The sequence below is a fragment of the Agelaius phoeniceus genome, chromosome 21 (assembly GCF_051311805.1).
Source record: "Agelaius phoeniceus isolate bAgePho1 chromosome 21, bAgePho1.hap1, whole genome shotgun sequence".
NCBI classification, from domain to species: domain Eukaryota; kingdom Metazoa; phylum Chordata; class Aves; order Passeriformes; family Icteridae; genus Agelaius; species Agelaius phoeniceus.
The window spans coordinates 7,313,775-7,431,350 of NC_135285.1; the positions used below are offsets into that span (position 1 = coordinate 7,313,775).

The 117,576-nt window shown below is 41.5% G+C and overlaps 1 protein-coding gene across 1 annotated transcript; it reads right to left on the reverse strand.

Annotated features, from left to right (window-relative positions):
• Positions 1 to 4,530: 4,530 nt before the first annotated feature.
• MED27 (mediator complex subunit 27) lies at positions 4,531 to 89,527 on the reverse strand. Its single transcript, XM_054646218.2, has 8 exons — positions 89,300 to 89,527; positions 86,684 to 86,828; positions 57,011 to 57,141; positions 32,848 to 32,941; positions 22,629 to 22,736; positions 14,887 to 14,928; positions 7,733 to 7,810; positions 4,531 to 4,987 (listed from the first exon to the last, which is right to left on the reverse strand). The coding sequence occupies exons 1-8, from the start codon at positions 89,503 to 89,505 to the stop codon at positions 4,853 to 4,855; spliced, it is 939 nt and encodes a 312-aa protein (XP_054502193.1). The 5' UTR covers positions 89,506 to 89,527; the 3' UTR covers positions 4,531 to 4,852.
• Between the last annotated feature and the right edge of the window lie 28,049 nt (positions 89,528 to 117,576).

Sequence of the window (117,576 nt, forward strand, 5' to 3'; positions counted from 1 at the left end):
CCCTTTCATTTTTATGACACAAACCCAGCAATCAGGTATTAGTGCTGCTGTTGAACTTTACAGAGGATAAAATGCCAGCTGATAAAAAATCCTGCTTGCTGCAGGGACACACCCCTGCCCTTCCAGAGGGTCACTGCTCTCCTTGTGTTAGCAAGGAGCAAGTCTGGAGATGTCTTTTGATCCTTTTCCTTTAAAAGGGAAGAAGAAAGACAATCTCACAAATTCCAACAAGTTCATGACACACACACGCCTTTATAGGAACTAATTATCTGATATTGCAGTCACTGTCCCTCAAAGGAAGAGAGGAGACACAAAACAACCAATTCCCTCCTTACCCCGCTGCTTCCACCCAGGGAATACCCATGGGAAAACCAGCTGCTGTCTGATGTGAAGAAACCCAGCTGAAGCCACCCCTTCCTGTGCTCACCTGCAGCAAATCTCCTGTTCTGAAGGACACCAGGTGAGTTTGGAACGGCAGCTCTGACTTTGAGTGCAGCGTTTGTGATGAACCAGGGCATTGGAGACTCAGCTCAGGCTGTGGGATTCAGCCCCTGGGACAGCTCCTGCTCAGGGCTGGGGGAGGAGGAGCAGGACATGGCCTGAAGGGCCAAACTCTCTGATGACACCTGACTTCAGTCAGCTTGAGGCTGATCTGCCCCCCTCTCGCAGGGATGTGAACTAAACCCATGCAGGGATCTGTGCTGGGGTCACACCAGCAGAGGTGAGGGTGGCAGGAGGAACTTTTGACTGCTTTAACACCTGCAGTTAAAGGGTTAATTAATACCTGCAATTAAAGGGTTTGACTGCTTTAACACCTGCAATTTTGGGTGACAGATGGGAGGGGACCCTGAGCCCCCTGCCTGACCCCCTCCCTGCCAGGCTCTGCCCCCTCCCGGGGCTCGGGTCTGGATGTGCTGGAGCAAGGGGCGATGGATCCCCAGGGAGATGCTGGTGGAGAGCCCAGGCACAGGGGTGGGAAGGGGCCCAGTCCTGCACTGCCCTCCATGACAGGGGACTTTTGGAAGGTTTTTCCACATCTTTGGGATTCACAGCTCTGGAGACACCCGAACAAGCTGTGGAGAGAACGCTCAGGATGGGGATCCTGCTGCACACCAGAACCCCCAGTCCTGCTCACCCCAACCAGGGCTGCAGCACCACAGCACAACACAGAGGCTGCTACTGAGAGACAAATATCCTCATATTTAAGCTGCATTTCTACCTTGAAAAGCAATTTGCAAACCCACAGAGCGATTCTGACAAGCCTCACTGAAACCACGTTCTGAGTTTGCAAGAAAGATGCTTTTACCCACCTGCCAGCGCTGGGATTCATCATCATCAGGCCTTCAAAGTGCTCTACAAGGCAACCCAGCTCTCACATTTGCAGAATTCCAGTGGCTTTTGGAGCATGGGGTGGATGAAGCCTTCAGGGAGTTTAGCCAAGGATGTAAATTTGGGGTAGAAGAAGCTGCAGGAGCCCTGTCAGGTACCCAGAGCCCCGTTGGTGTGGCCAGAGCTGCTGCATTGCTGTGATGGGATTCCACTCACTCTTAAAATTTAAAGCTGTTTGGGAGAGGCCGAAGAGGAAAGGGAAACCTTTCCTACATGTTCTTGAAGCCCTTCTCTAAAAGGTTTAGCTTTGAAATGGGACCACACCAACAGCACTCACTCTCTTGCTGCATTCCTGGGTAAAAACCTTCCCTGTGGATTCCTCTGGCTGCTGCACAGCACCAGTTAACCCAGAGCCTAATGCAAAAAATGTATTTGTTTCTGGGCAGACGTTAAAAACTTTGGGAAAAGGCAACAAATATACAAGAAAGGAAAGAGAACTAAAAGGCTTTGGTTAGAAAATTAAAGTTGTTTGCCATGGCTTGATGGCTTAATCAGTCGATCAATATTTTTCACAGGGCAGGCGGGGAGGGAGCCATGAGCTGTGATGAAAAATGCATGAGGGGACAAGGGAGACCTGGGAGTAGAAAATTAAAAAGTCAGCCTGTTACATTTGTCCAATATTGGCAGAGAAATTAAAGCAGTTTGGGGAGGGAAAGGGGAGCGGCTGCGGATCTGCTGCGGGTTCCCTTCACCAGAGAAACGTGGACATTAATTAAGTTGCTTTCTTAGCAAAAAGATGGATTTTGTAACCTTTAGCACTCGCCAGCACCACGAGCACAGCAGGAAGGGTTTGCAAAGGGAAAACAGAAGGGATTTCTTGCCAGAGGAGCAGGCTGGGCTCAGGGAGGTGACACCAAGGGACAGTGCCCAGGGCCAGGGGCTGCAGCAGGAGGGAGCTGGATGGACCCTGCACAGGAACAACCACACTGGGATGATTCAGCTCTGCCACAGCCAGAGCCACCACAGCAGCTCTTGTTTCTGCATCAGCATCACTTTCTTTTTCTTTCTCTGCTCAGTTTGGCCACTCCTGGTTCTGCTGGCCTTGCAGAAATGAGGATAAGGACAAGTGCAGGCCTGGAAGATGCTCTGGAAGAGGCGAGAGCCAACCACTCCTTATGGATCACAGCCCTTGGTGTTTGCCTTAGAGATTGGGACTGCTTTAATACCTGCAACAAACTCCAGTGGAAAAGAGAAAAGTCACTCATTCTTCAATTAAACTGGTTTTGGTCACCCATCCTTTCTAAGGGTGACAAAAATAATTATGATGTCCAGTATCCAAAACTGAGAAAAACCACAGAAATTCTGTGACTGTGAGAATGGCTCTGTGCTTAGGAATGACCTCCCAGCTTCCAGCCCTCACACTGAGAGCAGCCTCTGCTTTCCTTGGGAATCCACATCCCAGGGATAACCAGGCACTGCCACCAGGCTCTGGACTGCACAGACCGAATCCAAACTGCTGGAACTCCTGAGCTGAGTCTCACTCCCCCAAATATTGGAAAATATTCCAACCTCCTGCCCTTCAAGGCCTGCAGGGACAGAACTCCAAGATCCTGACCCCTCTGCTGTGGTTAAGGGAGAAGGGATGTGACAAAGGGGTTTGTGTTGCACTTCAGTAAAACAAATTATTTTTGTACTGAGGTACTTAAAAGTGAATTCTGTGACTCTCCATCACACTCCCCAGTTACAGGTTTAAAATTTCAGGCTCAATTAACAGACCTGGACAACGCTGTTTTCTGCAACTAATTATCTCCAAATGCCAAGACACGATTCCACACACGGTACTTTTGTGAACCTCAGGATTTGCTTTCTGCACCATTATTTAAGCATAAACAGAAGGGAGCAGCCAGCAGTGCCTAAAGCAGGTTGGATATCATATTATGACCTTTATAGTAACAAAAAAAAAAAAAAAATGCTTATGCTATCAGAAAGCCAGGCCTTCTAATTAGCACAGGAACAGGATGGAGAGTGGGGCTGATTATTTCCAAGGCTTGGGCTCATCCAAGATGCAAACGTTGTTCTGTCTTGGCTGATCTTTGGACTGAGAAGGCTGCTTGGGTCAAATAACAGCACAAAAAGTTTTCATTAGGTAATCCAGCTGCAGCTGGGTTTGAAATGGCCATTATCCCACTGCTTTGGTAATTCTTCTCTTTGGTGACTGGGAATGTTAATATGGAAGAAAAAATTAGATCTCATTATTAACATGCTCAAACACACATTCTCATCCTTCACACACAATGCTGTGCCTCCACAGTCATAAACATGGAATTTCTTTCAATTTCTCTCTCCTTCATATGAGCCAGTCCTGCAACAGAAGCTTGTCCAAAGGCAGAAGGAACCTCAAAAATGACTCTGCAGCACTGTCCATTTATTTGACACCTAATGGAGTGCCAAGGGTCCTCCAGAGCTCCCCTTCCCAGCTCCCAGCTCAGCTGATTACTGAAGCCTTTGTGGTTTGCAGCAGCAAAAGGTGGGAATGAGAGTGGAATTAATCAAATTGGCTGTCAGGGGGTGACACAGGAGAGCAAAACACCAGAGGAGAGACTTCACCCATGACACCCCCGGGCTGGGACAGGAGCAGGGACCCTTCCCTGTGTCTGGGGAAAGGAAAAGCAGCCGAGGCTCATAGAATGAACCCTCCCATCCCTTCCAAGCTCAGGGATTGCTGGGAGGGATCCTGCTCTTCTCCAGTGTGTTCCATGTACATTTTAAATCATTTAGGAAACACGCTGGATATCTGTGCTGCAGAAACTCTGCTTTAGGGCTGAATTATTTCAGTTGTAGAACACGACTGTCACTGCTCATCACACGTTTTCTAACCACTTAATACATGCAGATTTTGTTAACATTTCTCATTACAATTTCAGTAAAGGGAAACATCTGTTTCCCCCCCCGCCTTAGAAAGTTACACTGCATCTTCCAAGCTGCCACATGCCTTTGAAATTCTGTGTTTAATCAATGCCATAATCTCCTCTTCCATAAAAATACCCCAGCATTCAGATAAGCAGCCTTGCAACAATTCCCCCTCCCAACATTTCAGCATGTTTAAATGTTTCCAGTTTTCCTGAAGAAAAGAGCAGCACTGAAAAATCCACACCAAACCCAAAGGTTTTGCTGACCAAACAGCGAAACAAACAGCACGAATTTTGAGAATACAAAATTTATTTCAAGCTTATAAAAGTCCTCAGCATTGCAAATTCTGTCACAAAACGTAAACTGTACAATGGATATTTTCATTAAAGTTTGGAGTAATGATAATTACTGCCAGATCTTCTCAGGCAGACCATTTCAGATCACACACACACACACAGAGCTTCTCCTGCAGGATGGATCAGTCTCACATGTGCCTCGCAGATGGCTGCTCCAGAGTCAAAGGTTTCAGTGCAACCTCTCTGCTCAGGACAGGGAGGTTCAGAGTGGAGCCACCAGGGCTGTCCCAAGGCCCAGTGCTGGCTCCCCTGGGCCCCTACTGCCTGCAGGTGTCGTGGAAAGCCTCGAGGGTTCGGAAGTCCCTCCACGTGGGTGGGAGGCCATCCTGCAGGAACTTCCCACAGCGCTGGCACGGAGCCTGGAACAGCTTTATGTAACTCCTTAACCAGGTCTGCAAGGAAAAGGGAGAGAAATTAAAGAGAACTGGATATGGATGTTCCCCTTTGTCATTACTCTGGTCAAACGGGAGCAGCAAGGACAGAGGATGTGCTTTGGCCAGGCCCCAGTGAGGTGCAGGGTGATTTTATAAACACACTGAGGATGACAAGGTCACTGGAGAGCTGAATTCCCACTTATTAATCATCTCTTTTCTAGTCACTTAAGCAAATTCATTAATAGAAATTCCTGCCCAGTGAGCAGGAGGCATTTGCAGCTCCAGAACTGTGAGGGGAGGCGAGTGCTGCAACGCCTCACATTTTTACTGGGATGTAATTGTTCCTCCTGGTGGGGCCTTCTCCAGCTGAGTGTTGGTTTGTCTCCTGCCATGACCATCTATCACCCCCTGCTGCACTCCCACTGCAGGCTGGGCTCTCCAGAGCTGAAGACAGAAGGACTCCCACATCCAGCTAATGAACTTCCTCTCTAATGCGATTTCAGGATCAATACTCACTGCTCATAAAAATACTGAGCCATTTTAAACCTGATTACACTGATGACTACATAGATATAAAATAAATAAAAGACCAGTAGTTGTGCTGTTTGTGAGGTCTCCAGGACGAGGTGAGAGATGAGAATCTGATTCCATGTTCTCAGAAGGCTGATTTATTATTTCATTGTATTATATTATATTAAAAGAATGCTATACTAAAACTATATTAAAGAAAGGGAAGGATACAAAGAATGAATAATAAAAACTAGTGACTGACTCAGAGAGCCCAACACAGCTGGCTGTAATTGGCCATTGATTAAAAACAATTCACATGTTTGGATAAACAATCTCCAGACCACATTCCAGAGCAGCAAAACATGGAGAAGCTGAGGCTTCTCACCTTCCCAGGAGAAGAAATCCTGGCAAAGGGATTTTTCAGAAAATATGACAGTAACAAGTAGTGCTGAACAACACAGGGTAAGTTCAGATGTTCCTTCACAAAGTTCCTGCCTCTGAAATGGGTTGTTCCCATCTTCACACGCAGCAATGAGCATTGCATAACCCAATTCCCCACTCAAGGAGATACACAACTAAAAAAACCCCAGACCAGCAGATTTATACTGTGAAGGATGCACATGAATCTTGTCATTTAAAGCCCTATTGAATTACATCGATAAGAGAAAATTGTTCTCTAAAGAAGAGGTCAGCTGCATTTATTGAAACAAATCCTTCCATCTTCATCAGAGTCTTCTCTATAGCAACCAAACCTTGGGCTGTCAATAACTCTCCTCCAGAAGAACTAGATCTTGTCTGGCTTGAGCAGTAAATATGGGGACAAGGGCAGCACAACTCTACAAGTAAATTGCTGTTATTTACTTCAGCTTGGATGGGCTTTGCTTGCACTATTGAGAAATCGAATTTTCTGAGCCATAATACAAAAATAGGTAAATGAAGTTAAATTGTGCACTTTGGACATGTGTTGACAGAAAAGAAAGGAATGGGTTCTTCATTCCTATCAGAAAATTAGGGCTCCAGAAGATCCTGTCATGAGGATTGCACAAGTGACAGCTGAAAGGCCCAACATATTGACACTTGTGCTGGTTTTGCTTTGTTGGAAGCTTTGGTGTTTTCTCTGATCAATACAGCAGGGCCTTGGCTCACACAAACCACTTGTTCTACTCAACACTCATGTTCAGGACCATGTTGAACATGGATCTGACCAGTAATGGTTGCTTTCACCTTTCAAAACTGATTATTTTAAGATGCACTTTGCAAATCTCTCATCTTAGTGGCCTTTTTATTAAACAACCAATCCAGCACAGCAGGGAGGAGAGCCTGACTGCTCTGAAATTACAAACTGAAAATTAAGGATGTAAAAGAACTGGTGCTAAATACTCCTAAAGACAGTGAATGGCAAAATGAGATTTATGTTTCCCAAAGTCTCAGCTGCATTGCTCCAGGTGAAGGGGCAACATAAAGGAAGGAAGTGGAGGAAAAAGCCTGAATTGTAAAGAAAATCTCCCCAAATCCTCCTCTGACTGCCAAAATTCATCTTGGTAGAAGGAATCCTGAATCTTAATTCCTTGTATTCACCCTCTGATCAACACGGGTGCTTCTTATGCGAGTTTATTTCACAAATAGGATTCTAAATACAAAAAGAATTAAAGGGGATAAACTTAAATCTGTACATCAAGGTAGAATTGTATTGGATTAATTTTATTCAGTGAGAGAAGATCTGAATACTCCAGTGTTTCCTTGCTTCTCCAAACACCTGCTGCTGAGCTGGCTAAGTACACACAGTCCCACAGGAACAAAGTTTGGATACAAAATGGAACCTGCTGTAAATAATGCCCATCCCTTCCCATACTGGGCAAGCTCCTCAGCTGGATTACTAATTTTGGGAATTTCAATTTCTTCTTACCAGGGAAGCAGATTTTGTACATGCAGAACTTGCACAGCAGGAACTGTCCAAGGGCTGGCCCAAAGGACAGAGTTTGGTTGAGGGAGTTTTTCCTCCTGTTCTGACCTTTGCAGACAGGAATCATCAGGCCAATATTGAGACCTGGACAGAAGAGCCATTCCCAGCTCAGTTTTCCAACACCAGTTCCCCCAGGGGAATGGGAATGGGCTCTTCACCCCTGTCCAGGTAGGAGACACAGAGAATCCCAGTCTCTGGGGGAGTTCCAGCTGCATCACAACTGCCTGTGTCCATCACTGCCAACACACTCAAACTGGGCTGGAAAAAGGTGTTTTTTCCAACAGACTTACCATGAAAGACCTGACCACCACATCTGGCATCTGGGGCAGCTGGTAGTGCAGCAGGGCAGTGGTTGCATGATCTGTCACCTGCATCAGACCAAAGGAGAAAGAAAATACCTTTATTCACTCCCCATTTCACACAAAGCAGTGTCAGCCTGCAGGAAAACTATGAATTCCATGGGGAGGTAGCAAACCAGGGAGTACAAAGATTACTCAGTTTCATTTCCTCTGACATCAGGAATCAATTAATATGATTATGGTTTATAAATAACTTGCATTACTAAAAGATTTCTGATAAAAAGCTTTTTAATTTCCCAGACAGAGCCATAGCAAGATCACACATCTGGGAATTGCACATGGGCACAATACATATAAAATGTGTATTTATAATAACAAGAATAATTACAAGAAAAATCAGGAAAACTAACCAATGCTGACAGACTTTTTTTTTTTTTTTAATAAGCACAATTTTTCAAATTATTCTGGAAGGGGCAGTTTCTGACAGTTATGATACACTTTTCTAGCAGTATTCAGCCTGTCAACTGTTACCAGCACAGTCAACAGCTTACTGCTTCTTAGAAATTCCATGTTGAATGCAAGAAATTATTGGAAAAACTCTTTATGCTGGACAATAAAGAATTCAGAAGAACAACACAACCACAAGAACTCTTTCACAGATTTCAACTCATGAATCTCAATGGTCCTCATCAGTAATGTCAAAGCTTCCAACAAAACACATGACTTTACAGAGAGGGATTTAATTGTATTTTCTAGTTCTGGCATGGGAGTGGAACTCTTCTCAGGGCCAGTCCACAGACTATGGCAAACTTTGAGTAAGAGGAAGTGAGAACTGAAATTCCCAGTGCTATTCCCAGCTAGCTCCAGTTGCTCCCCATTTGCAGTGAAGTCCAATCCAGCAATGGGAGTTGGAGCACTCCAAGTTTCACTGGAGACAAGAGAGGCTCGTGCTTGAAGCTATTCAGGGAGCTGGTTTTGCCAAAGATATATTCCTGAATAAATCCATGTATAGCCAGGCTCTCATTCACACCATTACAAACTTCCTCCACAGAGCTCTCCATCACATCAGGCTGTCTGAATCCAGTGCTGAGATTTCCTGCTAATTTCAGACCCAGGAGCTGCTCCCCACCATTCTCACACACCCAGCTCCCTCACTCACATGTGATTCTGACATTTGGAAGGCAAAACTTTCAGGACTTTGCACATCCTGGTGAGTTTGCAAAAAATATTCACAAAAAGGACCTCGGCCTGTTTTAGCCATTTCTGTGTTACCATGTAAAAATAAATATGAGAAATAATGTGATGAACTGTGCATTAATAGCACAGCATAACTCAAACCAGCCATTGCTTTTAAACACATCTCATGCAGTGCTCAGAAGCCCCCCCAGCTATCTGAATTTTTTTTTGAGATGGTGCTTTTATAGGATAGTAGCAGACATGTCAAAGAATAGGAAGTTCTGAAGATATTTATGAGCAGCCGTTCTCCTTCTGCTGTATTTCTACTTCTAACAAACTGTGGTTTGTTTTTTTTTTTCTCTTTTTTTCCTCCTGAACAACAAAGTTGTTTTCTCTTGGCACTGAAGGAAGTCGCTTAAAAAATACTGCTATTAACAAATTTAAATTGACTGGCCACTTTGGCAAAGCTGCCCATATGCTGTTGCTATTGTAATGTAAAGATAATGAGATTCCTTGGGGAGATGAAAGCCATCCCAGCATTGCTGGAACACTAATAATGCCTTCTGCACGAAAAGAAGGCAATTTCTACCCTAAGCAAGAGCTGATAGCTAAAAAAGATCAAAGTGGGTGTCAAATTTGAGGAAGAAAAGTAAAGGAATGACTCCCCACCCCTTCCCAACCCAGCAAAAATGTGATGTCAAACAGAAAGGAGCTGGGCCGTGGATAAACTGCCCAGGGCATGGGAGTGAGGGAGAATTTAACCCCCCCAAGAGAACAGACAATGAGAGAAAACACAAACTGATCGAGATTAAAAAAGAAGAGGAAAAAGGAAAAAAAAGGGGAGGGGGAAAAGCAAAAAATAATCCCAGAAGATCAATACCCAGCTCTCCTAATGGCAATACAATTTCACACCAAAGCAAAGCAAAACAAACTGTGGATGTGCCAGCTCACTTAAGGGACATACTTTTTCTTCCAGCCAAGCTGGAATCAGAAACTAATTTATTCTGGGTGTAGGATGATATTTTGTACATCTCAGGGTTTTATTTTATTAACTCCACTTTTATCGTTGTGCCTTACCTGCTGCTATCTAAGTTATCAGTCACTTTCTAATTTCTCTACTTTTTTTTTTTTTTTTTAGGGAAACATATTCAGGGGAGCACACATCGATTGGGATAGCTCTGCTCTGGACCTTGAAATGGATTTTCAAGAGATCTTACAGAAGAGCTCAATATTTCACAATTCATCTATTGAAAAGCACTTGTGTTTCTTGTCTAAAAAAAGAAGGAAAAACAAGGCAATCTCCTGCAGCAAAATTCTGCTGAATAAAATAGCCATTGTTGAACTAAGCACTTGGAGACTGAGGAAAAGAGATTTCAGTGACATGGAAAAAACAAATTTGGCAAAAAGTCTCAATTTTTCCCAGGAAGAGTTGTAATGCATTGGATCAGTACTGAGTTTTCCAAAGGTGACACATCCAAAAATGGCTTTATTGGGCTTTGATGACACTGGATAGTCATACAGCATTCCCAAAGCTGGAAAATCCATTAAAAATTTTAAATTATCCAAATTACAGGTGGAGAAAGCTGAGCAAGTGCTTCCTGTAAGTGGGAAAAGCAGCACAAAAGCAAAGACCTAAGGCACAGCTTTGCTCCACCACTGACCAGGTGAATGCAGCTATACCTGGCCCAATAAAAACCATCACATGGCTGAATTATAAAAGCTCCCTCTCCCCATGTATTCCAACTCACTGCCAGGAAATATCCCTCTCAAAAGTAAGTGCAGAACTTCCTTTAAGAGCCACAACTTTCCTTGCCACTCACTGGTTTACTCCCTCAAGCATGGCACTGACAACTCCATCTAATATAAAGGGATTCTTTAAATCCCCTGAAAGGTTTTTAATTTTTTTTTTTCCAAACCCTTGTAAGTTCATGGCCTTAACAGTAGCCTGTAGCAATGAGCTGTGAAGGCTGATCACAGCACTGAGGGAAAGAAAAAAAAAAAGGAAGTTATTTTATTAGTGTTTAGATCTTTTATAACGTGGAAAACTGCACGAATGCCTTTGTTCATTTCCAAGGATTCCCATTACTCAATCTTCTCTCCAGGAACAGATCTGAGGCTCTCTGGAGGGAATGTGGAGCACAGAATGTGGTGCCTGAGAGGTGCTGGGAAGGATGATGGATGGAACAGGCACTGAGAAACTCACACAAATCTCCACACACCCTTCCCCAGTTCAGGAAAGCACCACCAGACTCCTCTGAAAAACAGCATTTATCCGTTGTTTTCAGAGCTTGCAGTGTTTAGTTATTATTTTGCTTGTTCTGCTTATTGGGACTGAGTCCCAGAGGTTTTATTTCACTGCAGGAGGTCTCTGAGGAGAGGCAGGGGCTGATGCTGCCCAGGTGACCCTGGAGCAGCCCAGCTCCTCTCCTTGAGCAGCAGCAGCAGCAGCAGCAGAGCCCACGCTCTGTCTCATGCATGCATTCATCCTGCATGTGATCTCACTCTCAGATTATTGACAAGAATACATCTTCATACATTACAATACTTATGTGCCCTTGTGCTGCTGAAAATGCCAGCACTTTGGGATCACAGGGCTCACAAACAGCTTCTCCAAGTTCTGGTGAAAATCTGCTTTGGGGAGAAGCAGATCAAGCAAAAACACAAGCAGTTTGTGGCATTGCTAGAACTGGTGAGACTGTTTAGGTGAAAATAAGGATGGAACTCGGAGATCAGAATGAAATAAATGGGTTTAAAGCTTTTGTATATGATTTAAACAGCCAACTCCTTATAGTACCCAGCAACACCAGCTAAGCTGCTCTTAACTGAGCAGCTGTTTGACACCATCTCCCAGTTTGATCCCCTCACAGCAGCCCCAAAATTCTATATTCTTCCTTCTTTTTTTGAATGCCAAGTTATGAACATGGCACCATTCTTTACAATTAGAATTTTGAACTATCTGCACAATAACTAGAATTATTCAGCCTTCATGTATACCAGGATTTAAGCCTCAAAATCTTTCCTTATTTCCTGCTTTATTCCTCCTCTTGCTTTAGTGGATCAAGAGGCACAAGGTGTTAAAATTAGGAGGTTTAAGATGAAAACATTTGCTCTTCCTGTGGAGTTTAAATGTCACACCAACATGGAAGCCTGAAAAACCTTTTCTCTGCTCCTTGTGCTTCTGCCCTTTCAGCATTCCCCTCTCTTATTTCCCAGCTCCATTCTCTGGATCTAACCCTGCTGCTGCATTCAGTGCCTGTAAGGTTTGTTCACCCCAGGAGCAGATTTAGGAAGTCTCCAGGGAACTGGGAAAATGAGTGTACACTGGAACAGAAATGGCCCTCCAGGAGCTGGCCCCCATCAAATCACACACACCCAGGTCCCCTGCCCACTAAGGAGGAGAGAGAAAAGCCTTGCTGACACAGCCAATGTTTGCAAACAAAAAGTCAGGACAAATTTAGCTTGGTTTGACAGGGTTGGATTGAAGATCAGAGGTCTCTGGTCCTACAAAGTTGTGCTGCAACCCTGTGAGGATCTGACAGGACTGCAGCTCCCCCAGGCAGGGATCTGGGGAACTCCAGATGTTTTATTTGTATTATCATTGAAGACAGATTTTGGGGACTTGGTTGGGGTTTTAAAGAGGAACAGCCCTGTCCTTCTGTACATTTACAGGCAGCAGAAAGGGCTGCTCAGCCTCCTCCATGGGGGCAGCAGTTACTCATCCCTATTTTTCCTTTTTCCACATTGCCATACTGGTGACTGCCATGAGAAACACATTTCAAGAACATTCAGATGTGCTCTGACACATTTACTCATGATTTTTTAGTGGCATGAAAACATTTGTTCAGAAAATCCTGCAGTACAGATCCTACCCTGGTAACAGAGTGTGATAGTTTCTGTAACACTATTTTATCTATTTCCTTCATTTTGCTACTCCTAAATCACCACTCCTGGGTATTACAAATAGACACAAGTGCAGCTTTAGAGAATAAAGAGGAAATCAAACCAAGCACTGCACCACAGAGAATTTACTATGCTGAACCACAGCACTTTCTGTCACCTGTTTGAAAACTTGACGTGGGTCTCAGCCTTAACTTCTTCAACTATCAGCTCAATCTACACCACCTATTGATTAGAAGCTGCCATCACCTTCCATTTTTATCACATTTCTCAGGCAAGAATCTGGGAGCTCTATGCAACCAATTCAGTGAGAGCTCCTGTGAAGTCAGCAAATATTATCCCAGCCTGAGGGATGAGAAACTCAGCCGAAGAGAGGTGAAGCTGTCCAAGGTAACACAGTGACAGAGCCAGCAACAAAATCTATAAAACTACTATAAAAACCCCCCACAGACACTTGTTCAGCTGGTCACAAAACACCTTTTCCCTGAAGTCTTTCTGGGTTGGTTTTTATTTTTTTGGTAAATATGAATAATTTGGTATTTATCAAGAGAAAAATGGACAACAGGAACTTAGGAAGAGAACAAAGATTCTCATTTATCCATACTGCAGCCAGGGAGGCAGCAGGAAGAGGGGTATTTTATGTTTTCTCACTGATCTCTTCTAGTTTCTGCTCTAAAGCATCACCTGGACATGAAGGGAAATTTATTCCACTTATTTATGCACCCTGAGTCCCTAACATGGACATCTAAGCAAACTGGACATTACTGAACTCTGTTATCTTGCTACAGACAATTATATCATCAAAACCTGATTATTTATTATCATTTAACACAAATTTAAGCAAGTTATTCTAAACAAAAACATCCAGGAGGACACACAAAATGAGTGTACAACCAAACACACACACACACACACTGGGAAATGGAGATGATGCAGGTCATCCCAGAACCTTACATTTATTCCACTGCAAAAATCACTTTAAAGCAGGCTGATAAACAAATGCTGCTTTACTTCCTGCTCTATTACCCTACTTGATGCAAAAATAGAAAGAATATTTCAACCACTAAATCTCCGGGGTGTGAAGAATCAACTGCAGCAAAAATTCGCTTTAATGCCAGGCAGAGAAGGGAGAGCAAGGCAGCTCCCCAAAAGCTGTGCTTTGATCTGCAGCAGGGCAATGTCCCAGGTCAGCATCCTCCCCTCCTGCCTGCCTCTGAAACCTTGGAAGGGAGCACAGCCAAGATGCCAGAGTTTTGACCCCTGTTTTTAAGCTCTTTCGAGTCCCTGACCCCCATTTGCTTCACAAACTCCAAAGGAGGATGAAAGGAGCCAGAGCAGCAGCTGGAGGCTCCAGCTCCTTGAACTGGGGCTTGAGGGAAGGGAAACTGGAATTTAAACTTGGATCAATGTGAACTTACAGCATTCTGACAAGAGGCCTTCAAAGAGAAATCTTCCCTTCCTTGAAAATAGCAAGATATAGATCTTTCTAAAATACACTTTAACCTTCTTAGCAGTTTTATTTTTATTGCTGCCATTCTCTCATCAGGCTTCTCTTACTTTATGGCACAACATTTATTCCAGTAAGTCCCTCCTCTGGCTTACATCACCATGGGAAGAAGGGCAGGCAAAAATAATGCCATGGAAAATATTTACAAACTCATTTTGGAAAGGGGGTTCCACTGATTTATTAAACTCAAATTCTCAGGAATGTGAGGGAACAAACCCCAATGAAAACAACAAAGCAAAATCCAAATGAACCTGAAACAGTCCTTTCCCCCCCAAAAGATTTACACTGATTTCTCATGAAATTTTAAGACTAGTGTAGTATAATCTCTGATCTCCTATTCCAAACCATGGACTGGAACTGTGATGGGAAATAAATCCAAATTAAATAACACTTGAAGTGATCTTCTTTTCTACTCACAGTTTTCCATCATTACAGATTATTTGTTTGCTATTTGCAAGTTGTGATGACAAAGAATAAATTCTGAATTATTTAACATAAGGGCCCAGATATTTAAAATCAATTCCACATATGTGCCTTAGGTAGAGAGAAATGATGTGAGACTTACCTTCTGAAAAACTTGATAGTTGGATTTAGACCATATGTCAAGCTACAGTAGGAAAAAAAGAAAAAAGTTATATATTACTACAGATAAAGAAGCAGCTTTGGAGAGAAAATGGATCAACAAAGATGCATCTCTGAGTTCATTCTTTTGACCCCTTGCCCTTATGTTGCAATCCAAGAAAGGGAATTAATAACACAAGATTTCCTTTGTATTGCAATGGAGAGTGAACACAGTTCAGCAGAGTTTCAATAAAAAATCATACATACAAGACCTGTTGAATTAATGAGTTCTCTTTAAAAAAGCAAAATCTTCATTTGTATGGGGTTGTGGCTGATCTATGCAAATATTCATCAGCTTGAGTGTGTTTCTAAAATGAGGGCATTTTTATCAAGTTTATGCTTGTCTTGTGTTGAATAAGTGATTCAGTTACAAACGACACAAAGAGCGTTTAGCTGAATTAAGCCAAAGCTTTGGGTCTACTGGGGCTAAATAAAACATCCCTCAGGAAACTGCATTTACATTTGCAGACAAAAATCACACTAAGAGAGATTTAAGGTTGTAGATAACTGCACGCATCCATGACTTCAACGTGTGCTCAGCTACACACAAACTGAAAGAACAAAATTGAAATTTAAGATTTCTTAACCCAGTGGCTCTGGTGTTTAACAATTCCTACTGACACATCAATGCTCTCTTAGCTAGTCCTGTGGAACATCTCACACTCTGCCAAGGAAAAGCAGCAGGGAAAAACAAGAGGAGCTTCCATCAATCCCAGACTTGCAAATCACTTTTTTTTCCAACAGATCCCAGTGTACTCAACAATTCTGTATGCACAGAACTTGTCACAGGAAAGGTGTTTGATAAAGCATTAATCTCAGGAATCTCAGTCTGGACAGAAGAACTTCTGAGTGAATTTATGAAGCAGGGGTAGCTCCTCTAGTGCCTGATACCAGGGTTGGACACACGTGTTCTCACAAGGGGGGTTCTCTCTTTTTCTGGTACAACTGATTGTTTCAGCTCTGCCTTAGGTGCCCATACATTCCAACTGACAGTACAAGACTCTCAAGGCACAAAAAGAGTCTGAAATGAAGGAAGTCATGTGAAGTGAGTAAAACACATTAGAGGGAGGTGAGGGAAGCGAGGGGGAAGGATGCTGAGTCCAAGTGATTAATTCACCATGCTAAAAATGGTCAGAATGCTAAAAGCTCTCACTCTTGTAGGAGCAGCAGTGTGAAGTGGCCCATGTCCAAATCCTGCCCAGCAGTGACTCCTGAGTCCCCAGAGCTCAGAGGGGACAGGATGATGCTAAAACTTCAGAAGCTGCTCCAGGATCGATGTTTCACGGCTCAGCACTGCTGACCTTGCCCTGAGACAAAAGCCAGCTGATGTCTCAATGTCCCAATGCCTTCTCCAGGCTGGATGGGGACAGGAGTACCCCGAGGCACCTCCCTTCAAACCTGGTAACATTTCCTGGCTCTTGGGGTGAGATCAAGAACCCCTCTGAACATCAGCATTCAGACCTTGACCCAAGCTTGATTTATTATCCCACCTGGGAAGGCAGCACGGCACTTCCAGATTAGAAAGGCCGACATTTGAAAATAAAAATTTAATGTATATTTTTTTAAAAAACCATCCTGTTTTAATGTAATTTACAGCTTTTCTTTGACTGCAGAGTTGCTGTAATTGGAATGTATAGATGGTTTGCTAATCTCCACTGATCAAACCAAGTATGTGATCCTCTCTAGTTAGGCTCAAAAAAAAAAGTCCACTTCAGATGCTGCTTTAAGATGAGTCCAACAGGTTCTGAATGTTCATTAGTTGGCATGGAGATGGGAAAGCTGAAAAAGTAATGAATGCCTGTCTTACAGACGTGATGTTATCCATGTTAAAAAAGGAAGAAAGAAAAAAGAAAGAAAGAAAAAGCCACTAGCCCCTGCTCCTTGCATACATCTTAAATGAGTGCCCACCTTTCCCTCCTGAAACTGAGGATTAAGGCAGAGGCAGATTAAAGAATGCATCGTTATAGGTCTATTATTCTTCAACTTTTCACTTTCAATCAAGACACACATTTGTAACTAAAAAACTGCTGAAAGCACAATTTCAGGGCATCCTCTGCATGTGAATTAAACAGGGGCTTTCTCTCCCCAGTGCCCCTCTCCCCAGCCAGCCCCAGCAGCTGGAACAAGAGGCCGTTTGCTGAAGGTCGCGGAGCGATTTCAAAGGCGATAACAAACCAGAATGTTCCCTGCATCCCATATCAAACAGGTCCGGTGCCAACACTTATTAGAGAAATCAGATTCAACCCCCCCCTTCACCCAAACACACACACAGCCAGCTTTGAAGTGGTGAGAATGCAGGGATCAGAAATTACCCCAGAGACAGCTCTGCCTGTCTTTGAAGCTTTCCTTTGATACTACTATTTCTTCTCCTCTCTTACGCTAGGAGGCTAAAAGCTGCCTTTTCTTATTGATATGGGGTAATTAATGAAGCCATAGCATTAACATAACCCAAGTTCCTGAACATGAGAATTCAACAGAGACACTTATGTTTCTTTAGTTAAGTCTAAGGGATGCAAAACAGGAATTTGGCTAGTGCCCACATGCCCTGCCAGGGTGGTTCTTGGTCTCTGCATCCAAAGAAAAGCATGGTATTATCATGCCAAAAAAAATCCCAATATGATTTTTTTGTTGGCAGACCGATGACTCAGCTGCCCTGTGAAGATGAGCTGCATAGCTTCATTTAGTCAGGAATCAGGAAAACACTAGTAATTAATTACCATCCATGGTTAAATTTCAATGCACAACAAGCATGTCACAGTCTGAAATTAAGGGTGGCACTGTGCCACCACTAAAATCATGAGGGTAATTAAAATGCATCAGTCTGTGGTGGACATGAAGGGTTAGGATGGTGAGCAACAGCAACTGTGAGCAGGTCCAGCACCCACGACATGTCAGAGCCTGCCAGATCTCACTTATTGTTTTTGCAAAGTGGCACCAAAAATGTCCAAGTTATGCAGCTGGCAGCTTGGCAAAGACATTCTGCAGGGTCTGTGAATAATTCACGAGAGAGGTACACGAGGCACTTAAGAAATGCAATGATTCTGTCTGTATAAGCAAAGCTTGAAAAAAAAAAAAAACCCAGAATGGCTGGTTATTTTACTCACTGCAAGCTTAAAACTTCTGCTCTTTCACCTTAATTTTGAAAGTATTTAAATGTATGAGAGGGAGAACCCAATTTAGGGAGACTTCAGCAGAGACCACGTGAGGCTGTCATGTAGGCACCTGTCAACCTGCACAGCTCAATGTGTGAGCACACAGCAAGATAAAGCAACCTGGAAAATGCCATGTCAGCTTTCCTGGGTAACTGCTGGTGTGTCACTGTGCAGCTCCACAACCAGGAGAAAAACCCAGATTTGGGGTTTTTTTGCCAGACTTGCCTGACTGAAGGAACAGAGGAGTCTCAACAGCTCTGCTGTTTGCACTTGTCTCTTCCTTTTCTATTCCCAGCAATGTAGAATTTGCTAAAAACCAGTGTATTTTCAGTAACAAATGATGACTGCTCTGATCAGAGGGGAAAACTTTGGCCTCTTCTGTGCACAGTCCATTTCTCACTTAGTGTCTGTGTGACCAGTCTTCCAGTGATGGCCAGTTCTCCTTTTTTAAATACCACTAAATACATCTGGTTGCCCCAAACCCCCCTCTACTTGTGAAAAGTCTTCTTCCACTGAATTTCACTTTTTGTACTTAAAGGCCTTTCCAATGTGTGCAGTTTGGAGGGTGACTCAACAGACCCTCATCCAGTTATTTAAGTGCAAAGAAGATTTTTCCAGTGTCCCTTCTTCAGCGTGCCTTACAGAAAAGAGGCACTTCAGCATTGCCATATTGCATGTTAGCACCTAATTTCCTATCTCCCTGTTGTTTACAAATATTAAATGTTTCCTAGGAATACATAAGCTAAGTCCCAAATCAACAATGACTGTGTAAACTGCTCCCTGGAAAAATTATCACCGCCTACTGTGTTCCTGAGGGTTCTCCATATTTCTGTTATTTAATAAGGATGATCCTCACTGATCTTTTTCTTACTTTTTTTGTGTGCTTCTCCTTAATGCTGGTGCATTTTTCATGCTATCAGGCTAGCAACTGAGAAGCCAGAATGGTGTAGAAGCCTCACTGAAGTACCTTCCCAACAGCATCTGTTGTGACAGGGAAGGAATTGCAATGGACTCTGTTCCTAACTGACTGCAATCGCTCATTCCCAGCAGGCACAATAAGGAAAGCAAATCATTGTGAGAGCACAATCTTAATTCTTATTCTCCAATTACCAGAGTAGTTAATTAGTGACAAAAAAAAAGGAGCTCACTGTTTGTCAATATGTGCTCCAGTTGGCAAAACTAGCAAACTACGCATTTATTTAATCTTCCAAGCCAAATTTGCTCATGATTTAAGTGGCTCCAACTCCAATTCTACTTCAGTCAAATGAAATGTTCCTATTTATACCTAAAACAGAGACCTTCAAGTTTGCAAAATCTCTGGGATGCCCACTGGAATAGCAAAGTGCCACGTAAAGGTCACAGGTTGGTGCATCCTTGCAGGAGCAGTGACAGAGCCCAGGGTTGGACACAAAGCTAAATGAGTAGAGAACAGACTCCCCTGCAGACTGGCTTAAAGCAAGAAATAAGCCAGGTGTTAACAGCAATGCTCTGGAGGAGCAGAACTGCTCCCTCCTGACAGCAGGCAAAGGTTAGTGCCCCGTGCCCAGAGCTGGCCTTGGCAAGCCCTGCTGTCCCCTGGCAGCAAACGATGGCAGAGGAACAATGTGCAGCTCCCAGGAGAGTTCACCTTGAGCTGAACAGAATCCCAGTGCCAGATGCTGAGTTTCAGAAAGGAACTCCTTACTTAGCTTTTCAGCATATATAGCATTATTGTATTTCAAGGGAGCTTCAAAGGAAACTGGATTCATCAGAGAAAACGAGCACACCCAAATGAAGTGTGACATGGGAATCCATCACACACTCTCAGTGCTCTCTCAGCAGACCATCATTTCACTTCCATGCAGAACTTGGGGTGAAGAGGGGCTGCTGCTGGAGCTCTGTATTTATATGCAAATATACAGGGACTAGAGAGCAGCTGCTTCTGTGGCAAACTGGTATTTAAACCTGCCTATCTGAAAAAGGCAAATTAAAATTAAGCAATTTTTATTTTACTACTTCTTAGGCCAATCCTCCGCCCTTTGAGGAAGAATGTCTCACCTGGAAAATGGAGCTGCACTGTTTCCTTCAGCAGCTCAGCTCCTGGCCTTTCCCAGAGAACAGAGGTTCAGACTCAGAGCTGCTGAACTCTGGGTCAGCACACAACGTGCTTCTGTGTGCTGAAACACAGTTATCACTTCTGAAAGGAAAAGAAGTCTCACCTCATTATAACATGGCCTATGGGTGCCAAATATTCATCTTGATATAATGAACTTCTTATTTTAATAGGCTTCATAATCAGAAGAGAAAGCTCCAGAGACAATGTGAAACATGGAGGTATTCAGTGCTGTTACTGGAAGGGAGAGTCCTGGTGGATGTCTCAGGAACAGAGACCCTTCCACCCTGGAAAGAGACCTGAGCTGAGCTAAGGCCGTCAGGTCCTGTTAACATCTCCTGATGTGCTGAGGAGAGCCAGATGGAGAGTGTGCAGGCACAGGAAATCTCAAGGTTCAAGCAGGGTGAGCTGTTCACAAAATAAATCACTTGTGGAAACAGGTAACACTTGCTGTAGTAGCTGCTGTTCAAGATGTGCTGCTGCTGGCAAGCAAATTCTTGAGGAGCACCTACCAATGATCCTCTCTGTTGTGTTTATCAAGCCAAAAAAAACCAGCCCAAGATTTCTCAATGGCTCTCAGAAGAGTGAAAGCTGAACCTTGGGCTGTTGATGTGCTGGTACACTGCAAAAATGTTTTCTCAGCAGACGCTATGAACACAGCAACTGAGGTCTAAGGTGATAAATCAGAAATTCAAGCAAAGGCTTCAGAGCTTAGAAAGAACTCAGAGATATGGGGATGCAAAACCTAAGCAAAACAGGACAGATTTAAACTGGAACACTGTGCAAACATTCTAAGTCTTTTTCCAGTTTTGCATTTCCAGTGTGCCTGCAGTGGGACCCCAGTTTTCTGCCATGAAAACAGATGGAAATGAAGTGCAGTGCTGCTGGAGAGGCTGTGACCTATTGTACCTGCAGAGCCCCTCGTGGCAGGAAGGAATGATGAATCTGACTCCATGTTCTTGAAGGCTAATTTATTATTTTATGATACTGTATTATATTAAAGAATGCTATACTAAAACTATACTAAAGAATACAGAAAGGATACTTACACAATGCTAAAAAGATAATAATGAAAATTCATTACTCTCTCCAGAGTTCTGACACAGCTTGGCACTGATTGGCCAAAGAGTGAAAACAACCCACAGCAGAAACCAACAAAACAATCACCTGTGAGTAAACAATCTCACATTCCTCATGTGAGCACAACACAGGAGAAGCAAATGAGATAAGAATTTGTTTTCCTTTTTCTCTGAGGCTTCTCAGCTTTCCAGGAGAAAAATCCTGGGTGAAGGGTGTTGGGGAAGATGGAACAGGAAAGCCTTATAAATATGATTGCCTGGCACAAGATTTTGAGAATATGGAAACTATAAGTGAGATTGAAATAAAAGCAAGCTCTGAGATACCTCAGTTACTGAACAACTGGAAAACAATGGTGTGGCCAGCTGAAGGTGATCCCCTTTTGATGGAACAACACCCTCTGCTTGCAGACAGGCCCAAGGGTCAGAGCAGACCCTGCCAGCTTGGCAGAAGGGGCCCAAAGAGGAGTTTGTAGGGTTTAAAATGTAGCACAGTATGGTGATGTAATGATTCTTACAGGCTGTATGTAAATGCTATAGGATTTGTATCTTGTACTAGATTGGTCAGTGAGAATTAGAATATTCAACACAGAAGAAGATTTATTGTATTGTAACGGGAACCTCGCTCTCTTATCCTCTTCTACTCTTTACCTCTTTTACTCTCTCATCCTTTTTACCACATTCTTGCCTTCTCTCTCTTTACTTCTCTGTGGCTGGCAGCTCCCAGCAGGGCCCTGCACCCAGGCCCTTTGCAATAAACCCCAAGTTCCACCACCTGGCTTCAGAGATCTCTCGTCTCCATCCATCCCCACCATCCTACCCCTCGTCACTTCTACAGAAGGGATTTTTCAGAGGATGTGAGTGCCCCAGTGCCCCACCTTGTGAGTGCCCCAGTGTCCCAACCTGTGAGTGCCCCATCCTGTGAGTGCCCCAGTGTCCCATCCTGTGAGTGCCCCAGTGTCCCATCCTGTGAGTGCCCCATCCTGTGAGTGCCCCATCCTGTGAGTGCCCCATCCTGTGAGTGCCCCAGTGTCCCATCCTGTGAGTGCCCCACCCTGTGAGTGCCCCAGTGTCCCATCCTGTGAGTGCCCCATCCTGTGAGTGCCCCATCCTGTGAGTGCCCCAGTGTCCCATCCTGTGAGTGCCCCACCCTGTGAGTGCCCCATCCTGTGAGTGCCCCATCCTGTGAGTGCCCCAGTGCCCCACCCTGTGAGTGTCCCACCCTGTCAGTGCCCCATCCTGTGAGTGTCCCATCCTGTGAGTGCCCCAGTGTCCCATCCTGTGAGTGCCCCACCCTGTGAGTGCCCCAGTGCCCCATCCTGTGAGTGCCCCACCCTGTGAGTGCCCCACCCTGTGAGTGCCCCACCTTGCCATCCTCGGTGTAGACGTTCTCGCTGTAGCCCTTGACGATGGTGCGGTCGATGAAGAGGCTCCGCATCACCACGATCACCTTCAGCACCTTCCCCAAGGTCACCTGGGGAGAGCAGGACAGGGACACAAACGAGCTGAGGGTGAGCTGATGGGGTCTGAATTCCTAAGACCAGCGAGTTAACAGCTTAAGTTGATGCAATTTCAGTTTTCAATATTTTATAGAGAGACCAAAATAAAAGATCCAAAAGCAGTGTAGTGTTATGAGGAGGAGAGATAGCATAAAGTGCAGAACAAACAAACATTCATTTGCAACTGAAAATGTATGAGTTCACAGAATTCCCTTGTGCAGACATGACACTGCCAAGCAATTCTCTCCATTTTATTAACACCACAACTCAATAACTTGTCAAAAACAATGGGCAAATGTGATTATTTTCGATGAATTTGATATTCTCCAATATAAGTCCACTTAGAGAAAAACAATTTGAAAGAGGAATCGGACTCTCCTAATGCTAGCTTGTAAAAGCATACCATGAGTTTAATGGAAACCATTTTCTGTCCAATAAAAATGTAAAATTATTTCAAAGGAAACTACAGCTTAAAGTAAAAATGTTACATTTTCAAAGGTTTCATTTCCTTCTGTGAAAGTGTTAAAGTGCAAAGAATAAAACTAGTATAATGGAAAATACAGAGGGTCAGTCAGAATATAACAACAGAAACAAGCCTAAATTATATTATTGACAAAAATGCAATAATGAAGGCATTTTAATCTAAAAATCAATTTACATTTCAAAGATGAAGTTGTACTTCAATACAGTTAAGATGTGTGTCTAACAAGGATCTTGTCTTTGTATTTTGTTATGCAGAGATTATTAGAGAGTTTTTCCTCACCCACAAAAGCATAAAACTGAGATAAAAAAGAAACAATTAGCTCATTTTAATATTTCCCAACCAGCAGCAGCTCATTTTCTGCCAGTGTTCCAACATTTCATCCTGTATAGATTAACACCCACTAAAACAAATGTGTTTTTACTGCTGACCTCAGCAGACAAATCCACACCTAAAGAAACCAGTCAATATGCACCTTTATTGATCTGTTGGATGTTATTCCTTTGTAACTTCTGTTAATGACTGCTGCCCATCACCTTGTTCCAACAGCAGCAGCCCCAGCCTGAGCTGATTTAATCAGTACAGAGCAGGACAGAGCCACAAGCCCTGGACAGAACTGATACCAAACCTTTGGCACAGAACAGGGAGAACTCCAGCAGGAAAGAGTTTGAACAACAGGGCAGGACAAATTCACAGCAAGAGAAAAGGCAGGGGAACAGGAAGGGAAGACAATGACAGCCATTGAGCAGACAGGCTGCCAGGCATAATGCTGCAAGAACATAAAAAGTGGATCAGAAGAATGGGTGATTTGTGAAGGAAAAAATGTGAAAGGCTGAAGGACAGGAAGCTGTATCAGGGCCTGAGCCATGCACACACCAGGAACCACGAACATGTATGGAAACACCACGTTGTGCTGTCAGGTGCTGTGCATTTTGGTTTAAATGCAGTATTCTTGCCAGGGTACTCTTAAACAAGGTCTAGTTGGTCCTCATATACAAAAAACTGGCAGAGTTATTTCAGCACCTGGCACTCTATTAATTAAGTTAGAAATGCAAAGTCATTACCCAGAGGTGCCTAAGCTCTGATGCTGATCACCCACTGGAATCACAGAGTTTTGTCATAATTGCTAAGAGGAGGAAATGAGTAAACTTTGAGAAAAGTTGCCAGCACATTAAGAGTTAACAGTTTTCAATTTATTTTTCTGCATTATTAAAACTGGCACTTCAGTGGGATATTGGTCTGCTGAGAGAACAGACTCTTATTTATAACTTCACACTAGGCATCAACCATACATAACAAAATGAAAAGGAGGAAAAGGAGACATTTTAAAGAAAAAGAAATCTTAATGGAAGAAGGATAAGGCTGCCCTACAAACACCCAGACCCAGCTTTCTGTATAATATTTCCTATCCCCATTGCCTTCACACACTTTAGTTGATGCTCCCTTCTTTCCTCTTTCTCTTTCCATTGTGCATTCACAGCACCTCCCATTGCTGCCAGGTAGAAATAAATCTGAGGTTGATCTGAAGCTTGTGTGGGATGTTCCTGAAAATCCTCAGAGTGAACAGTGGAACATAATACAGTGAAAAATCCTGTGTGTGGCACTCCAGCTTGCTGGAATGAACTCACTGCTGGCCTCAAACCTCCTCCCCACCTGCACAGATGTTCCTGCATTAGCTCCCTGCCCTTTCCAGGTGATCTGACTTCACACCTTTCCAGTGGTTCACTCCCCACTTCCAGAATCCATCACAGCACTGCAATGTCACATCCTGCACAATGTCCAGGACAGGACCTTGATCAGCCCCTTGCCTGACCACAGAAATTCAAAATTCCTGTCTCCCACATGTTTAAGGAGCTGTGGAAACCCAGCTGTAGCTGGGTACCTCAGTGAGCTCCCTGAGAAAGGTCCTACAGCTGCACTCTCCCTTTACAGGGGCACCCTGGAAATCCAAACTTGGGCTGGATTGGTGCTGGGTTGTCTGAATTAGCTTTTACAGTGCTCTGGTACTGAAACAAAAAACTTCCCTCTTTTGTACCACTCTTGTTTTGACGAGAGATTCCTGCAGATTTTACTCTGGCTGGGAGAGAGATCGAGACATGGAGATGATTTCTGTAGGACTGTATCATTAGTCAAGTCTGACAGAAGCAGGAATTTTGTAAAAGAGCAGCTCAGAGAAATTACAGTTCATCCTTTTGAGAGCACTGAAAGAATGAGGGTAGTAGTACAAAGAATGAACAACAGCCTGTCACCAGACTGGAGGATGCTGTGAGACGTGGAAGCCACAACTCTGCTGCACAGCTATTTTCAGGGTGAAGCACATTCCATATTGTACACACAGCAAATGCAATAGCCTTTCTTTTTTTCCTCCAGTAATCAAGATTCATAACTATTTCCAGGGCTTAATGTTTTTGTTCAACTCTGCTGTATTTTACAAATCATGTTTTTCAGCAGACCATTTTATTCCAATCCCTGCTCAACTCGGCTGCTTGGAGGCCGTGCTCAGAACAAATCCATGTATGGAACATAATTTACACTTACAGTCATGCAGCTGTGTCCCTCCAGATCACCTGAAAGAATGTAATAGAACACTAATGCCTTTGGTAAACCAGTAATTTGATAGTTCTACTCCAAGCTCCAAAAGTGCAGATCTCTCCTGGAGGTCCAACTCACCCAGATGGTCCCTATTTAATGGGCACTGAAATGTCCCTGCATTTCCACAGGTACCAACTGAGAGAAATTTCCTTCCTTGTTCAGAAAAAATACCTTTCAATTGTGACAAAATGGCAACAATTTCCCTTCTAAGCCAAGTTTTCCTATTAAATTTCAACTTCTCCTGTCGATATCCTGTTAAGACAGCACTTGGCTTTTTAATATTTTGCCTGAAGGATATATGCCAACTCGTCCTTGATGTAGAAAATTTTAATTCAAATCAATACATGTACAAGGTCACTTTAAAATTCAATTAATATGAATGAAAAAATATGCCCCACAGTTCTGTGAGCTGAAAATGGAACAGTTGCAAGTTAAATACTTCTGTAGCTTCTGTTTTGGGCTGTGTAATAACAACATACTTCTAACTTCCTTTTAACTAAAGTATACTAAATTCAGACAGTTAAGTTATTCATAAATCCCCTGCTTCCTAAAATGGCAAACCCAAGAAGAAGGTAGGACAGGCAGCTGATTGAAATCTGCAATATTATGCAGCTTTTCTGACAAAGACATATAAAATAAAAATCTTCTTGAAATATCCCAGTTTTAAAAATATTTTGTCTATCACCAAGATAAATCTCAAGGAGCATCTGACAGACACAGTATGCCAAGAAAGGGAGAGGGGGAAACAGAATAATCAGGGAGAATGACTTAGATAATTTCTTGTAAGACTGCTAAAAAAAGGTCCCATTTAACACCAGTTATAATTATAAAAGAAGAAAGTACCTTTCCAAGTAAGTCAAAATCAGGGTCCACATGAGTTTACAAAATGGAAAGGATCAAAATCAATTTACCATGCCAGAACTCTGCCTGGAGGAATCAGTTTGAATTCCCCCCTTTAATTTTGCCTCCTCACTGAAACTAATATCAAGTGAAAAGCCCTTTTATCAACCATTTAAACAACACATTAGCAAATGTTCTTTCTTAAAATTTATTTAAGTTTGATATCAGGAAAATGTATGCTGACAACTCTGAGCTGCCATACTTTGTGAAATGAGAAATTCCCAAAGCTGCAGATTTCCCCTCAGCATTCCAGGGAATTTGCTGCTGATTTGAGCTGCAGATGCTCTGCAATGCAGAGCTAAAAGAAAGAAAACATTATTTTCAGTTAACATGGGCACCTCCCCACTTCTATAAAAAGGAGCACAAGTGTGTGTGTGGTTTTTATTCACCTCAGAAATAAGGCAACATCCAACCAGAGATGTAACCAAGCTACAGATTTCCAGCAAAAGGCCAGACACCTGCTCCTTGCCATGGAACCAGCCATAAGCTCAGCCTCCCACTCACAGATCCTTCTTACTAATCAGTACAATGCATGGAAATCGTATTTATATATGCTGGAAAAAAAAAAGGTTTTGCATTAAAAATAAAGTTTAAAAAAAAAACCCAACACACAGACTTTCAACTAGATTTTTTCCCTCTCATTTTTTATGTCTCATCTGCTGCTGGTATGGCTGCTTTTTCCCTCACATGCTCATTATTCTTTAATGATGCCTATTTGTAAATAGCAAGATAAGATGCAATTAAGCCATTAGAGTCTAAATAAACAAACATACTAATTAGGTTCTTTACAAGGATTTCTTTTTTTATGCAAGGGCTGGAATTTACCTTTCATTAGTCTAACCTAATTGCAATAGTGCCTGATAAAAAGTCAACATAAATGAAGGACTTTAAATGCTCCCACCATATGAAGGATGAGCTGGCTCTTTTCCCTCACCAACGTTCCCATTTCTCTTAATAAGGCAAAAAAACTGGCACAGGAATATTGTTCAAAGGTTCAAGGACAGATTTTGCCAGTGGCCAGTCACACTTAAGGAACGCTCACTCCAGTCCAGCGTTGCTACAGAAGATGAAATGGATTTTGACTTTTTTTTCCTTTCTAAATTAACGCACACCAGGAATTTTACAAGGATGAAAATGATGTGTGATCTTCCACAATATAAATCTATGGGAATATCAATACACACCTGAGAGCTCTGGGCACAGTAACCCTGTGGAGGGAGCAAAGCTGAGGACATTTCTCACAAGTCTTTATCTACTTTTTTCTATTTTTGTTCCCTTTTCCCAATGGAATCTTCCTCATCTTCCTCATTCTTCACTAGACAAGCAGAGAACACTTCCCAGTTTACTTCCCAACTCTTGTTCATGTACTTTGCTAATTCAAGACATCCTTCCCTGCCCATGTCACCTCAAACACTGACTTAGTGCCCCTTAAATGCTGATTTTAATGCTTTTTAAATGCTGCTTCTCCATCTTAAGGCACAAAGTGTGCAGTCACTGTGAGCTCAGGAGTGATTCCTTAAACACCATCCCAGGTGTTCCCTTCAACACCAAAACCAAGCTACTGCCTCCAAGGCAGTAAATCCCCAAATAATTCATCCTACAGCCCTAAAAATCAGGTGTCCAAGCCACCAAAGGTGACCAGCAGAGCTACATCCCTCCCATGAACCCACCTGCAGTTATCCCTGAGCACTGCTCTCCTGATAAACCACCCAACAGGGAAGAAGGAAGGAATGTTTACACTGCAAAGCACTTTGGAAATATGAAATTGTTTTGGAAATAACAGCACTGAATTGTTTCCAATCAATACAGCATCGATACTGATTTCAAAGCACTTTGCAAATTCCTCCCCACTCCTCCCAGGTCTCCAACATCAGGGTCTCATGCACAGAAATCAGTCTGGTTCCTTTCTTAATGGGCAAATAATAAAATTCAGAATCCGTTTTCCTTATAAAAATAATAATGGTTTTATGTAAAACACTAATAAACAACAATGAGACACAAGGAATTATTCAGTTTCAAGGAACAGATGTCTGGCCTATTTGCAATTAATACAACCCACTGCCACACAATCAGCCTGCTGCAAATGCTGGGAACAAGATCTGAAAGTTCAAATGCAAATGTGTCTGGTTTTAAGGAGAATGAATAAAAACTCTGTAAAAACCTGCTTCGTATTTTTATATGACAGATCTATTAAAAATCTAGGCAGCAGTATAAATTTATAAAAAAAAAAATTTAAAAGCAAAAATTTGTAAGATAACCTGGAAAGAAAAAAATCATGATTTCTGACCAGAGTTTGGCAGAAACAATTCAGTTTTTTGGGTTGGAAGTTACTTATACATATCATTATGCTTTAGAAACACAAATGACAGACAACAGCTCCATTATCTGCAAAAATATTTACCAGTGCTTGCAATTTCTGTAGTAGTTCTTTACAAATATTTGGGATAAAAAGAATTTAAAGAAAAAGTAGTTCCCAGATGTAGATAAGAAAATAATCTGCTTCTCCAAGTAGGACTGGCTGGGTACATGGTGCTAAGGAACTCAGATTTCTTAGCTGGAAAAGTAGGGCTGAAGTTTACTGCCTTCGAAAATCTTTCTGTTATTAATGAATAAATTGTACACAGGATTTGTTTCACACAAAAAATATTCTGAATTTTGATAATGGAAACAAGGTATGTGAAACAATCACTAATTTGATTATTACAGTAGGAAAAATAATATATCTAGGAATATGACTAATCATTCAAGAAAAAAAAAATCTAGGTATTTTCATTAATGAAAAATTAGTTAATGTTTTCTTAATACACAAGATAAGGTTTATCTATTTACAATTCCTGGCATTTCACCAATAAAATCTCACAAAAAACCTTAAGGAGTCCACATTTCCCTGTGCTGCTGCTGGAAATTAATTTTGCATTACAGAGTTATTAGAGCTGATATAATTCTATGTTTAGTCTATTTTCTACATAGTGCTATTAAAAGATTAATTGAAAAATCACTGGTGAAGACTGGGATTAAACAGCACCTTGAAATGCCACAATAAACTGCTTTTAAAATCAGCTGAGGATCTAACACAGCTCTGAAAGGTTTCAATTATTTATGTGTTTGGCCTGTGTAGCATAAATCCAGACTAATGAGGTACAATTGCTGTGTATAAATCTGAAGCATAAAAACCCTCCTCATTGTCTGGAGGCAGCAGTTCATTTTTCTCACAGGAATTTGCAGATTCTGGTCAGGGAGAGCCCAGCTGAGCACGAGGGTTATTTGCCAGCAGAGCTTGACCAACAGGCTCACACAGCTCCTAATTATTCCAGAATTACTGGGGTTGGAAGGGACTTCTGGAGATCATCTCATGCCACCCCCTGCCCAAGGGAGGGCCCAGCTGGAGCACAGGAACACACCCAGGGGGGCTTGGAATGTCTCCAGAGAGGGAGGCTCCACGTCCTCCCCGGGTGGTTCTGCCACCCTCCATGGAAAGAATTTCTCACAGAATATTCTGAGTTGGAAGGAACCCCCAAGGATCAATGGGAATGGCCCATAAGGAGATCAAACCTGGCACCATGCCCCAACCAAGGGAGCTCATCTCAGGGTTCTTCCTCATGCTGAAGTGAAACTTTCTGTGGTTTCTTTTAGTTTATGGCTGTAACTCCTCCTGTCACTGGGCACCACTCAAGAGAGTCTGGCACTGACTTTACACCTCTTGGAGATACTGCCATGGATTGCTGAGATCTCCTCTCATCCTTGCCTTCTCCAGACTGACCCAGCCCAGCTCTGCAGCGTCTCCTCATCAGAGAGCTGCTCCAGCCCCAAATCCTCTGGGTGCCCCCACAGGACCCTCTCCAGCAGCTCCTTGTTCTTCTTGAAGAGAAAGACATCTCCTTGAACCACCAAATGAATCTTGGTGGTGCAAGTCCCACCTCTACAGCTAAGGACATCAACAGATCTCCATGTGCACATGAAGTTGCGGAGTCTGGGGCTGAAACTTCCTCTCTTGGGTCTTTTTCCTAAAGATAATTTGTTTGGCAAAGGCCCCGATGTTTCTTGAGTTTCAAAGAGTCACTTAGACCTCCCTTCCCCTTCTTCCCCATCTCCCTCCAATAATTCACACATTTTTAAGATATGTGTAGTGCTTATCAGTGCCCTTGAAGATGAATGCAGGGGTTTTCTCTGGTAGATGGAGCAATTGTATTTAAAGATGCCATAAAAACCAGACCTTTGCATCAAGGACCTTCCTAAGACACCAGGTGTGCTATGAACAGTCCAAGGATGAGCATGGTTGAGATTATACAGTTAGTTAATTAACTCTGGGCAAACAGTTTGGCTGTGAAATATTTTGATAAAATGAGCATTATCTGGAGCCTTTGGCACTGAGGTAAACCACACTTGCAGCAGGGGAGCAGCTCCAGATGTAGCTTGGGCTAAGTTCAGAGTGAGAAATCACAAGTGCTGAAGAAACCTCCCTCCTTCTGGGGGAGGTGCTCTTCACACTGCCCATCCCTCAGCACCTTTTTCACTGAAGGATCTGTGGCTGAAAACAGCAAAAGCTTTTGTAGCAGTCAGGGCCAGATGGAAAGTGCCATATTGGCAACATCAACTGAGACAGATGGGGAAGAGGGAAAACCTGGCTAAAAGCAAAAATGATAAACCCATCACACAATCACACACAAAAATACTTTAAAAACAATCTTTTTGATCTCTGATCCAAGGAAAATATGCACACCACTGGTTCAACATGGGGCTGGGATCTTGTAGGAACAAAAATGTCCTTGATTTAGAAAGCAACTGCCACATGGAAGTCACTCTGTTACTACTGCTGGTGAAAGGCACTTCCTTTAGTTACCACCCAACCTTGTTCCTTGGCACTCACATCCAAGATAATTTACCTTATTTCCTAATTGTGTCTGAGTCTTGAAAAACATAATCTATTTCCTGACCACCTCAAAAAGCCACCAAAAGTGGAAGGTACTTCAGTATCCAAAGAAGGGCTCCAGGAAAATGGAAAGCATTTCAAAGTAAGGAAGCAAAACCAGACATTTTTTTACAGCAAAACAGATAAAACACGAAGTCAGCTTAAGAGGAAATGCAAAAACTTCTAAGACTTTTAACTTCTTAAGACTGCACTGATGAATTCCATTCTTTTCTGGAATATATTTTTCCACTTGATGAATCCAACAATTGCAGATTAAATGTTTTAATGCCAGCTGTTTATTTTAACCTCTGACTCAGTTAATCTCTTGTGAATTTGTGGCTGTTCAAAGAAAGTTAATAATGACATGTTAGACAGTTGATTAATTAAAACTAAATACAATTAAAATACTTAAAAATTAAAAATAATCACAGCAATAGGGAAATTTCCATGAGAAATGTGAGATGGAAAAGACTGAACTGGCCTCAGTTCTTTATCTGTGCATGTGGTGTATTTTCTAGTTTTATTTAAAATTTGGCAAAATATGTGACTTCTGCCTTTCCCTAGAAGGAAATCAGCATCCAGCTGCCACACCATGGATTCCTCTTCCACCTAAAGTCTTAAGAGCCTTGAAAACTTCTGTTGCTGTAAGCACAACAGCTGCCTGTAAAAATGGATGTGAACAATAGGTTCCTCTGCAATGAAATCCTGCCTGGTCAGGCAGAAATAAGTCGAATGTATTGGACTTGTTTATCTCAAATCCAGCCTTTACTGCTCATTTACTTCAAAGGCAAATTCTTAACTTCATCATATAACAGAAATCCACTGACCCAAGAGCAATGTGAACAAATTTAAATCATATTGGTTTCCTTCTTCTTTTCTTCTTGACAACATTCTCTTCCTTCTTAATTATCATGATTAGGATTCACTCATTGCCAAGTCTGCCAAAAACCCCAGTGAATATTTGAGTTTTGTGCTCATATTTCTACAGTCACATTTAACAATAAAGCAATAGATCTTCTGTTTAAAGGGGAAATTATTGTTATCACTTATTTGCCTAAGAGCAAGAAAGATGCTGCGTTGCTGTGGCAAATAAAGAATGATATGTTTCTGGGGGAAAAAAAAAAATCTTTACTACCCTGCATTTTTGGGACAGCAATTCAACCTGTGAAGCAAATTAACTCAAGGATTAAATGTTTCAGCTTACCAGAAGCATTGCAGAGGTTCCATTTGGCCGGGAGAGCTGGATGGACATTTCAGGGAACATCCTGTCAATGCGACTGATCACATCATCAACGTACCTACAACCAAAGCACACAGCAGCATCAACACAGGGGCTCTCTCACACACTCACATTGTCCAAACTGTGCTTTTAAAAAACATTTATCCTTTTTAGGAATTATCCTTTAAAAATTATCCTTTTAAACCGTGTTTATGGGACTTTCCTGGACCAATTTCTCTCTGATACCTGTGTATTTTTCAAAACCGCATGCAAGAAATAATTCAAAAAGTTGTTGATAAGAGGAAACAAACCAAAGCCCTCTGCAAGTTGTTTTGAAAATCAATTACTCTGCCCTTAAAAACATGCACTCTTAAATTTCAGTCCAAATCTGTCAGCTTCAAACTCCTGCCATGGTATTTCTATACTTTCTCCTCAGGAGGGTTGAAGGACACATGATTACAATTACTCCTCCAGTGCAGGAATTCACAGGCTGTCATGTCCTTACTCTCTCTTTGATAAACTTAACAGATAAAGGTTTTATCAAAGTCTTTGGATGATTCTTAGGGGTGTTTTTTTTTTCCCCTGAATCTTTCCAATTTATTTCATGCACTGGTGACTCTGAAATTGGCTGGTAAATTCCAGATGTTTCTCTGGAGCAATCAAATACAAAGGTAAAACAACATCCTTTCTGTTGGGTGTAATCCCTGCTTCTGCAGGCCAAGGTGAGCTGGCACACAGTTGTCCTATTCCCTGGGATCAAATTAAGAACTGACCTCCATTAACAGTGAAAAGAACCTTACAGAGACCTTGTTTGCCAGGACACATCACCCCAAGCCATGGACATGCCACTCCAGCCACCCCTCTGAACACATTAAAATCCAAATATTTGCTTTAGCAGAGTTCCCAGGACAGTCTGTATCATCTGTGCACTGACCTGTCCCCATTTACAAACTCTGCAACTTGATCAGATCCATGAATGAATTTGTAAATAAAACTGTTTTCATGCTAATCCACATACGTGCTCTGAAAAAAGAGACTTCTTTGGGAAAATTGCTTGCCTGAGTTAGATTAACAGTAAAACTAAAAAAAAAAAAAAAAACCAAACAACTAATTATTTCCCTTTAATCTGCTTAAATAAAGGCAAAAAAATGTTGAATTCTTGCTCTTCAAAGTAATTAATTTCTAATGTTAGTGCTAAAACCTCCTGAACTAAAAGTAACCAAAGAATGAAATGAGTTATGACAATTTTGGACAAAAACCTTAATCCACACTTGTCACTGTGCAGAAGAAAGTTCCCCCATTCACTGTAATGACTCATTAACACTTGCTGCTGATAAGAAAAGCCAAAAACATCCAAAAGCCAAGAACTTCCTCAGCACTGGGAAAGAGGAGGCACATCAGCCACTGCTCCAGGAGGACTCAACCACACATGGAGGGCACAAACCCAGCTCATTTCAGACACTGCTGAATCCCAGGCTGATTTCATCCAGCAGGAGAGTTTATACTGCTTGATAAATGCCATTACTCCAGGCTCTGCAAATAAATTAATCTCTTGCTTGTGGGGGACCAGGGATGGCTGGCTGTGGTGCAAGCAAGGAGAGATTCTGTGGTTCTGAACACGTCGTGATGTAGATTTGTGCATAGCTTCAGTTTTGCAATTTGCCAAGCTTTAGGCAATGAGAAGTTAAAACAAACAAAATAAAAAGTTGCAGAAATTAAGACATTGGCATAGTCAATGCATTAAGGAAGGAAAATTCAAGTAATTTTAAATCATGTGAACAACAGTTGGACGTGGGCACTTAATCTGCTTACGTCCTTCTGAAAATCCCAGTGGACATGTACACTCATCCTTGGAAAATGGGATCCAGGCTGGCTGGAGGTAATCAATTCTTCAAAGTCTTTCTTAGATAGGATTATTTTTACATGTAAAACTTGTTTTGACCACAAGGCTTAAAATCTGACTCAAACCCAACTTGTACTACGTGAGCAGTGTAAGGCACAACAGGGCATTCACAGGGTTGTGGAATCTTCCCTTTAAATGAAATCACACATACAGCAAAGCAGAAATCTCCTAATTTCCTTCTGAAAGCACTTAAAGGTGACTTACTGTGACTTTTTGGGCTTAGATGCTGGTTAATTTTGTACCATTTTTCATAGATCAGTTGACAGAAGAAGGAAAATGAAAACCATGTGCTCCAGGACATGTGATGTTTTACTCTGGCAGCTCTGACAGGACCATCACACAGGGAACCTTTTCCTTCTCTTCTCCATCAATGGGATGTCAGAGAAGATCCCAGACTAACAGGAGAAAATGCATTGATGTGTGCAGCATTGCTTTGTGCCCCCATGCCTTTTTTCAAGTAGTGATCAGGCTTTCCTGAGCATTCATCAGAACAAAGATTCTTCCAAACATACATATATAATTACTCAATTAGCCTGACTGAATTGTGTATCAAACACAAACTGACAAACAGCCTTTTCTAAGGCAAAATTCTGTAGATTTACCCTTCTGAGAGGACATTTGGTAAAATATCCTGTGAAGGGATGGACATGAGAAATCAGATGCAGTGAAGTAATGTAAAAGTGGAACTGGTGATAACTTCAGAGAAAACTGAGGAACACATGTTAAAGAAGAGATAAAGTGCACTCCCAAGGCTGATTGGAAAGAGGGTCAGAGAAAAAGCCTCTGTCTGGAACTTATTTTGTAGAACTGAAATACAGACATTTACTGCCAAAATATGCACTTACAAAATTTACACATCTCTGTCCAGTTTTAGCTCAAAAATATGATAGTTCCTATTTATGTTACAGAACCTCTTGCCCAGTCTCAGAGAAGCAAAGCACTTGAGGATGGAGAAAAGTCTAATTTTACTTTGCCAAAAAGCACTTCTGACGTCCTCTGCACATCTCAGTTTTCTCCTACATACAAAAGATGATGGTTGGAAGGAGCATTTACAAACCCAGAAGAAATAACACAAAGTGGGGAAAAGCAAATGTCAATAAATTTGTTCAGACATTTGGCTTATTTTAATCTTGAGAAATTAATGGAATTCTCAGAATTAAATACAAGCTGGAATTTCATGTCCTAGAACAGGCATTGTTCCACCTACAAAGGGCTGAAGAGTGTGTCTAGACAAATTCCCTGTTGCTTCTCTGGGATGCAAAGGTTGTTCAAAAAGGTCTGAAGCCAGACTGCAAAAGATTGTACCCAATAACCCCCATTTTACAGCACAGAATTTTAACTCTTTATAGACAGAATTTCATATTATGAACTATCCTAGGCCTCAAAAACATTTAACAACTTCTCAATGCAACATCCAGAGTTAGTCCCATGCTATTTAAAAATACTTTAAGTAACTTCAACACCTGCAGCCTAATCCAGATCCGTAAGTGCCTCCTAATCCAGATCCCTGATCATCCTACTCAGAAAAGAACAACAGGCTCAACCAACAGGTCTTCACCTCATTACACCTTATCAAGTACTAAAACAATTTCCCCAATGTAATTTTACTGCTCTGGGGGAAGATTTTTAAAACATCTTCAACAGAAGGTTTGTACCAACTTCTCCATCTCATTTTTTCTTCTTCTTTCCTTCATGACACAGGTTCACGATTTTTCAGGATGTATTAAAATTGTATTTTAGATACAAAATCTTTACTTAAAAAAAAGGTAATATTGTTATTCAGGGGTTTGCATCTGAATGTGCAGAGCCAGCCAGTCCCATCAGATGCTCTCAAAGGCTGTCAACACTATAAATCAGTATTTTTATTTTAATGTAGAAGAGTTATTTTTTTCGCAAACATGCCAGATTAATACTACAAAAGTCAAAACAAATCTACTTCATGAACATCAGCAATGACTAAAGTTAATTCAAAATATTACACTTCAAATGAAGCCTTGTTATGAACATGCAGGAAAAAAACTAGAATAAAGGAATAGAGATATTAGCTGAAAAATCTCTGCTATTTTGCCAGTAAATGTACACATAAATCCTTTAGTCCCTATTAGAGAAACAATGCCTGGGACATGCAGAAGACACCTTTGAAGCCAGTTAGAAAATACTGTTTAGAAAGGCCTAATTATCTATGCAAAACACTCACTGAGAAGTTTCATGCTAAAACATCAGGTTGACAATGTAGAAATAATTCAGGAACCATTTTTGTAGATAAATGGTCTTGTACCATCTCTTTGATTCACATAAAGGCCCCCCAAAAGACAGCAATATAGGAATGTAATTCATTATAAATGCCTTTCAATTCCACACTGGACAGATGGCTTCACTCTCTAATGTGACCTCTCTTTTTGATTTTTTTTTATTTTTACTGGATTAGATCCAGCAATCCAGTGTTAGTGTGATGTTTAACAGCTTAGACAAGACTTAAATAGCATTTTTCCCACACAGTGTTTCACTTGCATGCTGTTCTTTTTTTCCACCCAATACAACAATTTAAAAATTAGAAATATAGGCATTAATAATAATAATTTTCTTTTGGAATAAAGAAAATTTTGCTAAGTGATCTTGGGAAGATGGAGATAAAGAGAAAAGGGGTTAAAATACACATTTGTAACATGAAAGAAGTTAATCTTTCCTATACACTTAGCAGAAAACACCACACATAAGACAAAAATAAACTCTACAATTCTGTCAAATCTGGATTCATGATATTTTGGAGAGCAACAGGGGAAACTCTCCACACATCCTCTCACTAGCACAGTATTTACTTGCTCACAGATTTTTTTTTTTGGCTTTCAGTTAATATTTTCAACCCAGTTAATAATTTCTTTTCACATGTGTGATATTTCAGAAGCATGAGCTGGCCCTGCTGCACATGTTGGGTTGGTTGATGGAGGCATCAGGGGACAGCGTTTGCCTGCACTCATTCCAAGACCTATGGAACAGCTATTTTTGGCAGAACCAAGACTCAATATACAACTTAAACATTTTAGCAGCAGCAGAATTTAAAATATTATAAACTTACAAAGTAATTCAATAGTTTTCAGGCAGGCTGTCTGGAAAAATAGTATATTTTAACACATAGAGAGTAATCACAGTTCTAGTGTGATTTATCCATCATGGAATTTAAGTTTTAATTTGATTCAGCTACCTGCTAGGCAAGTCTCTGCAGGTAGCAAATTCAAGTTGATAGAAAGCTTTTCAGAAGCATCAATTAACAACAGTTATTAAAACAGTGACCTCTGCCAGCTCTGGTGAGATGACACTTCCTGCTTGGATAGGCAATGAAGAGCGTGAAAAGAAATCCAACACCACTCACGCTGAGAGAGCGACTTCACGTCTCAGGACTAAATCAGACAGCTGGCACCATCCCTGACATCTGTACAACAATCCTGGAAGTCTCTGCCTCCTCTCCCAGATTCTACAGGTTCTGTTGGCTTTTTTTTTTTATTGTTAACACAGGCTCTTGCTTTTCATTTCTGCAGAACCTCTATAAAATGCTCACGGTTTCCTGGCTCCAGTACTAAATTCTCTTGTTTTGAGCAACTTCTCCAGCTATGAGTTTCCTTGCCAGGCTGTTTTCTCATACAGTTGTTAACACCGTCCTCTTGTCCTTTCTAACAAACTGCTTCAGCAGTTTCCTCTCTCTTCTCACCCAATTTCCAAGTTTCTCATGGTGGAAGATTCCAGCCAGGATCCTCTTGGCTCATCTTTCTCTTCCCTTCTCATCTGCACATTGACTTGGTCTCTGCTACTCCTGCAATGCCTCTGTTCTTCCTGCTGTAAAATCTTTATTCATGACACATCAGAAAGGAAAAATGGTCTTTCAAATAACTAACTGACTTCTAGCTACCAGGAGGTGAGGTGAGAGCAAAAGGAGCAAATCTGAGTTGGGCACATTTCTTCAGTCTTGGGGCTAAACCACAGAATGAGCAGAGTTTCAGCACTGGAGAGTAGGAATCCACAGGTGTGGGAAGAAGCCAGGATGTGTGGGCTGTAAGCAACTGATTTGCTGATATACCTTGAACAAAGATCCTAAGGAACAAATTTGCTAAAATTTTTGCCCAACCCCACTCCCCTCCACCTTCAGAGGGGTGGAAGCACTGAAAGATCCAAACCTGAGATAAGGCAGACTTCCATTGATTCTTAAAAATCCTCCTGTTTTCAACTTTGCTATGGATGTTATTTTGGTCATAGAGGAATTATGCTTTATTACTGAGTGGATGCAAAAGATTAAGTTAAGTGCTTAAATAGTCTAGCAGTGTTTACACATAAACACAGGGTGGTCTGCTGCAAAAGCATATGCACACAGAGCTGTATCAAACACTCACCATCTGCACTTCTCACTCACAAAAGGCCAAACCTGGTACAGCACTTAAGGACACATGTGGAATCGTTTGGACAGCTCTCCAGAAGCCAAGACAGAGTGTTTAAGGGTTGGATTTACAAAGACATTTAGAAACCTGAGGCTGTGATTCAACAATTTTCAGGCTTCAGCAGCAATAGTGACATAAGGCACTGACACATCCCCTCCTGCACAGCATTCAGCCCCCTCAGCTGTGCTGTGCTGGAGGAGCTGGAGCTCACAACTGAAAAAAAAAGCATTGGTTTAAATCTAAACCAGTTTCATGATCCAACTCCCTGTGTGGCTGCACACACAATTCCTGGCACTGCACATCATGGGCTAGGACTGCTGCACACTGGGGTCGTTCTATTACAACAATAAAATATTGGTTTATGGTAAAATGTTGTTACTTAGGAGGCATTGTTTATACAGCAAACACAATTCAGAATTCCTCAGTGCCACCGTGAGCCCACTGCTAAGAGATGTGGTGCAGACCTGCCTGGAATGCCCTCAAAGGTCTGAGCTGACAGTGATGGCACAAATGAACACAGGTTCTCCTGCTGAAAGCCTCTGGAATGCAAACCTGCTGCTGAATCAGTCTCTGGGCATCTGCACATTTACATTAAATATGAACAAACAGCTCTGTAACACACTCTGTAACACACTTTATCAGGGCATACTTTGTTTTTTAATACAGAGCAAAACGACATCTCTTCACAATGCTGAATTCCAGTGCACCAGCTTAAAAAGTATAACTTTAATAAGGAAAACTTTAAGTTACAAATAGAGACCTTGCAGTCCAATTCCCAGGGCTATTTTATTATAGTATTGAAATAGCTTTCTTTGTACTTGTGTGGAATGCTCTTCAAAATGCCTTTAATTCACAGCAGTAATCATGAGAGGAATATGGATATTAGAATGTGTGAAAACTGGTTAACAAAACAAGCATGCATCTACTTTACAGTCATCACCAGGATCCTGCCTGAGCCTGCACTGGTCTGTGCTTTATGAAAAAGAAAAGCATTAACTCCTTTATCCACACCTTGAGAAGAAAACCAGCCCTCCCATAACCATTCAGCATCAGTGGTAAAATCGTTTCAGAGCCAAAATCCCACAGCACAAATGCACTGTTTATATTTGCACTTCATGACATTGCACCACAACAATAATAATACTGTTCTTATTAACAAGAAATGCTAAAAGGAGTAATTTTCAGGGTAATAATCAGAATTATTACATTAGATGGTTCTTCAATTATTCCTAACTTTTCAAGCAATTTGTGCCCCACACATCAGCCTAAATTTGCACGTGGCACAAACATTTCCATACAGCAGAGCTGTGCTAGAACTCCTCAGGAGAAACTCAACCCAGAGTCCTTTAAAAAGGAAAAAACAACATTTGCACACACACAGACCTGTCTCACGGTGTTCCAAAGCTGGATAATGCCCCCACCCTCTCAGGGCTCACCTGGGGTTGCAGGGTCAGTGCTGGGAGGTGAAATCTCCTCTCCTGCACTCCCAGTCCTGCAGGGAGGGACAGGGGTTCAGCTGATGCTGACTGCAGTAAACACCAGACCCTGCTTTGACAAGGGCCTCAAAGGAAGGCACAGAGTTCAGTCCTGCCTCGAGGAAATGTGAGGAGGGGCTGGGATGGTTTCTTGCTCAGCCAGATTCCCAGGGGAAGTGAGTGGGGCTGTTTCCCATCTGGGAAAGGCCCCACTGTGTGCACTGACCCCCTGTGGGACCCTGACACCATGCACCACTCCCCACTGTCACTGAACTTGAGTTCAGCCTTCTCAAGCCAGAATTCATTATTTTATAACATGTTATTTTCAGCTCTGCTATTGAAGATTTACTGCAACAGCAAAGCCTTCTCACTCTCTTTCTTTGTGCTTTATTTCTCCCTCAACAGAGCAGAAATTACAGTACTTACCTCCTTTTATGAACAGCAACAGATGATGCATGATACCTATTATTTATTCTATACTTATGGGAAGCAGAGAGATTTTACCTTTGGGTGCAGTGAGTGATGAACAGGAAACACAGGATGCTGTGCCCAGTCAGACCTTTTCACACCCTGGGCTTGACCATGACAGGCACTGCTGGCAGGAAGAGATCTCACTGATCACTTCTCTTAGGCACTCCCTGAACTTATTGAAGGCATCACAAATTCCAGAGGCTGGGAGGAAGGGAAGATTAGGGATCCAACTCTCTGGAGAGCAGAACAGACCGTTTCATACACAGGACTAAAAATACACAGAATTAGCATGGGAAGACTCAAATTTTAGGACTCATCAATAGAGTTCAAACAGCCACTCCAAAAAAATCATCCACTTCAAGGTCTAGAGCTTTTGTTAAAATTATAAATTGTGGTAGAAACAGGCAAGTCTTAATATCACTAGTTCTAAGGGTACTTCAGATACTTGATATCAGCCTTTAAGGATCCTTAAGATCAATTTGTTCCGTAATTAAGAGGGAAGCAAAGGTGAAGAAAAAAGCAGAAAAGATGAGGTATAAAAGTTGCACAGCCTACTGCAATTTATTACACAAGCTTCTACCCATTTCAACTTTTGTGATCACTTAGTTTAAGTTTTCTTGAGGGAATTTCATAATTAGTCCTGGTTTTTAGCTCTTCAGAATGATGATCTGACCAAGTACTTCGATCTGCCTGTGATACTACAGAGATAAAAATCTATCTTACAACTCAGAGTTTTATCAAAAGACTCCTTCAAGGTCATCTTCACACTTCAGTAGAAAAACTGGAGATAACAAGAACAATTAGGCATTTATAAACTCAAGACTCTCCCAGTACAAACATTTAGGAGAGAGAAGCCCTTCAAAACACTATTTTATAAAAAAAAATGCTTTCATCACTTCTTCCTCCAGCATGACAAGCTGTTCCTTAGGTTGAGATTTTTTATAGGGCTTATGGAAATTAATTGCGTGGCTTCCGCTGAAAGTCAGCATGGGGGAGGAGGGCGAACTCCCTGGAGGAAACTCTCTGAGAAAAACTCTCCTTGAACAAGAAAGTTGGTTAAAGAAAAGGGCTCCTCATGGCTGTAACTGCTGGGCTTGGTGAGCACAGTGCTCAGACATGGCAGCAAAGTGACAGCAGAAATTCACTGCTCATTTCCCCACTCCTGTAATCAGATTCCCTCTCATTTGTTATTTCCACTCACACAAGGATCACGTGCAGCCCCAGCAGAGATCACACAGGTTTTAAGTTCACTGTGGCTTTTGAAATGTTGGAGCCTCTGAGCTGGAGTTTAAAGTCTTTCATGGGGCTGAGAGCTGGACTAAAGCCAAGTAAGTACCAGAGTAAGAAATAAGAAATTCAGAAGTGTAGTCCTGTAGCTGCATTGCTTGATTTCAACTGCAGAGCTTCACTAAAAAATAAAACCTAAGCTAGCATTAATGCCAAATATATCTAAAGTAGAATAAGCCCTGCAAAATTACCATGTCTGGTGCAATCTAGGAGAAAAGCTCAGCCTACTAAAAATAATATGATTCTGTTTATGTAGGCAGACTAAGAGAGGAAAGTGCCCAAGTGAAATCCAAGGAATGAAGATCTCCCAAGGTAAGCACAAATATTATCATTAACACTGCCTAGCTTAGCTTCAAATACATTTCCCAATCCTCTTCATGAATATCGAGCTCAAAACTTGTGAAGAGCAAATTCCTTTAAGGCACATCAAGTTGGTTATTCAAAGTAAAGAAATTCCAAGTTGTCAGATAATTTCTAATAGTAAATAGATACAGATTAAAAAAAAAAAAAAAAAAACAAACAAGGACAGTCTATGCATCCACAGTCCCTTATTTAAAAAAAAGGAAAACTAAATCCTGTCCACTGTAATGTGACTGAGTGGTACAAAATAATCCACCTGTCCCAGGGTCTGTACTTGGCCAAAAGCCAGGGTTTGTACTCTGCCAAACATCTCCAAAGTGCTGCTAGAGAAGGGCCAATAAAACATTTCTTGCAGACCCTGCAGACAACATGAGCCTGCTGAACCCTTTCTGATCAGCAGCCCCAGTGTCTGGCCTGTCTGTCAATGCCAGTGGCTCTCAGCAGGGAGTGGTTTATTATTCTAATAAGATGCTCCAGTGAAGAGAGGGTCAGCTCTGAATCACTGCCATGAGAAGATTTAATTAGATTTTTACACTGACTAAAGACATTCCCTGCACACACACTAAATTTTAAATATGGAGATAAATGACAGTGTCTTTTAAAGCAAGGTTACTTTTGTTTTCTTTCTGTTTCAAACTCCCTATTTTTCCTTTTCTTGAGATAGCTGTTTACATTACACATTTATAGTGTCCAAGCTGAAAGGTTTTTGTGAAAGAGTTCAATAATTTTCTGATTAAAACTCTCTGGGCAAACCTGAACTATTCCACCCAACACAGAGCTCTAAAATTTCCTGGGGAAAGCTCTGAAAACCCATACCCAATTAAAAATTAGAAAAACCCAACAAAACACCTCAAATTTCTTCACCAGGAAGTAAAACCTGCAGAACAGATTGATATTGAATACATGCACATTATATACCAATGCATTATTGTTATTAATATGCTGTTTTAATTAAAAATATACTGGATAAAGAGGAGAAAGAGGCTCAGCTGTATCTGATCCACACAGCAGCAAACTACCTGTATGAGGAGCCAGAATGTTCATTAAGTGTAACCTCACATCAAAGATTTTTCTAAAAGCCACCAGAGGAAGGCTGAAGTCAAGCACGAGGGCCAGAGCTATTAGGGCAGTTTCAATCATTAGGAAACCATTATCTCCAATCCATGCTGCTACCAGGATCCAGGTTCACCCAGTAACATGACAGCAAATTATATGATTAATTAGCTCCCACATAGCTACTGTGAGTCAACCAGTTGAAACTGATGCCCTACAGAAAGAGATAAAATATCACCCAATGGTAGCTGCTGGCTGCACAGACCTTCCTGCAGTTACAGCCCAAACATCAGTCAGTTTGCAGATGTTTAAGGGAGCTCCCCAGCCATGCTCACTTTGTATTCACTACCCAGTGCACAACATGCATTTCTGTATTTGATTTCTCTTTCAGCATTTAATTATTTTCACTTTTTTGCCTAATTGCCATCATCAAGTTTCCTGTAGATTCAAAACATGAATTACACTGGCATTCTTCTAATGGCACCTATTCTTAAGAGCACTTCATAGGCATTTTTAAAAAGAAGACAAAATATTTGCCTCCTTTGGCAATTTGGTAAAAGAAACAATGAGACAAACACAACACTACAACTCTGAAAAGGATGATGGGAAAGCTGCAAGAGAATGCTTAACTGAGAACAAAACAAATGAAATTACATCCACCACTGAGAACTTCCCTGCTCTGACTGGTGTCCTGCACCCCATCCTACCAGCTCAGTCAAGTGGTGAGAAGTCAGCAACAGCAAAAATAAAAACCAAACCCAGGAAACAAAACAAATCTCTTATTTTGTTCTTTTCAAGGGTTTAAAGAAAACCCCAAAGGACATGTGTGTACAAACATCACCCAGTATTTCAGCAGTTAGTGCTCCCTGACACCTGGAGAGGCTCTGCTCACTCAGAGCTGAACTTTCCTCAGTACATCCTCTCCTTCACGCTCAGGAGAAGGAATGAACTATTTTTTTAGGAACTGAAAACACCAGGAGTCAACAGTGGAGACCTTATGTGAGAGAAAACAACTTCATCCTTGAAACTCTCCAAAATAAACTAGAGCAGGTTGAGAGATAAAGAAATGTTTGAAACAACCTGAAAATCTAAGGACCATCCAATAACCAGGTTCTCTGTGTACTTTCCTCCCACCAGCATTTTAAGATATCTTGAGAATTTCAGCAGAATGTATTTGAGAGATTTGCAAAATGCAGACCTTTAAGATCCAGTATTTATTTACTGACACTTTAACAAAGCAAGTAATACAAAAGCAAACTGTTCACTGGAATGAAGAGTTTTGTGGTGGAGGGTAATGCCTAAGACACCAAAAATTAACTGGCTTTAATACATACCAGCACAGAAAGAGATGATTCAATCATGGCACTGCTGAGAGATGCAAAAGAGCAGGACAGAAAGAAGGACATTACAACACTCAGGCTTCAGTATCAGAATCTTTATCCCTATTGATGACTTAATAAAAAACTGAGGGAAGACAGCAATTGTAGAACAACAAAAAGAAATTAGTAGCAGCAGATAATATTTTAGTTGTACTAGCAAAAATTATAATTGATTTTCTGTCTGTGGTGTTAAAGTTGCTATCTTTGCTCTGAAAATAAATTTTAATTTTAAAAGCAGAATCACATGTTAAAATAGTTCTACCTGGCATTTTCTGTCCACAGGCTCATTTTACAAGAGGGATACAGGAGCCACCATTGCTCTGTCATGTCAAGAAATCCATTTCACTTCCCTAGGAATACCTAAGATTAGAAAGCATTAAATTTGCCTATCATCTGTTATGCTGTAAAATCAGCTTGCTGAAGAAGAAACCTTTTGTTTAAATGAAGAGCAACTTTCAAACTAGAAAAGATCATGGAAGCATCAACATAGAAACTGTTTTTAAGCCAAATTTCAGATTTAAAAAAAATCATGCAACTATTACTTTAAATGCCAAGAACTCCTCCTTGTAGCACTCCCTTCAATTAACTCAGCTTCTCACTGTGGGATTTTTAAGCAGGCTACAATAATCTACATTATTACTTAATGTAATTTCTTCAAAAATATGTTTTCTCCTTCCATCAGCACTGCCCTCAAACTGTCCTTCCCAAGGGTTCACAAGAAGTGGGCTCAGCTCTTTTCAAGACCTGTCTACATGGCACACACAGATCTGTCATGAGCAAAGGCATCATCTTTGCTGAGCAACTGTCAAAATGCAAAAGCCAAAATGAAAGAAGGTTCTGCATGTAAAATAGGGAAGTAGAAAAGCCTGGGTTTGGCTCCAGGGGAGCTCAGCTTTACAGGGCTATTTTGGACACAGATATTACATTCTGACTTAAAACACACCAAAACCACAGAGTATTTTTTTGCCACTCCTAGAGCACATTTGATTTTAATACCAAACACTGAATACAACAATCAGCAAAAGAGTTCAACAATTTGAGGCCACAGGAGTTTAAGCAGCTTGACACAGACTGACAGGCTCCAGCCAGGCTTGTGTGGAATTATTTCATGTGCTGGCACTTAGCCTTCCATCACTGAAATGAGCACCTAAAGGCAAGAACACAAAGGATACAGGATAATACATCACCACTCATTCATCACAACAAATGCTGGCAGTGGATATTGAGAGCTTCCTATCAGGCCTTGCAAGTAGGAATTATCTGGTCATTCCTTCATTCTCACAATGAGTCATTCCCAGAGTCTGGATTTTAAAAAATATTACGTGGTCTTGAACAAGCAAAAATAAAAGGTAGAAGTCCAGACTCTCTCCCTGGATGAAGGCAGCTGCTTTGTGGTTAATTCCTTCTTGCTCCATTCACTCCCAGCATTCCTGCACAGCTTCCAGATGATAAAATTCTCACCATTCCCATGGGGAAACTGAGGCACAGAACAACTCAACAAAACAGTAATTTGCTCTGCAAGAAGTTATTTAGGAGTCTGTATCTTGAAGTGCTTTCAAACACACATGGCACAGAATGAAAAGGCTGAACACATTCCACAATCACATTTTGTGAGGGATGGAGTCAAAGCATTACAGGCAACAGTGGAGCATAATGATCATACACAGAATACAATTTTTATTTCATTTCATTCCAGGTAAGCTCAGCAAATGTTAAATAAGTGATTCACTACGTTACCATCAACTCTGTGCCAAACTTTCCTTCCCAAAACTGAGTTTCAAAGAACAATCTTAAGGAACACTAAAGCATAAATTTAATTTCAATGCAAAACTTGCTGCATGGAGGTGCTTTTGGTTGCTAAAATTAGAGAGCTTACAACAGGATTTCCCTGGCCATGACTCACAGACAATAAAGACACAGTGTGTAGCCACAGAAAAGAGCCAACCCAAGTCTCCAATGTTAACAAGGTCTCCCCTGTGCAGTTTTCTCCCTGTGTTAGCCATGCAAAGGTAAAAATCAGATAATGATGATGAGGTGAATGTATGTCAATTAGCAATGTGTATCACACTATTAATACATTTATTTTCACAATAACATACACATACTGCTCAGTAACATCAGTGAAATTGAAAGGGTGATGTTACTCCTGTGCAGGTAAAACCTACACAGCACAGAGCAAGTGCCTTCCAAAATTAACCCATCAAGAATGGAAATAACAGTAAAGCAGCATCTGTAAAGAGATGAAAACTGAGTCATTTTACCCAGTGAAACTTCTAATGGTTCCATTTTATTTATTTTTTCCCACTGTGTGTTGGGAAAATGGGACTAGAAAATAAGTACCAAAATACTTCAAATCATTTTAAGTGAGGATTATATTTAGAGGAGAAAACCATGAAGTCATCAGCTGGAATTTGCTACCCCAAGCTTTTTTCATTTAACTCATCCATAGGATTCCTTGTAAACACAAGAATACCCAGAGAATGCCCTAAAGTGAAATTAAAAAGTAATAACAGTTCTTTTTAACAGCAGGTAAAGAAAGCAGAGCAAAGCAGTTCTCTGTAGTTAGAAAGGACAGCCAGGGATCCTCTCAGACCCTGCGTGTCAGGAGCATGGTCCCAGGGATGGGAACAGCCCCCTGAGCTCCCAGGCACCTCCATGGTGCAGTTCATCACTCAGGAGAACCTTCCTCTTTGTAGAGTTACTGCTGAAATACTTTAATTGTCTTTATTTCCAGGTAAGATTTGCATTTTTGGAGTCTTTTACTGTGATACACTCCTAGAGCTTCCCTCTCCTCAAGGGTACAGGGGTCCCCTTTGAAAGCACTTTTATCACCCTGCCAGTGTAGCTGTTCAGTTTTCCTCTCAAATAGACAAAGGTTATTTTATAGAGATGCAGAAATAAAGTTATTAATTAAAACATTCTCCATGGGCTTATACCACCCTACACAATGCAATTATACAATCAAGCTGGTCTGGCTAAGCCACCAAAATATAAAGACCTTTTCATTCCACCTTATTCCAGCTCTGCTCCTCCTCTCTGACAAGGGAATATACAACCAATGCAGATGGAAACACTTGCTGTAATACATTTTTGAATTTGGCAAGAGGCAGTTTTAATTTATTCTTTTCAGACTGACTGTCTGCTGCAGTAAAGCAGCCTTGAATCCCCATCCCCCAAATAGCAAAGCTAAAAAAAAAGGAAATGGGGGGGGAGTTAAATCAGTCTTATTAGAAAATTACAGCTTTAGCAAAAGCTTTGATATCATTATTAGGTTCATACAAATTTCCTCTCTTATCTAGTTTGTTCTTCATTGTCTTAATTAGTTCAACCACACGTAGTTTGTGTTCTTTTTCACTTTTTTTCGACACAGAAACAAGCAGTTAAACTAGTATTTGCAGTCTTTAATTACACATTAAAATCTTCATCCTCGACTTTCTTTTCTACTGAAAGTACAGGGATTCCCTACAGTGCAATATTAATATTCTGCTCTAAATGCTGCAAGGGCATCTTCTAATGGTTGGGACTGTGGAACAACTTTTAATTAATTGCCACCTTTTAATGGCACAGTTCTCACACAAACATTACCTTTAAGGCAAACATACATCAAAGAGTCAGAAATTTGCTCTTTTACGACAGAGCTGAGGTCCCCAGTAATTCTAAACTCACTGAGGGTCTTCTGCTCTGGATCTGTGCATGCTTTGGAAACAGCAGATCAACACTGCTACATGGCCCAGAGTCTCCAAAAAGATTCATCTTTTTCACTTCCCAAATCCAGTGTTCCAGTTAATCTTCCCCAAAGTAGATGGCAATGATTTCAAATTGCTGGGCTTGGTCACACAGGGCTCCACATCACACAACAATCCTGTAAGGGGGATTATTTGTGGAGCAGGACAACAAAATATCAACAGCCACCAGCCCCAGGTGCTTTTTGGCTCATGTCTCCATGACAGGCACGTGCACAGAGCTCATCACATCAGTCCTCAGTGGCTCACAAAACACTTGTAGAAAAAGCTCCATACGCAGCAAAGAAATTGTGAAATCTCAATTGCATGCACTCTCTCTCCACAGTACTTGGCTGTAAGAGCTGTTGAAAAGTGAATAAATAGAATAGATTTTTCCTCCATGTTAAAATAAAATACACTGTGAAGTTTTATCTCCTAACCAATATTTCCTGCCCAGAGCAGCTGTGGCTGCCCCTGGATCCCTGGAAGTGCCCAAGGCCAGGCTGGACAGGGCTGGGAGCAGCCTGGGGTAGTGCAAGGTGTCCCTGCCCCTGGGATGGGATCAGCTTTAAGGTCCCTTTCCCCCCAAACCATTCTGTGATTCTTTAATGCATATTTCAGTAATTTACTATGGATAAGGCAACATCCAAGATCCTTTTGTATTGTATGGATAGAAATTATTCTCCAGTTAATGAATATCATAAGGAACATTTAGTTTCAGTCAAAGTATTTCCTTTGGACAATCTATGTTGATCAATGCCTGCTGTTTTTTTGTAATTACTTTGTAAGAAAATATGCAGCTGTATATTACTTAATGGAATTAAATTAAATTCAGCATATAACTGCAGCCAAAAAAAAAAAAGCACTGATTTGGCATAACAAAACAAAGAAGATTACTGCAGAAACCCCTGCTGTCAGATATATCAACATATTAGAAGATTAAATCAAGATTAAAATGTTTAAAAGAATTGTGTTTCTAAAGATGCACAGAGCAGCAGAGCTCATGTTCTGTATCTCTGGTATCTACACAAGTTACAAAGCATCTGTAAAGTCCCAAAGTCAACAGGATACATAACCCAAGTGAAAAGCACTGAAAACAAATCAGAGAAATCAGTCAATTTAAGAGCACCTATTTTAAAATTTACCTGTTACACTGAAATAAAATTTCAGCTGGATTACCCTGGATTAGCCCTTCTCTCTTTTTTGGAGCAGAGTTGGGTAAGGTACCTTTGGCTACAAGTTGTGAGATGACCACTGTTATATCCCTGCTGTGTTACTGGATTTGATCTCACTGGAGCTGCCTAATGAAGCCCTCCATGAATTAAAACTGTACTGTGGAGTTTTTTCTTTCCAGTTACATTATACTGAGTGCTCAGCAGTAAATACCACTTAACTGAGACAGATTGCCATCACATTTAACAGCAGACCCTTTCCCCCTCATCACATTTAACAAAACAACATCCACTCACAGTGCTCTGGAACATTTGTCTCTGGCTGCTGATATGGGCAACTGGGAAGGAAAAATATCTGTCTTTAAAAGCTTAGAATTATCTCTCATCCAAATGACAAGGACTGGGTAATTCACTTGTGTCACACCTGAAATCCAGAAAGGACAATGCAACACCCAGCCTAGGGCTGTTCCTGGAAAACTGAGCTCAAGGCAGGTTAATGATGTGTCACCACCCTGGAACTGTCCCTGATTTTTGTTACACAGGTGGGTTCAGTCAAGGGAGAAGCTTCCCCAGCTTTGGGATCCCAAAATGTGGCTCCACAACCCCTGAGCACACTGAAATCAGAGTGGCAGTCAGGGGTAAATGGCACTACACTGCAACTCCCACTGAAACAGCTCCACAGAAGAGCTCTGCCACAGGAGTTCAACAGTTGACTCAAAATAAAAAGAAAACAGCACAATGATGTGATCCAAACTGTGCACAAGACATCAAATACTAAAATTAATGTTCGATTGACATGGTACACGGCTGCAAAGTAATTAAACTTATTCTTGTAAATATTATTGTCTTACAATATAAAGAACAATTTTAAATATTTTTTTTTTCTTTCATATAAAAGGGGATTAATTTGTGGAGCAAAAGGGTCACATGTTTCAGCAACATGTTCTTTTACAGTTCCTGTTGCACTGTCTGGCTAAAATCAAGCTAAAGATTTCTGTGAGAAACTTAAACATGAACAGGGATATGAAATGAGCTCCCAGTCTTGAAAGTTATTGGAAACTGATCTCTTCCTTATTAATACAATTCCCCATCATGTACAAAAAGATATCTCCATGTTCCAGAATGCAAACAGAGTTTTAATCTTTAATTATATTCTCAACCTCAGCTCTTCTGGAGAGAAGTACAGATGTGGGTCTGAGGATTATTGCTTTATTACATTATCATCTCTGTGGTATTTAATGAATATTGATACTTAATGCAGCTTTGCCAGTATAGGCAAAGAAGAATTTCAGAACTGCACAAAACTTCTGATGACTTTTCTCAAAACAGAAAATACAGCCACACACTTTGCTCTTCTACTCTTGAACACTCCAGGAGGAGGCCCAAAGCTTGGAGTCCTGATACTGAATTATTGCAATATTATTATTATTATTATTATTATTATTATTATTATTATTATTATTATTATTATTATTATATTGTAATAACAACACTGGGTGTTAAATAACCTCACCCCTACTCCTGGTGTCACACTGAACTGAATCAGATTCATCATGGAATTTGGGTTGGAAAAGACTAACACAGCAAAATTTAAACAAGTTCTCTTAAAAATTAAAAACTTATGAACATTTATTGGCTTAAGCATGTTTTGCCATTACCTTCATAAAAACCTACCTCTTTCTTACATATTGAAAATCCCTGAACTTAGGAAGCAATTAGATGCTGTTTATAAAACAAAATGCTGAAAAAATGCTTTCCTCCAAAAAACTCTTGGCAAAGGGCTCAGGATTTTTCCTTAATGCAAAAAATGATAAATTATACAAGTTAAGTTCCAAAGAATTTATTCTGGCACATCTGATGACTGGGTGTATAGTGTGTGTATATATATATATATCTACACACACACACACACATATATATATAAAGCTGTTAAAAACAGCAACTTTTTTAATACTAAAACCTTCCTTAAAAGTCAATTTGAGTATCCTGAAGAAAGCTCCTGACCAAAGCCAATGGAATCTGACAGTACTAATTATATGACAGAACCATTGAACAGATAAGACATTAATGCTGTGACAGAACAACACTTTAAGTATGCTGGTATTAAATTAAGCTCCAATAAACACAGAGTTTGGGATATCTGTACAGTTCTGTTCCAAATCCAGTTGAACAAATACCTGCTGAGCCAGGAAATTAACTTTTTAAGGAATCCACTCATTATGCAGCATCTTTAGCTAATGCAGTTCCAAAGGATGCAGAAAATATGGACTTCTTTTGAATATATCCTTCTTCTCTAGAAGAATCATCCAGATGAATCCTGAGGTGTAGAGAGCAGATCAGAGACCTCCTCCATCTCACCCAGAACAATGAGTAGAAACAGAGTATCCATCCTCAAGTCCTTGTTATCTCCTAAAAGAAAAGTTATCTCCACAGATTTTTTTTTTTGCTCATTCATCTAGAACAGTATCATGGGCAGCACTGTCTTTTCCTTTATTAAAAAAAAAAAAAAAGTAATTTTGCTGGTGTGCTCCTAGCAATAGAGTACAAATTTACAGAGATTTTTACTCAATCTATTACAGTATTTTTCCTGTCAAGTCAGGGCATACATCAAACCACAAGAGGTTTACAAGACAAGTTGAAGAGCCTTAAAACAAAGAAACTGGACTCTCTTTTACTCAAACCTCTCTGTTCATTGAGCCTGAAGTTGTCAAACAAGAACAAGACTTCCACTTGTTTATTGTTTATAGTGTGCTTATTTCTTCAAAACCACAAAGTGACAACAAATGACCCTAAAAGGCACCATAAAGGGCAAGAGTCTCAGTACCTTCTGTGGTGATCAAGTTCTTGTTCTGGCAATTTTCTTCCAGACAGAGAAGAAAGATGATCAGTCTGGGAGCACTGAGAAAGCCCCACACAACACAGCTATCAAAATCAAAAGGTTTCCAACTGAGGCCCCTAAAAATTCCTATTAAAACTGACTGACTCTTGTGTGTGCCACTGAACTGCACTGCAAGAATACAGAGAGCATCCTGGGCTTCCTCTTTTCCTCCTTCCCCAGCTCACAGTGGCTCACTGCTGTTGTTTTCCAGCTGGACAGTGAGACACCAGATTCCCTGGGATCCCAGCAGGGTGGTCTGTGGCTCTGATTTTTTAAGATTTTCTAAGCCTTCTGATGTTGACATTTTTGTAGCGAACTTTCTGCCACACTTTCTGTAAATAACTCATTGTTTTGCATTCTTTTATGGAGGAAGAGAAATTTGATAGACTGTTGGTTTGTCCACTGTCATTGGAGAGGTGGAACTGTCACCCTCCAATCCACTGTCACTTTTAGAAAACTATAAATGTTAGAGTTAGAAAATAAACCTCCCTTTTATTCTTCACCTTGAGAACAGCAGTGTGCGCTCGTGTTCTTTCGTGTCCTACAGTGACAGTGGTCCAGCAGCAGGAATTACCCTGTGGACTCCCTGCTCTCAGCACTCCCCAGAGAATTCTGCTGCTGCAGGGTCTCAGAGACAACTTCCTAACTGCAAAATAATACCAGATTAATTAACTGCATCAATTCCTACATTTCAAAAGGAAAAGAAAAGCCGCGCCATCGTTTCCTATTGTCTTTATTTATTGATTCCCAAGCAGGAGCAACCACCCTGGTTTTCAGCAGAGCTGCACACAGACACTTCCCCAGGCATTGAGAGGAGCTGACAGCTCCCAGCACTTGAGCAAACACTGCCTTGAGATTCCTGAACAGAAGGAAGGAACCCGCAGCCAGATGAGAGGCATGTGAGGGACCGCATCCATTAGCACGTACAGGGAGATGTCTTGTTAATAGAAGACAGAAGGAGGGACAAAGCAGGCAGAGAAAGCAGCCAGCAGTTGTTAGTCATTTTCTCACACAGATCATTTGGCTGGGAATGAGACACACATCAATCCAGGCTTCCTTTCTGCGCTTTCAGAGCCAGGGAAAACCAATACTGAAAAGCAAAACCCAACGCCAAAAGGCCTCTCTTCAAAACTGCTCAGCACCCTTGCAAGTCCTCAAATAAACAGGGAGAAAATGCAGATTCTCTTCGTAGCACTTGCATAGGGCAGAGAACTTCCATTTTCAAAACCACCTTTTGGATTCAAAATTGCTGCTCTGTCTCAGATATTTACTAGTGAAGAATGAGAGGCTCTCACCTCCAAACCACAGCACGTCAGAAGACAGCCTAAGGTTGGGGAGAAAAAGGGGTGAGGACCTGCCAAGAATCACTTTTGCCATCACCAAAACCTTTTCTCCAGCTCCTGCAGTGAGCATAAAATAGGAAGAAATGGCTGAGCCTCCTAGACAGGCTTGGGTTTGCTTTGCTTGATTGGCATTTTGGAGGGGAAAGAAGAAAAGCAGAGCAGGGATAGAGACTGAAGGCTCAAGTGAACAGTGAATTGAACAAAACTTGATTTTTCTGCTTTTATGAGATGAAACACCATTTAGGAAGTTTTAGTTTGTGGAATACAACCCAAGTCTCACCCCAGCAGCACAGACCAAAGACCTGGATGAACAAGAAAACTGCTCAGCTTGCACCACTGCCATGGAGAAGGTGAAGTGCAATAGCAAAAGTTACTCATGCAGTTTCTTCAGGGAACAGGACCATAAATAAACAGATAGTAACCTGCCCTCTAATAACACCTGTAACTCAAATACAGACATGTTTACTAGTAAACTAGCCATGTGCAAAATCTGCATAAGAATAAATTACTTTTAGGAGATTCTTTGCCCAAATCATCACCTCTGATACCTCCTGAGCAAGTGTTTCCTGCATTCCTTTGCTGGCAGAGAGGATTTACTGCAGTGTTGATATTCACTCCAACCTGCTCTCCTGAAATGACATTTTGGCATACAGCTGGTTTCAACTATTCTGTTTAAGAAAAGCTCAAGATAATATAGCTGCTCTGAACAACATTTAATAAACACTTGACTCATTGTTACTCAGCCCAATGACTTGTCACTGAACTTAATTTTAATAGCATACATCAAAGCAAAAATAGACCAAGAAATAGTTATCCTTTTCTTGATGAATTAATAAAGCTTAAAAAAAAATCCTTGAATGTCATGGGAATATTAGGATGCAGGATGCCCTTTCAAGGAGATCTGTAGTTTTGCATCTGGATGTTTTCTTCTTTTGCATTTTTTGCATTTTATAAAGAATGAAGGGGAAAAAAAAAACCCCACTGCATGATTCATCACTATTTGCATGAAACTACAGCAAAATCAAGATATTAAAATCCATTTGTCACACCTTTTTTTTTTTTTCCTCTAAATACTTTTCATAAGCCTATTTCAATAAGTCTTTTCATAATCTCCTTCTGTCCTGTGCTGGAAACAAGATGCTGAGCCCAACAGGTATTTGATTTGCCTTAATATCACTATTATTCTCTTAAGACACTGAGATAGCAAAGAAGTACAAATATGGAAAGGTCAAAGAGGAGCCAGAGAGGAGGCAACCAGTGACAGATAAAGGGCCAGCTCAGCAGAAACACATTTTCCCAGTGAATAATGCTGGAAGTGGTAATAAGATACTGAAACATAATTCAACTACTGCTTAAAGTTTAGCTACCACACTAAAATTTCAGTCTATCTGCAGATCCTAGGTAAATGCACCACTGAAGGAAAATCATCTACAGATAACAAGACATATAATACTTTTAAATATGTATATTATGTAACTCACATTAAGATTTATATACCTGCAGCTGTTGAGGAACAGATTTTTTCTATGCAAAAGTACAAGTTAGCTCTTTATATGTATTTCTAGTAACTAGAGATGCCATGATTAAGAAATAAAAGAAAAAAACAACAAAATACTTTAAGACCCCTGAAAAATCTGTGTTAACTGATATACCAGTACTCCAGTTTATAGACTTCCTGGAGAAGGAAATCCATTTGAAGCTCCAGATAGCCAAACAAAGAAGGAAAACTAACCAGCCACTTTGTCACAAGATACCCCTGCTCCATCCCACATATCAGAGAAACAACATCTGGTTTTCAAACTACTGCTGGAGCCCCCTTCAAACCATTCTCCTTTGGCTGATATATTGGTAAAACAATAGAGCATTTTATGGATTCTTGAATTACCAGCACTTTAAAGTTAATATACAAGGGGGAAGCTCTATTGACTCTGATTTTTTTAACATTTCCTGTAAGAAGAAACCCTCTAAACGTTGACCTGTGAAATCTGGTAACAGGGATTTTTATTATTACAGCTACAAGGGTTTTGGTAGCACAGTGTTTATACATCAGTGACTCTTGTTTTGTGAAGAAAAGAAGGCAGTTTCCACAAACTACAAGGATGCTCAGCACAATGAACAATTGCTTAGCACTTCATTTTCTACATAATAATCATTTTCTTACAGGTAACTAAATATATTTCAGGCGTTTTATTAATTTATAAGCTTCGTTGTGCACATCTCCGTGTTTCTGGCATCACTACACACAGGCTGCTCAAAGTGTTGATACTCTCTGTCCTCAAACAGTTTCTAAGTGTCCTCATAATTGCCTGTCACCTGTAAAAGAGGTTTAGATCCGATGCAAAATTAACATATGGTGAACAGATGGACTCAGAACAGACGTTTGCCGAGAAAGTACTCACACCAAAGACTTTTTGGCTTCAGTCTTTTAGGACCTTCAGAAAAGTCCTGCTTGAAGCTCCAAGTCATAACAATCAGGTGAGCATCATTCCTCAGTGACAAGCTCGTGCTGCAAAAAGTTTTTTAATGACCTGCTACAAAGAGAACGCGTACGGAACAAAAACGCGAGCGCGAGGTCGCTTATTACGACGATTAAAAATTAAACCAAAAAACCAAGAAGTTAATAAGAAATATTCCACACCCCCAGCATGGAAACTCTTCCAAATATTCCCATTACTTACTGAGGAGGCAGGACAAGAGTTGTTGGCTGGGCTTTGGGTCTGCGCTTTGCAGAGACTCCCATCTGGTTGGCCGAACGTTTCAGAGACTGCTGATTCAAAAGGCCAGATGCCAGCCCAGCATGGTACTGCAACTGGGTAAGAAAAAAACATATATATATATTAAAATACACAGCACTGCAGTACTCTGTCTGTGTCAGACCTCTGCTACCTGTGGCACCTGATTCAAATTACAGCCAGTCAGGAAGTTGGCGTGTGGTATTTCGGATATATTGCTTGGTGGAAGACAATAGGGACAAAAGCACATGGAAAAAGTCTGCTGTGAAATGGGTATGAGGAGCAAGTTGTACATTAGGGCAAGTAAGATGGTGAATCAAGGACTTCCTCTCAAGTCTACCTCTCTTGAAACTTGGGCTTGCTTTTAAACATTGAAACTGTTTTTCCTCTCTAGGGACTAAACATTCTCACTTTAGGAAGAAGATAAGAGGAAGACAGATGCAACCCTTTCACAATATAAACCAGCTTTTTAGAAATAACACTCATCTTTTTTTTCCTTAAACATAAAACCACAAAACATTTGCAAAGGAGTTTCTATCACTGTAAAGAAAAATCTTGTTTTTAAAATACCTGCTTGCACATCTCCATAGCACTGCAGAACAATTCACATTCAGCAGCTTTCTCCTCAAAAGCTTCTCTTTTCCTTTGCCAATAAAAGACAAATTTTTGAAGGACACAACATGAATCTGCAGGATTTTGAGTGCACTCCCACAGCTCTCAGATTTAAGAACAGCTACAGGCTCTGCCTGTCCTGCAACCACCTCCAAGTGCAACAGGTTCTCCTCTGAACACTTTCAATTACATTCTGAGTTTCCCATTTTTGAACTGGAATGGGGAGGAAGATTTATTGTCAGACAAATGTGATTTCCTGCATCATTCCAGTACCTGGATCTGTGTGTTCATTACATTGTCTGAAGATTTGTTCTGAAAAAGATGAATTGTTTCACAGTTAACCCCTCTAACCCCATGGTCTGCACATAAAAAATGGGTTATGGTCAGGAAAGAATGATTTTAAAATGTTCAGAAAACGAAATGGTCTTAGACCAAGCTGTTCTACAGGGACTGAGTGAAAAAGAGGGATGAAAAGCTTGGAATGATGTACTCAAAACCACCTGAACAGGAGGGGAGCAACCTCCTGAGCCAGTCTGACTCAGATGTCACTGCTCAGCACATCCAGAAGGATTTTTAAGCTGCTGTGCCACATGAGCTCAGCCTGGCACAACATGAAGACACATCACATTCCTAATGGGAAGGGAGCTGTGCTCTGCCAGGGAAGGGGGGGATTTTACTGTCCCAACCAATGGATTCTGCTCAAATTTGTTTTTCTCTGACAGTTTTCTGAAATGAAAAAAAATCAATGAGAGCGATGGAGGGTCTCTGTTTGAAAGGCCATGTTTCAGTGTCAGGGCTTAGTTTTCAATCTTCACTACCTGAATGTGCAGGGAGTGCAATATGCAGGGAATTAAAGGCAAAGACAGCTCTGGCAGAAGAGCCCATTGACTCCAGGAATATGCTTTTCCTTTTCCTTCCTGCATCTTTCTGTGCTGGTGCCACCATCCACTGATGTGCCCTGTGCAGGTATTTCAGGTAAACAACATTATCTGGACACTTGTCAGAGATGGAGGTAATCACTGGTACTAATCAGAGATGGATTTTAAAGGTAACCTCTTAAAAACATTTCATAACCTCCCAGATAGTGACATTTAGTGGTCAGGCATTAAAAAAACAACCAAAAAGCTACTAAAGGAATAAAAAAGAAACAGATTCTAAACCAAAATGTTGTCCTTCAAGGCTGTCTCCGAAGTGATTAAGTTGTTTTTATTAATTATAAGTATTTCTTCATAATCTACCTTTGCTCTTAGGAATGCAGGTCCAACTGTCAAAACCTGTAAGGGCCATTAAATATTTACCAAACCATCTTTATAATGGGAGAAAAGGTCAAAGTTAATAAAACTGACAGGCAGCTTCTGTCCAGCTTGATTTATACATTATTAAAGCATCACACACTGTACTGCACAGTGCTCTCCTTTTTGGGGACAGGGGGTGTTCACTGAAGGGACCAGGAAATTGTTTCTTAATGATTTTTCTGAGGAGCAGAAGCAAGACTGAAAATAGTGCCAGAGCAGGACCACAGGTATCACAACTATGGCCAGGAGATTGATGGTCTGATGGATAATACAGGAGCCACTCAGTTCCCTTTTCTTCTTACAAAATCAACACCTCTGTCTGCCAGCATCCACCATGAGAGAAATGTCAGCTAAAAACACACCAACCCCCCCAGCAAATTTTTGCTTACTAACAAGAGAATGCCATTTCCAAACACCTTCTCTCCACTTTAGGGAAAAGTGCTGAAATGCACTGTCAGAGGATGCTGTGGGTGCTAAAAGGCTCAGGCAGGGAGGCTGAGATGAACTCATGGGACACAAATCCTGTTTGGGGTAATGAACACACAGAAGATCAAGGAGTCCTGAATCCAGGGAATGCTGGTGGCTGTAAGAACATTGGGGAGAAGGTTGTGGGCACATGGAGACAGGAGGTGACAGAGCCTTGGGTTGTGTTCCAGCAGCTCTGGGGAGTCTGAGACCCCACGGCCAAAAATCGCGGAAACGCTGATGGTCAAACCTGCCCTGCCTAGGGCATCCCAACAACACTCCCAACAACACTCCCAACAACACTCCCAACAACATTCCCCCTGCTCCTGGCCCCTGTGCCCAGCTCCACCAGCACAGTGGTGAATACTCACTGAAATGAGCACTGCTGCAGCACCAGGCAAACAGAACAACATTCCAAACAACATTCCCCTATCAGCTGCAAAGGAATTCCCCATCACTACTGCAAGCACCCACGTTCTCCAGCTTTGGGGAATTCCACCTGCCTTGTGTGAGGTTAAGCTTTCCCTAATGAAATATTTTTCTGTATAATATCAATAAGATTGATCCATTTTCCCCAATACATGCAGATGAAACAGAAAATCTATTTCACAAAACCAAGAAATCAAAACCAGCAACAACAAAAATAAATTTACAACATTTAGCAGCCAGGATATACCCCAGTGCCAACTTGTACAGGTTTATGATGAATCTCATGATAGCTGATATTTTTCTAAAAACTGCAGTTCCAAGTAGATGTGTGAATTCTACTTAGGAATGTAGGAAAGGTACTGAAAGTAACACTTCAATACATACAAATGCTTTACATGAAGCTAAATAGAAACAGAACTTGGATTACTTTAAATTAGTTTTTAAAGATTAATTGTTTTTCTACGTTAATGGCCACATAGCTAGATTTTGTAGAACAAAATGCTATCACTAATATTTCACATTTTCAGTGCTCCTGAGTATATGAAAACTATATTTCTGTATTAACAGCTCTTAATCTTCCTCACTAAGTGAAAAGCATCAACAGTGAAAGCACTTGGGAGTCACTTTTCTCACAGCTGTGATTGTAAGGAGGGCAATTTCTTCATCCACATAAGATGCCTTTGGCTTTCAAAGGAACTATTTAAACAAAAAAAAAAGGTGTATTAAAGAATTACAGATCTGATTTAGCACTGAAAGCATTAACATTTTTAAAGAATTAATCACATATCTTTTCCTTACTCTACTCTAGTGACCCTTACCAGAAATAAGGTAACACATCTCCTAAAACAATGAAAATAATCAAAAAGAACCTCTACATCCCCCCAAATCCTGTCTTGTTCAGATGATCTTTAAGATTTGGAGCAGACAGAAAACTTCTGCTACAGCCAGAAAAGGCCCCTTTGTTCAGCTGAGAAGCACTGACCATTTTGTGACAGGTTTCCATCTTAGCCTGTAGGGTTACTTTGCAGTGAATGTTATGAAACCACAAAGATGGGCACAGTGCTCATTTAAAACTTTGAAAACTAAAGCTTCATCATTAGAATCAAGCTGGGTCTAGAGGTCTTTAGTTTGCATAATTCATGGGCTGGAGATTTTGCATGTGCTGACTGCTGCCCAAACAAGTGAGTACACTGCACTTACTGACAAGGCCATCCAAAGTTGCAAAAATTGTTTGAAAGAAAGTAAAAATCAGGGGGAAAAACCAATCAATTGGAGCATTAGCAACTGATCACATCAGCTACAGCTGCACATTACATTTTGCTATTAATTAAAGCCTTCTAAGCACCAACACTTTAAAAAGTGAAGTCAGAAGAATAATTTTCTTTGTAATCACATCACCCTGTTATTTATTATTCCATTCTTATGTAAATCCTTAGTGATCATATATATAAGCAGAAAAACGTTTTCTCAGGTCCAGATCATGTAAAGTTTATGTCCATTCCTCCAAGGAATGCCTTCCAGAGAGGTGGCTGACAGATCCTCACCCCCTGTGGCATTTTCTGAGTTCACTGTAATCCTGGTGATGCACATTTGCCTCCTTTAGGATGCACAGTGCTCTGCCCCTCATCATTAAACAACTTCTCCTTTGCAGATGAAAAGGGATTTGTTTATTATGATAAAACTCTACTTGCTCTTTTGAAAGAGCAACCAGCAAGCAAGCAGGACACTCCCACAGTTTCATCTCTGCAGACTAAAGTAGGCAAGAGAGAAATTATACTACCTTAATTGATATTTTTAAGCTTTTTTCAGATAATGAGGCCTGTTTGGAAATTCTCTTTTTCTCTGAACAATGTTTGATCATTTCAGGACAGCTGAATTCTTGGCTTGACCAAAACAGCATCGATAAGCCAAAAGGAGAATCTCCAATTTCTTTACTCATTGGTTTTCCTCTTGTTGAGCTGGGTTGCAGGCTTTTCAATTAACAGAAAAACTAGACAGCATGTCTTTGGTCTATTTTACTATTTAATTAGACACTTTATTCTATTTTTTTAAAAGCATTTATGCCCCCTTTCCAGTTTACAACAATTTACATATTTAGGCAAGAAACATTTATCCATGAGAGGAACAAAGGCTGCTCCCATCCCATTCTTTTTTAAATCCCTGTGGAAAAGTTATTACCCCTTTTGCCAAACATCCTGATCTGACTAAAATGTGACAATAACGAGCTCACACTTCTCTTATTGTCCTCTCTCATGCCTGGGCTGTGAGATGCCAGGTCAATAAACTGGGATATGGAGCAGGCTGGGAACATCAGCCCTGCACAGGGCTTCTCCCTTAGAACTCTCTCTCCCTCCCTCCATGAACTAGGGAGCTCAAAAACAAGTGAGACATTTTTATTTATTTCTATCTATAATGACACAGTAGTAGGAAATACATTGATACACATCCCTGTCTCTTTTGATGCCTTGTTTTTGCTACAGGTTTTATTCCATTGTCTGTGAATTCCTATTTTTGCTGAGAGTGCTGTTTTAATTAGTGTCAGATTTCAGCCCTAAAGTGTGTTCTTCCTACTTTTCTTTTGAAAACACAGAAGTTCTGCTGATGAATGCCTGCTGATGAATGCTCCCTCACTCCAATACCGCTTGCAAGTCTTTGGCTTTTAACCATGCAGAGATAGCAAATCTCATGGCACTTTCTTCAAGGAATTGGTCAAAACTTCAGCATCTGCATCCTTGATGCCAATAAAATGACCTGCACTGCTCAGAGTCTCTGCAAAAGCCACTACTTGTCCTCCACCTTTTTAAAAAATGTTCTGGAATCCATTTAATATAGCAACAGAAGTGACATATTCTTGCTTTTTGGATAATGTCAACATAAAGGGACACTTCACAGCCACCAGGCTGGATTTTAAAGGGATCTAGTGTTTGAAATGGATAAAGAGGCAGAGTAATCATAATCTGGGGTTACAAGCTACTTTATGTACTCTTTACAAGAATAACTGTATTTTATGCTTAAAATGTTTATACCTCCAGGTATTCTGAAGGGTTTGAACATACATATTTGCTGAAAGATAACTAAATGAACTGGCATTTATTTCCTTGTATATGCAGCTACAACATAAACACATCACAGAATTACAAAAAGCAAAGTAGAATTATTGCATTGTGTTCTGCATCTAAATGACAAAATAAACCCAGGTGCAGTAACAAACAGCAGCAGCAGGTTATTTTCAAGCAACCCTGAGCTGAAGGCAGGTGCTTGGTACAGAGGTTTTCCAGAACAGGTAAATGGTCTTAGTGTCACTCTGTGAGGTGTATTCACAATTGTGTGCTCCTTTAATGGACTTCATTAAAATCTAAAGACCCAAGAAGTGCACATGATCAATATCTGACAGAAAATCCTAATTCCTTTTTGACAGAAGCATTATCTTCGTATAGGACAAACAATCTGTAGCAGGGGAAAGTCATCATTAAACTCCAAGATAAGGACACAATTAGTACCTTCCCCCAGATTCCTGTGCTCCCTTAAACAGCCACCAGCACTCTGGAGACACTGCTCTCCTGCTAAAATTCCTATTTTCTAAAGCCCTGGATGAAATCTTTGGTGCCAGGGGCTCAGGTGGCAGCTGTGTCAGTGTGAAGGATGACCTGCTGCCTCTGTGACAGGGGCTGCTCAGGTGCTTACACAAGAAATGGGAAGATAAAGCTCAAATGGCAGAATAAAGGGCTGCAATCAGGTACAGAAACACTCCCCAAACTGTCCAGCACCATGCCATGATTTGCAGCTCTGAGGGGAGCCTTTGCTACAGCAAACAAAGTGCTTTATAGACAAATCAAGGAATTAATACTGTTCAATAAAATGTCTCCATGGTGCAGGTTATGTAAATCCAACCAGTACAGTGCACAAGCAAAGGGGAGACAGTCAAAGCAGAGATGAGGGAAATCCATTAGTGGGTAAGCAGTGGAACAGTAATAACAACACCCAGTACTTGTGCTGCTGATTGATCCTTTCCCTAACTCATTAAATTTCATTATTTTAACTTCTGTTAAATGCCTTTCCTTAGCTTTGGTGACCTGCACAATAATTAAAATACAAAATATCTTTAGATTTTAGGCATAACATTATTAATACCCATATTGAGTGTCTGACAACAGCCCAGCTGAGGGTTTTTCTGCCAGCACAGGGAAAGCTGCCTTTCCTCAGTCTCCTGTTGCTCTCCTGAAGGGGAAATTGGAAGATCACACGTCCACAGTCCATCCCAAGGCTCTGCCAACCTACACCAGACATCACCACACTCTCCTGCTCCAGGTGACCACCCCACTGTACCAGCACAGCAGAAAGAGCTGAAGGAACATTGTTTAAACTGAGCTGAAGTTGCCAAATTAGGAGCTAATTCTTCCTTAAATGGTTACTTTTGCTAATATCTTTCTTTACATCCAGCAGGCATCCTGAAGCAAGGCTGCAGGGGATGCTGATTTCCAGCCTGCCAGTGCCAAGCAATTAAAGCTTGAAGCTGGAGACTCCTGGAACAGAATGCATGAGGCCTATTCCCCTATTCCTACAACAGCTGCAGGATATTCATGACCAGATTGATTTATCCATCTTTTCTAGACACTATGAAGCAACCCACAGAAAATATTCATCCACAAATAAGAGCAAATCTTAAATTTAAGGTCACTGTTATCACTAATTAGAGTAAGAGTAACTCTCATCCTTCCCATGTAATACCAGAGACTTTTACAGAGACAAACCCTGGAATCACCACAGGTGTCTGGAAATTCTGAAAAATCTGATTAAAAGGTATTTCAAGTAAGACATCCAAAAAATAAGTAGACATTTATAAAAGTCTTAGGCAAATTACCTCTTCAGACATCAAAGAATTAAGTTATGAATGTTTTTGGGAATGCAAAAAGAATCTATCAGGTTTGATTGATAAAAGTGTAGCTTTTAACTAAGACTGAAAAAATGGAAGACTGGCAACATTCTTTTCCAGAATAATATGCTTCCTCTGCTTTTTTCCAGCATAGTGCACATAAATCAAAGAAATGTTAAAGAGGCCCATACATCACAAGTTGGCATTTCTAAACTATTTACAAAATCTGTTATAGTCAAGAGGATGGAAAACATAAAAGTGTGACCAGCAAAGTTCCTGAAAGAAAAAAGGTACTTCTACCATCCCAGCAGGGTAAAGGCTGGAAACTCTTGATTGTGGACTTTAAAACCATCAAACCAAGACAATCCTGATATTGCAGGGCTGCAAAGAGCAAACAGGATGGTGTTATCAGCCAAATCTGGTGACAACTAGCTCTGAGGGACATGTCCAGGGATGGTGGCTGCACCTTCCAATGCATGAGCAGCCTTTCTGTGGAGAAATCCTCCCTCAAGTCCAACCTGAACCCCCCTGGCAAATGCTCTAAGGAGGTTTGAAGTGCAAAAGCAGGGCTGACCTCACTGCAGCCAGAGAGCCCCAGGAACAGCAGGAGGTGCTGAGCTGTGTCTCCAGCACATCTTCACATCCCCACATCTGTGCACACAACAGATTTCAACAGATTAGGTTTTCCTCAACAAATTTTACAGATGAGAATCTCATCTCTTCTTCTGAAAAAAGTGGATTATGGAAAGTTTATGTGTCCATCTGTTGGAGATGTCACACTCTGACTAGAGAGTGCAAAAAGCACAGAGATGTTTTACAACCAAATCCCAAACTTACAGTAGTCTGAACGAGTGAAGAGCCATATGCTTTGCAAAAAAACACCTCTTTTGCTACACATTTTTTTGCCACAGCACAAAGAGTAACAGTTCGAAAGCTGCTGCAATCTTTATTTCTGAAAATAGATCACATATTCTTACTCTCATCTGCCACACTTGGGTGAGTTACTGATAGGAAACCAGAAAAACAAGGAAATACTACTCTGGGAAATGCAAATGAAAAGCATTCTGCACTGCAAGGAGATACTTGCAGCTACAGAAAAGGGGCAGCTCAGAGAGCCCAGGACTGGGATGATGCACAACAGAAGGTTTGGTGCAGTGACACATGAAATGCTTTTACAGTTTTCTCTGTTGGAGACTTGCAGTGGGAGCATTTGAGATGAAGCTGGGGGACCTCAGAAATAACTTAAAGAGTAAAACAAATGGAATACACTTCATCCTATTTTCATGGGAGCTTATAATGATATTATAATTAACTCAATTACACCACAAGATTAATAGCCTTTAAAACGCTCCCAGTCATTCATTACAGGCCTAATTAAAACTCTCTTTTGGTGCTGAGCCAGCAAGAAATATGAAATTACTTACTAGCAACCATATAGAAGTATACAAGATATTACCTTTACTATGCTAGCGTTTCCATGGTCACAATTCAGTGAGAAATTTGGGGTTGGGTTGTTTGAGGTTTTTTTTTAATACCAAAAAGAAAAAAGGGCAAGATCCACTTTAGAGGCCCCAACACCTGCAGCAGCATATCAGCTCACTACAGCTAAGCAGTTTATTTCTAGTTTTGCTGCAACAGTTAAGGGCTTCTACAATAGCAGATGCCTTTCCTCCCACACATCAATTAATTTGCAAATGCGCTCAGGTTGTAGAAATAATGAAGTGCTGAATGCTTCTCTATTGACAAGTTTTGCTGTCAGGAGGTGGATGCTGTGGGCGAGGTGCTAAAATCCTCTGCTTCTCTCTGCATGCCAAAGGAAAGACACCACACGAAACTTGGACATGAAACTTGCTCACAGCTAACAGGGCACATCAATTACTTTATTTACTCCTCTCTTGTTGGAACCAAAAGGAAGATATCCTCTCCAAAAGCTGTTTATTGTATTTATTTCGGGATTTATAACACACCGTTTTACAGGGAGGTGGGAGGTTTTGTGCTGACCCAAGAAACGTTGTGTATTTGAGGAGAAAAGTAGTATTTTTCATGTATTTTTAGGTATGCTAAAAAAATTACATTAAAATTAAGGTTACAAATGAAGAATTCCGTAACGAGGAAATGCTTCATAATGCCTGTGCAATCTAAATTAGTCTGCCTGTGCTAAGGATTCAGACTTTCATTATGTGCTTCTCTCCAGACCTCAAATTAACCACAGCCTGCAGGATCTCATGGATGAAGAGGCAGTTACTCAGCACCGTTTTCATGCACAGAATGTTATTTGCAGGATCTCACACAATGCCCACACTTCTCCTCTCAGATGCCTTCTACCATATTTTCCTGCTTTATCCTGCTTCTTCACAAATACTGTTAAATTTACCTTCACAATTCTTATTCTACTCATGCTGGGTGTGGATCTGAGGAATCTCGGATTTTTAACAACACTAAATGTTTTTACTACATACTTACTATGTTTGTAGTAGAGTTTCCATAGATAATGACTGCAGTCAGGTGCTGAGCAAGTCTTTGAAGCAGCCAGAGGAGGCTTTCAGCCAGGTCACAGCAAGGCTGGAATCTCTATCCCCACTTCTATCACTTAAAATAAAGGATTAATCTGGAGCAGTCCATTGTAACTTTCTGTCTGGACCAGCCACTAATTGGAAATAAAGCACATCCTGCCAGATATTCTCTGCAATCAAGTTATAAAAAATTTAAATTTACTGAACTTTCAGGCAGGTCCCAGACTATTCCTCTCCAATTCTTCCCATGCTTAATTACCACAAGTGTTTAAACCATCCACCTCAGCAGCAGTCCACATTTCTTAAACTTTTATTTTAATTACTGATTTTTTTTTGTTTGTTTGCTATAATGAAGAAGCCTCTTACTCACTTTCCCCCAGTAGATGTTGGTAAAAAGCAGGTGACCCATCCATTATCTTTTCTTTCATGAGTGGAATAAGTTGACTTGTTTGATCATACAGAAGGAGCACAGGAACCCAAATGTTTCTGGCTCAGTTTTCACATCTCTCGACTAGAAAACCCCATATTAATGAGCACTAGACAAATGGTAACTAGATAGTTTTACAATTAAAATGATGCTTAAAATAATTTTCAAGTGTTAATAACTGAAAATGCTATTAGTAAAGGTACTAACAGGTAAGGAAATTTGCTGTTAAAAATAGATGATTTTCTGCTTTTTAAAATATGCAATTTTCAGGCTGACCATGTTCCTTTTAAATTTTTATAGCATCTTCAGTTCCAATTTGAGATTTTCATATGGGGTAGGCAAACCTTCTTATGTTCTGTATTAAATGCAAGACACCTCCTTGGCATGATCTGCAATATTAATAATATAACAGTACCAATTTCAGGAGCAGCACTGTAGCATCAACACATGCATACCTACATGAATCAAAATTTAACCATGTACATCATGGAAATCTTTAATAGATCACAAGAAAAAAGCAGTTCTAAGACAGCTCAAAGACAATTTGAGATTTCCTCTTTTGCCATACAAACACATGACCTTGTCATGCCTCACAAGGTAACACCGAGGTAGCTGATGCAAGAAAACATATGCTTCTTTTTACTGGGCTCAAAATAGGAACAGAGGGGAAGGAGAATCAAACTCAGGGCCAAACCCAGGTTTCTGAAGACCAGACTTGCAGCTGTCACTGTACCGAGCAAAAAATGTCCCCACCCACACGAGCCCTACAGGATTCCTAACACTGACTGCCACTACAGAACTGGGAAAAGACTTTCTGGAAATTACAAACATTGGGGATTCATTACTTAGCCAGGAATTTGCCCTGGTGTTATCACAGGGTTTTAAGACTTGGAGACTGAGCCATTTTTATGTTGCTGTGGGACACAGTTAAAGCTACAGGAAAATAGAAATTATTATTTTTCATGGATTTCAAAGGAGACCGACATATATTTGATTTTTCATACACTGGCTGTCTTGCAGGCACTCTTCAACAATCCAATTACTACTTAAATGTTGGCCATCTAGCCCACAGACATTTCAGATCCTCATTTAAACCTGGACATACCTTATTTCTGTATCTTGATAATCACTATGAAAATCCTAGCAGATCAAAGCCCAGCAGTTTATCAGTGCCTCAGTTCAAGGCACCAAGTAAACACACATTCCTCTCACTGCTCTGTGGACTTCATTACTAATGAAGTAAAAATTGCAGACATCAATCTATTGCTTCAGATGGCCATCATCAGAAAAATAAACAGGAATGTGGCTGCTCACAGTGGCTCATCTGGCACATTCACTGGAAGGTAAATTAAAAGCACTAATGACCAGAGCACAACAAGCAAGGGAATAACATTGGATTTGAATAGAAAATGCTTCTACAATGCTTCATTCAACCAAGGCTGTGTTTTCTCCCTCAGTCTTAAGAGGGAGAAATCTTGTTTATCAGTGATTATTTTAATTACTTCACCCATCTCTGCTGAAGGCCATGCTGCCTACAAGCCCCTACAGAAGAAATGAACACTACTGGCATTTTTTTTCTGAATGTTCCCCTGTACCAAGAAAAAATGAAAGGCAGGAAAATTAAAAAAAAATCATCACAATATTCCTTAATCCCCTGAAAGAACCAGTGAGGCTCTGGGGCAGTTCTCCTTCCCTGCATCACCCAGTTCACAGCTGTTATCACATCCATCCCTGAGCTGGGTAACTCTAAAAAGTCCAGCTGGCTCTGGGAAACAGCACTGACCTCCCTCCACATAGTTTGTGTGGTACCAAAATTTCAGCATCACCCTGCACTGGTCTCAAACTCATCCTATTGACTGCTTCCCATAAAACCTCAATGCATCCCATATATATGGTCTGCCACTTGCCAAAGCTTGCCAGTTCTGAGCAGCCACAGAATACCTTATATTCTCACTTATTCTTCTTTTCCTCATCTCAAAACCCAAGGTAACCCCTTCTCCAACAGTTCTGAGCTGGCCAGGAGCAAACTCCCTATGGGGCTGAGCACAGCACGGTGCCTATCACTGCAGTATTGTGGGTGCAGAACACTGGAGAACCACTGCAAGTGGGAATGTAAAAATGCATCATACATGTAAGAAAAAGGAAAACAAAACCCAAACCTGTATCTTTTGGTCTTGAAAACAGACGAGGAAATTGTATTAAAAAAACCTGATGCAGAGTACATTAAAGTTGGAATTTTCCATTACAAATACAATTTTGAAGGAGACATGAGCTGATAAATTCAGCATTAAGTTTTCTAGAAGTATTCTCAACTCTTCAGCAGTGCATGTACTTACACAACCAAAAAGGATCTTTCTGTATGAGCTCATAGCACCAGCAATATGACAAACTGGTGTGCATTTAAGGAAACTGGGGCGGTGGGGGAGCCAGACACTGCTTCTCACAAATGATGATTTTTGAACTTGTTTCCATCACTTCTCCAGCTACAAAATCTTTTTTAATGAGGACACTACCTACCTACCTCACAAAGTTCATTTTATCAAGCCAGTAATTCAGCAACACGAACAACTGACAATTCACTCAACTATAGTTTTTGCCTGAGGCATTCACAAAAACATAAAAGAGCAAGAAAAACTTAAAAATGGTGCTGGAGAGCTGAAGCCTTGCTGGCGGCACGCTGAACAAACAGGAACAATTGAAAGCTGAGGAGCAGTCAGTAATTTATACTACTGAGCCCAATGCCTGGACAGTAAGGAAAACAGATGGCTCTGCAATATGGAGATGGCTCCATGAAAAGCAGTCAGCACAGGGATGCTGCAACAGCTCAGCAGCAATAGTTTCCCTGTAACAGCCACAGCAAAGCAAATTCCATCATTTCACAGGATAAAACAAAAGAAAAGTAAACGAGAGTAAAAGAAAACAGAAGTTCTTATTACAGTTGGCCTATATTCCATGATAAAGCGTGGGCTCCTTCAGAGTTTTTCCAAGAGTCCTGCACAGACAGCTCTGTGCAAATAAATGAGCTCCATCCACCCGGCAGGAGCAGCTCCTCTTCCTGTCCCGGCCCCCTCCCAGGAATTCTGCATCACACCCAACGTCTCTGAACGTCAGCTATTTAGTTCTACTTTTAGCTCTGCTTTAAATAAAAGTGTGTGGAGTGCAAGCTGCATAATGAAGGCTCAAAACCATGGAGATGGCACAGACTGCACCGGGCAGCATTACCAAGCTGAGGGGGTTTTAGGGTTTGCTTTTCTTGCTGGCAGACTTATTTACACGGAACAAAACCAAAATTTGCCAAAGGAAGTTTCCAACTCCACGCTGGAGGAGACAAGAAGCTGGTTCCAAATGGAAATGGCCCTGTTAGAGCCTTGAGGACAAACCCAGAGGCAATGGCAGGGAACACATCAACAAACACATCAACACAGGAAGAGAGGGCGAAGGAGTTCTTGACAAATGTGTAAGGACCTCAGACTAATTTTTTTAAGTATTGCATTTCAAGGCCATCGTGACTAAGCAATACACCAGTTATGCAAGGACTTAAAATAAGCTAAAAATCTAGCACAAAACTTTTCAGAAAGGCCAAAACATTATAAACTCTTTGACCGTAAGAACCTCTTAAAATAAATATATACTCACTATGGAAGCAGAGCACAGGTGAAAGCCTCAATTTAAAGCCAAGCATAAGATCCTTCTTCCTCTGCAAGTTTCCTGTGATAAATCAGGTTGTTTAAAGGGCAAGCTCAGTAGCTGGATTTAGCAGAGAAAATATCATCTTGCCTTGCACACCATGACAGGTGATGCTGTTCAGCTACAGATTATGCTGACATATTCCTGTTTCACCTACAGGATTGTTTTAATTTAAAAAAAAATCCACTAAAACGAGTGTTTTACTGTAGAATATTGTCTATTATTTTTCTTAAATCAAAACTCACTGACACAGTTGCTGATGTTGGTAAAAGGCCTCTGCACACAGTTTTACACATGGTTTAGAATTCAGCATGAGCACACAACTGCCTGAACTTGGGGTAGCCTTGTAAAACTCAAAAGCACAAGTTTATCATCACTCTCAGGGAGTAACCAAATATTATTGTTCTTTTAAGTAATAATCAAATAGAAAATCAAAGCAAGTTCTTTTTAAGGAAGATGCTTTCAGATATATTTCTTTTTCCAGATTTAAGCCTGAGACATTGTACAAGAATTAGAACAGAACCTGCAGAGTAGAGTCCCAGCATCCTCCTGCCAGGACTGTGACCACTGGCATTGTTCTTCTCAAGAAAGCAAATATTAAGATTGATTAAACACCTTTGTTCAAGTACTCTTGATAATAAAGGGATTATTCTTCTCCTTTTCTAACGGGTATTTTATTCTGGCAACTGATGGATCATATATTAAACTGTTTCAGTTCCAAGCAGCATCTGCTGCTACAATTACCAAACTGAAGAAAGAAGGAATATAAAGCTCTGTGATTTGAAGGAAAAACAAGAAGAGAAAAAGGCATAAAGTTTACATGACACTAACAATCCCACTGACAGGTTTTTCTGACTTTGCAAACTTCCTTTCACACAGAAGAATTCTTTTATAACCTGACAATTCCCTGTAGCCTGAAAACCTCATGAACATGTCACGGATTTTTGTTTTCAACCTCTCTGAAGTTCCTGCAAAAATCTTTCTAACCTACTGGTCAGGATGACATCCAACTGCAGACATGAAATTAATAACTGCATCTGCAGTAACCCTTCTTGAACTACTTCTGCCCTTTACAAGATTCATCGTTTCCCTAAGAACCCTTTTAATGAAGACAAACAAACATCAACAAAGGTTAAAAAAAACAGATTTAAGCAACTTGCAAGAAAAGAAAAAGCAAATCACTCAGTCAAGGCATGTTTGACTTTATCAGCCACTTAGAAAACCACAAAGGACGTGCTGCTGCTCCAGTTTGATCACCCAAGTCTCTGAAAACTTTCCCTGGTCCATTATTTATTCAGGAATAAAACCCTTTCCATCTTTACCATGAGAGTAGTGAACATGAGACATTAGTTTTTCAGACTTCACAGTGGCTGACAAAGCAAAACACAGACTGAATTTAGGCAGCCAGCAGAGCAAGAATCTCTGAAAAAGGGCACCTTAAATAAATGCACAATAAATGTCTCCTCAGCCCACTCAAGCAGAGCCTTCAGCCACTGCTGTATGTCCATGTCTGCTTTAAAAGCAGGTCATGGATGCTTAGAGAAAAGCCACAGACCCTGATTTCCATCCATCTGGGAATTACTACATTTTGCAAGTTAGCACATATGAAAATGCACTAAGGACAGTACTCACTGAGTTCATTTAGGCTCACAGAGTTCTACTCCAAATAACCTTTGCAAAACAGTTAGCATGACCTACAACAGATTTTTTGAAGGAATGTGACTCTTAAAGAGAATCATCTTTCCATGTTCTGCTAACACAACAAAACCCTTTTCATAGACTGACTATCAGCAAATATGCATTTACTAGCCACAAAAAAAACCCCAAAAAATAAAGCTATTTTGAAATTTGTTTGAAGATTAGCTAAAAGTATCTGCAATGCTGTACTCTCTGACTCAGGAACAGCTTCCATGCCAATAAAGTCTATTCCATTTTAAACTTCTCTTTTATTCCATGGAAGATCCACAGAAGTTTATCAGTACAGGAAAAGAGCAAAACTTCATTAATGAAGTCCTATCAAATTGATACAGCAAGAATATGGTCCATGAGGGAACAAACTTTACAGCAACGTGTTTTGGTTTATCAACCTAAATTAAATCTCTTTCCCCCATCAACCCATTTTTCATCTCAAGACTCTTTTACTTTGCAGGGAAAATTAATTTTATCTGAGCAGGTGAATATTCCATGTCCTGGCTGCTTTTAATTCATGCAACCTTCTATGGCAACACAGTTGCTTCATTTGGGCTCTTGCAAAAAGTTAACAGGAAATTTATTCACCTGTGTGTGCAGATATTGTTACCTATTACATGGAAATAGCACTTTGAAACACCATATTTACAAAAGAGAATATTCCACAGCTGCCTGGTCTCTATGGACATCTGTACAACACCAAGTGCAGCATAAAACAGGAGCAATGAGAAGTTTTTTGAAGGTCCCACACACGAAAGGGGCTTTGCTGACTCTCTGCACCTGGGCTGCTCTTTGAAGGGACAGAATCATCCCTGGGATGCATCAGCTCAAGCAATTGCATGGATTATCTAACAAGACAGCCAGACTGCAGCTCTCCCCTCACAGCCTTGCCCTGGAAGAGAGATTTGTTCCTTCCAAATCCATCAGGTACAGTGAACTCCTCTCTGCATCCAGAGGGAAAGTATTGGCTTGGAGGAAATAACAACTAAGTAGCTCCCTCATCGACAGCAGAAAGCGAGCGCATTGACTTGTGCCCTTTCTGTATTGATGCCCTGGCTGAGTAAATGAAGATGTACAGGGGAAAAGCAAAGAGCACCACAAGCAGGTATGTGACCCAGAAAAGCACAGTAGCAATTTTATATTTTCTTCAATCTTCCTGAAATGTGATTACAGTTGACCTTTAAATCTAGTAGATCAACCAATCGATTCTGCTGGAACAACCCCGAGTGTGATCTAAGAGCATGCCCATGCTTAAAAAACTTCCTGTGCCTGCCTGGCACAGTCATTTTATTTTGTTGTAAAAGTTACCAAGATTTGTCTGAATTGATTTTACTTGCAAGAAAAACACACCATCAAAACTGCAGCATCAGCAGACACTAAAGGTCTTAGATTCTTGCAGGATGAATGCAATATCAATACAATTAGGATGTATCCATATGAGGTACACAAGAGAGATGGAAAGAAGATGTTTCTAATCTCACTTAATCCTAATGCAGCCCCAAGTCTGCTTTTTTAGACTGTGGGAAAAAAATAAATACAAGGAAAACTACAAACACTCCAAAGTATTTGCCAGGCAAAACATTGAATTTGGAACGGAAAACATATTTAACAGCTCTTTAGGAAGTAAAGCTTTCAAGCTTTTTCCTGTTGTGTTGGATGAGAGTTTTATTTCAGCTGATAAATTGTCCTTTAAAAAGAAAAACAACCCAAAAGAGACTTCAGGATGGTGTTTGTCCATAGTGGGCTTGGTGCAATAAGATGCTCATGTGCAGCATCTCCCCCAGATTTCTCTGAGCACTCACTCTGTAGCACAACTCCTATTTTATTGTTAGATATTTTCCAGATGGAAAAAGACATGCACAACAAAGACACTCATGAAAACTCATGCAGCAAGCTAAGGTCAGAGGAAAGAGGAGGATGGATCTCTCCAGTCCCATGACAAACTTGGCAATGCTGCTGCTCCCAAAATCTTCATCCTCCCCATCAGAAGTGTTCTGGGACATCCACATCACACACTCGTGTTCACAGAGTCAACTACATAGCAAGTTGTTAAGCTGAAAGTTATTAACTTCACTCCATATTACATGCAGGGTGTCCAAAAGAACCAGAAAATTGGAAATGAAAGGTTAACTGGTGCTTTATCAGGCACAAGAGGGCTTACAGACTTGATCAGCTCTGTGATCTATGATATTTCTACAAACAGCTTTGGAAGAAGCATCAAATAGTGCAGCCAAAAAAAAAAAAAAAGAAGAAAAAAAAAAAAAGATGGCACCGAGTAAACTGAAAATGCTACACTGAAAATTCTGAAAATACAAGATTTGACTCCAGAGTAAAACTGAAGCAGACGGCAAAGGAGAGAACTTGTTAAGTCTGAGTGCAGAGACAACTGCAGAGAAGACTCTAAATAGAACCCAACTGAAAGCAGATGGGTAGGGCAGGGAACATTAGAATAAAAATCTAACTAATGGTAAAACACACAGGGATGTTTTTTCTCAAAAGAGAAACATATATCCACCCTCAGTGAGGGGTAAGCTCGGAGGGAGGAGGAAGCCATTATCTTTTTAACTGCAGCTTATTTGATACAAAAGTGACATTTTCTCTGAATGAGGAATTCTTTTTCCAGAAAGAAAAGCCACCATCTGAAATGAGACAGAGCCCAGTAACGCTGCAGCAGTTGAGAATGTCATGATTTCCATCAGAAAACTGTTTTGCAGAGATCAGGAACAGCTGTTTCAAACTGAATTAGACTAAAACTGGAAACAAGCTGTCAAAACCCAAAAAATATATTTTATACATAAAAGAATGTATTTGATTCAGCTGTTTCAGCGTGGTGGTCAGCCAAAAGAGAAATAAAGTAACATTCTGAGATCCAGACGTTGCTGCAAAGACTCTCTCATTTTAACACTCTCTATGTAGATTTATTCCTTTGAGCATTTGGAATACGAAAAATGTCAAACAGCTCATATCACAGATTCCTGAATATTTTCAAACCATGGGCAGCTTAAAACAGTTTAAAGACACCTGAGGACTCTTGCTGCTCCAGTCCACATTCTCTGCACCTTCCGTAGCAGTAACAGGCTGGGTGCAATAAGGAAAATATACTGAATTGATGTTGACATGAAAAGATTAAAATAATTCACTTTAACCCACCACTTGTGGGTAATAGCACATGCATCCAGCTCCTTTTTGTGCATACTTGCAGATCCTGGGAGGCTTTTAGTGGGTATTTTCAATATTGATTTCCCTAGGAATTGCAGTTTCATGTAATGAGAAGTAAATACATCTATTTTAGAATATACTGTAAAATGTCACATCAAGATACAATTCCTTTGTGTCTAATGGCCCATGCAGTACACAGAGCACCTTTAGTACTCTGCCACTACCAGTTACAGGAGCTTAGAGAATCCAGATACAACAACCAAATTAACCAAGACTCTGCTGGTTTTGACTAGAACTATTTGTTGCAAAGCACAACTCTGAACATCAAAGACCTCTGTGATTTTATTATGTGCTGTAAGATGGAGCCATTACACCCTGCTTGCCAACCAAGTCTGAGGCAATCTTGAAAATACCCTCAGCATTTCAACATGGTCATTACTTCTCATAATGATGATTCATGCTAATTCCATCTAATAAGGATATTAGTTATTACTGTCAGCTCGTCAGCAGATGGGCTTTTGAAGAAGAGGTATCTGAGAACAAGCAAATTCATGTGCATATAAAAAAATGTACACCCTAAGAAATGCATTTTTAACTCTCTAGAAGACCATGCAACAGCAGCCATGTGCCATTTCTCCTCTAGATTGCTCACCCAGTCCAGATTTAGGCATTTTAACTCGAGGGCTGAAATTTTCAGCACACACGGTGCAGCTCCAAAGCATGGCTGAACGCTCCACACTAAGCCAAGAACTTCACAAAAGAGCACAACAAGGTAACTGCTGCTCAGGATACAGAAACTTTTGATCTTTCTTTGAAAAGATCAAAAATGCGAAAGACTAGCACCTGGTAGAATCAATCAGCTTTCATTAAATCTTCTTTTATTAATTCAGAGGACATCTTCTTCCATATACACTGTAACTGAACAAGTGTCAGTGGTTAAAAGATTTATTCATGTTTTTTTGTTTCTTCTGCAAGAATCATTGCATTCAGGCACTTTAAAATTAGATTAAATGAACTGCTATAAATGCTTGGGCTAATCTTGTATCAGCAAAGGACATGATAACATGTACTGGTAAGTGTCTTTATTTCCAGAACTTCAGGATTTGACAGCTCTAGTAGATTTAAATGCTAGCTCATACCAAGAAAATACACCAGCAGCAAATGGGCTTGGGAGTGAAGCAGCTCTGAGTGTAATGATCATATTCTGGGCTCTATTTTCCTATCAACCCCCAAAGGAGCCCAGCCATGGCACCACTGAGATTCCAGGAGAGCCAAGACATGGATCTGGCACTACTCAAGAAGCCTGAGAGCAGGGACAGAGTGACACAGCCTGCAGCTCTTATTATCCAGCAATGGTCCTGATGTCTGTCCTGGTTTTATTCACATTTTTCAGCTGTCACACAGCCACAAAACACCACCCTTTGTCCAGGCCAGGATTACTCTCCCCTCCCAGGAAAATAAAAATCAGTTTTCATTGATCCCAAGAGAATTCAAGGGTCACCACAGACCCTCTGCTTTGCACACCTCCAACAGCAGCAGCTCAGTATTAGCTCCTGCTGAACAAAAAACTGCTGGCACCTTTTTGCCAAATGCACATTTTCACAAAGCAGCAACCAGTGGGCAGAAATGCAGTTTTGATTATATGCTTACACAGTTCCTTACACACACTAGTCCCAATTTTATTAGCTGTTAAACCATCTCCATGTTTTGTTACCCAATTATCAACTGCATGAAATTAAGATACAACAGGGAAGAACTGAGCATTGTTTATGTGCAATTCAAACAAATAAATCCACTGTGAACTGTCTGGGGGGGCAACTTCAGTAACTTCAAAAGAGAACTCAAAGAAAAACACAGATGAGTAGACTTCTGCATTAAAAAACCCAAATAACAGGCACAATAAAAGACCTGACAACAACAAAAGTAGAGAGCAACAGGGTGACATCATTAAATTTTCCATTTTATTTGATTTCCTCTAGAAGCTACAAAAAAATCTTTTCCATATGAAGAATACCTGTGGGATTTTTATCACCTGCATCAGTTATTTTATATTAGTGTTCATATTCCTTGAATGCCCTTCATATGAAGGTCAGAGAATGCTTTACAAACAACTTTTATTTGCCTCAAAGAAAGCAAGAAAGGACACTGAGTCTCTGAAAACATTCTTTGTGTTTTCATGGTGCCACCATCCACGAGATGGTCGGGCTTGGTCACCAGCAGCGAGCCATGGAGAGCTGAGGCAGAAGAGAACTGGAAATTCAAAGCAATGCTGGGACTGAGCTGTTCTTGTTCTCCAGTCCTGAATATTCATCAATTAATCCCCAGACAACATGGATTTCCAGTTATACTTTGTTGTATTCCTCAGATTCTGCAAGTAAAGCCTTTGCTGCTGCTCTGCTGGCTCTACTGAGTTACCCAGGCCACATTTCTGTGTCTGTGCCTGGCTTAGCTGCATTCAAACTCAACACACAGCAAGGCAGTTTGTGATTTGATTTGATTTGATGACCACATTATACAACTTAGAAAGAAAAAAGTGATCACTGCCCTATAAATTACATATTTGAGCCATCCAGCATGAAATGTATGAGGAGTTCTTGCAGAGGGAAAGAAGAACTAGGAGTGGGCAGAAGTGTTTTGGTTAAAACAGAGCCACATCAATCATTTCCATCCTGAAATAGGCTAACAGCTAGGACATTAATACTTATCAAAGAAACAGGGGAAAAAACCCACTCATTAGCAAATAAAGGTGTTGCAAAGCATTAAATAATTCCCACCAGCTGACAAGGGGGCTGTGATTTATAATAGTGTGTTATTGATAGATCACTTCCCATAATTAGGAAAAGTGAGACTGGTACTGCTTACAGCATTATTTTGATCAGAGCCTTGAAAAATACTGTTGAATAATAACAAACACTAGGCATAACAATAGAAAAACATAACATTGCTCTCAGGCTGCTTCAGATTTGAAACAAAATATTCTAAAAAAAAATTCAGTAAGAAAGGCAATTCTGTTTGGACACATAACCTTATTTCACAACAGCATCCTGGTGTGAATTATTACTATGATAACTCTGGGAGGATCACAGATATAAAACATTCAAACTATGCAGCAAAAAGAAGTCAGAAACAAAGGCTAATTATTTCTCATTTTTTAAGCAACAAGTTACTCCTCATAACTCTTCTCTTCCTGAAGAAACAGAGTAACCTCAGTCTACTAAAATGTCAAATAAATTCAACTAACTTCCCTACTAGCACAAGTCAGCATATGCAGGAAATTCTCACCTGCCATGATAACTTTCCATAGTGCAAGGAAAAAAACACACTGGCAATTTTCATTTCCTTTCAGTCACATTATCAGGTGTCAAAACCACTTTTATACCTAACAATAAAATAGTTACAATAGCCCTGGCTTGAACTTTTGTCAGAAAGCAACACAAAAATGAGAGACAAAGAAACAGAGAGCCCAAGAGCTGAAGATTCCAGGAGCTCACAGCTGAGGAGGGAAGATACATTTCCAAAGAGAAGACAGAACTGATGTTATCCATCTCTAATGCCCCAGACACTGCTGGAGGCAGGGTCTCCAGGGAGAACAAGCCCTGTCTAACAAGCAGGAGCTGGTGATTCTGCCTTTACTGCTCCTATTATTGTAAACTTCCCTGTTTTCCTTATGGTTTTCACTATTTTCTCCTCTCACTATAGTCACTTTATTTTTTTAAACTATCAATGCAGAGCTCAAAGACCCTCAGAAAAATTTCGTGTCCCACCTTTTTCCTTCTCCAATATAGCACATGTGGACTACTGAAATTAAATTTTGGTACAAGCACTTTCATCCTCATCACAGCTTTTCCAGTGCTTTCCCTCCCATCACTATAATATCAAGGAGAATTTCCACACTACCTGAATTTGCCATCCCTGGTCACTAGAATCAACCCTGCAATAAGCAAAGTGAGTGTTCTCCAGGCAGACAATTGAGCAGTAATTAATAACTGCAGCAGTTGGAAGCACAGAGGTAACCACCTGTTTCCCAGTCATACTAAAAAAAAAAAAAAAAAAGGAAAAACCAGGACATTAATGCATTAATGTAATTGTGAACAGCAAGGGCATTTCACCAGATATTTGCCCAAAACCACACAGAATTAAAAGCCCATAAAGGACATTTTTCCAGACTGCCAGGCAAACAACATTAGTCACTGGCTATATAATACTTGGCACATGAAAAACATTTCTGTCCAAAGAAGCCAATGCACTTGGGACACATTTAGACTAGAAACTCTCCCAAGAAGTAGGTTAAGTGATATTATCCTCTTTTATCTGCACCAAAAATGAGGCACAGTAAAAATTAGTGTGTCCTGTTCAAGGTTAGAACAATTAGTGAGAAAAGCAGGAATAGAATCCAAGTGGCCCAGCTCCTATTTTGTGTCCAGTGTACAAAACCCACGAGTCTGTGCCACTCATTTCTCCAGTGACAGGAATATCAATTCCTGTGGTTGATCTGCACAGCAAAGGAGCCCACAGCTGGAGCTGCCAATGCAGCTCCCTCCAGGATGCTCTGATTCTGCTCTTACAAATCAGATTCCACCAGAGTCTGAGGATCAACACATAACAGGATGTCACAGTATTATAATGGTGCATTTTGGTAGGAAAAGAAGTCCTGAAAGGACATTTTGGCCACCTGCCTGAAATTCCCAAAAAGTACCAACACAGAAATCCAGTTACATTGTCCATGCTACTGTAAAACTACAACCAAGTCACAATGTTTGAGCACACCCCAAATTCAAAATTAATGTTCCTTGCAATGAACACATCCTTTTGCAATCAAGATGAAGTGATTTTTTTTCCTGTTCTGCAGTGCTTCTCTAATATCATGGTTAACATTTAATGTCATTTATTGTCATTAAACTCAGTATTTGTGTCTAATCAATACTAAGCTACCAAGTGCAGCTGTAACAAGTCTGGTCTTTCTCTACATGCTCTATTGATTGCCTTTTTTTGAGCCCTACAATAAACACAATTTATACAAATAATTTATCAGGGAACATATCAAAATAATTTAATAAACAAAACCTATCTATACCTTTTCTCTTTAGTCATGTGACAGAAAATCATTTTAACTCATTAATGGTAATCTTAACAGTTCGATTTTAAATTTATGTAAAAACAAGAGGAAGCTATGAAGCAACAAATTTAAATCCAAATATTTTTAGCCTATTTCCACATGCAGATCAACAGTAATTTCTTTTCATTTTGTAATTCCCAGCATATTACTTTCAAATAAATTTATGACAACTCCTGTCCAGCTTTGTTCACTTAGAAAACTTATAATGCAGGTATTGTAAAGTTTATCCAAGTTGCCAGAAGAAGCTTTTCACAGATGAGTAAATGAAATAATTTGATATAAATCCTACTTTCCCAAAGAGTTACAAAGTCAGAAAAGTTGATTTTTTGCTTCCTGCTTGAAGCAGTATAAAACAGCCTTCCCAAACACATGGTTATCACGTTCTGTAAGCAGCATCTCATGAAGATAAAACAATACCACCACCCCTCACACACCCCCACACGTGGGCCCAAGAGTTGGAACTGGAGTAAAGCACATGGATAAATGCAACTCTGTAAACAGCAGGGGACACAGCACTGCACTTCAGTGACGTTAAAAATCAAGGAAAAACATTGAAAATAACATCACCTACTCAAGACTACAATTGCACTCAATTTCCCCACCCTTACTGGTATTAATAAAATAATTTGAAGGTCTGAACACAAACCCTTCAGTGCAAAGGAAGGGGGAGAAGGAAAGATGACTTGCAGAAGACTATTTTTACTTGAGCAAGTGAACTCAGCTGATGCTGCTGTCACTCAGCAATGCAGGGGAGACTGAGTTTGCTGCTCTCCAGCAAACACAGCTTTCCTTCAGTGGCTGAAAGTAATTCTGGTTTGGGGGTTGATCAATTCTGCAAACAGCCTTCACCTAAACAAACAGCAAACAAGCAAAAAACCTCTACAGTGGTTAAAGCTCAAGTGTGGGGCATGAACTACTTAACAGCATCCCAGCAAGAAAGGAGAAACCTGCCCAAAAAAGCATTTTCCTTGCTCAGTGGACATAAAATACCCTATTTTCTGTTCCAGTGGAAACCCCTTAGCAGGCACTGCCTCGGGCACCCACAGGGCGAGGGCATGGAACACCTCACCAAGGACAAAGGATGAGCAAGTGCACACTGCAGGCCATAAATAACCTCAGTGAAGCTGCAGATGGATAAACCCAAAGTTTATACCACTCAAAGAATGAGCTGACACTCCAGGGTTCCAAAAACCTGCTCTGACCACCAGCACTACTGCAGCTGGATCAAGTGACCACAGCACCAAAAGCTGCACTGAACATTTCGTGTGTGGGGAAGTATGATATTGGATTAATCACAGCAGCAACAAGCATCTTCTCCTCCTACAAAAGCTCTCTGTTGCCCATTATTGAGAACAAATATTGAGAAACAGACAGTTGTTCAGTAAGGAAGCTGATATTCATGAGTTTGTGGTCTCATCTCCTGCAGGAAACAAGCAGCACTGGGAGCAGGGAAGGGTGGCACAAAGGCCCTGGCATAAAGTGCTCTGGAGCAAGAGAAGAGAGTTCTTGCAGTATCTACCAAAAATCACATCTCTTTAAAAAACCCAAAAACTGACATAATTTAATCAGTATTTCAGTCTAGAAAGTGACTTTCAAAATTTCCTTTAATCTAAGCTTAGCTGATGCCTTCTCTCTGTGGTGATAAATTCCAAGATAATGCAAGGAGCAGGCAGCTGGTAATGAGGGGTAAGGAGGAGCCTCTGCAGAGCCAGTGTGACTGCTCCAGGCAGCATCAGGCCACACACACCCTGACCAGGAGCCCTCCTGGCTGCTGCTGTCATCTCAGACTGCACCTGCTCAGACACAGCAGTATATTACAAAATAAAAAAAAAAATCAACTGCCAAGATGTACACAACTACTAAATCCAGAACTCAAGTGCAATGACTCAACAGAGACAGTCCATGAGAAAAACAACTACTGCTATCTACACACATCCTATCTTACCCATAATAATCTCTCTGCATTAACCTTGCAGAATGATAGCTCATTTTTACCTTATCTAATATTATATCTTCAGTATTACATTAGAGGGTACACATGGATCCTTCTGGGAAAGAGCACTTCAATTGTAATAAAGATAACTTCTTTTCTTAAATAAAATTGAAGAGGAGGGGAAAAGAAATTTATCAACTAGACCTAAATACTGTTCCATGGCTACTCCATGTCTCCATGCACCCCACAGGCAGCAAAGTAATTCACTTCCATGATTTCTACTGATACATAAAACAGGTTAAAGCAAAGAAGAAAAACCACTTAGCTGTAACTTGCAATAAAATAAACTTCCTGTGTTTTTCAGTTATGGCTTGGTGAGAGCTGTTAAACACCTGAAAAAGGAAAGTTCCTTTACAGCTGTGTGTGTATGCAATTAATGCATTTGACAAGCTGTTGTGTTCCCAAACAGCTGCTTCCATTACAGAGACAACTTTACCATCTGCAAAACTATTGGATAAACTACAGTAAGTAAATATCAGGAGAGCAGGTGCTCATAAATAACAAACGCTGCCAAGATAACACACTTCTGTAAGGGAAGTTTTCATTCTTCCCTCTGGACTTCTTCTTACTCCTGAAGCAGGTAAACTCACAATTAGAAATGGAGGAACCAGTGCTGTGACCCACAGGAGCACTAAAAAAAGGTTCAGGGCAAGTAGCTGTGAAATCACAATTAAATGCAACTCATTTCTACTGCCCTCAGCCAAAGGGGTTGGTAAATTTGCACCTGGAAGAGGCTCTTCTTCTCCAAATACATAACCAAGCACAGCTACAAGTATTCATCATGGTAAACAAACCAAGCCAGGGTCAGCTTAGTCTCACCTCCTGTGTCAACACTCACATCTTAAACACAGCATTTTCCATTTATGTCTGTGACTGTGATCTTCACTCCATTTCACATCCAGCACTGCTATTTAAACCAAAAACTTGTCCATGCATCCAAGACCAGAACAAACTCAGGCATTTGCTGGAGCCAGCATCAAAACAAAGCTGCAAACAGAAAGAATCAGCTATTCTAACATCCAGTACCTCATGAACCACAGGACAGTGCTTTGATATACTGAATACTTATTTGCTGCTCATAGGTAGCCCAGTTATTACCAACTTTACTGATTACTGTCCTCAAAGTGACTTTTAACAGTCTCCTCATGTCTTAAAAATAAGCAGAATGCACTGAGACATGCAGCACAGTCTGTGCACTCATTTTCCTTGTATTTCATGAATGTTCTTTTGGAATGGCACCACAGCCCCAGAAGTCTCCTCCCCTGGCAGCCATGGGGCTGTTCATGCCATCAGTAATGCATGAACAATCAAAGGCAGAGGAAAATGCCCTTATCTCAGCTCATCAAAAATACAAGCAGGCAAGCCACAAAGGGGTCACAAATTAAAAATTAAATGCAGGCAGATCTAAAGTGTATTGACAGACCATCACTTCGAAACCATCCCTGAGAAGCAGCTGGAAACAGGAGACACATAATAAGAATTGAAGGCAGCAGAAGAAGTAATGAAATAACTCTTATTCCAGAAGTGTATTTAGCAATGAAGAATTAAGCAGGAACAGAAGGATCTGTGGTGGTAGAGCCAGCAGCTCACACCCTCACACATCTGCAACCTAGCCAGTGGTTTTCTTTTTTCTCTGTTGTCTCTGACTTCAGTTTCACAGCTAAAATAAAAGGTACTGTTCTTCTCCTGCAACATTTTGTTGTGAATATGAGTGCACAGGAGACTAAAACTTCCAGCTTTCTGGAATCAGAATCCAGGATTACAAAAAATTGCTCTTCAAAGCTCCATAACACTCTAAGTTAATAAAAAACTACATTAGAACAGCTCTGTAAAGCTATTTCATTACTGCTTGAGTTTACCCTGATAATGACCTAAAGTAGTAATTAAATCCCTGAAGACTTAACTGCCTTACAAGTTTATAAGTTTTCCTACTTTTACTTTTGCTGAAAGTAGCAAATTAATTATGCTTTCTTCAGTGCCAATAATCTGCTGCTAACAGCAAGGGATACAAGCAAACATGAAATATTTTCTCAATTACTAAATCCCCACCTAAAAATTTTTCCTGTGCCCCCATTTTCCAATCCTACCAAATTTCTCTCAATGCCAAATTCTGCTGATTTTAAAAACCAGATATTTGTATTCTGACCCATTACTGTACAAATATTACTGTGGTATTCATACAAACATTATTGCAGAATCCTATCTTAAATCTGAATAATATTAGAATGGTTGGCTCAATGTATAACAAGAATTTGCCTACAAAGTATTTGTGCACTCTCAAAGTCTTCCTGGCTCACGTATCATAATAAATAATTTAAAGTGGAACTGTTTCTTTTAATGCTTTAAATATTTTCAGATTTATTATTCCTGCTTACTCCTGCTGTCTTGCATAAGGGTATTAAAAGCTACAACTCTGACTACACTTACTACTAATAATTATTGTAAAAGAAATTAATCCATCTTTTTTGTATTTCTTAACAGGTTACAGTATTTCAAACATAACTTGAAGAAAGCTTTTAAATACTTACTCATCTTCATACTTCTATAAAAAGTAATAGGCATGCTCAAAAAAATCAGGATGGGAACAGGCAACCTGAAATATAACAGTGCTCAGAGGCCAGCAGTAATTGCAATGCCATGTTTACTTACTTGAGAAAATTAGATGAGGAAAGGAGTATGATTGTTCAGAGTACAAAAGGAAACATCCCTATCCAAATCCTACACATATGAAACATACAGGTTTATGAAACTGAAATATGCTGTTGAGAAAGAAGTTTCTTTCAGCAAAAACAATTAAATTTTTAAATGTAAAAGACTACATTAATATTATCTGCCTTTTTCTTTTACACTACTTAAAATTCAATGCCATATATATGATATGAAAACAGGAGGGATGCTAAAGCTGCTGAATACAAAGCTGCTTTTGAGACCATGGGCAGAAAATGGTAGGGAAAAAGCTTCAAGATTTCTGATGATGAGAACTTCCCTAGAGGACTCTTTCCTAGAAATAGTTTGGAGGTGACATAAGCTGTTGATTCTCTGCTCTAATATCCCACTGCAGTGTTTGCTGCCAGATGCAAGGACACAACATACTTTTAATTTCTACCTACATAAGATGCTAAATGTGGAAATGCTTGGGAGTTAATAACCCCTTTGAGATCAAGGGCACACCTTGGTATCACAGAAAAGTCTCCTCTTAATTAAAACAACATTTTATCCTTGAAAGTACATTTAGGTATGCATTATGCTCCTCAATTCCAAAAAAATTCAGCTCTTTTGGCAGCCCCAAACACTCAGAAGTCAGCTGTATGGCCAATGCAATGGGAATACACAACTAAACCACCCAGATGTGCTTGGTTACCTTGTTTGACCATTTGTAGGCCTGCAGGAGCTGGCTGTAGAGGGGGGTTTTGTCCTGCACAGGGTCAAGGCTCAGGAGCCCACTGTTGTGCAGGGGGTGGTTCTCTGAGGGCTTCCCCACGAGGTTGCTCAGACGTTCCAGTTCCCTGGGAGGAAGCAGAAGGGCAATTTTTGGAGTCAGAGCTGGGAATCACAGATGTGCAATCCTCCAGGCACAGCAGCATGCACCAATTCTATTTTAGGAGCTAAATGAGTTTTAAATATGTCCCAAATTTGATTTAAAACATAATCCCTGTTATTACCCAAACAATTTGAAGCAGTCTGTTGGTTGTTAAGCTCGTATCTTCTTTGGAGAGAAAGTACAAGCCACGAGTCTTTGAAAACAACCTGGAAAGGGTCAGACTATGGCAGGCCCTGCTCACAGCCCAGGGCACCTCCTGAGCAAAGCAGCCCCTCAGAAACCTCAGAATTCTGATTTCAGCACTGCCTGCAATACCAGAAGTAACTTTTTTAACCACCAAGCAAGCAGATGCCTCATCATTTCATTAGAGAACTCCAAACTAACACTGTCCTCATATAAATATACACAAGAACTGGTATTAGTCCTAAGCCTGGAGACCATCCTGCAAAGGCTGTGATTACTCTAATCAAGTATCTGCCTTTCAAGTTCTCAGGATCTTCTGATTTGCATGAGCAATTTGTATATCTGTAGTGTAAAATACTCAAATGAAGCATAATAAGCACCATTTTCCCATGAAAAAAATCCCTCACTGTGAAATGATCTATCATTGCTTCATATCTCATTTGTCAAACACAACATTTAATCATAACAAAAGTTAAGCAATTTTTCAAACTTGCATTAATCAACTGTAGAAGAAAGACTGGCCACTTTGCACAGATATAAAAAGCAGTTTTTCAAGTGACATGACTAAAGTGCTTTTCCTTTTGACTGCCCAGTGCTACACCCAAGTCTGAACTTCAGAAGCTACACTAAATTAAATGCAGCACTCAAAAGGCAGCTTATGAAAACATCTGCAAAGAGAAATCCAAAATATCTCCATTTACATTTAAGAAAGGTTACAAAAATAAACTCCCAACAATCAGGGAACTGACAGTTAAAAGACTTCCAGACTTCACTAACACAAAACTCTCCTTTGTTAATCATCATTCCTTGAAGTTTTCATGGCCTACATTCTTTCCAATCCTCTGGTGCTGTGAACACTTGCAAATCTGCTTAATACTCCTTGACAGAAGAATACAATAAAACAAGTGTGACTAGGCATAATAACTGAGGATTTGCTGAACAGAGATACCAGTCAATATTTTCACTACATAAAAGTGCACTGGTAATATTAACTTCAGCACACCTGGGAGAATTCCCTTGCTCCTTGAATAGGCCAATTCACAGAATACCCTGGGTTGGAAGGGACCCACAAGGATGCAAGTCCAGCTCCTGAATTGTTATTTATTATTGTCTGGGAATGAGATTTTGGGGTTATACTGGTTACTCTTTAGGAGGCCACAGAGCCAGGCAAGAAGGAGAACCAAAGGAACAGCTCAGCAAACTGTGAGGCCTCCTCAGCTTGAAAACTAAAAACCAAAGGAATAAAACACCTGCTTCTATAGCTGGGTACAGCATCATTCATGAGAAGGGTTATCCACCACCTTTCCCAACAGAAGAGAAGCAGGTAACAAATTACCATGATCACAGCTAAAAATCAGCAAGGCCTTTTAACTGCCAAGAAAGAAATTCTCGCACACAAGACCCTGAAGCAGAAGATGTCCTGGGAAGAGCTGGTTACACATCTGGGGACACTTCCCTGGACAGTGGTGATGGCTCCCAGGAGAATCAGCCAAACCCAGCAACTCAGTGGTGGGACCAACACGGACAATCACCGAGTCAGTGAGGTTGGAAAACACTTTATGATCGTTAAGCCCAACCATAAACCTCACATTGTTGAGTCCACCACTAAACCTTGTCCCTAAGTGTACACGAAGTACTCAGTTCCTGTGTCTGTGTAGGGGTTTTCAATTTAAATACACAAAATTGCTGAATGAAACTGTGTGCCTGCCTCTCTCTTCTGCCCATAACTTTCCCCCACGTCTTCAGCCTCAGCACTTTGTCTTTACTTACACAAAACACACCTGCTGGTACTAAGTAACTACACTTACCTGGGATAACTGTCCAGCCTGACAAGTGTTGGTAATAAAACGACCATTCTTGAACCCCTTAGATGCTACTGAGTAGTCTGCACCTAGAAAGTGTCTTAATTTTTAACAAAAAACTTCACATATAGAGATAAATCTCCCTGCAGCCGAACACCTTCACCTTGTCAATGCAACCCCACCGACAGGTCCTTTGTGAAAACCAAACGAGAGCAAAAAATTGGTAAATATTACGAGCATATTGAACCCTTTGGAGACTCTGGAGCAGAACACCACGAATGGGTTAACGCGCACGGTGCTGGGGGGAAACAAAACGAAGCATTTTCACATTTATTTGCCTAAAACTTTGCCTTGGAGTGAAAACGGCCCCGCCGGGCGCTGAGAGGAGCCAGGACAGCCCGGGACGCCCTCCCTGCCCACCGGGGGCTGCCCCGCCGGGGCCGCTGCTCACCCCAGGTCGCGGCTGACGGAGTGCAGGCTCTCCTGGAAGGCGGCCACGAAGCCCTTCTCGCGGCCCTCCAGGGTCTCCTTGTTGCGCATCCCATCCTTGAGGCAGTCGAAGACCCTGGTGACGCTGGAGCGCAGCGCCTGGATGGCGGCGATGGCCTGCGAAAACGCCTCCAGGTTCACGCCGGGGCTCAGCGCCCCGTCCGCCATCTTGGCCGGCCCCGCCGGCCCCGCCGCGGTGCATGCTGGGAAATGTAGTCCCGGCGTCTGTGGGGGCGGTCGGGTGTTGATCGCCACGAAGCGATTTTTTAGAAACTTTTATCTTTTCCTGGGTCGCTTATGTGAAAAATGTGTATTTTATGATTGTCTTTTCGCAAATATTCAGATGAATATTATATGTGTTGTGTTAGAAAGTAATGCTGTATTAATTCTCTTAAGTAGTGTGGTAAATATAGGTTATAACAAAACGTTAAAATAGAAATTATGCTATGTAGGATACTTTTTTTTCTAAAGAAAGGACTCGCACTGAGATAGCAGTCACAGGACACCTAAATCTTTCAGAGAAAGAGAATTTATTGCTTCATTATCAGGAGAAATGAACTTCTTCCTGCTTCGCTTGGGCAGGATGACGCCGTTAGGATTATGAAGAAGAAGTTGAGGATGACCAGACAGAATCCTGTGTTTGAATGGAATTTATGCATCATGCATGAGATGTATGAATATGCAACAGGCTGTTGTTTTTAAGGGTCAATCCTCTGTTAACATGTGTCCTTTTTCGGGCTCATGCTGCCCAGAAAAAGGTACCCAGACGTTCGTAACGCTTTGTTTCTACTGACTCATATTGTCCTAATTCAAATTGTCCAAATTATTATTACTCTAATTGTATTACTATTTTTATAACCATTTTATTACTATTAAACTTTTAAAATTTTAAAAACCAGTGATCGGCGTTTTTCTCACTTAGGTCAACAATCACAGAGTCGGCAAGGCTGGAAGAGCCCTGTGAAATCATGGGATGGCTCAGTTGGATAGAACATGGTGCTAATAACGCCAAGGTTGTGGGTTCGTGTGTAGGTCATTTAGTTGAGAGTCAGACTTGATGATCCTTGTGTGTTCCTTTCAGTTCAGAATATTCTGTGAATCTGTAAATCATCAATTCTAACCATCCACCCAGTACTACTACCATAACCCCTAAACCACATCACCCTGTGCCATGTCCATATGCCTGGAATCAGAAAATTACAGAATCATGGAATCACAGAATATCCTGAGCTGGAAGGGACTCAAGGATCATCCAGTCCAGCCCCTGGCCCTGCATGGACACTCCAACAACCCCACCATGTTATCCAAACATCCTGGAGCTCTTGCAGCCCTGGGGCCATGCCCATTCCCTGGGGAGCCTGGGCAGTGCCCAGCACCCTCTGGGGAAGAACCTTTTCCAAAATCAAATCTAAACCTCCCCTGACACAGCTCTATGTCCCTCAGGTCCTGCCAGTGGTCACTAGAGAGAAGCAACCAGTGCCTGCACCTCCATTTCCCCTCTTGTGGAAGCAGCAGACCATAATGAGGTAGTTGTAGGGTTTATTCCCTCCCTTGGATGTTCTGTGGATCTGTAGGGTGCTTCCCAGGCACAGAACCAGAAATAAAACCGTTTGGAATGGGAAGCATTGGCCCCAGTCCTGCTGCAATAACTGCACTGAGCATGATGCAGACAGGAGCACTTCCATCCTCCTGATGCTCCTGGGGAGAGGGCAGATGCGCAGGTCCCATGTTCTTGTTCCTGTCTTAGTGATGGAGCCACCTGGTGCAGTGAAAGGGGGTGAAATGAGATGACCTATAAGGCCCCTTCTAACCCAAACCAGCCTGTGATTCTGCATTTCTGTATTTCAGTTGTGATTACTGCTGAAACAAGTTCCTCGTTACCCAACCTTTGCAAATCACTGCAAAGTTCAGGAATGCTTTCACAGCACTGAACTGGTTTGATTTTGTAGGAGCTGCTTGTGTTTTCCATGCCACTGCCAGCTCTTTTCACCCTCAGAATGCAGCTAAAATAAATAGAGCTAAAGTAAATGAAGCACTGCACAGGCCGATAGTCACTCCACACAGAGTAAACTGCAGCACAGGGATGGGTCCTTTGTTTTCTCAGCTTCTAAAGTAAATAACAACCCCTTTCATAAGGGTATTAATTAAATTCAGTAAGCAAAATCCACACAGATTCTTTGGCCATGGATGATCTTTCTTTTTCTGCATGTAAAATGGAAATGAATACAACAAGGAACAGCCGAGGTGTCAGTGGCCAAGTGAAGCGAAGCTTCACCCTCCACTCAGTGACACTTTTCTGTCTGTCAAGTGATGGATTCTGAAAATTGTATCCAATCAATTAAATGTTCTCAGAACACCATGTGAGGTATTGGAAAGTGAAGCCCTATTACTTAGCATGAAGAATGAGAAAATGAAAGGGCTGCGGTTCCTCTTGAGCTGAGGGATGCTGTTCTATCCGAGCACTGGGGTAAAGCAAACCTGGAAGCAATATAGGCTGAAGCAATGGAGCTCAGCCTACACAGCCAGTGAAATACATAGCAGTGTGCTTCAAAGAATCAGCAGCAGACTGAGCACACTTAGTAAGGTAAATAGGAACAAGGTAGGAATAGTTCTTTGTGTTAAAAAATACTGAATCAAAGAAAAGCAGCCAAAGGCAGAAAGGACAGGACTACCTCAGCCAGACCAGCAACCTAAACTGTTTATGGGTCTGTAGTTTATTTTTAACATATAATACCTTTCTTTGGACTAAAATAGATTGATCAAGAAAGTATTATTATGGAATACTTGCAGGCTGAGAGATCATTCCTGCATGACATTGGTTTTTTTTCTTCCCAATACAAAGTTCAGACTCTTGATGCACATTGCAGATGTCTGTAACTTTTTTTATGTGTTATTACTTGGAAATGGATGATTCTTTTCTATTTAATAGTTCCTACTTTAAAGCGTATATTTTTGTATGTCAATACTGCAATTATTTTAATTATCTCCAAGAGCCCTGTCATTGTGGTGCCCAAATGCAAGGAGTTCTGATTTCACATGCTACCTGCAGCAAAAAAGATTTGACAGTTGTTTTACTATTTTTAAACAAACGACAAAACAGTGGCCTAAAAACAAACCCATAAATATATAAGGAACCATTTGGAACTTGCCCCTATAGAACAAAGTGCACCACATAGCTTTGCCTCAGAAACTCAAAGGAGGGCATTCACAATTTTTTGCTCCAGGGATCTGCTTTTTCTTGCATAAATGAGGAGCCAAGTCCTCCTGAACAGACAACAGGCAATTCAGAGCACTCAGAGCTCCACTGGCTCCGTGGGGAGTTAAGGCAGGCACTGCTTCTGCACCTACAGATAATGGCTGAAGGAGAGAGCAGGAGCTCCTCTTCCTCTTGTTATTCCTCCTCCTGTTTTGCCACATCTAGAAAGAAAAGCCTGCATCATTTTGTGTGCTCATTTGTAGGGCATTGCCGTGCCGATGTTGCTCGTTTCTTTTAAGCAAAATTCCTTAACTGGCGGCTTGCCCAAGCCAAGGCAGTATGTTCATTTCATCTTCATTATAGGTGCATTGTAAGGGGGCATTATAGAGAAAAAATATGTGGAACCAGGATATCTCCAAGGTACTGATAAAAATCTTCTTGCCTTAAAATCATCAATAAAACATAAAAGCAAGAATCCAGCTGATGTTCGGAACATCCAAAAATCTTATTATCTGACAGCTGTTGAGTGGGCTCCTGCAAAATTATCTGGGTGGCTCAATACAGGCAGGTTTCACCTGAGCAAGTAGCAGAACTGGTATCTTTTCTCCTCTCCACCAGCAGTTCAAGGACCTGGTGATCTCCCACCAAAAAAAAAATCACATTTAAAGCATAGGGGGTAAATCCACATGGCACAACTCAGTGTCATGTGGAGAGGTGCTCCCTTAGTGCAGCATCCTGCCCACACTAATTAACCCTGTGTCTCAGCCTGGCTAATTAGCTGTGGCAGACCCCTGTGCTAGCACAGTGATGCTCCAGGCAGCTCAGTTCTCCCCATCAGTGCTGCTCCACACTGAGCAGAGACTCTACGAGATGGGAGAGGGAAAGCTGCTCTGAGCTGCCAGTTCTGGATCTGTTCTGTGGCTAAAGAGAGAATTTCATTTTGGGTGCTGTCAGTCTCGGATCATACATAAGCTCTGAACTCACTCGGAGGGAAGGGAGGGGTAAAAAGTAACAATCCAACCTGGCATCACATGCAGCAAGAGAAGTTCAGCTCCCTTCTCAAGAAGAAGCTTGGCTGGGGGAGTGTGTAATTAAGATGAACATTTCACAGCAATGTTACTCAAATTGCAGCTTCTAAGAACCACGTGGGCTGTGATTAATCAGCAACATCAAAGCAAAGAGATGACTTCAGAATCCTTGCAGAGGTACTGTAAACAATTTGTCAGGGAAGAAAGTGTCCAATTAGAAATGCATTCTCATTTAAGAGAAATTAATTTTGTTGTCAGGAGAGACAATTAATGGCCACTATTGGGTTTCAAAGCAAGTGCAGATAATCTCTCACAAAACGTCCGAATAGGGCTCAATATTTGAAATAACTTATAACATAAGAAATTATCTTTATCTTCCTCTGACAGAGATAAATGCTGATATTTATTCTATGGCAAGCTGGACTGATATTCATCACCAGAACCTCTTCATTTCTTTATACTTCATTGCTACATTTTTGACAGCACTTCAGATAAATATAATAAACTGATTTTGTTGTTGTTGTTCAAATAATTGTGATGCTCAATAATGCAATTGGCAAGATGTTCTTGCTATTTTTACATTCCTATTAATTTCTTTCAGGTTTTCAGTCTTCAGTTAGCCACAGAGTTTACTACACGATGCATTATTGAAACAGAAGAGAAACTGAGGGGTTATCGACTCATGTTTGAGGCTTCTGCCAAGAGAGGGGAATGAGTCCTGCCTCCCTTTAGAGAAGGCTGGAATGGCAAGACATTTTCAGATGTGGAGGAGACTTGCTCTTCAGTGCTATTTCTTTCCTATTGTTCCCTGAATCAAGAATCCCCCACTATATCCAACAATAGTGAGCAAAAACCTTATCTGAAGACTCCTGCCAGAAGAAACAGTGAAATAATGAACTGAGCTGACAATGATGTAGCTATCATCAGATTTCCTGTGGGATGAATAGAGTTAGCTTCCTATTGTTTCATGCTCTCAGGGACCAGGCTCACATTCAAAAGGATCTTCTCCCACATCATGCTGGATGGAAAACAGACCTGGAGGCCTCCCTGTGCCCTTAGGGAATCTCTGTAACTGTAGGAACTACGATTTTCGGGTGGCTATTCGATAATCCAGAGTGTTCTCTTTCAGTTTATGGTTATAAAGTGTCCCCATGACACACAGAGAATCCAGATTTGTCTGCAGAACCAACAAGGGCTGGCTGGATTATGACTCTTCCATTCCCTCTTGCCTGATGAAACTGGTACTCTTGACATCACTTTTAAGAAAATTGAAAGAGATCTGCTGTTGTGTTGTGCTGCTTCTGGAACTTGGTTCCTTGGAGATGTCAACTTAACACCTTATCCCAGCACCCAATTTACATGAGAAGTGTAAAGCAAAATACAAAAAGTAAACCATACCCAGCAAAACCCATGGTGTTATTTTATGCATGAGGAATTCTGTCCCAAAATATGTCAAATTTTACTTGCAAAAAAAAGGCTGCTGTTTTATTCTGTATGTGTGCAATCTGCAGAGAACTCAGTTACTTCTTTTCTTTAAACATTCAGTGATCAAACGGGGAATCTGCTGTAAAACCAAATGGGAAGAAAGTACCATTATTTAAAGGCTACAGAACTGCTTAAAATTAGAGCTGTGAAGGCACCAAAAAATACCAGAAATCACAGATGGTTTGCAGATAAATTCACATTGCATTTAGTCCACTCAACATCTAAAAAAAACCCCTATGCTTTTGCCTTGCTTTTCAGTCTATCTGTTGATGCCTGCTCAAAACGTACTTTCTTTAAATTGGGCTTTGAGTCGTGTTCTGTTGCCCTACACATTCAGATCCCAGTCATTTTGAAAAATCTGCACAAATCTAGGTATTTTTAAATGATGCCGTTAAAATTTAATCTATTCTGCATGTTTGCAAAATCACAACTATCCTGAGCAGGTTAAATAAGACATTAGCAGGGATGAAATAATAGCAAGAACAGACAAGTAGTTCTGCAATATGCAAGTGCCTGAGACAGAATGACCCAGTTGTTTCTTCTTGTCTATACTGATGATTCTGCAGTATTAGAGTCAGTTAAACATTGTTTTCCCCACTCAAAGACTGCAGGATCAGGCTTTTACATAATTCTGGGATATTTGTGTATTCTGTAATTTAACTAGTTAAAGCCTATTTGTTTTCGGGTTTTTTTAATGCCTAGGCCATATTTTCAAATGCTCTCTCTTGTCCCCTGGGTTTTCTCTCTGATACTGGCTTGCTTAGGGGAAAATTCCGCTTCCATTATCATGAAAGATCAGGATTTGGCACAATCATTCCAGCTTCACAGCCTTAGCAGCATCAGCAGAATTTGTTGAATACATAATGCTCCATTCTCCTCCTTACCAGGTTCTTGCGGAGGGATTTTGCAGCAGGCGAGGGGAAGCTCGGGGCGTGATGGTCGTTCAATACCTGCTCCAGACATCCAGGAGCTCTTGCTCCTCATTGCACAGGCACAGGGAAGTTTTAGATGGCACTGCACCCACTGTTAAGAGAGTAAATATGATGAAGTTCATGGTACAGTATATGGCATTTCTTCTTGCCAGGAGCAAACTCTCACCTGCAGCCTGGAATAGCCGAGGCTGCTTTTCCCCTGGCTCCTTCAAAAGCCTGACACAGTAAAAATCCCTGAGACAAGTTCAGAGAGTTCTCAAGTCCCTGATTAGGAAATATTATTTGTGCAAAATGTAATCTCAGGACAATAAGGCCTGACATGAACCAGATTCGAGCATGTGTTTGGCAGTCCTCAGCTTTATTCCTTCTCAATACAAATGCAGCATGCCAAGCAGCAATCCTCTAACTCCTGAGCTTAGCTTTCCCTGTTCCACCAGCCACTTGCCAAGAGTCATTTGCTCCAGTACTTCTCACAAAAGCCAAGCTACTTCTCATAACTCTCCATCCTAATTAAGCTACTTGCTGGCTTTTATAATCACCTCTCCATACACCAATCAATCTCAGCAGGATTTTTAACAGATGAAACTTGGCTGATTTCCCCTTAAAGCACCAACCATCCTGAAACAATAAGGTCTGTTTTTTTTACTTTTTACTGCCTTTTTTTTGCAGGCCCTTTTTCTTCTCTACCTGTCAAAAGAGGTGGCCAACAACAAAAACAAATATAGTCAAGTATGCTTGCAGCTGAATGACGGCATGGAAACCTGCTGTTTTCCAGATGATTCAAGCAGTTCTAGCAACTGCACAGACCAGTATTTACTTCAAGCTATTCCACACTCACTATTGTTCATCAACCCATCAAAGAGGACAGACAGCCAAACTTTTTAACAGACGTCCAGACAAAACAGGCAGAATAAAGCAAAGTTCTGGGATATTCAGAACTTTAGCATTTCAGAAATTCAGTACTTCATCTTGACCTTTACTCAGTAAAGCAGCTTGAGCTAAACTTGGAGAACATACAAAGGGAGTTTTCAATCAATAAGTCCTTCTACAGCACTGCTGCCTGCTTCACAGCCCTACCCTGGAATTTGCAGGGAATCTAAACAGAGCTCAGTTCACAGAGTCTACAACCAAGAGAGCATTGCCTCTGGAGGGGGTTTGGGGTGGAACACACATATCCAAAGAGTGCTCAGAGCATCCCCAAGTCATTGCAGCACTCAACACGTTACCAGAACCCAACTGACACTGCTCAAATTGCCACTGGACTGGATTTACCCAGAAGCTTCTAACCCCTGAGACACTGATATGGGAAATAAAAGTTAAACATTTGATGTGAAAGGCAGCAGAGTGCTCCTTGCTGTCTCATAATGAAAGGGACATCAGCACTTGGAGATAGTGGAGGTGCCAGATGATGTGGAACCAAACTGGCTTCAAACAAAAACCCATCTTCCTTTTGTCAGGACAGAACCAGAGCAGATGCCCTCACAGTGGGGCCACAGAGTTTCCAGCACCCCCAGGTGTGACGGTGTTCACAGGGGTTTTCAGGTGAGGGAAGAGATGAGAGTGTTGACTCCACGTTCAGAAGGCTTGATTTATTATTTTATGATATATATATTACATTATAACTATACTAAAAAAAAAGTTTCATCTCAGAAGGCTAGCTAATCTAAGAATAGAAAGGAATGAATAATAAAGGTTTGTGTCTGGACAGAGAGTCCAAGCTGACTGGGCTGGGATTGGCCATTAATTATAAACATCCAAGATGGGCCAATCCCAGATGCACCTGTTGCATTCCACAGCAGCAGATAACCATTGGTTACATTTTGTTCTTGAAGCCTCTCAGCTTCTCAAGGAGAAAAATCCTAAGAAAGGATTTTAAATGAAAAGATGTCTGCGACACTCAGGCAGGGTCAGCCCTTTTGGGTCTTGCCCCACTGAGAGCAGCAAACCCAAAAGCCACTGGCAGGACTGTGCACTGTCTTTTCCTGCCTGCTGCCACACCTCTGTGCCAGCTGACAGTGCCCACAGGGTTGGGATGTGTGGCGTGGGCAGCAGGTACAGAACAGAACAGATTGGATTGTTTCCAAGGGCCATTATCTGAAAAAGACTTTGCTTTATGCTTGGGCCAATATGGTAAACTGCATCCAGTTAGCTCAGGGAAAGGTCAGACATATTTTAAAGCTAAGAAAGGCCATCTCTGGCAGGTGTATCCAATTCAGAGAGATATATTATCCCCAAAGGAACATGAAAAAAAATCCTTATTTATTCTATTTCTGCATATTCCACTTAGAGTTACCCTGGTGCATTGATGATATGGGATTGAGCAATGTTTTCAAGCAGAATCCAGCCGGTCTTTCCTAAAATGAGACATAGTTTGTCTAAACAGACAATCACTTCCTGGAATTTGCAGATCTAATTCCGTACTTCAGTATTTAAGGCCTCCAAAAAAAGTCACATCCATCTTCCCTCCTATAAAAAAAAAAAGAAGAAGAAAAAGAGAAAGATTTTCCTCCTATCTGGAGATTATTTAGTGCTCTGTTATTGACACTGCTTCTATTGAAAGATTTAAAGATAAAAATGCAGTGTATTCAAGTAGTGATCATTTTTCATCGTCACTTAGTGACAGAACAGCCTGTAGTCAATTCCAACAGATTTATCTTTTCTGCTATTGATCCTGTGTGGGGCTGAGCTGTGCACTGGGACTTGGCTGTGGCGCTTCAGAACTGCAGCAAGAAATGCAAAAGGAGTGGACAAGAGAGGTGCCAAGCAGTCTTGCTTTCATTCTCAGGCAGTCTAATTATTTCCCTCTAAGTGGTGAGGCAGGCTGCGAGAAAATAACTTGTGTGTAGACACATGGCACTTCCTGATGGACAAAGGGAACAGCTCACAAATGCTATTTCCCCATGTAGCTCAGTCTACAAGGTGTTCCAGAGCTGGATTCAAGACGTTGGATGTAAATCAAAACTTCAGGTACTAGAGGGAAAGATGTTTTGTGAAAAGTAGGAGCTGCCAGTCAGGTCCCTAAAGAAAACCTCCCGTGACCTCCTGTGGTGAAGATGCTCTCTTGTGCTCTCATGAGGATGCCCATCACATCATGGAAAGAGTCTTTCTGCTTTTTGAAGCCCAAAGAGAAGGGAAAGTATTATCCTGAGACTTTGGAGCACTCCAGCCTCCAAAGTTCCACGGCCAATTTTTATACTTAAAACACAGAGATTAATTCTGGTCATCTTCTGAGTATGTAGTGAAGCTGAAGGAGGAAAAAAACAACAAAACATTTAGATGCAAGGTTGAACCTGCATCTTCTCAAACAGTTCAATACTGGATCCCAGACTATCTACTATTTTAAACTGAGCCAGACTTCTATATATGCTCTTCTTCACTTAAGCCAAATACATCGGTAAATGCTGATACAGAGGCTGTGAATTTGATGGCTGAATAATTTTTGAATCCTTCAGAGACCAAGAAAGCTTTCTCCAGAAGCTGTCATGCACCTCCTGATGGATCACTGCTCACAAACCATAAAGGCAATTACTGTTGGGAGCAGGCAGAACCAGATCTCCAGCTTCCTACAGCAGCTGCTCTGTTATGGAGCTAAAAGGTGCTTTTGGGCTTGCTTTCCTTCAGGTACTGGCTGAAATGTGGCCCAGACACCTTTAAAGTTCCTGTACATCAGGTGTAAGTTTTAAATGTAAGCTGGAAAAGAGGCACACAGAGAACTGGAGTGAATGAACAGACAATGGTGCTTCTGTGCTGTTTGCAGCTTTCTCATCCTGCTGACGCCATTTATCCACAGTTCCCACCGTGACTTTGGGTCTGTTTTTTAGATATTTCCCACATGGGTTAGGAGATGGAAACACAAGCACTGGCATGAACATGGAGAGTTATTCTAGTCCTTGTGTCTGGGGACACCCAGAAGATTAATTCAGACAGCAGCAAAACCCCCAAACATTGCAACTGCAGGAGCTACATCAGGATGAAAATCACAGACTGTATTCTGGACTCAACCAAAGCCAAGCAAACTGTACAAATAAAACATATATACAGGTGTACCTCATGCACCTGTGTATGCCCTTCTAGCCCTTCTCTCCTTCCTTGTTCATCATGATCTTCTGAGGTTCCTTTTCTAACCACTTCCGTGAAAAACATTCTTCTACAGAGACCTCTGCACTCCTCTGCAGCTCTGGCTGCCTTGTCATTTCCTGATCCAAACCCTTTTGATAACCATCTCTGGACAGGTTTATCAGTCTGTTCTGGAGCCTGCACACAGGAACATACATGTTCAGCAGATATTTCCTCTGTAACTTTCTCTGCTACACTATTTTGGAGAGCTGTTCCAAACTGTGCCAGCTAACTCTTGCTATTTGCAGACATGGGGATGGGACTCTAAGCCATGAGCATTTGCCAAGGTAGCTATATGGGTATACTAGCAAAAGGATATTTCTCCTACTGTATAGCTCGTTCCTGCTCTTCAAATAAACTGTACTAGTAAAAAGACTTCCACTGCCTCAGCAGCAGGGTTTTGTTGATAGATAATTTCACCTCTTTCATTGCAAACCAATGTAACAGTGATAATGCAGCTTTTGACCAGAGCGAGTTGTTTTTCTCCTCAGTATTCACAGCTGCCAGAGAAGGAATATGATCAGTGTCTTAAAGAATAACAAGCGGCTTCATTTTGTCCCCCAAAATAATCTGCACTTTAAATCCATTCTGAATTTTTTCTCTTACAAGGCTTTCCTGCACAGAGAACAATGTTAAACAAATTAACAAATTACTCTCTCTGCAAGAGCCAGGTCATATTTCATCATTAGAGAAGGAGTCTGATTTTGGTTGGGTGAAAATAAATCCATGATAACACCATTTGCTATCATTCATGTCTCAACATTTCCCCTCAAAATAGTTTCATTTTGTTATATTTAATGCTTCAGCATTACATCTTAAAATAATGCCAATAATTACAAATCTCACTGTTTTATTTTAGGCACCGTTCTCCTGAAGTGACAGAAGCACACAGATTGGAAATGTTGCTGAAAGATTGCTGGTAGAGAGGAAAAACACATCCAAGCTTTGCCTAAGTGGTAAAAAGGGAAGAGATGCTCTTTGGACACGGTAGAAGGAGATAAAAAAGTTGGTAACATTCGTCATTTGCTTAAAGGCTGAAGAGGATTTTGGGACAGCAAACGGAAGCACTGCAGTGTCGTGGGTTCGTGGTGCAATATTTTGGTCCTTGTGGGATGTTACACTGCAATATTGAAATGAAGGATCATCCTCTGAAGTCTGCAATCTGGTGCCCCTCTCTGGCTGTCATACCCAATTCTAGGCACAAGAAACCCAATAAAGGATATCGATCAAACTGTCTGATCTGTCAGTTAAAAAATAGCCCTTCATATGTAAACAAAAAACTATGCAGAGCCAAAAAGAAATAAATTCAAAACCCTCCTCTTCTTCAAGTTATTAAAGCTCTTTCTGTTGCTATACAATGAGAATCTTTGTATAAGTTTTATGAGCTCTATCACTGATCTATTCATTTTCTAATGCCTGAAAAATTACAGATCTTGTGCCTATTGAATGAAAAAGCAAAGCCCTTTACAAGCCTATTAGGAAAACAATATTTACAACAAAGCACCAAGGAAAATTCTCCCATTAAATTTTACAGCAATTTCCTTGGAAGAGTCCTTTCCACTGAGAACAGCTGGACTTAATTGCAGATGAGCTGACTGAAGGAAGTACATCTGATTGCAGATGTAATAAAATTCATGCTTGACACCTTAATTTTTTTTAATATATATTGGCCACCATCAAATCACTGCATTTGCTGGTTTGCAGGCTGAATCTATCAAAGTTTTGGCAGGAGAATAGACAGGGAACGGAAAAGCTTGTGGAGGCCTTCAAAGCTTGGTGCTTAAGACACAGCTTTTTAATGCTATTGATTCCTAACAATCAATATTTTTTTTTTCAATAAGAAGGTCTCATATTACCCCTTTTCCCAACCACCCTTCACAATGAACTTGGTTAGGATGAAAAAGCACTTAATGGCTTTCTTTGGAGATTTTTTTTTTTTCCCATGTTCATTGCAGTCTTTTCTCCCTTACAAAGTTCACCTTGCTCAGCCCTTCTGGTTGGTGCTACATGGTTGTGGAGTGGTTGACCAGATGTTTTCCAGCATAACAGCCTGCCATGAGGTTAAGCTTTGACCCAGTAGAGGCAATTTCTTTCAAATAAAAGACATTGCAACCACATCAACCTCTAGCCTTTAAGGTTATTTGCTTAAAATCTGCCATAAAATCAAAGAGCTTGCTTTTCTCCCTCATCCCTGTTGAAATTCTGTAGATAATTTAATTCTCAATGAGTTTCACAAACAAGGTTTTTAAGTAACTTTTTACCATTAAACTTGAACCAAAGCAGTTATTTCTGTTAGGAGGTTTTTACAGTGACTTTTCAAAAAGTGGGGTTGGTCATCTTCTGTTGTGCATCACCAGGGTGTGCAAATTGCTTAGAGAGAGAACAGGGGGAGTAGGAGCTGTGCTTGCTGCCACTGGAGATTGCCCAGGAACTGAGTTGCAGTGCTGACTAATTGCAGGAAAATTGCTGGAATATATTGAGTGAAGAGCAGCAGCAGTGCTTGCCTGGAAAGCAGAAAGTTTAACAAGGATGGAATAAACACTAAATGCTGCCTGAATCCTCCTGCAGTGGGGGTATGTAACCCCTTCCCTCTTCAGTCTGTGATATGGGAGTGTGGGATCCCCTCCTTTTTGCCCAGCTGTTCCATTTTCTGCTGAAGAAAACATTGGGATACTCCTCCAATCCTTTCCTGTCTCCTGACCTAACAGGATTATTCCTGGACAGAAACCTACATTTCTGTGAAAGGAAAACAGTTCTATTTCATCCCTGTGTTGTGAGCTGAAGCTGATAATCAGGACTCATTACAAACAGAGGCTGCTTCCCATGCCTGGGGGTTTTTTGTTTGCAGAGTAACACTGTGTGGGCATCCCAACACTTCAAAACCAACCTGCTGCTCCTCAGGTACCTAGCATGCCACTAATAACAGCTTCATGAATGTTGCAGAATCTATAATAAGAAACTTAATTTTTTTTTAAAGGAGTGGCATTCACTGCTTGTTTCTGTAAGTGGCTGTTTAACCAGGGCTGCCAAACGTTGCAGATGTACACACAACTGCATTTTAATCAACCACAAAAACACTCTGTAGCATAAGTAGTTAGGCAGCTATGCCCACAAGAGCACAGGTAAGTGGGCTAGTAAATATTTAATCAACTATTGTTGCATGGGATAGTAAACATTAATATTTAGTATAATATTTACTTACATTTATATCCCATGTTTAGAATAATATTATGTTTAAGGACAAATATACATTCAGATGTTTGGTCTGGTAATACTACTCATAGACACCTGCTTAGGTAAGTTATTTAAACACTGTCATGATGCACACAAGAAAAGGAAAGGATTAGTTTATGAGATATAAACACAGCCACACAGCTATATACATGTTTAGTTTTCTTTGTGGAGTAATTGCACTGTGAGAAACAAATGCAATGTGCACATCAGAATCTCTTTGCAAGGTGGTAGATGTTGGGTTTTTAGCATCAGACTCATCACCTGGCAGGGAATGACCTTGGGGGGCTGCCTTGCAAAATGCTGGGCTGGCACGAGGGCAGTTCTCCAATGAACACAGCATGAAGTGCAGATATCACTCCCCCAAGGCACAGCCCCAAGCACAGACAGACTTTATGCCTTTCTTAGACAGTAAAATGGAGGGGTTGGTGATTCTTTAGAGAAATGCAGGATCCAATCACGCCAAGGAAAAAAATTCCTTACCAAAAGCCCTGGAAATGCACCAGCTCCCTGGCAGGACTGCGACTCCTCCTCCATCAGGCTGGCTTTTGCCTCCATCCTGAAATAGAGGTGGCATCCAGCTTCACACATTAATATTTACTGCAGCTTGCAGTGCAGCAATAGTCCTACATCAGAGCTGACTCTATTATAGAAAAGACCTGCATTATAGCAAGAGGTGGCCCTTTACAGGGATTTGGGTTTTCTGCCTGATAACACATTTTGGACTACAGAGTCTCTATATACATTGAAAATTTCCTGTTACAGCCACCTTGCATTCATGATGACAGACAGCCTTTCTCTTCAGCTGGGGGCCTTCTGAAAGAGCTCCTTAAGGTCTTTTTTTATTTATGAATTAAATGAGACTTCTTGTAAAATGTATATCTGTATGTGGATGTGCAGGCTTGGGTACTGGTTAGTGCCATTTATATTGGACCCCTGACCAAAGCCGCATCATCAGCTTGACCAGAATATTTTGTGCCAAAGTAGAGAAGTCATCTGAGGACCAGTAAAGCAGTAACAAGCATTTAATCACTATTTCATGGGCTTACAGATGGCCCATGTTATTCAGGACTGGTTTCACAACCATGACCTCAGCGAGATGTGGCGTGGCAGTGGGGCTGCTCTTAGGGGATACAAGTTGTCTGTTGTACAAACAACATTGTCACTGCTGATATCTCTGCCAGAAGGACCCGTGTGCAGCCCTGGGGTTTGTTGCTTCTTTCCTTAGCATGCTCTGCCTTTTTAGCAATATGCCTGCTGAATATTAACCACCCTAACCATCCCAGCGCAGCTCCACAGCACTGCTGCTGCCTTTAGTTCTGGCTGAAGTGATTTTCTGCTTTTGTAGCAGTTTCAGTAGAGGGGCCAAGGACTGGCAGAACTACAGCAGCTGAGCAACCTTCCTCCTCTTCACAGGCAGCTCACAGCCAGGCACCAGTGCTGACGCACAGGGCAAAGAGATGCTCTGTCCTCTCAGGCTGCTTTGACAAGGGCATTTGGTGGTAGGACAAGGGGGAATGGCTCTAAACTGGAAGAGAGCAGGTTTAGATTAGATATTAGGAGGAAATTCTTCCCTGTGAGAGGAGTTAGGGCCTGGCATAGGTTGCCCAGAGGAGCTGTGGCTGCCCCAGCCCTGGAAGTGTTCAAGGCCAAGTTGGACCAGCCTGGTTGAGTGGAAGGTGTCCTTGTCCATGGCAGGGCTTTGGCATGAGATGATCTTTAAGGCCCCTTCCAACCCAAATCACTCTGTGACTATGATTCTATGGCTTCCATACCCTCCCCTGCATGCAGCTGGACTGGCTGACATGGTGGCTGTGCTTGGATGCCCATCCCTGCTCTCCCCTCTCTCTACCAGCCTGGCTGGGTTACTGGGGGTGAGGGCATCCAGGGGAACTGACCCAGCCAAGACCCCCCAAAACAGCATCTGCTCTCTCTCTGACCTGCCCCCAGCCTCTCTGCAGGCACACTTCATTTTTCATTGACTGCCTTGTAGCATTGTGCCTGACTTCATTGAGAGCCTTTTAAAATCTTCAGCTTTGCTATTAGTATTGATTAGCTTTGTCCTCTTAGCAGGCTATTCTTTTTGTGTGTGTGTGTCTCTCCTGGCTTGTTGCATCATCAGGTTCTATATTGCTCTTTAGGGTCCTTCCCATGGATTTATAAGTGTGAATACAGCTGGGGACAGCTCTGGGAAGAGATGCTAATCTTCTGAACAAACCCCCCAGGCCATCTTTCAGTGTTCAGGAGACAATTCACAATGAGAAAGAGGACAAGCAATCTGGTCATTGCATCTAGGCAAAAAAGAAAAAAAAAAAAAAAGACGAAGAAGAAGAGAAAAGAGGGAGAGCAAGTTGCTCTTCCAAAGGGAGAGAATGAGCATCCAGTAACTTAGAGAGCCAATGCACCAACTTCATTCCTGCAGCCACGGGTTCTGAGCTTAAAAATACAGGAGTAGTAATTAATAGTTTGCACTTACATAGCATTTTTGCAGATTAACCTCTCCACCAAAATTTCACCTAAATCTAATTGCAGCAATTTCTGGAGTGGAAAATAATGGGAGTTTAATAATGCATAGAAACACCATGCAAGAAATCAAGTCAGGAATACTACACAGATATAAAAATGCAGGGGCAACATTCATAGTGAGAGAACTCAGCTACTCAGGCTGAAATTGCTTTGTCCTGTCCAGCTAATAACCTGCCTTACAAAGTTGTTGCTGAGTTGTTAAAACATTACTAGTAGGTGTTGCAAGTCCACTTCAGTTCCGTATCTTATCTTACAGCCATCATCTCCCAGATGCTCACTGCAGACCATGAGCCCTGCAGCAGCACACACCTCATCCTCCAGCTGCATGGAGAAGTCCTGTGACATCTGGATCTGGGGTGTTGCTCATGCACAGCGAGCTCAGCTCATGGAAAAGGGAGAAAATGCTCCTTAGGGGGGTGTTCACTCGTTAGCTGACCCCAGGTATTCCTTAATTGGACTCTGCTTCCCTCAAAATTCTCTCTTGAGGGTTGAGCTCTAATCAAATTAATTTGTCTCTTGGCCAGTGAGGAATAACAGTAAATCTGAAGTCCCTGAAGGCGTGTGGAAATTGGCCCACATGAAACATATAATATTTAAATATGAAGGAGAAAACGGATTTGCAAAGGAAGTTTCTTAGCTGGCAAAATAAGCTATAACAGAGAGCACAGCAAAAGGGAGAAAGTAGTCAGGAGAATAATGCAACACAGCTGGAACACAAGGCTTTGTCTGAGAAAAGCACTTTCTTGTATTTTACCAGAAAGGCATTTCACTCTGAAAATGAAATCCAGACAGGATGTTACTGAAGGTCCACATCTTATTTTCAATAAATGATGAACCTTCATGTCCCATGAAATATGAAAGTATAAAGCTGCATTTCTATCATATTCAGCAAAGGTAGGGGTTTTTTGTTCCCTTTTGTTTAAATAAATTCATTATCAAAGGTATAGTGCCCTTGAGAAGCTGAGACAGTTGCTTGTATTGCTGTGCAAGGAATTTGAGAGACTTTGGTGAAGTTTTTATGAACAGTGATGCAGGGATGTGTAGTGTGTCTTTCAAGACCCCTGATCCATCCATCCAGAGCTGACACTTGAGCTGTGAAGAGACATCCTTGTCAAACCACTTACATATTGCATATACAATGAGATAGCCCTTCATTTCTAGCACACCAGTTGCAGGAGGTAGAATTTAAAGCAGAAGGACTCCAGAACTCTCATTTCAGATTCTTGTGGCACCAAGTGTGGAAATCACATTGGCAATAATGAAAGGTCAGTATCTGAATGCACATTTTGTGAGAGGGCATGGAAATATTTTGATGAAAAAGAACCTGTGCTTCAGAAATTGCCAGTGTGCTACAAATCTGAGGGGTATGGAGGGCCAGAGCCTGTTTGGGATGCAGGTTATCCCTGTACATCCTTTGTTTTGTCCTGCAGTTAGGAATGACACTATGGAAAACAAACCCACCTGCATGTACCTTATAGACCTACAATGCAAAAGAGAGGGAAAACTATCTCAAATGGCTGGTTTCTGAAAGTCAGAAAAAAAAATGAGATTCAGTTCAGCCCTTAAATACACACCAATAGCCTTATCTTATGATTCCTCTGTACCTTTTAACCCTCTTACTTTCACTATGATTTTATTTTAATAACACTTTTATACCTTCTCCCTGTCCTTTAGACACACCGGTTACTATTTCATATAACATTTCAATTTTTAATTTGCGTGATACCCTCACACACAATTCAAAATCAGGAAGAATTACTTCTTTTCTCAAAAAGTAACAATGGTTGCTATTAACCAGATTTTGGTCTCTGCAGTGCCATGGGGAAAAGGTGGCTCGAGTGACTCCAGTTGTAACCCAGGAACTGAAGCAACCAGAAGTCAATGCCTGAGCTGACAGGGAGCTTTCTCCTCTGGCTGTGTGTTTCCAAGGGAAGTGCAGGCACAGTCATGCTGGGTATTAAAGGAGATCCATTTTTATGCCAGTTTTTGTCCGTGACAATCTCATCAGCAGCCATAGAAGATGATATGAAAAAATCTGAAGATGGATGTTAACAATTCATTTCTTAAATTTCCATACTTAATGTAAACTTAATAACTTCCACATCCTACCAGCTTGATTGTGCCTGCTGGAGTTCACTGCTTAAATAGTTCTCCCTGTAAGGAAAATGTACCAGGGGCATCATCTGGACCAGCTCTTTCACTGCCAGGAACTTGGATGATTTCTTAGAATAACGATCTGGGCAGGTTTTTTACAAATCCCTGCAAGTTCAGCTCCTGTGAAAAGGGTTTTCTGAGGAAGAACCTGCAGGCACAGCATGCTTGGAGGCAAGCAGGCGTTGAAGATTCCCCTCTGCCTCCATGGGAACGGTGCCTTTCCCAAGGCACCTCTCAGAGCAGCAGAAATCCTGCATGGCATCAGGTCAGCCTTACCCAGGGAGCTCCAAAGGCTGCTCCAGCAGCTGGAAGTCTCTTTAGAGGTGCTTTATAAATATGCCCACTCTTACAGCAGGTGCCACATCCTGGTCCACCAAGGAATTTTCCTGCATCTGTTCCACAGAGAGATCCCTGCGAGGCTGAAGGTCACAGCTCGGAGGAGTCCTTGTGTTAAGTGACCTCAGCTGGCCGGGATGTGGTTCTGGCTAATGTCTGATGGGTTTCACATGACTCAGGTTTTTCTTCTCCTTTGTCCTTCCTTCTCCTTGCCCAGCATTTTGCTAGTTAGTGGTTATGCAGCAACAGCTGCAAAGTTCCCTTTCAAGGCAAATTATTATTAACATCTCTTTGCCAAATTGGCACAAACTATTGAACAAGGAGCCACGGAGTGGTTTGGATTGGGAAGCACCTTAATGATCATCTAGTTCCAAACCCCCTGCCATGGGCAAGAACATCTTCTTCCAAGCGGCGTGCCCACTGCAGCCATCCAAGCAGAGCGTGCATTTTTAACCCCACACGTTTTTTCCTCCTGGAAGAGAAGCAGGACCTTGGCTGGCAGCAGCGGAGCCCAGCCCAGCCCGGCCAGCCCCGCTCCGCTCCCCGGCTCCGCTGCGAAAGCGCCGGAGGAAAACCGAGGGAAGCGAGCGATGCTGTGCGATGTGGCAGCTCCCGAGGTGCCAGGCGAAGCTAATGCTCCGGAGCGATACTAGAGGGCACTGTAAACCTGGCAGTTTTGGCTTCCGAATGGGACGAAGTAAAAAAATTGAAGTGTTTGCTATTTGCGGTCGTTAAAGCTCTCCTGGTATTTAGTGCAAAATTAGTGCTAACCCCAGGGTCCTGAGCGAATTAATTTGTGGAATTACACTGGAATTGCTCCCTTACAGTCCGGGATCTTTATTCATTGCCAGAGCCTGAATTGTTGCATCCACTGCTGGAGGGGCTCCTCTCCCAGTAAATGGGCAGGCTTGGAGGAAAGGGGAGCAAGAACCATAATGAGAACTCAGCAACTTTTTTATTTTAAAAGCTATCACTTGGCAGTAATGTGCTCATTAATTGGCAGCCAGACCACTGCCTGGCTTCATTTAAAACCTGATGGTTTCCTTTCATTGTGGTAGCAAAGGTTTCATCCTGCACCTTCCCTATATGCCAACATCATTTTTTCCCTCTGCCTGATTAAGGATACACACCTATCAGAGAAAAGGAGAGTTCCTGCAGTGAGATAAAACAAAATTGTTTTTTAAAGAGTCTTTTAAAACATATTTAAAAATAGGAACGTGCTACTCTAAATTAAACACTCCAATCAATGTGATCGATAGATTAATAGGTTTCAGTACCTGTCTCCTCAGACAGTCCTCATACACCCATCACCGTAATTTATAATTCAGTGTTCAACTTAAATTAGTAAAACTTAAACTGAAACAACAACAGACTGATAAGTAAACAAGATTTCCCAATTTAAATGTGAAATGTTTACCCAGGGTGCAGAATCAAGCTCTCCGCCCTCACAATATCACCACCGCACAAAATAAACACAGAGCCACAGGGGATAAGAGGAAAAGGCATCTTGAGAGGTCACCTAGTCCATCTCCTTCCCCCAGGGCAGGATCAACCCTGCCTAAATTGGTCTTGACAAGAGAGTTTCTCTAACCTGTTCATCCCTGGAGGTTTTAAAGGGAACTCCACAGGCTCCTCAGATGGTCTGTTCTGGGTGTCAGCTATTCTTACAGATGGAACATTTTCCCCAAAGTCTAACCCAAATTACTTTTACTGCAGTCTAATCCCACTAATTCTGTCTGTGAGCAACAGTTCATTACTTTTGTAGCATCTTTTGTATTTGGGGAGATTATTACTGTATCTTCATCAGCCTTAGGCAATGGGCCATAGTTCTTCCCCTCTTGGGAGGTTTATTTTCTAGACTGTTCTTTTCAATTTCTGTATTTCCCTGGAAGTCTGATGACGAAACTGCTCCTCCCCAACACTCAGCAGAGATGGGAGCAATGTTGCACACCACACTCTGTTTATGTAAAGCAGTGTCAGCTTTGCTTTGCTCACACCAGGGCACCACTGCTGGCTCAGGGTTCATTTCTAGCCCATGGTATTGTCCTTTCTCTTAGGAATGCAGCCTATGCAGCCATTTCTGGACACACATTTCAACAGTTTTCATATATTTATCTTTGCTCCTGTCCCTGTAGAACATCAATCTCTTCTTTCCAGCCTGTTCCTTCAGTTTGTTAGGATTTTTTAAATCTTTCTCTTGTTCTCTGAGAGCACTTACAGCCCCTCTCAGCTTGGTGTTGTTAACAGCTGCAATATGTCTCCTCCATATTCCACTACCCAAGTCACTAATGAAAATATTGAGTGATGCCAGAGCTGCACAGACCCCTCCAGCATTGTATTCAAGCCATCCTTCCACTTGGACAGCAAACAGCAAACAGTTTTCAGCGTGTTTCCCAGCTGGTTTGGTACCTTACAGCGTTTCTCCCCATCCCTATCCCCCCACCTCGCTCCTGGAACACCCCATGAGTGAGAGTCAAAAGCCTGACTGCAGTCAAGCTGCAGCTCCTCCCCTCTCGGAGACCTGCTGCCCTGCCACAGGAAAATTAGATTGCTTTGACATGATTTATCCTTGACAAAACCACAGCTTGTGGGGCTACTGCATCCCTCATGCCAGTGCCACGCCTTGCCTTTGGATCCAGTGAGCAAAATTCTGTCCCCTTTGACGTAAGGGACAAAACTCCCACAATCCAGGGACTTCACCATGTCCAGACTCCACCCAGCCCCCGGAAGCAGTGGAGATACCATCACATTACTGCTCATTTGGGTAAGCAAGGGTTTATTTCCACTGAGAGCTGCAGAGGCAGAACATAATCAGGAATATCACAGCTGGGTTTGAGCTTTGAACCCCCCAAGTACCATCAGGTCGTGGACACACAGCCCCTACCCAAAATTAATTTCCTTGGGACAGTTCAATAGAGGTGGGAGCAGGTGTAATTTACACTCTGAAGGGAGCTGCAAGGAGGTATAAATTACTCAAGCACAAGCTACCTAAGATTCACTTAAAATTCACTCTGAATTTGGCACCAGAAATGCAGGAGATAATCAAGTTTTCCTTTTTGAGATCTTGTGTATTTAAAACCTGCTGTGTTTAATTTTTGCAGTCACAACAATGCTCATTCATAAATATTTCCTAATGTTTGATCCTATTAGTATGTACAGTGCAGTGTTTGATTAATGAACTGGAACAATGCGATCAAATATATTTTGGGCTCCAGAATACCACTTTGTAATGCCTAATATTTGAGGAAATATTACAGATAGGCTTGTCTTCTGACTAGAAGCGATTGCACTTGAATTCTGAGAAACCCAGATAGAGATCTTGGATAAGATCTGAATTTCAAGCGAGTCCTAATAACAGAGCACACTGGACCAAAGCTCGAGGTCTGCACATTTCCAGCGTTGGATTCTTCACAGCTCAGATGCAAATGTTGTTTCTTAGCCCTCTCTCTCTCAGGAATTCATAACATATTCATCAACTTGTAGTACCTAAGAGCCCTGTCCGACTGTATTTGGAAGACCTTAATTTGACTCCGGTAGGAGTTTAACAATATTAATAACTAATATTAAACCGGATTCCTAACGGGGATGCTGGGACAATACTCTTTGATCACTGCATTAATCTGGTGCAATTGTGTTTATATCAGCCTCCTTCATCCCATGTGAGCTCAGTGCCATCTTGGCATGAATATGAAATATGCAAATCTGGGGGATACACGTTAATAGTGGGTCCATCTGCTTGGATCTTTTATTAAAGGGAAGTGTGAATGCAGTTGCCATGCAATACACTCTTACACACAAAGACCACGAGTTACAAAAACAAGAGAAAACATCTCGTGCTTTGGCCTTATTGGTATTTCACATTTGTCGTTTCTGTATCTGGTTTTCATTTTAATTTAGAAATTTTCCCCAAAACGAAATTTGAGTGAAAAAGCTCACCAGTTAGGAATGACTGTGCGTATACATGCACGCACATCTCTTCCTCTCTAGTGACAGACAGGATATTACTTTTCCACTGCATATGAAATTAATACCAGAAGCACAAGAAAAAACATGTAAATGCCATCCCTTAAAGCCTGATCTGGATCTCACTTCCACTGCTTAAGACATATATAACATCGAGGAAAACTAGTTGTCGGAGTGGCAAAGAAGGTAATCCTGAGCTGGTTTGGGAGAGCCAAGCCCAAACATGAGCTCAGCCTTGGCTGTGGAGTCATAGCCCAGTGCCTCCACAGGATGTGGATGAGCTGCTGTGTTCTGCTATCCCACTTTCCCTGTAATAAACAACTCCCTCAACTCCATCCAAAAGGAAAAAGCTTCTATGGCTCATTGTTCCTGTGCACTGCCATGATCTTAGCCTGCCTCCCTCGGGTGTGTGCTGTTCCATGCTAATGGTTTGGGGGCAGTGCTGGGATTTATTCAACAGCAGGCAGGTCAAACCTCCGTGCCCCAGATATGCAAGTTCTGACTTGCATGTGGAGAGGAGAAGGTGCCCTGATGACACAAAGTCGAAGTATCCACCTTGCTGAGCATTCTTAATCCAGGGACAACCCTTCATCCACCAGCCTGCAGAAATGGAGAGCTCCTGGCACCACAGTTGGTTCTGAGCCTCACACTAACCCCAGAAGGCTGGATTGAGCAATCATCTTATTCAAGGACATTGGGATCTGATGTACAAAAGGCCCCATTCTCCTCCTTGATTCACAGATATTTGAGTAGGCAGCAGAGTAAGCAAGAGGAGTTTTTTCCATATCTTCAATATGCAAATAGATGAGTGAGCTCAGCTCTCTATTCATTGCTTCCAACATACATGACACAGATGATGCTGTTCCCATTGTCACGCTAAAACTGGGGGCTTGATGACAAGAAATTCACTGAGCTTCCATCTGCATAGAGCTGAGATGGTGGTTGGGTAGGGAAAGTCACTGCATTGGATTATGTCAGCTCTACTGTCTGCTTCCACAGTTTATTAGCTGTGCTTGGGATCTGAAAGCCAGTTGAAATCACAGTTATTCCTGCAGGATCAGCTCTTGATGTCACCTGGGCTGGGCCTCATCTGTCACTACCCAGGACTGGCACCTTTTTCTCTAGTAGGGGCACAGAGACTGTGATCTGGGAGCCAGTGAAATTACTGAGGGGAATGTTCGACCAGCAGGTGACCCAAGAAAAAAGTTAAGTGTTGAGATTTATTACATGTGCATTTCTTAATAGCACCTTAGCATAACTGGGTCAGTTAGCTGGGAATCAGCACATGTGTGCCTGGGAGGGGGACATGTGCATGGGTCTGCTGGTTCTGTGCTGCTCAACACATCACCTGCTTGGGAGAGAATGAATGTGTTCATCCCAGTGCTAAGGAAAGAAGGAAAAAAGAACAAGTCAACCTTCCACAGCCAGCTGATTATGCATTTTCCACATCAAATTGTCAGCATTTATTCAATTACTTCACTCATTACAAGTGTGTTCTTCAGCCACTAATCTAAAACCCCTCCCTGCTGCTGTCAGCTCCATTAGAAGTGACACGTTCCTTCCTCAGGTGAAAAAGGTTTTGTGGAAGGCATCTCCTCCCAGGACAGGGCTCAGGGCTGCTGGGGGGACACAGCCCTGCCCTGGGAAGGGAGCTCCTCTCCCTCTGCTGCCCTCCTTGGGCACAGGAATCCACCCAGGGGCTGAGGTGAGTCCTCCAAGGGGTAGCAGGAGTTGTTTTTAAAGCCAGACGCTGTCTCAGGCAGGAATTAGAGGAATTCACAGGGCTCAGCCAAGGATACAGAGGAGATCCCCAGAGCCAAAACTGTATATTCTCCAAACACTTCCACTTTAATAGTAAGTTAAAAGGAAAGTTCCCCTTCTGAGGGGTTGTTAATTATAGATCCCTCCTTTAAACAGTCCTCCTGTTTTTATCCATGCTTACACCCCCACAGCTGGTAAAGAGGAGGAAAGCTCTACCTTCCCCAAAAAATCAAATACATCCGAAATGCTTCCTGAGCTGATTCACTTGGCTGGGCTCCTATTTGCTATATGAAACAAAAGACAAGGCAGCAGAAAACAACATATTTTCCCTGTGTCAAGGTGAAGCACTTCCCATCACCCAGCCCATCTCTGCTGGGGTTAATGCACATCAATAATATTTAAATGATCAAAGTTTTTCAGCAGAGACAGTGATGGGGTTTTTTTTTTCTGACTTGTCATGCTTGTTTTCCTTAAAGAGGCAATGACCTGCTGTAGTCAAGGCTTGCAGTTTGGCACGCAGGAGCGTTTTGAGAAGCGTTATCTCCCGAACAGAACAGCAGCCTCATGTTTCCCTGCACAACAACCTTTCTTAGCCTAAAATGCTTTGCATCCCATTTCCTTGATCTGGCTAAGTGCTTGCATGCTGAAAATCCCACCCTCCCTCCAGCTGTCCTTCTGGCAGGAAAGAGACAGCATCTTCTCTCTGGAGAGTACAGTCACTGCTCCTTTGGTTATCTAATCAGGGAGGGCAAAATTCACTCAGGGCCCTGTGAAAGCGCCTGAGCTGCAGAAAATGCATCCCGAGGTCTTGTGCGGGAGGGTGGGAGGAGGCAGCCGGGGAAGCCTCCCCTCCCAGAGCAGATGCTCTCTGCCATTTCCCCAGTAGCTTTCACAAAGGAAGAAAAATGTGGAGAGTACTCCAGGGACTGAAGCATTCGGCTCTTCCCTCTCCTGCTCCCCGGCTCCGTGTGTGCCGAGGCCAGGGCAGCCTGGGCAGGAGGGCAAGGAAATAAATGTCCCCCATCCACCCTCCCGGCCTGCCAGAGCTCAGTTTCTCAGGGTTTGTGTGGGTTTCCCAGCATTTCTCCTAACTACAAAATATTCTGCCTCTTTGCCTTCTAAAACTCTGTGATTTTGTCTTTGCACCAAGCACGAGGAGCTGGGAAGAAAAACCTTCCCATCCTGATCAAGCTGGGAGCTGTCTTCACATTCAGCTTGCTGAGAACAAAAGGGCAGTACAAGGGTGGTGAGATGAGACAAATCCCCCCTGGAAGTGCGAGGTTCAAGCAGCCTTTGCCTCCATCCTCTGTAACACCCCCAAAAAAACACCTTTAAGTCACTTCCTCCCTTTTCCAAACTTCTCCCCAGAGGTCCTGGCGGGCTGGAGAAAGCTACCACTGGAACAAGGTCTGGGTAGAGCTGTGCTTGGCAGATATCACCCCTCACAAAGGGGTCTCTCACCTGCTCCTGGGCTCAGAGCACATTTCCCAGCCGTGTGTTCCCGCTTAATAAAATGCTTACTCACTTGCAGGAGGCACTTTGACATCCTTGGCCGCACACTGCTAGATAAGGAGCATAAAAAGAATGTATTGCTGTTATAGGGGATACAGCAATATGTATCCTCAAATGAAATATCCTTTATAAGCCTGGTTATTATTCTGGCAGAGATCTCGGGTTGCTCTCAGCAGGCTCAGCTCAGCTGAGGTGTTAGCGAGCACATCGCCACGGCCAGTGGGGACTGCCAGGTGTCACATTTACCTTCTGCTCTTCCAGTGCATCCTCTGTCATCCCAAGTGGGGAAAACACTTCCCTCCTCTTCCATGCATGTCAAAAGCACCATTTAGGGAGCCAGATATAGCCCTGGTATAAACAGGTGCGAACCCACATATGTCAATAGAATTACACCTGATTTTAATGGGCTTACATTTGGCCCTTGAGCCCTGGGGATCCCTCTGAGAGCAGAGGCTGTATTAAATATTAAGGGCCTTATTCTCCACCCCTGCCTGTGCTGGAGTAATTAAATCTCCATGCAGACCCATTGATTTTCAGCTGCGCTCTCCTTGTGGGAAGAGGCAGCGCTCGGCACGAGGGAGGGAGCAGAGATGTTCCCTCGAGGAAAAGCACATCCATTTCTCCTCCCCACAGAAATTCCGTCCAGAAGAAAACTGTACCAAACATTAGGTGTTTGCAACGCGTGCTCGGGTAAAAGATTGCAAATGGTCTAAAATGAAGCAATGATTCCAACTCTTCCCCGTTGCCTCCAGGCTGTGACAGCAGCACTGCCGCTGCTTTGCCGCTTCCTTCAGGCTCCGGGGGCTGTGAGCGCCACACAGAATCCTTCTCCTTCCCACATCAGGACCTGCGAGGAGCTGGGTGATTTCCCATCCTCCAAGGATCTCCTGAACCGCGGTGTAACCTCGGACAAGCCCCACAGCTGTTGCCAGCCTCTCCGGGGGGGTTCTGCTCGCTGGTTAATTCCGGCGCTTTGCCTGGAGCTAGCGCCTTTTACCTGTGTGTATACAAGTATTATTGCCAGCTTGTGATCTTTTGAGCTAGCAGGGCTGTGAAAAACGACTTTGGTTTTTCCTTAAATGCCACGGAGTTTAGAAGTGTGACGGCTCACACTGTGCTGTTATTCTTTCCAATTGAAACCTAATGATGCGTGCATATCACTTAACTCTGATGTCAATAATCAGCACACCACTTGGTCTTTGCCGTGGCTATTAGAGGGAATGAAAATGAAATACCAACTCCGTTTTATCCTGTTACTTTACCATAATAACTAATAAAGAAGTAATAAGTGAGACGTGGGGAATTTCCAGGGGAGTCATTACTACAGAGCAGACCTAAAGGCATAAAGTGAAATCCAGGAATATTAGCCAGCCCTGGATTCCCAGCCAGTGCTTCTCACTTGAGCTATACTGCTGCTGTAAAATAAGTGTTTACAGAAGAAGTTACCATGTGGAAAGTATCAGACCGTGTCCTGGAGTGGAAATTGAGCCAGAATTAAAGACATCCTTGCAGGTAAAGACCACCCTGTGCATCAGTGTTGCGTTTAGGCTGGGCCACAGTCAAGACACAATGCCAGCATTTCATAAATCTCACTTACACTCCAGAATATGGGAAACGTTTCCCAGAACAGCTCTAAATCACCTCTGTCTGGTCGCAGGATGAATCGTGGGTTTTCCAGGGACTCTTAAATGGGAGAGGCCACCCAGAGACCTCAGGGCAATGGGTCAAAGGAACCCATATAGCAAAATACTGAGTGCATGAGGTTCAAACCAGGTGTGCGATGGACAATGCATTTTCTGGCTTAGAAATCACTGAATTCTTGGTTAGGAAGGAGCAGTCATTTTTGGGTGGTTGTATACATAGGAGGCAGTGGTGATTCTTTGGATTTCCTCCCCATAAACGAACTGTCGTTTTTCCATGAACTGTCATTTATCCACATGTCAAAAACCTGTCGCTGCTCAGGAGTTCTGTCTTCAGCAGCTGCCTGGTGCAGGGAAAA

Excerpts from the sequence above, each read along its gene's own strand:
- MED27 (XM_054646218.2), bottom strand. The coding sequence starts at position 89,505 with ATGGCGGACGGGGCGCTGAGCCCCGGCGTGAACCTGGAGGCGTTTTCG. Across the intron at positions 86,829-89,299 it reads TCCGTCAGCCGCGACCTGGG|GGAACTGGAACGTCTGAGCA; the intron begins GTGAGCAGCGGC and ends GCTTCCTCCCAG. Across the intron at positions 4,988-7,732 it reads TGGTGGTCAGGTCTTTCATG|ACCTGGTTAAGGAGTTACAT; the intron begins GTAAGTCTGTTG and ends TTTTCCTTGCAG.